The sequence below is a fragment of the Rhipicephalus sanguineus genome, chromosome 5 (assembly GCF_013339695.2).
Source record: "Rhipicephalus sanguineus isolate Rsan-2018 chromosome 5, BIME_Rsan_1.4, whole genome shotgun sequence".
NCBI classification, from domain to species: Eukaryota; Metazoa; Arthropoda; class Arachnida; order Ixodida; family Ixodidae; genus Rhipicephalus; species Rhipicephalus sanguineus.
Genome location: NC_051180.1, coordinates 22,452,801 through 22,596,979, shown reverse-complemented (window position 1 = coordinate 22,596,979; position 144,179 = coordinate 22,452,801). Strand labels below are relative to the sequence as shown.

At 47.5% G+C, this 144,179-nt stretch overlaps 1 protein-coding gene across 1 annotated transcript; it reads right to left on the bottom strand.

Annotated features, from left to right (window-relative positions):
* Positions 1-32,400: 32,400 nt before the first annotated feature.
* Positions 32,401-138,313, bottom strand: LOC119393352 (zinc finger protein 771). Its single transcript, XM_037660327.2, has 8 exons — positions 137,600-138,313; positions 95,281-95,584; positions 87,648-87,799; positions 87,001-87,133; positions 84,629-84,798; positions 78,786-78,951; positions 54,569-54,652; positions 32,401-35,329 (listed from the first exon to the last, which is right to left on the bottom strand). Exons 1-8 carry the CDS (start codon positions 137,831-137,833, stop codon positions 34,935-34,937), a joined length of 1,638 nt encoding a protein of 545 aa, XP_037516255.1. The 5' UTR covers positions 137,834-138,313; the 3' UTR covers positions 32,401-34,934.
* Positions 138,314-144,179: the final 5,866 nt, after the last annotated feature.

Here is a 144,179-nt window from a genome sequence, read left to right as displayed (position 1 = left end):
AGAACACGCGAAAATCATCGTGCCGTATAGGGAACGGAAATACCTCAGACATAGTATACTGTTGAGAGCATACCGGTGAAAAAATAAAAAAAAAAGCTAGTAGCCGTGGCTGCGCCGCGCAAGTGTGCAGAGTCCCCGGATGCCGGATCCAGCGGCAGGTAGCTTCCTGGCGTGCGCAATTACCGCACCGGTCGTATTAGAGCCCCGCACTGCACACGGAGATGGCGGGCACAGAAGCGAGCCGCGGGACGATGGATGCCTCCGTGGATGTTGCCTCGCGCTTGCCCCCGTTTTGTTTTCTCTGCCTCGCTTTGTTGCAGGCTCTATGAAAGAAAAAAAAAAAAGGTGATACGCACAAACGAAGGCTGCGCACCTTACCGTGAACTTCGCGAAGAGCAAGACCGACCCCCTGTTGATGGAGGCTTAGCCCTGAGCATGCATTTCAGGGGGGGTAAGAGGGAGGTGGGTGGAGGGGTAGCAGGGGGGGTTGCCCGAGGGTCACGGATCACCGGGTTGGTCCAATTATCTCATTCACGGGGCTCGCGCACAAAGAAAACTGCCCCCGGGAGCGAAGCACGTGGGCTTCCGTTGCGACGCTTGAGAAAGTGGATGAGATATATGAGACCTTCTTGGTGGCGCAGCCGCGGGGCCCCGTATGCTCCTCAAACTTTCTATTTCGCTTCAGCCTGTTTAGTTGTAGGCTGCTTCATGTGTACGTAGCTTGCGTTTACCTTATTTTCTCGCAGATAGAGAAGGGTGCGCGTACGGTCCCGTGGCTGCGACCGTGAGTGGCCCTGTGTACGTACTGTGCGCTAAAGGCGTGATCGTCTCGGCCCCTTCGTCGGCGATGCGGGGCCCGAGTTTTCTCAGGCCCGTGCGAAGCGCCCTGGAGAGCTTCTAGGAACATTACCGGCGTACGCGCTCTTGACAGCCAAATTCATCACACTTTTGTTTCTGCTCCACCACCGTGCTTGGGCTGCTGCTGAAAAGCGTGCGGAGGACGCTTGCGGCGTGAGGGGGAGAGATGATTGGAAGGCTTGGCTTGTGGAACACACCTCGCCTGTACTGTACTGCCCGTGGGTTCGTGCTGTACCGCTCCTTCATTTTTTAATTCTTTTTTTACCGCTTTTGCGCTAATATCTGAAAGCCTCAAGGACGGCGCTGCCACTCACGATTGCTTCGACGTTTTTTTAGTTCTTGTTACTTGTATGTGGGAAGAAATGAGAAATTTTGTTCTAGTCTTCTATTGCCCTAGACCCTGGACTTCAGACTGCAGGGGAACCACTATTGTTACGTGCTTATTGTATATACGCAACCATTCCTCTTCCTATCACCACCATTCATTACTCTTGATTGCCCTTTTCCTCTTTACCCTCTGTAGAGTGAAAGAATAGCCTGCACTATAGCGCAGGCCAACTTCTCATCCTATTAAATTCTCTCTATCTCTCTCTGAATAAATCCTGCTGCAGATGCGCCTGTTCACCACCATACACTTAAGTAGGAGCTTAGCAAAAATTTTATTCAGGTGGCCCATAAACGAGTTCCGTGTGTACATTCTGTTTAGTCCGAACTCAAGCTCTACACAAAATCCTGAGCATAGTCAACATATTTCTGCTGACATTTGATGTTAATAATCTGAGTACAGTCAATTAAGAAGGGTATGGAGATCAAAACGATGAACTTTTTAATGACTTTTGCCTATATGGCCACTGAATAGTTTGTATGACTAAGATGAGCGAGTCAATGAAAAAGAAGTATACTTAAATGGCACACTCCCATAAACACCCTGGTCTACACTCTTCATAGGCAATTTAGACTGCCCAGCTGTCTGCTGTGATAACTCCCTGCCCGAGAGCAAGATCACAAGAATTGGGCAAGAAATCTTTAACATGTGCATATCGTAATGGCTCTAGTATTTGCCGCCGCTATAGTAATCTTCTGAAACGTGCAGGGCATTCTGGAAACAGTGCCCTCTTTCTCTTTCAGCCATTCTCCCTTTTCCCGTTCCACTCTTCAAGACGAAGCTCAAGCGTCCTCCAAGTTTTACAGTAGAGTTGTTATGCTAGAGGTTTGCCGTGTGCCGCAGATAGAAAACTATCAACATCATGAACCGGCACGCGGCTTCTTCATCCTTTTCTTCATATGCGTCCTCTTCTGCTTCGCTCCCATAACACGTGCGCCGATTTGTTCGACGTGGAATGCAATAACTCTGATGGGCGAGAGAACAAGTGCAGAGAGAGAGAAAGAAAGAGAAAGAGAGAATTTCTTGGCGAAACGAGACGCGAACCCACGTTCCGAAGGCGAGCGTCGTAACCACTCGGCTATCCAGGCACGCTAGCAGAGCATAGCATAACCTTGTATAGTGTAGTATGGACAGAGGGTGGGAAATAGAATTGAGGATGAGGAGGAGAGAAATGACGAGGTGAGGAAGTAAAGCATAGCATAAAAAGAGAGAGAGAGAAATACAGAGAAAGGGAAGAAAAACAGGAAGAGAAAGAAAGAGAGAGAATCAAACAAGAGAGAAAAAGAAGAGAGAGAGAAAGAAAGGGAAGACAGATGAAGAAGGATAGATAGAAAGAGCAAGGAAAAGAAATAAATAGATAAAGAAAGAAAGAACGAACGAAAGAAATAAAAATAAACAGAGACAAAAAAGAAAAGAAAATTGTACTGCTTGCACTGAGTCGCGCAAGGCTGGGGCACAGGAGAGCTGGCCGACACTCGGCTGGTCCTGGCTTGACTAGGCACGCGTGCACTCCCATCCCGATGCACGAAGTGTTCACGTGATCACATTATAAATCAAGAGTATTGGCTACGTATCGATCAGGTTCGATTGGATGTCTGATTTCTTTCTTTCTCCATATATCTATTTCTTTCTCTCCCTTTCTCGCTCTTTCGATCTTATTTTGCATTTTGTCCTCTCTCTCTCTCTCTCTCTCTCTCTCTCTCTCTCTATATATATATATATATATATATATATATATATATATATATATATATATATATTGCTTCCTCTTTCTATCCTATCTCTTTCTCTCTCTCTCTCTATTTCTTTGTTTCTCTCGTTCTCTTTCTTTCTATCTATTTGTTTCTCTCTCTATCGCCTTCTTTCTTTCTCTCTCTCTCTGTACTCGTTCTCTCGCCCATCTGAGTTATTGCATTGCTCAAGGTTACGTCACATTGGTGTATCGGACCAGGTGATACCACAGCTCAGGTGGCCAACCCCTTGCACAGCGTGGACTGAAGGCCACTTTTCGCTGTTTTAGCTAAAACGGCAGTTTTTAAAGCTGGAGTATCTGCTTGACCAAAACAGTCCTAGCCCTTCATCAAGACGCAGTGCCCCATTAGCCGCAGGAAGAATTATAACTGACGCGTGTATCTACTCTTTCGTCCATTATTATTTATCCTTCGTTTTCGGGACGCAGCAATCTCCTATGTTAACGCGAATGTTTTATTACTATGCTTGCGGAGTGCCACACTATAGCGTATGCAAAAGCAAAGGGGTAAGTGACGACTTGTGGAGGTGTATTGCAAATAAGTGCACATGTAGTCACTACGCGGTTTATGCTATCATCACTTCACATGCTCGTACATACGCCTGTCGGAACTACCGACGCAAACTATGTGCACGGACCCAAAGTACGCCCTTGCCATGCAACTTGGCGGAACCAACTTCCGGTTGCAGTTCTCGCAGTTCTCTATAGGTGAGGTTGCTCAGAAATCACTGACTCAATATGTGGGCAGCTCCGCTAAAACACTGGTAAATGTATTCTACAATCAGTATACGATCCGGGTATCGCTTACATTGTTTTGCTGCGAACGTTTCCGATGTTTTTGCGAGAAAACGCGTAGGCCCGCTCTTCCATTTCCCCTGCCATATTTGAAACTTGTGTACGTTCAGGAACGTTTCGGAACAGTTGTTGATGAGATCTGCCTACTTTAGTCAACGTCCATCGGTGCCGGTTTCCTACCAGCATATTTCTTCTGCGAGCGAGCGTGAGACAGTGAATGCTATACGGAGGGCCACGATGCCTATCGGGCAGTGCACCATATGGTCAACGGGACGGGTCGGCAATGGCGACACGAGGAACTGCAAGAGGTGTGTGCGTGCGCGCATTCGCTGTCGTTGCTCGGGTCGAGCTGAAATCGGCCGCGTTTCTTTTCTGCGCCTCGCGAACTCTCTCCCACTCTCTAGTTTCGGCGACGAAGACCGTCTGTCGACACTCAGGCGAACGCGAGATGCTATCGGCCGGTCGCATTGCCGATTCAGCTCCGGATAATCGGGTTTCTCCGCCATACGCTTACAGATAGGCGCTGCTCGTCCGAGCTCGATCGTGTGTCACATTCTGTCCCTCCCTGACTACTACGTTCATTAATCACAATTATCATCCCCGGTGAATTCTCAATCGTCCAGCGGACGCGAAAGATGCGGGTCTGGCCGCTTTTGAACTCGACACTGGTGCCTTTTCCATCACGAGAAAGCTCGAGCCAAGTGTTATCGCCACGATGGAAAGAAAATCAGAAGCTTTAAGTGCGTACGGACCATTGCCTGCGTTTTCTCGCACTTTTTTTTTTTGTTTTTGGTAATTCGTGGGGATTTCAGGCACGCATTCCGTCTTGAATAAGATGTACTTCCTGCGGATCTATTCGGCCACTGCTTCAGCAGGTCTAGATTCTGTCAGTGCAGATTAATGATTGCTTGTCCTTCGAAAAGATTATGATAGACCCCAAGCTGGCAAGCTGGGAGTGTTTTCAGAATCTGAGACAAAATAGTATCGCGAAGACACGTGCAAAAACGTCCACTGAAGCTCCGGCCGGACATTCTGTTCATACCATTGTTATAGTTTGTATATTCATGCGACAGCATTACTTAGTTCATTGTGTCACCCCACCGCCATCACAAATACGTAAGATGAAACAAACGGCACACATATTTATAAAACAAGGTGGCCGCACTGATTATTCGAACATGCGCCTCACCGCAGTGGCTACCAATCGGTAGCCGAGCATGCTGACCACGCCATTGCATTGTGCCACCATTGCAATAGGCAACAGTTCCGAACACAAGCACGTGTTGGGCTCTGCCTGGAGGCCTATTTAGTAGGTGGTGCTACAGCCACTGCAGCTCGCCGTGCTTGCTCCGCAGCCGCTCGCTCGGCCTTTGGCCTTCTCGGTTATGCAAAGCGTTCAGGTGCCACACCCATAAGCACTTGATGCTCTCGCAATTACATATCATGAAAATCTCTTAAGTGCCACTGTGGTTAGTAGATGGATTATGGAAGAGAGCGCTTTATCAGGTTCCTTCCAGCTATGCGCATGAATAGTGACTTAGCCGTTGGTTGTTGCGAACCCTGCATTACTGATGATTTTTTTTTTCTGTTAAAGGTTTGTCGTGTAAATGTCCTATTGCTCGCAACAAAGCAGAAAACTGGGCGAGTTGATAGGTATTCATCTTCACGTCATATTGCTGTCCGAAGAACAAGCCTGTCATCTTCATATGCTGCACAGACACATAGGAAGTGTTTTGTAGTTTCTTTCACGCCAAACGTGTTGGGGTTAACGCTGTCTGCCATTACGACTTAGGGCACCTCGATGTCAGCGTTCCTTCGCACAAAGTGGTGACACCCATTGACCACGCCACTGCCATATTGGGTGAGACGGTGGACGCCGTCTCAACCCCATACGAAGGAACGCTGACAGTGAGGCGCCCTATTGCGATTAGGAATGAGTAGGCGTTCTCAAAGACGACTATAGTGCGAGGCGGTATAGCAAGCTTCCTTTCCGTGAAGTGAAACCATGTAATAGCTTTGTAATTACATGTCTAACAATAAGCATACAGCGCGGAAGCAACACAAGGACAAAAAAGAAGGAACACGACACGTGCGCTACACGTACACGTTAGCGCACGTGTTGTGTTCCTTCTTTTTCGTCCTTGTGTTGATTCTGCGCTGGATACTTATGACTATGCATTGCCAACAAGGCATAACGTCTATCCTTGCGAAGTTGACATTAAAGTCGGATATAAATGCGCTAATGTCTTCGGGTGTTGTCGAGTGACAGTATGGGCATGAGACGCTGAGGTGCCCGCTTCATACATTTTCGACAAGGGAATTCAGGTATTTTCACTTTGTTGTGCTTCACAAGCAGCTTTATCAGGACTTTTATTGCCAATTATGTTTCACTGTTCAAGTAGTCGCTGAAATTCCACGTCTTACCCTGTTTCAATCGCCTGAAAGTAGCTTAATTTAATCTCTGAGCCCGATAGTTCATGCAAGTAGCAATGCAAAGATGGCATAGGAGAGATGTACACCCGCCACGGTCGTCTAGTGGTTATGGTGCTCGATTGCTGACCCGAAGGTCGCTGGATCGAATCCCGGACGCGGCAGCCGCATTTTCGATGGAGGCGAAATGCTCGAGGCCCGTGTACTTAAATTTAGTCGCACGTTAAAGAACCCCATGGGAAGTCGAAATTTCCGGAGCCCTCCACTATACAGCGTTTCTCATAATTATATCGTGGTTTCGGGACGTTAAACTCCAACAATGATTATTATAGGAGAGATGTGGCAGAGCTGCCCTCGAGTCTTAAGATATAGCTGAGAGATTTGGCGGTTGTTGATGCGCAAATGGCACTGCGCCGAGGGGGAAGGGTTCAGCCATTGTAGATTTTGTGAAGTGTACAGAGTGTTAAATTGCTTGCAGGTTGTTGTCAGTACAGTGACCGCCACCGCGTTGGTGAAGCTAGTTAGAGTTGAAGAACCGCATGCATGTATGTGCACTTGATTTGAGCTCACGTCATCCAGTAGGCGTATAGCAGCTTGTTTCCGTGCGCAAGTCGGCAAATCATGCTTCTAACACCTGGAATGGAAAGGCGCGCATGCAGTCGTTATATACACCCCAACAGCCACGGCTAGCTTGCTGCAGGTGTTAAAACAGATGGTAGGAGGAAAAGTAAGAGGATGCAATGACCGAAAAGCTAATTCTAGTCTATTTTTCATAACTGAAGCAAGACGTTCAGACTGGAGCCGCGAAAGGTGCCAAATACGAGTTTTAAGTGTGCAAGGGGAGGGGGAGGGATGTACGTATTGACGGCAGCTCACTCCCGGCGACAGCAGTTGCTGAAGCTGTTAAGGTTCAACAGAAGCTTTGATAAGACCAGCAATGCCACCATTTGATTCAGCGTCCCATGCTATGAATGTAGCAGCCTGTATGGCGAGTCTTGCGGCGACAATCTTTTTTTCTCTTTCTTGTTAGGTATATATGCATATATGCAACGTGGACTGTCGTACCATGCTACATCTCGTTTATTTCCGTTAAGTCAACATATCGCTGACGTGACGCCCACCTGTGCTCTTGTCACTTGCGTAAGTTTACCTTGCGCATCTAATAAACATTCAGCTTACGCAAATGGAGCCGTAAGCCGAATGGCACTCGTGTCCTGCGCAATCGACATTTCGCACGTTTTACGCTTATCGTAAATAGGTACAGCAACTTTTGTGGGACACATGTAAGAGAAGACGATTCTGTACAGATTCCCAAGTGGCAAATCGGGATTTCGCTAGTAAAGAGAGGGACTGCCCGTGACGCACGTTAGGGTGATTACGAACGCTCGACGATTGCGCCGCGCCGTGTGCCTTCGCCCTCGCTGCCGATCGCGTCTGTAAATCTCGGCGAAAAGGACTCGCGTGGGAAACCACGGCACGGGCTGGGCGCTGTGTTGACAGAGCCACTACCACTTCCTCAATAAGCGAGCCGCGTGCAAAACGGCGGTATACACACGGGCAGCCCGCGCTGCTGTGGGAAGACATGTCGCGGGCACGGCGGTCTAATTGGCGCTTAACGCGGTGGAGGCACTTGTGTGGCACACATATTGGTACGAACCGCGACGCCGAGCAATTTTCTTGAAGGCTTCCGATCTCTATGCTTGCGCGCGGGTAGCGTGGGAAAATCCGAGTGAGTGTTCGTTGTTGTGATCGCTATCCGCGAGCGATTATGTTGTTGCCAAATAGAAACGTTTTCGCGGAAGTGCAATTGAAATTGCCACTGGCCATTCGGAGTTGTGTCAGCCCTTGATAATTGTACTATGTTGTTCGTTTTGCATCATAATGACGTACAAGCTTTTCCATTCTATGTCAAATTAAGTGAATCTATATGTAGTCCGAAAGAATACAAACGTAGGCACTACGCACAATGTTTCTGATAACGCCTCAACGGATTCACACTGAGGTGCAGACATAGGTACGGTGTCCTTAACACAATGCTATCAGGCCGGCTTCATAAATTTATATAACCTACCTGCTTTTCGAAACACAAGTAAACACATATGCCATGCTCCAGCAAAACTCGCGACCGAATATAGCAAGCACGATGCACGTACATGGGAGCTGTGTGGAAACATGTCGGGTATGAATATGGACAACCTCGAAGCGCATGGTTTTTCTAATCCATTTCACATCCGAAACAGTGCAAAAAATTGACACCTAACATGACACCTAACATGACGCATGCATGCTAGACTTTATGGGGTGTAGCTTTCTAGACTCGGGTATATATGGCCTCCGATAATGGCATATGAGGCCAAAAGCGGAAAAGATATGCACTTCCTTCGGCAAGGCCTGGCAAGCGCTAATAAGTTAGCATTTCGTCCCTGCACCTGAACCCGGGCCATGCCTCACCACGAATTACAGTTTTCACAGCAGCCGGTGACAGGCTTCCCCCAGTCTTGAGAATACTTGTTCTAGGGCGATACAAGTTCTGTAGCCAAAACATTTATTATGGGTTTGTTTGCTCTGCTTCTTTCATTCTTTATACTAATATACGTTATAACAAATAAGCATTGGCTAAAGAGTGCTCGAATTCGCGCTTGTAAGCTTTATAACTGTTCAAGGACTCAACAAACCGATTTAAACATCCTTTAAAACCACCAAATTAGTAAGGCTTGAACCAAGTAGTTGTAGGTGTGAAAAATGTTCTTCGTTTATTCAAATCTACGTTAGCCCCTAAGCTACACTGTCTGCGCCACTTTCAGTTACCGCACTTGAGCTGCAGACATCGAAATATAGCTGCACTGTGGAGACGTTTTACAGCAGAGCTGTTATGGTCGAGGTTTGCCGTGTGTCTTAGAAAATTATCATCATGAACCGGTACGCGCTATCGTCCTCCTCTTTTTCATCTTCGCTCCCAGAAAACGCGCTCCCATTTGTCCGACGTGGGATGGAATTGCTCCGATGGGCGAGAGGAGGAGCACAGAGAGAGAGAAAAAGAAAGAGAGAATGAAATAAATAGAAAGATAAAGAAAGATAGATATTCTTGGCGAAAAAAATTCTTGGCGAGGCGAGATTCAAACTCGCGTACGCCCGATCCAAAGGGGAGCGTCTTAACCACTCGGCTATCCAGGCACGCTAGCAGAGCATAGCATAGCCTTTTATAGCATAGTACAGCAAAAGGGTGGGAAAAGAAATCGAGGCTGAGGAGGAGAGATGTGAGGGTGAGGAAGAGGAGAGAAAGAGTAAAACACTGCATAGAAAGAAAGAGAAACAGCAAAATAAAGAGAAGAAAGAGGAAGCGAGAAATAGAGAGAGAGAGAAAGAAATGGAAGAAAGAGAAAGAAAGAAAGAGCGAGAAAGATAAAGAGGGAGTCAGAGAAAGACAGGAATAAACAGAAACAAAAAAGAAAAAGAGACCAGACATAGCCACGTATAGTATAGTATAGCAAGTGTTGGGAAAGAGAGAGGTGAGAGGGTAAAAGCCTTGCCAAGCCAGGGCTAGCTATAGGTGCCCGCCAGCTCTGATGTGACCCAGCCTTGCGCGACTTTTCTTTTTTATGTTTTAGACCTGGGGGCTGAGTCACGGGCAATCTACTCACGAGTGACACTGCAGTTCGTAAGTCGCGACGTGCACATGGAAAGCTCATCATGGATATTATATGGCTAAGTATCGAAGTCCAGTAAACGCATCGTAACGTTGCCCCTCTGCGATATGCTAGGAAACATTGCGCTGAAAGTATACTGTCAGAGGAGCGCACGACACTTCAGCACGTGTATAGTCCATACTGTTATCGAGAGAGAGAGAAATAACATTTATTTACACATCCGGCGTGTGGGAAGTCCCCGGCCTCGCAGGGCGCGGATGTTCCCTATCTTAAGATTACGGCTATTAGAGTCCGATAATCTCAGAGCCTAGACCTCGAGGATGTTGTGCTCCAACTAGGCGACAGTTACCCGGGTGCCTCCGCGCCCGTTGGACGGGTCGTCGGCTCCTTTTCTCCGTTGCTTCGCCAAAGCCTCCTCAAGCCGCTGGATGGCCCTTACTGTTATCGGGAAAAGACGCGGCGACTCTTACGTCCATGTTCATTCGGCGTTTCCAGCGAGTTCTTTGGTGCAATACAAGCAACCAGCAGGGACACCCGGATAAAATTTGACTATCTTGCGACTTTAATATGCCGCAAAGCTTAAGTAGACAAGATCAAGTACGCATTCACGGAATCAGACTTGATTTAGCGTAGGCGAACTATTCATTTCAAGTACAAACTTCAACGGACGACCTAGCTCATGTGCTCTGTATGATACTGTCCAGAAAACCTATAAGGCCTGGTCTGTGTCACTGGAGCCACTTCACTACTTGTCATAGACATTGAAGGCAGCAGTACACTTGCAACATGGCTCGAGCTTGGAGCAAAGCACCAAGCTCAGCCCGTGGCCCCAAGCCCGAAATCAAATTCGGCACTTGGCCCCGTGGCAAGCCACCACACTCGAGTAAAGTACCGCGAAAGCGCTACTAGTGTTTCAGAAGTTGACAGGTCCTTAATGTAAGTTGAGAATAACTCTTCTGAGTACGTATTTGTTGTGACTGCATGTACTATTCGTGCTTCCATGGGATCACTGGATATACCGTAATTATTGCCCAGAACCTGCAGAAGCATGCCAGTTGATCAGCCGAGTTAACGACTCCAGTATATGATTAAAACTCATATCTCGTTATATTCCTCTTTACCTTAACGTATTCTTTTCCAGCAGCCAGCCAATAGGCAAGGCAGACATGTAATTTTCAGCGTCAGCCTTGGTATACTCTCTCGACACCATGTCGGCTATTTCGCCCGGAAACTGTTGCGCTTCGTCCACGTACACAACAACAGCACAAAGGAGAACCTGAGCAGGGTTAACACTTTGTGTGGAGTTCGACGGCATGGCGTTCATGCACCCAGTATGCTCGCATGCCTGCACGCCGCCCCTGTAACCAGCGGCGTGTAGCACATCGCGTCACACCGGCGGCGCCGCCTGGCAACGCTCCCGGGGGCTTCTCCAATTTGGCTTCGTCGCCAGCGCTTCCCGTTCGCGGCATCGGCCGGCCAGGAGGGGGGGATCCTCCTTCTATTATCCGATCGGAGGACTTGCCGCATTTTCCAGCTACTGACTGATAAAGTACGCATAATTGCGTGAGCGTGAGCAGACCAGCCCCCAAGCCGCTTGATGCCCTCGGGCTCAGATCGAACGACGCTGCGCCGCCTGCCTACCTGCCTGCCTGCCTAGCTTGCCTGCCTGCCCGCCGAGCCGACTATCACGGGCTCCGACGTTCGCTGTATTCTTTCTCTCACATTTATTTCTGTCTGCTCGCTTATTCTCTATGTGCCCCTGCGTGCACGTATCTCGACGGTCCTCTTGGCGCTGCGTGGAGGAACCATGCATCAACATCGGCCATCGGCGCTCTTATAAACGCGTGCACCTTCAGCCTGTTTCTTTTTCGCGCAGTCAACTCAGTCGCAGCGCTGCCGCTTTCTTTGGAGCCGAAGCAGTATGGCGTTGCTTCGATGCGTTGTTAGCCTCGTAGTCGCTGCTACGTGAGCGGAGCTCGAAATGAAAATTTTGCTCGTTGAGTCGTCGAAAATCCAAATACGACAGAAGTTCAGGAGAAGATGGAAGCTTGAAGACGTCAAAGATTCTTGAACACGAGGTGTCGCTGGAGCCGACGTTTCGACAAGCGCTCTTGTCTCCTTGTCTTCTGGCAAGCGATTTTGTCTTCAGCCTTCAAGAAGAGCAGACCGTTTGTCGGAACGTTGGCTACAGCAGAAAGACTTGTTCAAGAATTTTGCATCACGTCGAGTTGTTGCATGTCGAATGCCTCAACTGGACGGGAAGTTTGAAAGCTTTGCCTCATGGCCCCCTAGTTCTTGCTTATAGCAGGGTGAAGTCATGTTGTCCTTAATTTCGACCTCAATGGACACTTCGAAATGTACCTTCCTCCACAATTCACACAAAAAAAGCGGTAGATCCGACGTGGAAAAGAATCTAGCAGATCTTTATCTGTTACATAAGAAGTCTCTCTTTGGATCACCTGTCGCCAAATATCATAAAGAGCATCAATACAATGTTCGTGGAATCTTTTAGTTTCCGGACAGAAAGCTAGAAGAAATAAATTTGTTTGCATTTATGTTCGAAGTCGATTTGGTATAGGTTGTAGAGAGGATAATAATGTAGGAAGGCAGCCAGGAAATGAAAAATAGCGACAAGTGGTGCGACTAACTACACTTTTACAACTGCTACCTGACACGTAGGCAATGATACGAGTTTATTAAGTTCCCTTTAGAAATATGTACGGTCATGCCAAGAGCTGTTTAAGGAATTGCGATCGCCACGCAAAAGACTCACCGACACAGACTTAGCGTTCGTTGTGCTTTATTTGCAGCTCCCAGGAATAAGTATTGTTTAGAGTATTTACTTTATCCTCAACGTTTCAGGAAGACGCCATTTCATGCTACTACTTAAAACCTCACAAGCTTTAGACCCGAACAGATGCATAAAAGTTAACTGTATGTAATGATAAAAAAGAAAGAAAACATCGATGGATAAAGAAACAGGATTGTCGAGCAAAGACAGAAATATTATACATCTACTTCAGAAATTATGGTACGTCACAAGGTCATAAGCTGTATGGGTAACCTCCGATAAATTTCAGCGTAGTCGGAATAATTGCTTCCCCACGAATTATGAGTTAGTTTCTCTCAGCACTCGATTTGCATAAAGAAACGAGAAGAAGGATTAAAGAAAGAACTAAAGATGCGTGTACTTTTTCGCTTCTATTTCTGACACCTGCACCTCTAATAGTTTCTCGAATAAGTACCGGAAACCGGCAACTCCAGTGTATTTTTCCCCGCGGGCTTGCATATACAGCTGCGCAGCGCACTTACCATGCTGTATATACCGGTGCCAGCTAAGCAACAAGAAATAGCAAAAAAAAAATTACACCGCGTGGGACACCATTTTCGAGCGAATGACATTATCTGCCCGAACAATCTTAATAGAAACCAAGAACACGACTGTATGAGAGCGACGAAATCCCACCTTGCCTTACTTGCCACCGCGATAACGAAGGACGGTTCTTTCAGCGCGCTCGCTCCCTTGGCGTTACACTTCCTTGCAGCGTATGCGGCTACTCGCAAGAAGGGAGATATGGCGCTTACAATAAGGCCTGCAGATTGCGCGCTGTAGTTACTGTCAAGGGCAGCAATACGCGGCGCTTGGATTTATATGCATGGGCTAGCGTAAACGACCGCCGCAACAAACTGGCTATGCGGTCGCACGGTTTAATTCACCGCCCCTATAGCGAAGCTATAGCACCGCGACGAATCTAATCTGATACCTTGGCACATTGAAGAAACGAGCCTTATTCGCTCTGTGAAAGTCTCACACGGTGTATCGCGCTGTCCCGAAGCGTGGACACGCTCGTACACATGCTTTGCTTGTGAGCGCGTGTCTTTGCGCACGTTTCGCAAAGCCGTTGCGCTTGAGCGCTCACGGTTTCCGCGCGAGCTGCTTGCTGCCGGCCGCTTGTTTACAACTCTGGCATGGCTCTCGGATGTTGCCGTTTTGTGGCAGTTAGGCGATTACGCACTTTGGACATTTCCATAATGGGGGGCTGTCCAAATTGGCCGTATTGTTGCGAGCCACCTGCGCCTTTTAGTCTATTCTGGCTCGCGCCGTCGTGTTACCTCGTCACGCTGTGTATATACGTCTTCTTCCTGTCCGCACTCGAAGTTGTCTTGTTGTCTCGTTCTTGAAAAGCAAGCGCGCCTTTCTGAGGCCTCTGTATACTTTCCGGGGATTCACGTATGAAACTGTTATAGCGTTTGCTCGCGTGACTGGAGAACAGAGATGTGTTATTGACAGCCAACAAAAGACGTCCAGTGCGTCTTTTAACGCGAACCATGACGTGAAATTGTATTCCTATTTGATTGTTTTTCATGCGGTTTACGGATCCAAGAGAATCAAAGCGAAAACGTGTATGAACGAACACTAGACGTTGAGACACATGTCTCAACGTATACTGCTTCTGCAGGAACTTCAACCTCTTCAGCTTCAACGACGGGAGCCATTGAAGCTGAAGCGGTTGAAGTTGCTGAAGAGACACTCTGTCACATCCTTTGTTGAAGCTGAAGAGGTTTCTTGGAAGTTATAGTTCGAGTTGAGGGTGGGTTTCCTTATCGTATGAAGAATAGCTGACCGTAAAAACAAAACAGCTGATTATAACAAACAGGCTACGTGGCGCCGTTTAGTTTTAGAGAAAATGCCAATAAGTGTTATGTTCACCACCACAAGGTTTTTTGGTCAGCCAAGCCAAGGTCCCAGCCTGCGAAATAATACCTTTCTATAGTACATGGAGTTGCGACTGAGTGGGAGCATCGAGCTGCTAAACTGAAGTGCCTACCTTATGTTTAAGGGCAACGTTCGATGCATATATGTTTCAGTGCCTAAGTTTGGTGCATACCGCTAGAGGCTGCTTTGAATGCGGATAGCATTTATTCGGATAGCACGGCACTTCCCGAATGGATAAGGGATCCAGCATTGGTGTGACGCCGCACACACACACGCGCGCGTGAGTGACGTCATCTAACTGCGATTATGTAACATGGATAGTGATAATTAGCAGCAGCCAATTTCTGCCATATCTTTTTTTTAATTTATGAGTGAAGAAGCGCCTGCTCGTTGAGAGAATTACGAAAGCCGGAGAGAATGGCCTAAGCCAATTCAGCAAAAGGAATAAAGAAAGTTTCGCTTGAAAATTATTTCAGATGATTCGTTGTTCATTGGTTTTAGACGACGTATATAACTACACACTGGTTTGGGTTTCGCAGCCTCCGGATACGCGCTCTCTCTTGTCTGTATACGTCTAATCCTCGTAGTATGCAAGCAGTTTAATTACATGTAACAGTTAATTTCCCTCTTGATATCACTGTCTTCAATTCGTTTCAGGTACATTCAGCTATAACAAAAAAAAAACACGAACTAAAGCCAATTGGATCCTCACATTGCACTCACTCAAGAGTTCTGATGTAACATAACGGCGTTCAGTGTCAAAATGCTGACACTCAAAAAGCGTAGCACAGATACGCCAGGTCAGTTGAATGGCAATAGCGGAAATCAGGCAAGTCCAGCATGAAGCAGTAGAAAAAGGGCACGAAGGAATATTCGAGTGGCTGCCTAGTCACTGTGGCATTCAGGGAAACGACCAAGCGGACGCAGCTGCCCGATCCCCTCACGACGGCGTCCCGTACCGCCATTCCCCTTTCAAGATCGGACGCCATAAAAAACTTCGTGTGCTAGCCCGTCGTCTAACGTTGGACTTGTAGAATTCACCGACGTTTACAAGCGCACGGCTTCATACCTTGAACCTTGATTTAGAACTATGTACCCCCCCCCCCCCCGGCTTATCACGACGTGACTCTACCCTGCTGGTCCGTCTGTGGTTTAGAGTGGCCTTCTCAAATGCCTATTCGTTTATTATTGAAATGGCTGAGAGCCCGTCATGTGAAGTCGGAGGGTGCAGCGAAACAGTCGCGCACCTTCTCTGTGAGTGCACCCGCTTCAACTCCGAAAGAGCGGCCCTCTGAAACGCGGAGAACAAAATCCTAGGGCCCTGGCCTACCCGTTCTTCAACAAGAGCTGCTCCCAGGGCGTTGTTGCGGTTTCTTCAAGCAACCGGACTGAATGACAAACTGTGACTGTTGGCAGAAAATGTTGCTGTCTAGTACTTGGGCTACGGTCGTGACTTTTTTTGTCACCTGCTGTCGTCACAAACTCTTCTTCTTCTTTTTCATTTTTTACGTCCCCTTTCCCCTCCCCAAGTACAGGTTAGCAAACCGGAGGCTTCCTCTGGTTAACCTCCTTGTCTTTCCTTGATATTTCTCTCTCTCTCTCTCTCTTATGTACAATATGAAAAGGACATAAGATGGAAAACCAAACCAGAAAAAAAAAAGCTTGAACTCTCCTCGTTTTGTTTTTCTTTGTCTTTTTTGTTGCTCTAAAGAACAAAGCTTATTGGCTTTGGTTTCATAGTTATCGTGAGCAATCTTAGCAGATAATCACAGCGAAGAAACGCTAAGGTTTCGTTTCAGGTTACACGTTAGTGCCAAATGGGTACCCTGTCAAAGGTACGGAAAAAACAAATTATACCAAGCCTGTTGCATAACCTGCGTAATAATTAAGAGGAGCGTCGATAGGAAAAATTCTTACTCCTCTTTGCTGTGCACACCTCAAGTGCCAGGTCTTTCTCACTGTGCGGCAACAAAAGGCTGCAAAGCATTTATGTGCTATTCTTCCTGCTTCAGTTTTCTTGCCGGGACCTCATTAACCGTACGTGCTTTTGCAGTGGACCAGCAAGTTTACTCAAGCGAATAAGCAGACTTCTAGACTAGATCGCCAACAAAAGAAGGTAACTGGGTCCGATTAGTTAACCCACGATCAGTCGATGCGTTCAGGCAATCCATGCTGACTGGTTATTATGTCTGCGCACGACTGTTAGTCAGCCGCATAGGTAGGCAATCATTTTGTCAGAGCATGTCGAACACGAGTTACGATGGAATGCGCTTGCCGTTTTAGTTTCAGATGATGGGTGGCTGTGATTGGGAACCGTAACCCCTGATTTTTCTTTACTTTTTGCTGCGATTACACAACAATACTATTATGCGATATGCGAAGCACCCGGCTATCGTCGGTGTTTGCGTACGTTAGGATTATCTGCGTAGTTTAAAAAGATGGAGGAGGGCACAATCGCAGCTAAGAATTTCCGTACATCTGTTGCTGTGTGTGAAAAAAGTACGGCAAAAAGCTAACAAAGATGCGGCTTCTTTCCGTGTCTTTCTATTTTGTAGTGTTACCTTTTCACAGACATCTGCACCCAATCGTCTAAGCAGTTTCACACCACTTCTCCCTCCGCAACAGCTCAGATGAAAAGAAAGCCCAATAAAGCGAATAGAAAGCAAAAAAAAAAAAATGTTCGCTTTAAATGCACACCTATCGCTATAGATAATGCGAGTGTTTCCTTCCATATACCTATATAAGTCCGTCGAGGTTGTTGCGAAGGAACTGTAGAGCCAATTCAGGGGTCTGTGCAACAGAAATAAACTCCAAAGAACCGCAGTTTTCTTTCGATAAGACCTAAGTCGCACTGGCCGACATTGTCGTATTCGCAATAAAGAGGCATTTGCAGCCTCAAGACCGTCCGCAGGTTTGGACACTTAGCACTACTTCTTTGACTTCATTTGCATGGATGCGGCTGGATAGAAAAGTTTATTTGAAGAATTCATAGAAATTTCGTCGAATATAGTCTATCGGTTTTAATACCTAAAATATTCATAAACAGACCGCGGACTTGCAGCCTACCATTAACGGTCGACTATCTTCTCTTGATGCTCTGCAGAAGGCCCGTTTGGAAGTATTATTTATTTTATTTTATTTGGTTTGAATACATAGAAAACACGAAGACGCAGAGGAAATAGGGAGGGAACGGGCTGACAACTGCCACCTAAAGGGGCACAACGCCGGCCTGCTCTTTCGGGAAGGGGGAAACACAGAAAATTAAGATAGGGGGAAAGAAGGAGGAAAGAAATATAGGAAAGAAAAAAAAACAAATAACACAGACGTAAACACAAAGAAGTAGTCACGTGGGAAAATGTCTATAAGCGCGAGGCCAAATCGGTATTTTTTAAGAAAGTAAGTAAGGCTCGATGGGCCTGGTCACGCCGAGCAGCACAACCTCCCGGGAACAGGCAATCATCAAGGTTCGTACACTTAACACCAATAAGTCCATATTCCTTGATGAGCAGTGTTCGCTGCGTAACGAATGCGGTACACTCAAAATTTATGTGTTGTAGTGTCTCACAGGAGCCACACGACATATGTGCACGGTGGACTGTCTATTTGACCTTGACGGTATAATCGCTCACACACTAATACAGAGCCAACTCTTAGCTTATATAAGAGGGCTCTGTCACGACGAGGCAATCCACGATCAGGAATACGGGGAGGGAACAAACCACTTGCTACACGCTGCAACAGGCGAGCGGTGTCCAACAGGCATGACATTTCTTGGCAGTCACACTCGTTGTGGGCACAACTTGAAGCTAGGTGATCGGTCTCTTTATTCCCACCAATACCCACATGCGAACGTACCACTGGACAATGAGGGACACCCCACTAGAAATAATGTTTGTGGCAGATTTTACAGTACTGCATGTAATTGGGCCGTCGAGTCTTTTCTCAACAGTCTGCTAAGCGCGAGAGTCTGTGAGCATGACAACCTTTGGTGCACCTAATTCTTCTTGAAGGTATTTCAGAGCAACATCAATCGCTGATAGTTCCGCAGTTGTTGATGAAGATGGATGCGGTATACTAAGCACCCGTCTGATGTTAGTCGAAGGGCAATAGAAAGCTGCTATCACACAATAGTCGAACACACACAGACTTTTTAGTATCTTTATGGAGAGATAATTTGTGTGCTGGCTATACAGAGGAGGGGAAGTATATAGAAAGTCAGAACAGCCTTAGATAGGGCTTGCAGAATGATAATTTTTTGTCACCTAAGTTTGCTTTTACCGAAGACACATGGTCTCGTCAAACAACGGATCGCGCTATAAAATACAGCAAATTCATTTCTAAACGTGTTTCACCCGACGTGGTGGTCCAGTGGCTATGGTGCTCGACTGCTGATCCGAATGTCGCGGGATTGAATACTGACCGTTGCTGCAGCTTTTTCGATGGAGGCAAGAATGCTCGAGGCCCGTGTACTTAGATTTAGGGGAACCCCAGGTGGTCGGAATTTCCGGAACCCTCCACTGCGGTGTCCCTCATAATCATATAGTGTTTTTGAGACGTTAAACCCCAACAAGTATCATTATCTAAACGTGTTTCAAAAGGTCCTTAAAGGGCGTCCTACGCTTTTCCTTTAGCCACGGCCACGGCCTGAGAAGAATAGATTGCTTTGATGAAAGCTTGCTTCTTCACTCGTTTGCTCGCTTCATTTTGTTTGCTGACTCCTCCGAGAGTTGGTACCTTCTTATCGCCCCTGTTTTGAACCGCGGAAGCGCGCGGGGTGTGGCCAACGTCTCTGTTGTCTCGTGGTCATCCTCGACCACGACAGCCCCGGCCTGTCGCCGAGTACGGGAACACGTAAACGTGACCGGCATGCTGCAGCGTCGCCAGCCAGTATGACTGCCGGGACAGGCGTCGCCGAACAGGCTGCGTGCCATTCGCTGACACGGAATGGCAGTGCCGACGGCTTCACCACAGGGGTCTCACGTCTGCGGTGGAGGAAGTTGGCGTAGTCGCACATCTCGCCGTGTATACGTGTACGTGAAAAATTATGCACGTAGGCATGGCTCCACGCACGTTTGTTACTCTTGAATTTTCCTTCCTCGTTTGTATAAAGCTCCATTCATGTTTGCGCACAATACTCAGTAAGAAAGACAGTGAAAAAAGGAAACCATGTAAACTTAACTAGACTTCTTCCACTTTAGTATACTAAGCATGGCAATGGAAATGAAGCAACGAAAGAGGACCGAGAGGACACTGTCCGTAGAATGTTCTTGGTGTAGCTACCGCGGACGCTCGTTAATTACGTCCAATGATCGTTTCTGCGCGATAAACGTACTTAGCCATTGGCATGTGTGTCCATCATGTACGCGTAAATAAAGTGTCTGGGAATAATTTTCGCAGCGCGCTTAGAACTGTATGCTTCTGTAAGAGCTCAGGCGCGCAAATGGCATTATTCCGAAAAAAAAAAGAAAACAAAGAAAACATGCCTGGGTAACTGTTAGTGAAATTTTCCAGACTGCGCTGAGAAAGAAAGGAATGAAACAAATGAGTAACATAGTCCGGGGGGGGGGGGGGGTCGGAGGGGAGGGGGAAGGGGATCGATTATATGTTGTCAGACAGCTTAATGTCTCATCTATAACAATGTATTCTCTACACTGTATTAGTCTTCCAGGACAGCAGATCGTTGTCACGCGAAAAACTTCGTTCGTACCTCTCCACGAGCATAGGTTCGCGCACAGAATATAGTTGGCTTGGAATAGTCACTTCTACCACTAAAACCGGTGTACCGCTACTCCATGTTCGGGCGCTTTGAGCGCCGTTCGGACATTTTTTTGTTTTAGCCTTAATAAGGCAGTGCCCCGCATGCTGAAAGCGCCTACGTTTTGAACGACGCACTCCACCATTGCACACCATAGCTCGTCAGTGGATGATTAAGCGGCGCTCAGCCGTGTACTGCGTTGAAGGCTAGTGTGTAGGAGAGAGCGGAAGAAAAACACGAAAGAGAGCAAAGAAATTTTCCACGCACGCTTCGGCATCTAATCACGGCTTCCAGAGACGTCGCGCGACAACAAACACCACGCAGCCGATGTTGTCGTCAACGGGCGTATCTCTCCACGCATCCGAAGGAAGCTGAACGCGCCAAAGCAGTTCGGAGAATTTTTTTCAGATAAGTGGATGCGTCGACGAAGAGTTACAGATGACGCCAATTTCGAAAGGGTAGCGCGATCGAGGACTTGCTCTGCCGTGCTTTCGGAACACGGGAAGGGAGATGAGAAATTCGGGTCGTGATAGCCGGTCGGATGGCTACTTTTTGCATTTCGATTTTCTATGAGTTCGTTTATTTGCTTCTGCACTTAAAGTAGGACTGAGGGAAACCTACGTTCGTACAAAAGACAAGTGTATGGAAGTTGAGAGGTTCGTGCCAGCGCACTTTTCTAACCCGTTACGCATATATATCTGTCGGAACTAACACAAACACTTCCACGCCAGTACGCATGTACATGGTCGCTCGCGCTGATACACGATTCTATTTTCTTCACTCCGTGTTTCTCTATTATCATAAAGAAACGAAGGAACTCAGCCTGAAGTGCCCTTTTAAAAGCAAGTCTAAATTCAGCGAGCGAGCGAATTAGCGTGTGATGTCCCTTTGTTACCTCGGCAGCCGTGTCGTGCTTACATAGCTTTCCAAACCACCAGCAGACACTGTGCCTTCCCGCGACCGCGCTTAACAAATGGGATCGGAAACAACGTGGTCACGACTCAATAGATTGGCTCTTATAAATAATTAATTGGCTTCACGCCGCATCCGAGCAGGAGGGTCATTGGCAAGCCGTGGTCTTAGCGCTGGAAAATTTATTGCTTTCTATTCCCCTCGCGGATCGACCGCTAATTCTTCGCGCCTTTCGCGTTGCTTCGTTTTAGATGACCGCCGGCGCTTGACCGCGCCACTTGAGTGGCCGTGCTTTTATACAGGCCGTTTCGTGAGCAACCTCTTCAATGTCTTTCTCCCTTTGACAGAGTGCGCGGCAATGTTTCTTTGTAGTGGTAGCACTTTGTCTTCTTGCAATTATGTGCGCATTTTCAGCGGTTGCGGTGGTTCTTTGGGAACAAATAAGAGGATTCACTGCAGCACTGCAAAAGCATGCGACGCAGGTGACGGAGTGTGACCTTTGCTCGGCATTTGCATGAAGTCGTGTTCGCAGAAAAGCAAGTGTTCTCGCTTGTTGGGAACCTACGGGTGTTTCGTATGCTTAGGCTTCCGTGCTCACATAGTTTCCTTTAGAGAATGCTTTTCGTGTTTATTTTTAAGAGCGAAGCTGTATACTTCTCGTTGGTCTGAAAATTTCGTGGTGTCAACAAAAAACTCCTCTAGCGCTTATGTGCCACAGAAATTAGTGAAATACCACTACTCACCACAGAGGCTCGAGTGCTCCTCTGCTAGCAGATGCGCGCGTTCCTTGCGTTTTCACCTCGGAAGCTGAGGAAGGCATTCGGAGAGGTGTACAGACGAGCCCACGAACGCAGCGCAGCGAAGGAAAGAGCGAAACGAGCAAACGCGTGTAACTCCGCTAGCGTTCTCTGTGGACTCGTGAACAACTGCAACGACACAACTAAATTTAGACCTCTGGGTGGTTTAGAGGCCCTTTAACAACTGAAGGCAAACGGCGTGTCTTTCTTTGCATAGAGCTCAGTATTCCTTTCAATAAAGAAAACCACGAAACAAGCATCAAAACCGCATGATGGATGATAAGGTGCCTGTGGACAATGGGAGCACCCTCCCACGCGTTCCCGGTAAGGATTAGGTTGCAGCTCGTTTGCACTTCACACGTAGGGCTTCGAACGACGTCTCAAACAGCCGTTCCTTCTCCCCACGTGTGTTTCCCGCTTTCATATATTAAGGGAGAACCGCCTAGCAACTCATTCAGTTCATTATAACACTTTCTTGGGTACACGATGGAAACTACAGACACCAGAAGAACAGCGTGAATACAATAGTAGACGAAAGGAACAATTCGTCTAGCTGAAAATGGTCGCGGAACCACTTATGTTCTACCACAGCGACCACAAAGCGATTATCACTATCATTACTGTAAAGTAATAATAATACATACCCCCCATCAGCATGTGCGGTGTTTGATACAGCAGAACGGGGTTCGAACTAGAGGTGTGCACGGGCTCCGGGTAGCCCGAAAGCCCGAGCCCGACCCGGCCCGCGGGCCGGGCTCGGGCGGGCCGACGTATTTTCACTTCGGGCCCGGGCCGGGCTCGGGATACTCGGAGTTTTATCGGGCCGGGCTCGGGCCCGGCGCAAAGCCCGACTCAAGCCCGAAATATAGCGAATGAGGGGGGATTGTTTTCCAGCACGCATACAACGCCTTTTCCGCGACCGCCCTTTACCGCTTTTCCTTTCCATTCGTTACTTTAAACAAAAGGGGAGCAGGTAAAGCACTGCTTCTGTTGCACTCCGACAAACAGAGAAGTAACACCACCTTAGCTAGTGACGGCGCCACGCGAATGTTCGCGTTAGATTTAAGGCCAAATCCCATATGAGTGAAAATGCACGCGACAGCGACGAGCGACCCGACGTAGATCGCCTTCGTGCAAGCTGACGCTTGCATGGGCATACCCCATACACGTCACGGCTTTGGCGAGCGAACTTCATTGTTGCTGGCATGAGGCCGTCTACTTGTATAGCAAATTAAAGGGCCACGCTGTCGCGGGTATGCAATGCAAATAAAATATTTGTTGCATGTTGGCACGTAAAACGTTTACCGTTGTCTCGCAGTATTTTTTATATGCACGTGCATAATTATTACGTTATTTGTTGGTGTACAGCTGATGTGCTTAGTACGTCGCTGATTGCTTTCGCAGCGAACCTTAAAAAAGCCGGGCCGGGCCGGGCCCGGGATTGTGTTTTCGTACGTCGGGCCGGGCCGGGCGGGCTCGCAGCCCTTTGCCGTCGGGTTCGGGGGGGCCTTCGACAAGGTCAGCGGGCCCGGGCCGGGCTCGGGCTCGGAAATACGGCCCGTGCACAGCTCTAGTTCGAACCCCGTTCCATCCTGAATGTTTTTTTTCTTATTTTAGTTTGTTGTTTTCTTATTTCGTGCGATAACGGTACGGACACCGGGGGCGGCGGCGGACAACTACGGTGCCAAAAACGATCGTTGTTGGGATCTCATAACAGCTTTCGCTGTAAATGAAGGAAAGAAGTTTACTCTTAAGGGCTCGTTTTTCTTTGTTAGACACAATATTAATGAGAACTAACAGACAGCAATGCCAAAGAAAGTAAAGGGGTGTTATTTGTACTAATTAGAATATAAAAGTGAAGAAAGTAAAGTGGACGAAAAGATAACCTGCCGCCGGCAGGGACCGAACCTGCGACCTTCGAATAACGCGTCCGATGCTCTACCACTGAGCTACGGCGGCGGTCATCTCCCCGTCCACTTTATAGGGTATATATATGTCGATTGAAACTTAGGAGTGTCAGTCAGCGCCAGTCGCAGCCATGGCGGCGAGTGTGGAACACTCTTTTTTCTGCTCGAAAATAGGCATCCATCACAACGATGGATGCCTATTTTCGAGTTCCTCGATTCTCGAAAACCTTTGTCACTCATAAGAATTATCCGTGGTCTTTGAACAATAATTTGATAGCGCGGACCATATAATCCCTTGGCTGTTATCTACAACGCAGGGAGATTAATGTCGCATATTTGTTGTGCCAGAGCACTGAAGGCGAAGGAAACGCGGTCACTCGACCACTCATCGTCTTCCAGTTTCTAGTGTGGTTTGGTTTCTTTGGAAACCTGCCTTGGTTTCCTTGGTTGAAGGAATTTCGGGAATGGAAGTGTTTTGTATAGGCTGCCCAGCAATCTAACCAGCGGCGCAAGAGTGCACTTGTAAACATTATTTCTTTACGGTGCGCTTTATTCCTCACGTTTATCCACTGGTATGGGAAGCGACGCAAAAGTAATCTTGAATCTCTATGTGTGTACGGACCACTTTTACATATAAATTGCAAAAAAAATTCGAAGGTACATCAGCCAAGGTTCAGAATCTAAAAGATCTGTTTGTTCTGTGCTTGTGTCAAGTAACGCAGTTAACAAATGTGTGGCTGTGTGCACACTGCTGTAGTCAAAATACAAGCATATCGCTGTTCATCAACACCAGGAATCAACAACGAGCATACTTTTCTTTTCTCTTTCTTTCTCTTGTCTGCGTTTTCCATAGCACGCTGCTGTAGGTCTCCATACGTAACGACCCACATAGTCCGGATTTCACGGTCAGCCAATGAAACCGCGACAAGGCGCCGAGATTGAAAGCGAACGTCCCTGCGGCAAACAGCCCCGCGAGCTTCAGGACCTCCTGGCAGCAGGCTCCATCAGCATGCACGGTGCACAGCGTGGTTCTTAGTGGACCCGACTCTCGCTCGTTTCCACTGGGTCCCGCTTTACGACCGAGTTGTAAAAATGGGGAGAAAGGAAAGGCAGCGGACGCGCGCGCGTCTGCGATAAGGAAAAGCGCCAGTCCCGGCGGAACAAGAACTAAAGAAAAAGAACAAAAAAGTGGAACACAGCTCCACTGGCCGCAGCCGCCACCGCCGGGGCAGTGAATTTGTAGAACACGACGGGCCGTTTCTCAGTCTCAGTTTCTTCACGATTCACCAGTAAATCATCGAGGCAACAAGGTGAAGCCGACTACAAAGTGCGCCGACGCCGCTTTAACCGAAGGGCGACGGGGAGAAGGCATATACGCGTCTCTGCGGACGTACGCGACCACGCGGAGTGACGCACACGGTGCATAGCAGCGACACACTATGCGCGCTCGCTCGGTTCTCTCCTTATCTCTACTACGCCAGTGGTCAGTACCGGTACGCGGCTTCGGAAGTCCGCTCGCGCGGCACTTACGGCGCGACGAAGCAGACCTTGTTTAATGGCCGCATCTGACACTTCTACGCCGAGAATACCAAGTGGGCTCCCAAGCTGCGGGTTCGCTGGGAGGTGAGAGCGGAAGGTGGCTGGGACCCTCAACCCTCGTGTCTCCGCACCGGCGCAATATAGGATACGATTACTTTTCTTTTATTTTTTCTTGCCTTTCTTCTATTTCGTCCGTACTGCCCGAACGTTATGTACTTCTCCCAGACCCCCGAGTCTGAGATAAGGCGCCGAGCGCTCGCTCGCATGCAGCTTAAGTCAATGCGTAGAGTTCGGTATACCGGTATACTTTAAGCGGCGCTTAGCGAGAAGCCCATATGGCATCGGCTGCTCAAACGAGAGTACGGCATACCTTCGCTGTCGAGGCGCCGATTCGTCAGCGCTCGGCTCACCGAAGCGATGCCAATCTTTTCTTCTTAGCCGCCTATACATGCAACCAGACTAGTGTTTCCGTTTGTCAGTGGTTGCCTGTTGAACGAGTGCCGGCGAATTCCTCCGTTTGGCGTTTACGAGGGCGTGCGTGTGGCAAGCATTAAATCACTGCAGTGATCGAATGACCTAGCAAAAGAAACAGCGTTTCTAGTCATTCCTGTGAAAAAATGCTATACATCTTGTGAATTTCGAAGGAATTTATTGGGTGCAGCGTCTTTACGGACTAACACAGGCGAGACCTCTTGAGTGCCGAGCGAAGCATAGATGCATGTTCATTTGAGGGGCTTCTGAATTTTTGTCTGTTTTAGATGCGAAGCATCAAACCGGTGGCGGTGGTGTGCGGCGTGACAACCCTTACTGCGCATGCGCAAACCCCCTCTACACACTTCCTCTCCACTCCCCCACTCCCCATCCCCCTCTCCACTCACCCTCTTCCCTTCCCCTCTCCACTTCCACTCTTCCTTTCCCCTCTCTACTCCTCCTCTGAAACGTGGGCTCTACATGCCGAAATTCTCTCCTGCGCAACGCCGCGATGAGTGCCAGCGCATGCGCGTCCCCTCCCCTTCTTCTCTCCTACGCTGCCCCCCTCTCGCGCGCCTGTCGACCGCGTTCGCCACTCGCCCTCTGAGAATTAACGGCCAGGTTAGAGGGAAGACACGACGCGTGTAGCGTTCCTCTTCGCGTTCCACGACGCGAGGTCGGTAGCATGTCCAACGAGCGCCAACGGGACGCGATCGTGCAAGTGCTCCGGCTTCCCATCGCCTCATGGTCCCCTTTAGCTGGAGATTGTGCAATTTTTTTTTAAATTATCGTATGCTATCCTAAGCAGCTCTGATATCACCAAATACAGGCAATTAATACATGCACTACTCTAACTACCTAGATTATATTAACCTGTTCACCTAATTTGTACCTTGGTAACATGTTTTTTTTTCTTTTATATAAAAATAAGAATAAAACTGAGGCAGGGATAACAAAAGGGCTGTCGCGCCCGAAGCCACAACACTTCAATCAATAACAAAGCTCAATCAGGGTCCTTATCTCGGTGTAGCGCTCTAGCTAAACGTATGCTGTTCTAGTAGCGACATTACGTGCGCTGTTCTAGCGCATGAGACATTTAAACGGTACCATTCCAGACATTTTCCATTGCAATCGTTTGGTTGAAAGTTGAAATGTAAGCTTAATTTCTTTTTTGCGATGCTTTTTATTGTTTAGGTTATAAGTAAAACTACTTGGGTAGACAAGAGAACTCTGCAGTGTAACCAGATCAAGAACGGATGTTTTTTAGGATGACTTAAGCTATGTGTGCCCTTGTATACTTGGCTCCATGGACAGTCTCGAACAGGATGCGGCTAGTAGATTACATAAAGTGCTCTAAATCGTCAACTATTTCTCCAAGCATACAGTTATCCTATAAATCTTTCCCACTTTGTTCTGAACACACACACACAATGTCTGTATCGTCTGTATACACGTTGAGAGACAGCTGACTTGCAAACTCTCCCATAGTCGCCTGCATAATACCACTTCGACCATTTGTGGTACCACAGAACACTATAATACTATATCGTGTGCCAGTAGATAGTATCGTCTCCATTGTGATGCGAGATCACTCACTTGGCTCATTATGCGACCCCGTTATCGCTCGTAAGCCGTGGAGAAAACCTGAACAAAAATTACATCTTCGAGGCCGCGTGCGTGGTTGTTCGGAAAGCGAACGTTTGGATACCGAACGTTGGAGGCGATTGACTAGATGGCATCCAAGTCCCCGACAATGCCAAAAGCAGAGCGGGCCCTGCTATCTGCAGCATGGCAACGCTCTGGCCTAGGAATTATCGATTAACGCTTTTAATAGTTTAACGATTAACCGTTCACCGACTTAGCCGTTAATCACTATCGATGCGGCTTCTTTTGTCGATTAATCTGCATTTTCCACGGGCGCTTTCAAAAAGTCTGAATCGAGCGTTAGTCTTGTGCGCGACCCTATTTATTTAGTCGATTGAGCAAAAAAAAAAATGTTCGTGAGGGTTTAATTGATAAATAATATTATTTACTTTGTTAATTACTAAATATAATTGGCGCTAATGACCAGTGAAGTGATAAACAACGTGAGGTATGGAACCAAACGAGACGGAAGTTGAGACGGTGATGGAGATTTGCAAAATTATAAAAAGTCGTCGCACAAAGAGTGTTGCTTGTATGGCGGAGCACGCATGCCGTTATAAACTCGCAGTTATTGCGCGCATATTTTGAGGTTGAGTGCAATGCAACACAAGGACATATGCAGCAGTGCGGCGTTCTCGTGTTTTCCGTATTCATGCATCATTCCACTGCGGTAAACCTAAAGCTATGCAGTACCAAATAGCCCACCAGTCTGGCTTGTTGAACTTTTTGAATAACACACAGCAGGACGAAACTACAACTCAAAAAAAAAAAAAAAACGTTAGTCAAAGGTGAGGTTAAATAAATCATGCAAAAAATTCAATGCGTAAAGCAATAAAAAAAAGCTCACAGGGTCCCTTATCCATTCGTCTAAGACGACTCGAAGGCGAAAGCTATCTTCTTTTTCTTCTTGGTCGATGTATTGATCCTCCCCCGCCCTCATCTATTTTCTGCACCTAATGTGGTTTTGCACTGCCTCTAGGATCGGAGGTATTGCAAGTTTCTGCACTTCACGCTGTTTCGCACTGCCTCCGTGATCGGCCCCCATTTGACCAAGCGACGATGTCGTGTGATGACGTCATAATTCTAAAGAGACAGGGCGTGGAAACACGGACACAAGAAAGAAGTCAGGACACCACAAACGCCGACTAACCTTAGTCGTTAGTCGGCGTTTGTGGTGTCCTGATTTCTTTCTTGTGTCCGTGTTTGCACGCCCTGTCTTTTTAGAATGAATACTTACCAACTAGCTCAGCTCTCTGTTATTCTAAGACGTCATCATGTGGCGTCACGTAATGTTACGTCATCGTTACATCATGATAAAGTGACATTTTGGCGATATGTGACGTTATGATGACGCCAGATGCTGAAGTGATCACGTGGTGGTGATTTTTTGCATCACTCGGGTTGACGACGATCAATTTTCACGTTTGCTGATGCATATAAGGCTTTCACCTTGAAAAGCTATAAATTATGGCCTTTCAAACAACATTGCTTTTTCTACAGACCAAAGGGATGTCACTTGGCTGAGATATTTGATTCGGCACGACCGCACTTGAAAACTAGCACCGTTTGGGTGACGACTGTTAATCCTTACAAGCTTCCCTGCCCTTTCATCGATATGGTCCGTGCCAAGGGATGATCATGTCCAAAGAAAAGTAAACATGGCAGCAAACCAATAGGCAACTTGAGTGGCCCATCAATTAGGACATGAGCATTGTCGCTCGTATGCTGTACGTGTTGCTGCGATCGACAGCTCCATTGCTCTGCGTATGCGGGTGCGTGCACAGAAAGGACCGCGCCAAAAGGGTGCTTGAATTCGTTTTTCAACTTGTAAACTTTATACTTTTTCAAAGAGCATATGAACGCTCATCTATCTCAGTTCAAATGATCACAAAGAGCCTTCAAACCGTCCTGCGTATAACTATACACTAACTGTCCCTTCTTTAGAATACCCAGCCCTCTTTGACAATGGAACTCATGCTTGCCCCACCTGGGCCATAAGAAGCAGTGATCCGTCCAATAATTTGAATCGACAATACCTGCTATATACTTTGCGTTTGACTCTTTTTGTAGTGAATCCCGGCGTGGATTCGATCCCGCGACCTTCAAGCCAGCAGTCAAGCACCTTAACCACTAGACTCCCGCGGTGGGAAAGATGGGAGGCTGTAGTGAAAAAAAAAAGATGGCTGATCCCTCTGTCGTAGGAATCGGTATAACACGAAAGTGAAACGTGTCGTCACAGAAATAGTTGATTGTTGATAGTGCATTGGCATATGAGAGCTTGTACAATGTCTACTGCTGTTTGGCAGATATAGCACCGCTTGATGTAGACACACTCACGTTGACGCCTAGTGGCACATCTCCGTACCGACCACTAACGCCCATGATCATGATTTAACCCTTATGGTAGCTGAAGTTCTTAACATATGTGTGGACACCGCATATGGTGAATCCCGCGCAAATATGGCATCAAAAAGTGCACATTAAACACTGATTCTCGATATGCACTCCTTCAAAGCGTCGTGAAACGCGAAGAGAAACGCTACGCGCGTCGTGTCTTCCCTCTAGCCTGGCCGTTAATTCTCACAGGGCGAGTGGGGAACGCGGTGCGACATCTATGGAAGCGAGCGTCGGAGAGCTATTTTTCGATATGGATGGATGCTATGAGCGAGGCTTGAGCTAAAGCCACCACCTCGCGGCGTGTTAAAGCGTTGACGAAATTACACTTCTATTGGAAACGCGCCGAATGAGACGGTCGTAGCAACGGTGCGTTTTCTTTTTGTTTTTGTTTTATCGAGCCTGGCGGAACACATGCCACGGCTTCGTTAAAGAGGACGCTCATAGCATCCATCCATCCATCCATCCATCCATCCATCCATCCATCCATCCATCCATCCATCCATCCATCCAAGAACATTGCGAGAGGAAAGTGGGAAGGATAAAATGCGCGTTCATGTAGCCTCCGTTATGTGTTTGGCGGTAGCTCAGTGGGCTAAGCGCCCGCCAACCATCGTCCGGACCGTGAGGCCATGGGTTCGACTCCTGTAGACGGAACTTTTTTTCTATAGTTTTTTTTCTTTGCCATCTGGTGGCCTTCATTTTTCTGACGTATTTCCGTCGCTGAAATACGTCATGAAAGTCTTGGTGGACCCCGGCATAAAACACTTTCGGGTTAAAAAAAAACATGGTGGATCCCTCCGTCATACGGATCTGTATAACATGAAAGTTAACAGTACTTTCACGGAAGTAGCTGATTGTTCATTGTATATTAAGGTATGAGAGCTTGCACAATGTCTATTGGCGTTTGACATCTATAGCACCGTTGGACCTGGATGCATGTCCACGTTGAGCCTAGTGGAAAATTTCCGTCCCGACGACTAACGTCCATGATCATGACTAAACCTTTGTTGTAACTGAATCAGTTAACATACACCTGCACACAGAATATAGTGAATCCTGCGCAAAGGTGGCATTAGCAAGCATATAATAAGCACTGGTACTCGATACACACTCATTCAAAGCATCGTCATTTGAGGCGAGAAACGCCAAGGCGTGCGCTCCTCAGCAAGAGGGTAACCTACGCCTGTGCTCATGCATATACCGCACAACGCTTCAGGAACGCGAAAGGCAGAGTTAGTAAGTAGCTTGAGCCATGAACGCGGAAAGGCGTTCTGCTTCCCACTGGCATATGTCTCACTTACCAAAGCACTCACTGCGCGACATTCGCCCGTCGCCGTCGTTGCCTTTCCGTGGCGCTCATTGCAGCAGTTTTATTAGTCGGTGCTGTCGCAATCCAAATAGCAGACGGCGGAGAGACACCGTTGGTGCATGTGGAAGGTGCACTACTCTGGCAACGAGGCGTCACACGCTGACACGACGCGAAAGGCGAAGCACGTGTAACTACGTAGCCACCGAAACGAATCACCCAGTACGCCGCAATGCACCGACCGTAGTGTCCTACAATATTGCACCGAAAGCCTCCGTTGCGCTGAAACTACCGAAGCGCTCCCTGTCGGCGCTCGTTAGTGTCCTGATGCAGTACTTCACCGCTCCCAGTCGGCGACACCGCCCCCGCCAACCTAGTGTACTGTGATAGGGATAGGCGTAAGATATATAAGGCGCGTTTGCTGAAGCCTCGTGCACGTGCGTCGTTAGCGCAGTATGTAGAGCGCCCGGCACCTATAGTCGCGGACCGAGAGTTCGTGGGTTTCGACTCCCAGGTCATCAGAATCAACGAAACTTCTTCGTCTGGCTTTTCTTTGGCATTTGTTTGTGGGCATTTTACTGACGTCATTTCCATGACAGAAATGACGTCAGTCAACTATTGGTGAGCCCCGGTATTAAACACTTTCGTGTTAATATAAAATGGCTGCATGAGAAGACTGCCGGCAGATATAGTCCACTGACTATTGCACAAATTACAAGTTGCCGTGTAGCTTTCATTGTGAACCTGAAAGCAAAGCTTGTATTACCGTTTTAGTTCTACATTTCTTAGAAAACTGGTGTCATCTCACTTCCAATGATTGTCTATGCTCCCTTTAGCGTACGGAGAGAGGCAATTTCTTTCCAAATTAATGAGCAATACTGAAAACGTTGAATAATTTACCACCTCTAGTTTTAATTGAAGACACGTAGGATTATAAAGTTTCAACCTTGGACACTCAATGAGAGATGCCGAGCTCATATCATCCGATTCAGCAGTGTCACAGCAAGCCTCGTGTTGTGTTCGACAAAGTTAGTTATTAAGTTAATCAAAGTTTACGATATAACATTAACAAACACGTCACACCACTGGTTTTTGACTCTGTCGACGTTTATTTCCATCCCAAAAGTACTAAATACAATGCAACAGGAGGACAAGGCACATAGGTGAATAGACTAGATACTCATAAACAACTTCGATCTCAGCTTTGAGCGTATGCACACTGTCGAGCACTGAAAGGCATTGCGTAAGACTTGAAGCGGACACTTCGCAATGAACAGGGTGCGCAGCAGGCAAAACTGCAGCACTGACCGGACGGTTTGTCAACACACGTGTTCGCACACGCCACGGCTCCTATAATTCTTTCATCCATCAGCTAAGCGTGAAGACGCTCAATTCACATGTCACGGAGAAAAATCGGCTCCCTCGTTCCAAGCTGTTTTCCTCGCCCTGGGCATCAGTTCTATTGCAGTACGCTTGGATTTGCGCGGGATATATTGTCACATTGACGTATGCGCAATGGTACATTTTAACATCATTCGGTGCACATTTGAGTTGACGAGAGATCGCAAATGCTAACTGGAATACCCCGACTGCATACTTGTGGACGGCAAAAAAAAAAAAGAAGTGCTAACGCAGTTTGTTGCATGGAAGCCTTAAGTAGAAAAGGTCACCGATTTCAAAACGTTGATTTAATTGAACATAAACGTGTAACACGTGATTTTTTTTTCGTTATTGCTTGGGAAAATTTCTCATCCAAGGAACGCTGCATATGTAAGGCGTATTTCAGTGGTGCCTCCTTTTGTTAATTCCCGGCCCGGTAAGGATTTTCGAAAAGACGAAGTCGTGCAAGTGTGCTGCTGCGAAACTACTGCTTTATGCGCCGGCTACTAGAACTCGCGCAGTGCGCCCGATAGCGGCGAACATTTACAAGGAGAGGGGCGAGGCAGCGTTGTGTCCTTGTGTATCACAGGAGTTCTACATGGAGCAATAATTGTTGCCGGTTGATCCACCTAACTCTAAAAAAAGCAAACAGTTCTAAATTGAAAACGTTCTTAATTCAATGTAGACACAATAATTCAGTGATAGCTTCGCAAGAAGAAGGCACATTGTGGACATAACGCCTAGATTTAGCGTCGCATGGGTAATGGCACGGTAGCTTCTCTTTCGCTTGAAATGTCCATCCTTGTAACAACATTACACTGCACGCAAAGAAATACAAATGCACTCATAGGAACAACGCCGTATTGAACAGACTCATGCAATTTTCTCGATGCTTAATTTTCACGGGTTGGTCTCCATCGAAATAAAGATGATGAATTTTACAACACATGAAAATTAGTATTTAGTAGCTGCACCGTCCGGATTACTTGTACTCAAAAAAACATTCCTTTCTCATCCTTTTTACAGCCCCGTTCCTGTTATTCAAAACAAAAATTGTTTGCGTTGCGTGGCTGTACAGATGTATGGATTCACCCTCTTCGTTAGGTTGAAAAAATATATACATTACTGCTCTCCAACCACATCACGCACCCAGTAGCACATTCACTGTACAAAATAGCATAATGTATGTGTTTATAAAAATTAAGTAGCATCTGTACGTGTAAGGCATACATCAAGGCACTGATGTGTAAGACATCGTAAAAAATAGTTTTTAATGTCGGCGCTGGATAAATGTAAGGCACAGTAACAAATCCTAAACTTCACTTCATTTCACGCTCAATCCTTCGCACAGCTTGTTATTTTACTCATGAACATGACACGTATGGTCCCTCTCACATGTTCATCGCGAATACCTTTTTCGCATTCATTTTAACACAAGGAAATGTTGCAAATCAAAACGCATTTTGATCGTTTCACATTATTGCAGAGCGAAACGATGGCATTAAGACAGCGTCTTGCCAGAAGCCTGTACTGTCGATGTCTGCGATGTATTCTTTTTGATCTGGCCTCAAAGTGAAGTGGCTCTTTACAGCACATGGCGCAGTTTCAGGCGATACTTCGTTCTCCGTTTGTTATGTTATCACCGGGAATATCGAGCATGCATACGTAAAAAAAAAATATTATGCAGTTCTTGCTGGCCTCCAGGAACCGGCTGTTAGGATAAACACGACCTAACAGCTTTTTTGACACTTTTGCTGCTGCTAAAGTATTAAACACCGCTATGTACATAAACTATGCTTTGCTTCTCCATCATACGTTTATTTAAGCCGTTAACTAATAATGATCATGGTTAACGGGAACGCCAGAGTAAAAAAAAAGTACTTTCAATGCTCTCAAGAAGGGGCAGCCCGAACATTGTGCCCGTGAGCTCATGGCCTCCCGAACAGACTCCATTCCACCGATCAAATTCGTACCAGAGGCAACGCACATACAGCTGTCACTCTAACGGGGAAGGACGGTACAGAACGCGACACCAAAACTGGTCCCACTTCATCGTACTGTGCAAGTCCACCACGCCCATCACTACAGAGCACACACAAGAAGTCTGAGATCACGCCATCTTCTCTTCATTCTCTATTTCTCATCGGGGACCATTCCAGCGGTGCTGACTCCAAGCTACGCGCGTTCACAACACGAGTTCGTCACATGTCGAGTGTGTGACCAGCCGAGTCCTTGGGCGTGTCGTCAAGGTGTGAGCATGGATGCGCCTTCCAAGAACTTCATGGTCGATAAGGAAGGCGGCAGGAAGGCCTGAGCCGACTGCCGGTAGCGCATCATCATCTGGTCCAGCACACCGAACAGAAGCCGTGGTGGCGGAGGGGGCGTGGTGGGCGACGATGCGCCACCCAGGTCGGTGTTCGAGCGCGAGCTGCCCTTGCTGTCTTCGTTGGAGTCGAGCGTGGGTGACTTTGGAGGCTCCGCTTCGTAGTGGCCCGTCTTGGCTGATGACGAGAGGCCGTTGCCGGCCAGGGTGCCCAGGCACGTCGGGCAGTAGCCGCGGCCCAGAAGCCTACCCGCGCCGCCGGTTGCGCTCACGGAGTAAGACTTGCCACAGCCCGAGCACTTCTCCTGGTGTTCACCTGGGAAAGCCAAAGATAAAGAGAGAATGTGGTTACTTGAAATAAATTAGCATAAGTGTGTATCATCGTCGTCCTCAGCACAGTCGCCACCACCACCAATACCACCACCACCCTTCTCTGACACTATGTCCAAAGTCACGCTTAGCTGGAATCTGTACCTACACGAACATTTATAAGGCGCGAGCGTATTTTCTTAACAAGAGCCCCTTTCAATGGAGGTGAAATGCTAGGGGCCTGTGTACTGTTGTGCGATGTCAATGCACCTTAAAGATCACCAGATGGCCAAATTTTCCGGAACCTCTACTCATGATCATAATCATAATACCTCATAATCACATCGTGGTTTTGCCACGTAAAACTCAAGATATGATTATTAACAAGACTCATGACTTATCGCTGCAACGGGGATATGATACGCCATTAGATCCGTTCGTGGAGATAGCTTCACTGAAATTTGTCATACCCTGAAAATATTTCCTTTTATTCTGAGTTATCTCTGCAGTGTGTACCAGGACTGCATAATATCATTATGCAGTAGGTGCCGAGATTAACAGAAACTCAATTGTTTTTCTTGCTTCCACTTGGCAAGTAGAACCAAGGGTGCTGGCTTGAGAAAACTCGCACTTGCTTTCATCCTAAGCTTGTATCTTTACCACCGCATAACTTCGCGCTAGACAAAAGGTGGTGGTGAAAGGAAAGAAGACTTCCTGGACATTAACAAAAAGTGCGACACGGGAGGCCTTTAGCGAGAGGCCGCACATAATGAGTGGCGTAGAACGGGAGCAAGACGAGATAACATCTCGAAAATCTGCGAACTCCGAGAGGCGGTGGCAACAAAGGCGGCCATCACTCAAGGCCTGAACAGTTCGCCGGGCTGGCAAACTCATTTCCCACCGAGAACCGGTACGCGCTTCAGTAATGGCTCCTAACCATTTTACTTCTACGCCGCTTAGTGTTCAGTCAAATGAAATAACGTTGCTTTTCGCGATGCCGAGTGCCAACCACGATTATGTTAATTAAGCGTTATTATTAAAATTAATTACCTCAGCGAAAGAGCGACCGATAGAATAAAGCTGTAACGCCCTGGCAACTTTTTTTTTTCTTTCACCTGTAATAGCTCTACGTTAGTTCGAGGAAGGCCTGACTAACTATTCAGTATATACTTTCCGTTGTGTTATATCCAGTCGCGGGGTAAGCGAACCTATCGCACTATCGCTGTCGGCTTCTCCATACGCTCCAACGCCGTCGCGTATCAGAGATCTTCTCGCTGTAAAGCCTAGTCAATATAGCTTTTCTTTCCTGAGTACTCCACGGGCCACATATTTTGCGCGGAACCTTACGCGTGTTGGCCTGATAAGACAAACTGGTTCCGTAAGTTATTTTGCTGTTTACGCGGTCATTTTTTACGCTCTTCAATCGCTGGGAAGTTGTGAACAAACAATATTATAAATGTGCGGAAGTTTTGTTCGAGGTGTCCGAAGTTGAAAATACAAACTCAGGATGCCGAGCGTTCTTATAAACAAAATAAAGTGACAGAAAAATCTGGCACCACATTGCTCCGGTAGGTTGTCATGAGCAAAATAAGGAGCTCTTGCGTGCAATCATCAATCTCCCCCTACGCGCTCTTTTTTTTTTTTGCTTCTAAGATCTACATTATAGTGCACGCTGGACCCTACGAACGGCGCTGATGGTGCTCCTACTCTTCTAAAGATAATGTAACGATGCACAGGGATGCGCATAGCTCGACCCTGCATAGAATAAGCCAAAGCGACCGAAGCATTCGCTATAAGTGCAATGAAAAAAAAAAAGCGCACGAAAGCACTGATAAACGAACAGTAAACAAAAATTCAGGCCACGCCAGCCATCACCGATTATTGAGAGGTGCTTGTTTCATGCTCTGCGTCAGTAGAACTTTATTATGAATCTTACAAAATTATTTATACAGTTTTACTGCCAGCCTTGCAACCAGGCTTTAGGCAGAGGTCAGGTAAACATATACACGTAAATAAATAAATAAATAAATAAATAAATAAATAAATAAATAAATAGCAGTATAACGGCAACTACGCTAGTCAATGAGCACTGCGCACGAAATATAAACACAACACAAGGAAACGACAGTGCTGAACCGGGGACGATTGCGTTCTCTTTTGTGCAAGAATGCATGGGCGTTGCGCTATTTCCAAATCACGTTTCTTGCGCGGCACGCTCGTATGCGGTTAACAGGCGTGCGCAATACTGCATAGATAGAGGGAACCAAGTGTGCCTCAAAAGACAGCGATGAAGACGAAGACGACGAAGCCGTGGGCGTATGCCGCGTGCGTTACAGAGCAGGACGAGCCAGCCATTAACCGCGACGATGAAGCGCACGCGAGCGGAGCCCGAGGCATTCTCCCCCTCGACTAAGATGTCTCGAACAAGAGCAACGACTGCGGCGAGAGCACCTGAAAAGAAGCGCTCGCGATGCATTCACGGGGCTATGCGAAGCTGGGAGGAGAACAGTGCACCCACGCTCCCTTTTGTCTTCCTTTGGACGCGTGTAATCGGCCACCCCCGGAACATTACCAACGCTCGGAATGAACCGGCGCGACTCTCCAACATAAAGAGGAAAAGAAAGAAAACACAGCAGAACAATACAAATCAACGAGCATATAGTACATTGAAAGGAGTTTAGGTCTATGTATTCAAAATGGATAAGAGTCTGAGGCAAATCAACAGATGGAGAGAGAGAGAGAGAGAAAGAAACAATGATCACCACAAGAACTTGCCAAACGTATTTGCTCATCTATAATATGCGCTCACTGGCATGGTCTCATTGCCCTACCAACGGTAAAATGAAGGGTCTGTTCAGGGAAGAGTAAAACGGGCTCTAAAACCATGGCACGTGTTATTTGCAATACTAAAACACTATGACGCGTTATTCGATGAATGCGGAAGATAAATGCATTATTTATCTTTCCAGATTTCCTTGGAATGACATCTTCAGATATATGTAGATTATGTAATCCATATCCTCTATTTTTTTTTAGCTACCATTTGTTAAGTGCTTCCTCCTTGAAAATGATTTATATATGGCATTACATTCTTGTAGAGATCAATAAAGCCAGTTGAGTTACAACTCGGCTGTGAAAATTTAGAAGTTGAGGATAGTCAATCGTTCATCGAAGTATTTCTTTGCTTACAAACAGCTCAACTATAATTTCAGTAAGAAAAATGCATGGCGAAGGTTATTTAGAAAGCCGGGGACACATATCGCAAGAAATTGCCCTGTCATTTACATAGAGCTCGCCATGTCACGCGCCGAAAAAAAAAAATGAAAGACACGTGTAGAAGTTGTACACGCAAACAAAGTTGCAATTATGGCTCAAAGAAGCGTAACCCCTGGACATATTTTTAAAGCTTATGAACATCGGGCGTCGCCGCTGTAAAGCCCTCTTCTCGTGTTCCGTGTGTCAACGTCTCGAAAGCAGTCGCATGTGAACAAATGCTGCCTATACCTTCGTGTATAAGCGACACTAGCGAGGTCAGTGCGCGTGACCTGCGAGTCTCCAGCTGCTCCCCGAGACAAAGACGATGAGGGGGCAAGATACCGAGAAAAGGAAAGGACCCGAAACAAAAGCAAATATCAGTCCAAGAGTGGGCAATAGCGAGACTATACAGAGTATGGTACGAGAGAACAACAAGAAGAAGACGAAGATGACGAAGGCGCGGCGGAGAAACGAAAACGCGCTCGCGCGGCGAAGCGTCCCGACAGGGCGTGCTGGGGGGAGTGTCGCGCGCCGCGCCTGGCGCGTGCGGGAGAGTGGGAGCGCGCTTAAAACCACGGTACGGCACGCTTCTGCAGCGGCGGTTACACCCGCGTCCAAATGACGGCGGGGCAAGGAGAGAAAATGGTTTCGCCGCGGGAAACCACGCAAAGAAATGAAGAAAATGCGAACAAGGACTAACGGCAAACAAAAGATAAATGAGATTGAACGAGAAGTTGGATGAAAGAGAAAAAAAAAGAGAGCAGCATTCCTCCGCCCTTACTGCAGGTTCGTCTACGCAGTGCCAGCGGCACGCACTGTCGTTTGGCAATGCGCCCCTTTATGTGAACTACGCGCGGTTTGTAGGATAAAAGGAGGAGGAGGAGGTGGAATCGCGTGCGGTGTCGGGCGCGATCTCCGAGACTAGCTTAAATATACACGTACGCCCTCTCAATTTGTAATCCGCGCGCGTGCGCACACACTCCCGCCTCGTGCGGGCGACAGGGCTGCGTGCCTTATCGCTTAGTAAGGTGCACGTACGGTCTAGCCGAAGACACACTGCGCCGACGACGAAGACGGTTGCCGATTCGCAGGTCGCGCTTACGTGCGCACGCGTGATACAGGAAAACGTGCGTGCGATTCAAGCCGCTGATGAGATGCGAAGACAAGCGTTACGGCCTCTGCTCTGTATAGCTGTCGTGTGTTTGAACAGACAACTCTGTTTGTTGCGCGAAGAAGGAGATATAGCCGATGAGGCGAGCTTTAAGGGTTTCTCCTGTGATCTACAAGAGGTGTGATAGCGAATTCGCCGATAGCGCGACGACACGGCGCGTAAGTTACGCGGAGGTGTCGTAACATCTGTGAGCTTTGGCCGCAATAGATAAGTGCTTCTTTCCGGCAAATGTATATTCGGCAAGTGCAGCCAGCTTATAGCGATGTGCACTCTGCAATTAAAGGGAGGTACGTAAACAAGAACGACTACAAAAATTAATTAATTAATAAATAAATAGATAATAATAATAATAATAATAATAATAATAATAATAATAATAATAATAATAATAATAATAATAATAATAATAATAATAATAATAATAAAACACTGGCCCGTCCGACATCACACTATTTCTTGGTCAGAATACATTGATCATTATAAAAAAGACCAACAAAATGCTCTCAGCAAAAGCAACTCATCAAATAAAGTAAGCTAATCAAACTTGGTTGACGGTACAAATAAAATGTTGGGTGCTCATATCAGATAACTTCATTTTAGACATACTGTAGCCTGGCTAAACAGCTGCCTCTTTTGCAAAGGTCCGGCATAAAACTTGAGTGCAAACTATGGTCGCTAAACATCCTCAAGTTGTCATTGCCTGCCTTTTCGCACGCACACTTCTGACGTGGAGGGAAGCAGCACTCAGGTTTGAGAATGAGAAGCATAACTTCTTTGTTATGTCCTTGCAGGGAGGGTTTGTAGCTATCCCATAGTAGCGTACATAGTACTCTGTATCGTCAACCTCCTTTCTGAACACAACGAGCGTATCGCGATGGGTGGCTCACGGTGAGTGCAGGATGCTCAAAGCACAATTGAAACCGATCTACTTAATTTCTTCTTCTTGCTGTTGTTTTGTTGCTGTCGTGGTCGTTTTTGAGAACGCAATGCGATTGATTCACTGCCAGCGGTAGCAGTATTATATGGAGTTGCAAAAGAAGATCTAGTACAGCCATATAGCATTATACGTGTATATATCTGCATTTAAAACGCTCTGATCCACTCCGCGTCTAAGCGCTCCGTCTCTGTAGTTTGTCTTTTTGGTTCACCCTAACTATACCACGCGCTGCGAACCGCTGCTATGGTGCCTCCTTGATAGCGGTGGGAATACAGGATAATTATTAATCACCATTTGTTTGCGCCGTCTTCCTCGTCCCACCAGCTGAAGTTACCGTTCAAACCAGGGACCCGATTAAGTTTTGCTATATTACTGTTGTATTTCTATTGGGAAACTGGCGCTCTGCGCTACCTCCTCAAGACCACTCATCAGCATTCCATTAGTACAATCGCTACTATACGCACGGCACTCGCGGTCGGGAGCCTTCATCCGTCCTAATATCAGCGTCAGCCTCGATATATTGACCGCGGGATATGGCGAGCAAGAAGAGATGCAAATGGCCATGACAGGAAAAGAGGAGCGGTATTGTCGACATGTGGGTGCTTCTGTATCGCAGCTCCGTGCTGACCAGTCTCGAACAAAACGAATCGGTCAGCTCCTCTTCGCGGAATATAGGATCTCTCGTCTACCGTTAAATGCGGACTTTGATTGCCGCTCAGGTTACACCAGTAGAGACGGAGTCAGGTCTCCCCCCGAATGCTTGTGGGACACGCCAAGCGGTCAGTCTGGCCAGACAAAAAAAAAATTAAAATAACGAGAAAACAAAGGGGCCGACTGGTAGGAAATGCAAATTTGACGCGAAAGCCGAATGCGGCGGTCACAGTGCGGTAAGTGGCCTCGCTTCCCTTGTTATCGCCTCTTCTAAGCCGGTGCGAGCTCGGTTCGCGGTATACGTGTTTGTTAGTATACGAGCGGCAGTACGAACGAATAGGCAGCAGGCCTCTATTTTACAGTGGGTGAGCCAGTGTCGCCCTTCCAGCCAGAATATAAATGACTCGGTTCGTTCCCAAATGACGGTGTCGTACCAGCGCGGCAGATTGACTCACAAGTGTAGAAGGGGCCACTAGCCTCGTGGAAGCAACTTGTCTCGCGAGAGGATCAGAGTCGAGCTCTCTGCGAAGCCAGATGCCGCCATCTCTGTATATACTGTGCGGCACGATGTGAGAAAGAAGATGGCAGCTCGGTTTTCGCCTTGTGGTGACAAAAAAACAAAAATATTGCGCTCTCAGAATACATCAGAGTCTTGAACTTGCAAATAAGAAACGGGCGTTTCGCATACAGGAAACAAACGACCGCTGCCGAGAGGTAGCAGAACGGGTTGTCGATTGCTGTCGGCCCCACTCGGCAATTAACCGACCACCGAGCAAAAGTGCTTTCCTGTGTTTCCCGCCTTGGGCAAACCCTCTCGCCACTGTTCACATCGTCCGCAGCGTTGTTTCTTTATTCCTCTCTCTCTCTCTCTCTCTCTTTTTTTTGTTTTTTGTTGGGCTCATAGCGACGACGCTACTGCGGGTGCGCACTGGGGAGAATGACCCAGCTGCACTCAACAAAGTGTGTGTTTTGCGACTTCATGCAGCCAAGCCACAGGCCTTGCTTGCTCTTTTCATGGTCAAGGCCTCGCCTTACGACTTACTCAGCGCTCGTGCATTAATCCGTGTAGCTACGTCTTAGCCTGGTCCCATTCATATTTATCCCCAGGCTTCACACGTGCACCTTGGGTTGTTGCTTCTTAATAAATGCTGCGTAGCTTTCCTTGAGTTTTTTTTATAGCCCGACTACCTGTGTGTCAGTGCGTTCTATGTGGTACGGGCACAGTGAATTTTTGTTTCCATTTCGTCCCAATATTTATTACCATTGTGAATGGTAAGAAACCGGTACCACGCTTGGTTAATTTTTAACGTCTTTTCTGTTCTCTTTTACGACTGTTTAATCTCTCTCGAATTTGTGTTTTCTATTTATTTATTTTCTTTTTTGCATAATAACGCTTCGAGAAACACGTTGCAGGAGCAGCCTTCAAAAGTGAGCCTTCGATGGGTTAGAAATTCTAGCCGCGTATAGGCCTACACCATAACTTACAACGTTCGTGTAATGAAGATTTCTATAAATAACAATTCACGAATGACTAGCGACTAATTGCATGGAGAACCAATACTGCCAAGTCGTCCACACGACAGCAGACGAGCCAGGCTACCTTTGACTGTAGTAATCACTTCAAAACAAAGCTATTGCAGAATAGGGCACCGAACAGAGCCGGACGTGACCTGAACCGTGACTTCGTATTGAAGGAACGATCGTAACTTGCACGCCATAGGTGAGGCTCTCAGTGAAGGATCATCTCTTCCTATATTTCCACGTACAAAAGAGGCTCGGTCGGTCAAGCCCGTCGTCAACGGGCTCAGTAGTACGGCGAGGAATCGGGCAGCAGTGGCAGAGTCATTTTCGAGGAGCTCAGCGGGAGTTGTGGCATTATAAGCCGGCTCCGGTATATACACGTTCGTGTTGGTAAGCCCGTGCAAGAATCGACGCACACACGAGGACGCGGAGGTGAGCAGCGCATAGGCTGATAGAGTCTTTCTTACGAAATGTGATCGATCACTGGGCGTCTCCTTCCTTCTCTCGACGGGACCGTGGCTGCCTGCCTCTGGCTCGCGCTCAAAGACCACGAAATCGCACCGGTGGCGGGTTGTTCAGCCTAGGCGCTGTCGCGACGGGGCGCGTGCACTTGGTTGAGGAGCTCGCGTAGATGTGGGCGTGGTCCGTGCGGACACGGTCGCCCCGTCGAGACATGACGGCGATGGCCGCTGCACTCGCCGAAGGAAGCCCCGCTGACCAGATGGGGGCCGAAACGTCCCTCGAGCGGCCGTATTTATGGCCTACTTTCGTAAGCTATCTATGCACGCGGTGCGCGCACCGTGGCCACCGAGCTGCGCGCGACTCTTATCAATCCTCGTCGCCTGTCCCGAGAGATCCTGTCCCGCTTTTTATAGCCGTGTTCGGTGATGGTTGCTGGTGGTGGCCGTAGCGGTGGGGCTACGGTCTTGGGCCGTGATACACAGCTTTGGCTTTAAATCGTATACGCTACATTTCTGTGAACTGCATACTCGATTGTTTTTTGTTTTTTTTTTGTACTTGACGGAAGTGTTATGGTACGAGGCTCGACGAAGTAGAACTGTGGGCCGTGAGTTAGGAGCTCACAGACATCAAATATAGGCAGACGCGGACGTTTTGAGGGGTTTCGAGGCTAGCACTGTTGAGACCGAAGTCGACAAATGCAAAGCTACGTACGCCGCCAAGCTCGCGGACTTCAGTTCCTCAGCCAGAAATAAATATGAAAGACGACCGTGCTTACATAGACAAAAATGCACAAGAGGATAATTATGTCGATTAATAGAGGGAGAAAATCTGCAGCATGAAACACTCTTGAATAAACCTTGGAGTTCGTCATATGGTGTTCGCCTTGGTTTTCGTCATAATGCTCGGCTTGACCATTGTAACGCTAGTTTCGCGATGAAGCAATTCCAATTAGTAAGATAATCGCTTAAGACAAGATCGGAGTGATGAACGTCAGTTAACGCGCCCTCGTACGATGTGCATGTATTATGACACACTACTAATAGAGGCGCTGTATAATTCGTAGATCCGAGGCGCCATCAGTACTCGCAGTGCGGCGACCATGAGGTATAATGGCTTGTGTGGTGTCGCAATATCAAATTGGAAGTATCTGCATTTTCCCAGGCATAAGCAACAAGGAAATGATGGTGCATGCGGAACGTAAATTGGGCGCCGCTTACTTCAGTATACACATCACGTTTTGGACTCTGACGCAAACAAGGAAATGAAATTATGTTCGTAAGATCCGAAGTGACGCCATCAACTTATTTTGCGAATTCATCGAGCAGTCTTTAAGCACCACTGATAGTAGTTCGTGACAGCGATTGTCTTAAATGGGAATGGCAGCGTACGTCACGTGTTAATCGGGCAAAATATTCCCGTAATTAGCTGTTTCTTTACATTTGAAAGGTTAAGATATAAACCATTACGCGATAAAAGTGCACGTGCCTAAAGAATGCATATTTCAGCTACGGTATGTGTACCTATAGGATTTTGCAACAGCAATAATGGGAGGCTTGACATTGGAAATCTTCCCGTGTGCTTGTCAACTTTCTTTTTGTGGTTTGAATTACGAATAGATTCTGTTTTTGGTGAGCCGGCAGAAGATATACGCTTGCGCGCTTGCCTATACTTCTAAATTAGGAATACTGCGTAACGCCATCACTAATCCCTGTGATCATCGTTCTTTGAAACGATCACTTGCAATCACCCTGTGTTTCTTTATTGACTTCATCAATTAACTGCTCGTATGGTGTTCGAAACTACGCGACCTCAAAAATATACGACTAAAAGGACGATGCAAGTTCAGTTGGTTACGCCTTACACAGGTCGTATGTATACCTGCGCTACACTTATAACCCGACTTGATTCCGTTGCGCAGGATCAAGCGTACTTGCCCTTTGCCCCTAATAGGCAACCTTCTTAATGTCAAAACGAGAACGGTATTCTGGGGCCAGCCAATTGGGCCGATTCGCCTGAAGCTCTGCATTCAGTACCGGACAACACGAAGCCCGGCTTATTACAAGCTGTGTGTAACCGGCACTGCAGGCTGAATGCAATGCGGAATAACGTAGAAGCTGTCCTACATAGGCAATGACAGCCACATATTATCGTTCGCGAAACGGTATTTTGAGCGTCGTTTGCATGTCGGACCTACATACGCAACCCGCCAGCTGAGCCTGGACATTCTTGCCCCGTCTTTTCATGCAACGCGCTGAGCGCATATGTCATAACTCAGGCTTTGCGGCGCCATAGCTTTATATGAAAGCTTTAAATGAGACAAGCACAAAGATGTCGCCAGAAGCTATTGCAGTATATTCCCACTGCGTGTTAATGATACGAAACTTTTGGGAGCGGAACAGGAAGCAATGTCGCGCCGATTTCCCGTCGCGATACAGTTAATAGACACGTTAAAATAAACCTGTTTGGCGGGTGCTGAATCTTGCTTGCACATAAGAGTGAGTTACGTATGGCTTTCCAGCGATTCCGTTTCGACTGCTCGTGCATCCTTTTGGTTCAGTTCATCTATTTTCTCGCACGTTCGTTTTTGTTTTGCCGTCTTGTGCGTCCACATAAATCACAACCGTGTCCAACACTGAAGGGGGGGGGGGGCGCTAACTTTTTTCACAGAGACGTAAATCAACCGTGCCTGCATGCAATCACAACCGAAAACAGCTACGCTCTCGTTCCTTGCGGCCAGTGCACATGCCTTCGTCCCAACTGAAGCGTTTGCTATCGCGCCCCCAATCGAGCTGTAATTGAGTTCTTTTTAACACCCCGCCACCTATAAGGCACGGCAGGGCCGTTGCGAAGACACCAGTGCGGAACGTAATAGCGGACACATCTCTGCCGTGCTCGCAATTAACACTTGGCACTAATGAAACGCGATAATAGCTCAAGAAGGAAAAAAAGAAGCGGCTAACCGCGCGCTCTGTAGCGCGTGCGTATATATAAATGTACCGTTCACCGCCCACTGTCCTCCAAGCTGCCGAACGGAGCGGCGATGACCGTCGGGGTTCCCGCATCACGAGGAAGTCTAATGCGAGCTCCGCTTGTCTCGCCCAGTGTGTCTCAAAAGCGCAATGCCCGCGGGCCACACGAGCGTCGAGCACGGTATTGTAGGGTAAGAACAACAACAAGTTGTACCTTGCTCTGCATACACGCTCGTTTCTTCTGTAGGCGAGTCCGGCTTTCCCATCGCCGTACACCCAAATGATGCGACGGCACGAAACAGTGTCGTGAATGAATTACACTGTCCCGATGTTTAATGTCGCCGCTGTTGCCTGACGCCGCTTGGTAGCTCCGAGCCCGCGCGTTCTGTGATTAGAGGCGTAGTGCCGATGGTCACGAACGGCGCTTGCATATGGCTGCCATGACTGCGCTACAGTAATCGCTCGCAGAAAACGAAGCGGAGTGGGAGCAGATGCGACACCGTCCACTTTGCAGGGAAAGAATAAACCAATTGGACGAGCGAGACGCCAAGTAATAACTGTCCCCTCCTTAACGCGCGCTTGCAGCATAGACACGCTGTACAAATGTCCCTGTCTTTGTGGTCTCGCCTGACGTTTCACGATGACTTTATTCGCCAGTGAGACTTCGCAGAAACATTGGGACTGCTTTCTGTATGTGACTATTCTAACGCTGTCTAATATAAGCGACGGTGTTTGCGGGTTAAGTGGTTCGTGACTGCTTGCTCCAAAGGAGATATAGCATTTCTATACCTGCGAACCAGGCTTTATATTCCCGTTAGAACGCTCTATTGAAGCGTTAACAATCACCTATACCATTACAGGTTCTGTGAGACGCCGTCAGCAGATGCAGTGTTGCGATGTAAGTGTGGACGGCTCCTGTTTGACCAAGTGGCCGCTGATGAGAGTGGAAACGTCGTAGTGATGTAGGCAATCGCTACATGCTGGAGCGTTCCGTTGGCAAAGAACTCATTAGTTAACGGAGTATTGTCGGTCGCTTATGAAGGAACCACACGGTAACGCCGAAGTGAAAGAACCTGTACCGCATTGCACGATTTGGTAGTTCTGTCAGCAGTGTTATTCAATATCAAAACCAGAAAACCCGATACGCAACACTCATGTTTTCTTTCCTTTCAGATTGCGAATTGTGAGGAAGATACTTCCTTTCGTTTAGTCCCATTTTATTCAACATACTTAAACAGAAAATGATGAGGTGGTTTGATACAATAAGTTATATCGTCTTTGCCGTCGTCTCATCATCATCATCGTCATCATTATCATTACTCTCTTCATCCCAAGCACGCATGCGCTCATCGACTCACAGCGTATGGAATTGCTTGAGTATAGCACGGTTACAAAACATAATACAAGAAAGACGATGACAATGGGCTCTGTATTAATCAAGGCGCTGGTGAGCATGCAAGTCCGCAGATACGAGACTTATACCATAGAAATACTTCAGTGTGCTCGGCTGCTGACTCGAAGGTCCTGGGTTCGATCCCGGTCGCGGCGATCGCGTTTTCGATGGAGGCGAAAATGCTAGAGGCCCGTGTACTTAGAATTAGTCGCACGTTAAAGAAACCTAGGTCGTCGAAATTTCCGGAGTCCACTACGGCGTGCGTCGTAATGATATTGTGGTTTTGGCAAGTAAAACCCCAGCAATTATTAGAATATTCCAGTGAAGTCGTTGTTTGGCTCGCTTCTGGGAAAGATCAATTTGAGTCTTCCTGCAGCTGGACGGACGTCACTGCATAGTAGCTCTTCCGGCGCTCGCGCGGTCGCCGTTGTGCATAAAACGTGGCCGAGAGGAGATAAAGAGCGCGCAATGCGAAAGGTATGTGCACATGACACAAAAATGCCCTTCAGCGATTCACGGGACGGCGCGTTATAGAGCCGAGGAAGCACGCATGCCTTTATGGCTCCGCAGCCGGCAAGCACACCTCATTGGAGGAGGGCCTCCCCCATCGCGTATATGATTCCAGCTGAGGACATTCCAATTTGGCCAAGACGATGACGGCGACACACGGCGTATATAGCGATGTGCTCAGAAGAAAGAAAAAGACGAACAAATTTATTTGTGGCAATCAGCTATAGGCCCGCTGGTCATTTTTATCGCCAGCTTCTCATCGCCGATTCAAGGCCTTCATTAGAGGCGATACGCGAACTGCCGTATAGCCGCGCTCTTCCTTCATATCCAGCTGTGTATTATTGCGTCGCAGCCGCGCCTGCATCGACCACGCGAGCGGTTTGCCCGGGAATCCTCGGGTGGGGGTTTGTCCCCTCCCTGTTCACTCACACACACACGAACAGACACTTCGCGTGGGCTGGGTCCCCGATCATATCTCGGCGCTTTTTTCCCAAGGCGACGACGACGAAGACGACGACTATAGGACTGACTGCTTCGGCGTCGCTCACGCTGTCTGCTGTCCGGTAAGACGAAGTGTGAGAGAGAGACGGCGGCCTTTTGGACGCGTTATATCGGAGTGGTCGCATGCGAGGCTCGCATGCGGTGCGCGCGCGGCCCCCTTCGCGCTTGAGCGAACAGACCGCGGTTGCGCCGCAGCCAGTCGGTGTTCCCTCGCCAGTAATTGAGCGCCGCATCTGCGACCGCGATGGTGGAACCAGATAGAGACACATACACACACACACGCGCGCGCGCGCGCGGTCCGACTGGATTTCCGCGCCAACTGCGTGCAGCGAGAAGGGCTCGTCGTCTCACAGACGTGCAAACACAACCACCGCATCTACCACGCCCGCGGGAACACGAGGCGTGAGCGAGAGAAGCAGCGCCGTAAGGTGGACTTGGGTGCCTCTGTGTATATGCTCTCGAGGTAGTATAGTTATACGAGCGTGTTCTTCACAGAGGGACAACGGGAAGTCTTGGCTCGGATCCAGAGTCACTGCATTAGTAAACAGCCATTGGTTTGGAAACAACGCCGGCGTGATCACGTGCGTACACGATGTGCGTACGACGGTTCTTGCTTCGCGATAAACAAAAATTTGGAAATTGATACGGCGTACGCTCCTGTTTGCGCTGTTCTGCGCTACTGAGTCACGCTTACCCAAAGTGGCGAGAAAAAAACCACAGGCAAGTTGCTGCCCTCGGGCTGTCTGAGCCCAGTTTTGCCTGTTTGCGTCAGTGTGCCTTCCGTTCAAGGTTACTGCTGGACATGTAGCAGTAAAGTTGAAATACGTTAAAAGACTTCAGATGCCTATCCAGCTGTCCTTAGTGTGTAGTTCTGGAATTTCCCGGCTTAGCTGGGATAGTAGCCACCATTTTTTTTATTCGAATGTTATCTCAAGAAGGGAAAGACAAGAGCAAAAAGGGGGACAGTGTTGCTTTGTAGACGCCGTACGCTGTAAGCTACTGGAATATACTGACCATTTCTTTAGACGCGATAGCACAGCTAACTAGTCCACCACCCTGTCCAGCCATCCTTTCCACCAAAACAACGTAGACCGAAGTAGTTGATGGACGCAAACAGATGAACTCGTGATTAGGCACACCTATACCCGCTGCATGTTCTATGCTTTTACGAATGAAATCGAGAGCCTAATTGCTCCTATGATGAGTGCTACGTTTACGAATTTGCCGAGTTGACGAAATCGCCTAGTGCGCGTAAAGTGCATGCTGTGCCCCGAACCAGGCGTCCTTGAACAAAGTAGTCTTTTCTTTTTTATGAGCGAGACCAATCATAAGACGGACATTTGTGCAATTAGTTTGCTTGGAGCGAGTCCAGCTCGTCAAATGCTTCTGGAGAAAACGAGCTTTCCAATAGCGGAATCTAAATTTTATTCCGCGCTGTCCCTGGAGAATATTAGGTGGTGCCAAAGAAAAGGACTTGCGCGTCGCTTGGCTGAGTGTCTCCAGCTTGTAAAGGAGCTGAGATCACAGGCGTTACTCTAAGGTTTTTCCCGATAAATTCACCGGTACAGCATTCTAGTGTTCTAGCTGGTGTCTGCGTTGCGCAATCGTATTACATCACCTTTATTATAGATTTCGTATATGCTTGAATAATGAACGCGAAATAAATTGGGAGCGGCATAAAAATCTTTGTAATAAGGAAGCGTAACGAGTAAAATTTATATTCACGAACAGTTCGACAAGCAGTCAGCTCATTGAGGTACCGAAAATCGCGCTGAACCGGACTTTCCTCAATCATTCTAGCGTGGAACTGTCACCCTAGAGAGCCGAGTGATGTCCTACGGTACATGTGCAAGTTATGCTTCGACAGAACACTTGCTAACTCAGAAGACTTGACCTAAACACAGAATTAGACACTCTCACTACCACCACTGCTGTGGGTATATGTGCAACCTCTTCAGTTTTTATCCAAATGCTTGCATGCGTAGCCGTAATTACAATGCATTTATTAGGCAACAACTTCATACAGGCGTGCTAACATTATCAATATAAAAAAGGGGGCTGTTTTCTTTACAGACATACATTGTCATTCATTCGTAAACGCCTGTGGTTTCCCGCTGTACACGTAAATCCCATGCGATGCCACCAAAGTACCACATCCCCTTATTCAGGCCTCTGTAAACTCCCAACAACTACAGAAACAATATCGCGCATAAGAACGCGCTATGAACCCGAGCGATTGTCGTAGCACCGCTAAGATTCATTAACGCCGTTAGGCAGCCCATCATTCTTATATTTCCATGCCCGTATAATCTCTTAGACCGCATGCCGCCACAGTTTTCGAAGCCGTTTTCTCCGAATCAAGTCGACACTTGGGAGCACATTCAACGAAGGCGACTGGATTACTGATCGAGGAGCTAATGAGTCCGCTGCTAATTTGTTCCTTATCAAATCTTTACTAAATCCGGAGGTAAATGTCAACGCAGAAGCCGGAAAGGACCGGCAAAGGATTTCGCGGAGAGGAAACGAAAGCTTTTCGTAAGACCGCTTCGGCGAAGACACGAGACATGAGATTAGTGTAAGAGAACAAAGCAAAATACTGGGTTGTGTAGGAAGCGATGCATTATATAGCATCGCTTCGGGAACTGACAGGAAAAAAAAGGGCGAATGCGGCTCGAATAGTGAAGACGGAGAGAGACCGAACCGGCGGCTATAGCATCGGTCGGCCTCTTGTCGCCCATCTGGCGCGGTGGCAATCTTTGCGAGCGCGCGCGCAGTCGGACAGCGTTGCGATGCCGTCGTGCCGCTGCCCCACCCTTGCATTTAGCCCCTCGCGTCGTCGTCCACACGGGATGTAGGCCGAACAGCCGCAGAAGCCGAGATACGGGTCGCGTGGCCAAGCGCGCTCACGCTGCAGCCTTTGCGTACAGTTATACGTATAGCTCCGAGGCACGGCTTCGCACGGGAGCTACACTGCGCTTAGCGCGGTGGGAACGGCCCTGTCGCGCCTCAACGGAGCACTGCTGGAAACCGAGTGTGTGTTTGTTGCTTCGGGCTGAGGAGATACGCGCTGCGTGAAACACGGACGCGCGCTTTCGGCGACGCTTGCAGGGGCGTGTACGGGAGAGCCGGCGCAGATGACTATGACGATGTGGTGTACGTGTACGGTTTGCTGCAGTAGTAGTCGTCGCAGCAGTAGTGGTAGTAATACAAACCGCCTCGCGGACACACCTCGTATATCGGTGTCTCGCGTTACTACAAATCGGTCTCGCTCTAGGGCGACGCGGGTTCCTCGAAGCGTCCAGATCGAGAACTGTGTCGCATCCGTCGTCATCTTCGTCGTCGTGACCGTGGAGGTGTGGTCACGTGTGTGCCTATCACTGAGTGTCGATTCGAGGATAGCCGGATTCGAACGAGACGCGGAGATAGTGATAATGAACAACGCCCTCTTGGTGACCTGACATGGGACGTTAAGTTTAGGGTCGCTTTTTCGAGAAGGGCTGCATAGACGAGACAGGAAAAACAAATAAGTGCAATGCCGAATTAAGCGTTTAGAGATACGCAAGACGTTAGTAATGGATGCTGAAAGCGTTGCTGTATATACGGGACGATTACTTTGATGGGTTTCGCTGTCGCGACAGGCTTGTGCCACTTCGGCCGATGAATCAAACGAAACAGGCAATATTACCAAACGAATATGTAAAGGGACACCTTATATTCTGTTTTACGCGCTCCTGCCTCGTGAATGGACCAGTACACTGAGGTTTGCTGGTTAGCTTAACCAACCGCAACATCAATCAGTGCCACCCTATAACGACTAGCGCTTTAGTGCTTGCCATGTAATTAACACGAAAATATAGAAGAGCCAAAGTATAAGGAAAACTCTGGCAGTAGCTTGCATGCTGTACATTTGTGCAGTTCACGTCGTCGGACACCCTCAGGAAGCCTTGTTTTAAGTAAAGAGCCCATGCGAAACGATGTGGGCGATCGGCGAAACACGTCAGCCTCTTCGGAAACAACCCTTACGACGCGTCAAGCGGCAGGCATAAAAACGCTTCCAACTCCCGTAACACCCCTCACGACTTTGTCTTCATAGGATACCGCATATATGGCAACAGAAACAGAGTTGGAGAAAAAGAGCGATATAGAGAAAAAGAAAGAAATAACAAACGAGAGTCAAGATTGAACGCCGTATAACACCAGAATTACTCGGCCACTTTTAGTGCGATCCTGCCGGCGGTGCTGCACTCGCCGCCCATGCGAGCGCCGTAAATGTCAGCGACGGGCCCGACTCCCGGCATCCGCTGAGGCATTCGGAACGAACGCGCAGGACTTTGCTTTGGCCCGGCGATGGCATCGTGAGGGCCCGTGTCTTCGGTTCCGATAGACTACGCGCCCAACTTTCGCTCTTTCTTTCGTTCGTTTCCTTTTTCTTTTTTTATCTTGGCTCTTCTATGCACTCGTAAACCCGGGCAAAACGTCAGGTGAACTACCTTCCCGCGCCTCTTCGAAGGTCGATGTCTGGCCTCGACTGACCGCCACCATTTCGTTCGCAGGGAGCTTATACTCGACCGACAGACAACTTTCGCCCGCACTTTTCGAAAATCGCTGCACGGCTGCTGATGCGTGAAAACATGGTGCTTCGGAAATGACTTGGATAGGCCAGGTAAACTTTCTTTCTTTCTTTCTTTCTTTCTTTCTTTCTTTCTTTCTTTCTTTCTTTCTTTCTTTCTTTCTTTCTTTCTTTCTTTCTTTCAGTTGCTGAGACCTCAGCGGCCCATTGTTGAACTTCGCCGTATAGAAGTAATGAACCGATATATATATATATATATATATATATATATATATATATATATATATATATATATATATATATATATATATATATATATATATATATATATATATATATATATATATATATATATATGTATATATATATATATATATATATATATATATATAATATATATATATATATATATATATATATATGAGACTATAAGCTTATGAAAGTAAAATCAACCTTATACATCTCTCTTGGCTTGCGCTGTTTCATATGGCTTGTAAACACCACGCGCATGTAGAGAAGTGATTTAGAATGCGTGGGTGAACGGACCTTCGGTGTAAATTTCTAGCGACGACAAGATTTTAAAGGGCACAACGCTGACAAATCATGCCTGCTCCTTTTCTTTTCATTCGCTGATGCGATTCACTTGTCTTCGTTTTTGCGCAGGTGTCGATAGATCTTTCTGAAACTATAATAATGCGCTAGAAAAACAACAAATGCTATTTTCGAGTTTGTGCTGTTAAAAAAGAGCCGACGTATATCACAATTCACGCGAGTGATAACAGTAAGGAACGATAAATTTGTTCATATCGAAGTTGGCTAGTTGGTAAACCTTAGAAGTCTAAGACGCGCTCTTACAAGCAACTTACATACCTAGCCAAATGTTGTCCGCCATAATGCCTTGCGCAAATAAAATAAATTTTCAAGCCCAACAACCTGTATCGCCTCTCTAACGTGATATAAGTTGTAGTGCATGCATGAAAGCATACTCCCTTCAACCATATTGTTTGTGTGTTGTTGTACTATGTGAAGTGCATTAGGTGTTCACAAAGACGTTTTGTTGAAAGGTAATCTATATTATTTCTGATATATATTTCTAAAATTTCCTTGAAGCTATTAGAATGAGGGCAGAATATGGATAAATTGTCGCACACAGCGCCAAAATCACCTGCGGCACATAAGCTGTCTATAATATTATGCTGGAATCTGACACCGTGTGGAATGCTCTTAAGATGTACAGCTCTGTGATACCCATTCGTGCGGGCGTGACAAGAGATGCGATCTTAATCGTGGGAGCATCACTTCATACCTTCGTGGGTTTTCAGGTGAGCTCGCAGATTGCAGGCCAAGGCGAACCTCTTTTGGCAGTACTCGCATATGTGCGGCTTATCACCTGCGACAAGTGGAAGGAGAAAAAGAGAGGAGGAGAACGAAAACGTTTAGTAGAGAAACCGACAGTGAACTGCCATATTTATAATGTACTTCATTCCTAGTTGGCTCTGCGTGTTACAATGAATGTATAGCAATAAATATCGTCATTTTCTATAACAACACGTTAGGATAATGCAGACTAACATCTTGGTCAAGTGATGAAGACTTTTAGCGCTGCACGAAATTATTTGAGGTTCTTTTGTTGGATTACCTTTTCTGAACCAACACGCCGGCGTCCGAAACTTCCTCAATGTCCTCTTATTGCAGATGATTTTTCCCATTACCATGTGTATGTATTGCTCATATGCTACCATCCGATATAATCGATGTCATTTACATCATCCGATACAGAAGTAGGTGAGATATCCGCTTGTCTTAAGACAACTAAATGCTCGTCAGTGCACCGAGTGTTGGACCACCGCGACAGAGAGGCCGACAAGCGTTCGTCGCGCCTATGCGAGAAACGATAGGACGCGTGTTTATAATCACCCCATACACGTAATGCAAAGGTGCTCGGTCAACTGAACAGTCCAGGCAATGACAAAGCAAAACGTTTTCCGAACGCGCGCTCTTGTTTTTCTAGTTTACCGCGCACGACGGCCCTGCCATGCCACGCATCCCCGTTGTCTCCACTTCCCCGCAACCACCTCACGTACGACGAGCAAGCATCGCTGACAAGCGCAGCCTCGATTCGCCCCAACGCAAACCGAGCGCGTGTTTGCTGCGCGTCCGCCTGTGCTAGCGAATGATGATGGCGGCGCGTGCTGCGTGGGAGGAACGAGAGGCCAAGCGACGACGACCCTGCATGTCGACGGCACGCGCTGATCTTTCGGGTAGCGCCCGGACACACACGCAAATACGAGAGCGGAGGGGTGAATTGCAGCGGGGCAGTGGCAAGTCGGTTTCCCGGCCTCGCATCGAGGGGGGAAACGTCGCGCGCACGCACGTTCAAACGCTCGCTTCGTCTGAAGCAGCCCAGCGGCAGCCAACGACTCGTCTTCGCTATATCTACACGCCTAAAGAGCCACGCGCTGCAGACGCCCCCGTGCATTGCGCGGTGGAACGCCGTGAGTGACGAGTGTGCCGTGCCCCCCGGCATATTCCGTAGAAACAAAGGCGCGCTCGCGGCCGCCGCAACAGATGGGCGATTTAACCCGTGACGAGTGCCCCGCGTGTACGTGTATGCATGCTGCGGCGAATGTTCGCTACACTTCCGGGGCAGGGTGGAGGGAGCCGCACGCACCCGACCTGGCGCGTGCGTGTCTTCCAGACAACGAGTGCAGCGTCCTAGAAGACGCACATTCTCGTGAGTTGTTATCGATAGTATTGATGGTAAAAAGAATGCTAATCTTGCTGTTGTTAATCGCCAGAGGGAGCGCTGCATGTTTCAACAGTTCCTCTCTCAATTTGGTAGGAATGAAATCTTACGAAATTGTCAAGTTCTCCATGCACGTATACATAAGCTTGAATTCAGCTTCAAATAAAGCTTTCAGTTGTAAATGCTCATGTGCTTTACGGCGCAACCATGTGACCCATTTTCCGTAATAAACGTGACTAGCACTCAGAATCGCGAGTTGGCCTAGTTGGTGGATGTTCATCGTAAAATAATTGACAGCGCAACGGGTTAAACACGAACAGAAAGCAACGCGGTGTCAGCGCGGTGTCCTTTTCTTCTTTCTGTCCGTGTTTAACCCGTTGCGCTGTCAATTATTTTACGGTGAATAGCACTGTTCGCAAAGTATTCCCATATTCTGTATGAGCGAAAGTATCTCCTTCTGTCCCCCCTTACCCCTTCCCCAGTGCAGGGTAGCAAAACGAAAAACTTTCTTCTGATTATCCTCCCTGCCTTTCACTTAACCTTTCTCTCTCGCTCTCTCTTACCTGTCACGGTTACGGTCACCTGGACCGTTGTTACTAGTGCCCAATAAAACTCCCTGCGTGGTAATTGTTGTCATGTATGCTCCCGGCCAGACGGGCTTCCGTTCAACTTTGACTTGAGTGATAAGTATTGCAGTAAGACGTAATGACAGTACCAGTGCACTTAATTTTTTCTAACAGGTCATAATCAACAAGCTTGATTAGGTGGTTCATTACAACGTCTAGCAGGCCAATGGGAACTATAGCTCAGGGCGAACTCTCTGCCTTCACCTAAACTGTCTTTGTCTCTATCTGTCTCTGGCGGTGCAACCGCCTAATGAGGTAAGAATTTTCTCTCCTCTGCATCACCTCGAGATGTCAGGCATGGTTCTGTTCCCGATATTTCTCGCGGGTTAACTTTCAATAGCATATATTTGTAGTCATCTTCAAAAGCAGAAACACTTTTCCTGCTTTTTCCCACGCAACCAAAACCCAGAGGTGGCCCGTGCTGGCTTCCACAATTGTTATGATGCTCCATACCGGCATGCAGAATAAACTGCATGTTGAAATAGCTACACATCTTACATGTAGCCTTCTTCCACACGTCTTGAGTTCAACAAGTGCTGTAACCAACTGCCGCCAGCGCCGGGGAAGCGCACGTTCACAAGCTATATGCTGTCCAGCGCTTATACGCATGCCTCACAACCAGTGGAGCGAAACGACGCCGTACTGCTCAGTGCGTTCCGACAGAGCGCGTCCGAGGACAGCGCGCGCACCAAACCCGCTCTCCTATATATATATAAATACGCGACTGTGCAAGGGGGCAGTAGCATGTGCAAGCAGCAGTAGCGAGTTTCAACGGTCGGAGCACGCGAGCGCCTCATTTATTGTAATCGGAGGGAAGCGCCGAGAGGTGAGCCGTAGAAGAGAAGAGAGCGAAAAAAATTGCCTCGCTGCGCAGCGTGCATCGACGGCGAGAACATGCGCGAGAAGGTAGCGCGGGGAAGAGGAGGCGACAGGCAGGAGCCACCCGTATTACACGCACAAACACGCGCACACGCACGCACGCACAGTTGAAGGGGCGGCGGTGGTTATAGGGCCGTGGCGACGCCGCTGGTGGAAATTTCGGCGACGACCACCGCCTCGGGAGTGTGCCGGCCGGCCGGTCGCCGCAGCGGCTCGTCTACGCTATCGAGGCGACATCTTGGCGACGACCGTCGTGCACCACCCCCCTCTTCCCCTCCTTCCAATACCCCGAGCCCGTCTGGACACCAAAATGGCCGTCGATCATCATCGGAGAGGAGGAGGCAGGCCCGAGGCTTGCTCGGGCCGAAACGAGACACACCATCCTCCACCGGCCGCACTCTTTCGGCCACAGTCGGTTGTGTCGCATCGCCAAGCTCATCGCCCGGGGCGCACCTTATTTTTGTTGTTTTAGAGTCGTAGCAATTAACCGGCGCGGGGATCAAAAACAGAAGAAAACATAAGATGGTCGCACAGCGAAGAAGGGGACGAAGAAGAACGAGCCCTGAGGGGTGGGATGTTCTGGCGAGGGGACACATTTGGCCGGGGCTCTATGGTTATGTCGCGGCCGCGCCCTCTCATCAGGGATGCGCTGCAGAAGGAAGAGCGCTTTGGGCAAGGCTTTGGCGGAGAACGCGCCCGACGCGCGCTCCAGCACACGCCGCTGTGTTGTCCAGGAGAGGCAGCCTCTTCGTGTCGCTGGCTCAATTTTCGTGGCCTCGCGCAGCGCGACCCGCCAGGGTGACGCCCAGAGTTCGCGGGCCCGACTGGCGCCGGCGCGTGCGTCCTGCGGGAGAGGGCGAGCAGGGGCCAACCTGCATGTACTGCACATCGTCTGGAGGCCGTCCAGTGACGATAGTTCACGTCCGAACGATAATGACACGCAGAAACACCGGTGTTAACGTGCATAAGGCCAGTGTCGGTGCAAGGTGTGCAGGGAACCCGCACCGTAATTTGGTAGTCATAAATCAGGTTTACAATTTATTAAGCTTACTGTTCTGCGCCTAAAAGCAATCTACAGGGCGTGACCTAACCAGGTTGTGCAACACAGCTGTCATTTTCAATACAAAAGCATACTATAGTTGGAGTTAACTGTACTTTTGTAAGTTGCTTTTATGATGGACATGATTAATACCCTGGACAAGTTTTCAGAAGTTACCAGACCATGGTAATTGTTTTAGAAATGAATGGAGGCGAAGAAGCGAAGTGTCTGCTTCCGCCTCATGTGTCACTCGTTTGTTTATAGCGTGAGGTTTGCTTTCAAGTTTCTCAGGTTGTACTGTAGGCTGGCTGTAACCAGGTGCGTAAAATTTTAAAAACTGATTTCTAGGCTCTCTCTTTTGTAACATAGGCGCATGTGTATCATCCAGCAGGAAAACAAAAACACGGCAAAGCGAAATACGGAAAAATAGCAGTGTCTGATAATCATGCGTAATTCAAGTTCCTCTAATATTTTTATTATTCTTTTTGCCTTCACGAGCGTATAAGGGTGGCCAGCCTTCCTGGCTAACTTGCCCGCCGTCTCTCCATCCTCCTCTCTCTCTACCTCCAGTCCTCTATTAGATTATTCTTGCACGGAAAGCTTGCTAAGCGGTGATATGTCTGTCGCGTCCTCGTGGTCTGCAAATCTTCTCTATGTATAACACATTACGTGTTTGTAATCGTGGGGGCAACGTCATGCAGCGCTGCTAGTTCCCTCAAAAAATTGCCAGTACTGCAAAAAAAAAAAGAAAGAAACTGAAGGAAGAGAGTGTGAAAGAAAGAGAAGACGAAGGGATGGAATATAGAAGAAAATGAAAATTCCCCCAGACGTATCGGGCAGAAGGTCGCTAATGCCAGGTTATAAAACACTCTCGCGTCGTGCGTGCGCCCTGAAGCGGCCACCTCTCGCAACCACCTGCAGAAGAGGACACGAGGAACCGAAACCACCTGCGCATTTTCGGGCTCCAAGCGAAGGCCGGAGCCAAAGCTACGCCCGGTGGCACGGGATGGAACGCACCGCGATTGTTGCTGCACATACGTGTATATGTACACCCGAGAGCGACAATGCCGGCGGACCCTGCAATTTCGATCCTTCGACCACGCTCGGTCGCCTCCTCCCGGTGCTGAACGCACGCGCTGAGAGTGCGCGAAGTCGACAACGATGACGACGCCGCCGAAGGTCTCGTATGCGTGGCGAAGGTGCCGGGCACTGCCGCGACGCTCGTCAATCGAGGCGCCTATTTGGCCTCGCGAGAGCCGATCGAGCACCCATTTTGGGGTGGATAGAAAACCACGGCGGTTGCGGTTGAGAAAAACATCGAGCATGTTATTTCTTGGCTTCGAAGACTGTCCTTCCACTGTCCGCGTATCAGTATGTCTATGCCTGGCAGTCGAGCGCTATAGACACCGTTGTTTTGTGTCCTTCGAGCCAGGTATATATAGGCAGTCTTCTTGGGAGGACACAGTAGGTCCGCACGAGACAGCTGTGATGTAGAGAGGGAAGGAGAGAGAGCACGACAAAACTGTCGGTGGGTATATTGATAGTATCATTTATACTTTTCGTTTACAGTGAGAAGGAAACTAGCAGGGACAGTCAATCGACAGGAAGTCCAGGGGTGTCGAATCTTCTCTTTCGCCCGTATATGTGCATTGTTTCTACGCTTTCTGCCAACGTGGCTTCCGCACGACCAGAGTGCTTGCGAGTTCCTTACATCTTTGCGTAACCGCAGTGGTAAGAACTTTCCCAATTCAAAGCGTGAGTAAAGACTTAGACGACATACTGTCCTCGCTACACGAATTGTATCATATGATCCTACTCTGGCTTTCTACCTTTCTCATTTAGTTTCACTACTACAGATCATATCAAATAAGTTTGCAAAGTGAGATACGTGAAAGACAGTTACAGTTATTGTTATTTCCATGAGTTTCAATGAAAGATTGCAGCACTCGAGGCTGCGACTCTTACTCCATACTTCCATACCCACAAGCAGCTATTGTCACGTAGTTTCTTATGGATACAGTAGCGAATACCTGTGCGTACTCACCATTAGCTATGCACATATGCACATTGCAGCTTTTACTTGCCACTGCTGAACCCCCTCACAGTGGTATAGGGCAAGCGGGTTAGCGTGCGTTGAAGAATGGCAGTGGGCGGCGTCTAGGAAGAAGAATCATTTGTGCGCTCTTCTCTAATGCCAGGCGACTAGTCCCTGGGTATTTCGCAAGGAAGCAGCATCCTTTCGAAAGAAACAATGTACGCAGTACATACGCCAACGCCATAGAGGACTCCACGATTTACAGAAGGAAGCGACCAGCAAAACAGATCAAAACGAATAAACGACGAAAGCGAAAGGCCGAAGTGGGACCACGCGCGTGGCTCGTGTAGCGCGAGCAAAACTGTGATACGTCAGGGAGAAAAGAGCAAAAGGGAAAAATAAACAAAGAAAAACGCGCCCCGCTCGCTTGATGCTGCAGCAGCGCGTGTAATGTTATTCACGCTGAATTGCGCCCTGCGCGCGCGCGCGCAACAGGTTTCACCTCTTTTGGAGCACGCGCCGTCCCGTCTCCGCGAACAGTGGGCGCCATAGACCCGCGTGGCACAAAGCACTCTGACCCAGTGAGGCGACGTGCTGGGGGACGCAGGAAGCATATGAGGTGAACGAGAGAGTCCTTGCATCGACGGGTGCTCGAGTCGGGTAATTGCGAGAATGCGTCTCGCGAGCGAGCGAGCTCGCGCGGCGGCGGCGTTATGTATACGAGCACTTAACTTGTCACTCCGCAATAATGCGCTTTCCGGGCCCGGCAAAAGGATATGCGCCTTCTCTTATAACACTGACACCGGAGTTGCGAGATGGCATGCGACATTGTGCGTTCGTGTATTCGTACAGGTACACGGGCGCGATTCGCGCTGTTCCCGAGCTACTCAACTCGCTGCCGATCTATCGGAAGGCGTGGAGGGAAAGGGAGAAAGAAATTACATAGCGTTTCGAGCAGGGGGCGACGTTTGATTTCGCTGGTGTAAAGCAGGGCTTTGAAGAGTTGCTACGCCGGCGACCTCACCCCCTTCCTTCGTGCCTCTCCCTCGATGGCGTTTCGGTGAACTGTATCATTGACTCCTGGCGACGCGGTTGCCCCGCTGTCTCGCTCTCTGAAGATCAATGCGTGTCGACTGCTTTGCCTTGAGCGAAGGGAGCGCGGAGGAATTCGTTTTTCGTATACCAGATACCGCCGTATGGAAGAACGCTCGCATTGGACCTGACGTTTCGGGCGCGAGCACACAAAAGCTTTCCTGTAATCTCGTACCGCCCCAAGACCCTTTGTACTCCACGGAGGAAACATCAGTTTTGGAATGTGGTAGCTGGTGAATAAAGCGAAGTGACTGCATAGCGCTCCGCTATGCCCTATGGTTTCGAATACCGGTTCGAATACCTTAACACCGGTGTTCACCGGTGTTAAGGGCGTCATTGTGGATAGCTAATCCACAGTCATTTGTTGAGGGTACTTACTTATCGTCGGAAGCAAAGTTGGGGAATCTTCTACGAAGCTTTACCGCCAGTTATGTATATACGTCTACCCCCTCTGGCGTGAACAATGAAGAAAAATACGAATTGGTGTTTTGCAACGTCGAGAGTTCATGGACAGACAATAGACAGCATACTGTCTAGGTTTTTTTTAGGTCAGCATGGGTCCTAATGTCAAACTCAAATATATGCAGGTGTCGAACGAAAATGAAACAGAATTCTTTCCTGATCGTTGGCTCTAACGTTTTTTTTCTTTAGGGTCAGGCAAGTATGAAACCCTGATTATTACGTTATGTTGTGCTGTGTGTACATCGGCGCGGGGTGTGCGGCTCGTATGCATACCCGCTTACACTTTGGTTGGCATTTTTTTTTTTTTTTGCCAATGGGCACGAAAAGTTCTCGATTACTTTGGTGTACGTGGACAGAATATTATAACAACCACCGCTTTAGGAAGCTGAAATAATATGGGACTTGAGTATAATCACATTGGCAATGCCAAAGCGTCATTATGTGCGTGTGAATACACACCACCTTCTCTACATTATCGCTGCTTTCCATCCATAATTTCCATTGAGTAACAAGAGTGGCGCCAACAGAAGCTTTGCAACTATCCAAGGCAGTCTAGCTCGAGCCACGATGTTTGCTTTATATGTTTTAAATCAATTATTTCCCGATATATACATGCAGGCGTGTCATGATTGGCTACATTTCTGACGAAATCGACATAAACAGGGCAACGTTTCGCCGGCCCTTTCCACCGATCCTGGCTTCAAGCCACGATATCCGCGCCGACATTTCTCCAAGTTCGAAGAAACGAATATCTATCTGTTCGCATCGGAATGTGTGGACAGCCCGACACACCGAGTCTTGTCTATGATGCTCATTAGGAACCCAACGCTATCGTAATTTCCCATCTTGGCGCGCCTCTGCGGCGCACAAACATGCTATAGCACGTTTATCGAAATCTCGTACGCAGCACGAGCTCTCGCTATAGTGGTTAACGCAAAAATCCAATCGGGGACGTGCACGTGATTTCCACTCCTTTCGTGCCGTCGCCGCACGCAAATTGCGCACCACCTTCCCGCCCACGCGGCGTGCCGTGGTGGGACAGGCACCTTGGTGTCAAAACCGGGAAAATGGCCGCCCACTCGACCAAAAAGACGTCGACGATATAGCGACGATGTTGCACGCAGTCGCACGCCCTCGGGCAGTCTCGCTTTCGCGAGGGGGAGAGAAAGAGACGGCTTGCCTGCGCATGCCTTCCCGTCGGGCTCGCGGGCATAAAGTAATTAGTGCCGACGGAGAATTGCCCGCTTTTTCTTCAGCTCAGCAGCGACGGGCGGGCGGGCGTTTCACGCTAGCGGTAACGCATCGTCGCCTCCACGTCGAGCCAGATTTCGCTGCGCGAAGCTCGCGCGCAAGCTTTGCGGAGTCTGCAGCGATAAGCAACGACCAACACCGTTTACCGTTCGCTTGCTTCTCTGCCTTGCCTGCCCTTCTCTGTGTGATGCATGAAGACATTAAAAAAAAGGAACAAGCTCGAGAGATGTTGGAGATCTTCGCTGTGCACGTCCGCGGAGATGTTCATGTTACTGCATGCAGCGCTGCCATGCAACCGAATCACCACTGGCGTGCACACAGTGGCGGCATAAGGGATGGTCGCCCCCCTCTCATCAGCTAACGAGGGCGCCAAGTTGGAGGTTTTTCACAATAATTGTGTCTAAGGACACTTGTTGTTGCATTCCAAGAACTGTTTACTTCCCACGTTTACAACCGAAAAGCGAGGACCAATGCTAGGGCATCCCGAGCAGCACTTCATAACTTCATTTCCATTTTTGCGTGTATTACGAAGCTTCTGTTCATTCGGACTCGAACAAAGGAGGAAGGGGGGCGCTGCGGTAAAACTTGGCCCCCCTAATGGAGAAGCCTGCGCACGCCTATGCGAATCACGGAATAACTGCAGGCGTTCTATCCACCGGCGCCGCCTGGACTGTGCAGCGATGGCGGCGACAGACTGGCGTCGTATACAGCGGCGACAGAAGTAGTAATCCGTTAAATCCCTTTTATTGGCTACGCAACAGAGGGACCCGGAGCCGAGATGGACACACAGGAAGCCACACTAACGGGACTTAAAGCAGAGCGGATGAAACCACCCTTCGGAAGGGGGGGGGGGGGGAGGAGGAAAGAACAGGAAGGACTTGTAGCAAGGGGAGAGAGAGGGGAGGCTGCCGGCCGTCGCCGAGTGGCCGGCTATCTTTTCAGATTGCGTCTAATTGCTGCCAATGGGCCCTGTACTATATTTGAGTGTTTGGAACGGTAAACTGCCGCACTTTGCAGCGGCGGCGGACGCGTTCCTGCTGATATGGCAGCGGCGGCCAAGACACCCGCGGCAACGGCGCGGCGATGACGACGGTCGCTGAAGCTTTTAAGCCGCCACAGCACGAAGGAAGACAATTACACGATGAGCTGCGAGGATAGTGGACGCGTCGTTATCGCCGAACAATCCGCCGCACACACACGCACACACTCTAGTTTACAGTCCGTACGGAGTCGTTCATGGTTCTTTTGCGCGACGAGCCCGTGCACGGCTGCGTCCTCCCTGCCATTCGGGGGTCGCTCTTTCATACATGTTTTACGATCTGGGATTAACGAGACGCGACTCTCACGGACTCTATACACACTCGCAGAGACAAGAAGTGCTGCGCACTGAGGCACCACCATACTTGAGCTGTTTAGAACGATTGCCATCCTACGGCGCGCAGCCGTACAGAGACTGCGCGACTAGTGCGTCAGCACATTTGAGACGCTGCGTGCGCGGAGTAAAAACGCTGTCGCCAGGTTGCTGCCTTCGCGCGGTCGCGATTACAAGAGGCGCGAATTGCTTGGTCTTAACGACAGGCCTGTTGGGCGTGTACGTGGTCACGGCTGAAGTGTTAGCGCCACGTGGGAATCCGTGAGCCCCCTCTACGACACGGCGTGAGGTGTAGAGCTTTATAAATCCAGAAACATTTTTTTTATCAATGAGAAGCTATGCTATTAACACTCTGACGTGATTTAGTAGTAACGTTAGAAACAGTTAGACAAAAGAGTACTAAAATCACATAAAAGAGCTAGCAACCAACGTTTTTCAAGAATCGACCTAGAAAAAAAAAGCACAAAATGCTATCGCCGAACAACAAACACGAAAGGAGAGAGAGAGAGAAAAAAACAAGGGAAGTACACGAAAGGAAGTTCCCATTGTGCTATGCACCTACGCTAAGTGACTAGCTTGCAGCAAAATAATAAAGTACGTAGTAATAATACGTGCGGAAAGGGGCTATATTATACAAGCTATACCGCTTTCAATTCAAGCCACTAAGAATCCATTATTATTATTACACGTGGTTTTCCATTGCGCCTTACACACGTGGAAGAAAAGCGTGTGCAAGCTCAGTCGTAATAGCACCTGCCGGCAGCCATTGTCCACTGCAATCTGTGTTTTACGTGATTATTATTATTATTATTATTATTATTATTATTATTATTATTATTATTATTATTATTATTATTATTATTATTATTATTATATTATTATTATTATTATTATCTTTGTTTTTAAACAAATAGATAAACTACGCACGTAAATGAACGCGAAACGAATTACACTGTCCTACCTTCTTTTTTTTCTGAGATGGCTTTAATCCATAGTCCTGTAGGCGCAACCTTTTCTTCCATTCTCTTTGTCTGAGCTTAACGTCGAGACTTCCGTGTCCTGCTTTCGCGTAAGATTATAGCGCTGTGTCAGCCTCTTAGTACACCCTTAAACAGGTCACGCTTAAAGTGCTGGATGTAGCCAGGTAACCGGACATTTTTCGTCTGGTTTCCTGGACATAGCCAGTATTTAACCAAGACCTGATTAAGAGTGTATGTTACCACACCTCCGCATCTTGAACGCAGAGACGTCGTAGCCTCTTCTGCCCAGCTTCTGAGGGTAACCGAAAGGTCTCGGCAAGACTATAGCTATTACCTCTCAAGACTGCTCGTAACCTGCACCGTAACTACTGTTTTCTCCTTCCACGACGCACCTCAGGGCTATAGCTGCGTGAGACAACGCTTCGTTTCCTTAACTGAAAGCTGTCACACTCTGTGAAAAACGTTCGTGACCCGGCAGCTGTAATCTGTGAACTGAGCTGTGCAGATTACAATCCAGTCGTATTGTGTTACACTTTGTGTTACACGACGCAACTAACTCTTAAACTAACTAGTAGCCTTGGCCGAGACATTGAATTCAGTTAGCGAAGTGCAGTCTTACAAAGCCCCCTGTTGCTCTGCTCAGAATACTTGTAATTCCTCATTTTATTAATAACGAGGTTCCATTCGTTTAATAAATCATTGGCATATTACAGTGAAACTGCGCCAAAGTATCGCGCATAAATGAAAAAGGAATGCAGGGAATGCCACTTAATACTCAAGTTAAAACTACAGATTTTTCATTGAAAAGGTAAGCGCGAAAAATAGACAGATCGTGCTACATGGGCCCACGCGACTAGATATGCAAGTAACGTGACAGTATAACGTCTGTACAGGTACCGTTTCGTCAACTTTCCGAAACAATAAGATGCCTTCCCTGAGCCTTTCGGCCGCTTCATTTACTCTGTACATGTGGTCTGCACACCTCCTCCTATTCCTCTATCCTACAACCTTATACGTAGACGCACAAATGTACACAATTTAAATTACTTTAGAGAATCAGTATTGTTTCACCTGAACTTCAACAGGGCTCCGTCGCTCCCTTTTTCCTCCTTCCCTCGTTTCCTCCTTCTTTTCTTTCTCTTTTTTCAGTTCATTTGGTGTTACCTATGTATTAAAGGCAGGCGATGCACTAAAAGTTTTTTTACACGCTCAATCTAGACAGCAGTAACCGAGGGAGGATACTCACTTTTGAACAATTGTCACAAGTCATTTTCCGATGCAATGCCTCTGAGGAATAAAATAAAAGTAAGCAAAGCACACGACCATGCATTTCAGCAGGAAAAAAGCGAGGGTCGCCCTCATGCAGCCCATATGCGCAGCATGCGAGGGCGAAAGAGATGGGTTTATCCGGCAACGGACGACTTGTCCGCTGCTCAGTCGAGCAGTCAGAGGTGCGGTTTCTGCACGGCAACAGCAGCAACGGCGGCGGCGGTAGCGAGCGGAGCACTAGAATGCTAATAGGGCGAGGCTCGGAGCCGATCTCGACCGCATGCAACCGCGCCGGCAAAAGGTGTGTCGTTATTAAGGCGGCCGGCTAGCGCGTAAGGCAGGTAGCGGGTCTCAGCGGTGGCAACCGCGTGGTGGTGGATAAGGCACTTGGTCATCCAAGTAGAAGAAAAAAAAAACACCACCGTTCTTCATCTGGCTCTGAGCGCTGCCTCTTTGACTCACGCTGATCTTTTTCTTCATTCGATCACCTTTACTTCACTTGTTGCGTTTTTTTTTTCTCCCTCTTGCCTCCTCACTTATTCTCTTTCTCGCTACCTGGGCTCTCCATCAGAACACGTCTTCGGCGAGCAAACGAGTCCGCGCGGGCTACTGGAAATGTACAGGAAGAAAGATTGGTGATGATCGCTTCTGAGAGATGCAGGCTGCGGAAAATAATAGGAGCTGCCCATTCGCCCTACGCTCCTGATATTTTCTCTTTGCATATTGCTTATTTTATTTTTGATGAACCTCATGAAAGCGAATGCGAAGGGGCGATAATTGTGGATTGTGTTATCGAGCTTTTAAGCATCGTCAGTGGTTGGAGACACGTGCGAATTAAGATATTCATTCACAACTTAATGTGGGCTTCAACGCAACGTGTGGTCACGCAAAATCCTTCGCAGTTAGGACATGAGCATTCAAGCTGCTTCAAATGCAGTACATATGTTTGTTCGTTTGTTTTTTTCCTTCAACCTTTTTTTTTTATTGATATGATGTAAGGAGACCTTGGTGCACAAATATGGTGCGGGCGACCCCTTAGCTCTTGAAGGGATCGAAAATACAACATAGGGTTTGTAATCACACGTCTGAAAACGCTGGTATGCACAAAATGAAAAATAGACAAAAACTTGCATTAAAACAAAAATTGACTCATTTCGCGTTTGTTTAATAAACTGTATTGTTTTCGTCTTGGATAAAGCCTCTTTGTTTCTGTTTCTCTTTCTACATTTTTGCTAGAGGTAACAGCGTCGCCTCCGCTGGAATCAGCACATCACTGCAATGAAAACGCGGGAAACTGCCCACTTATATACAATAGAACGACGCCCTGCAAAACGCTTGTATGAGCTGCATGCGGTGCGCCGCTTCGAGCACGTGTCTGGCTACGGTTATACGAACCCACACGAGACGGGTTTAGAGCTCGATAGCGTGATCTCGCGCATGCACGCGAAATCGGGCTGGTTCCCGTTTTGGCAGCGGCGAAAGAAAGCACTTCAGGAACATTGACCGGCAAAACTGAAATCAAGATGGCTGAAGGAAAAGCACCGTCGGCTGCTTCGCCGGCTTCCCTGCCATATTCACGCAACGTCCACGTCATACGATCGGCAGCGATCCAATGGGATCGCTGCTAATAGGAGCAGACAGGCGGTTGCTGGGAGTGCCAATGAAAAAAACAAAAACAAAAAACAAATACAGCTCCATGGGGCTGTGATGTTAAAGGGCTTTTTTTTTGTTTTTTTGTAGACCCCCCCCCCCTCTCCCCGCTTTTTGTGTAGGCGAACGGCTGCTAATTCTTGCGGAACGTATGGCGTGAGGCACGCATGCACCAAACCACCGTCTAGCACGAACGTACGGCTTCACGCCCCCACCAGGAGCCTTGCCGCGCATGGACACTGCTCCTCTGTATGGTCGGGCACACCTCCGATAACACTGTTTCGCTGCAACGTGGCGTACACGGATTGCTAAGATCTCGCACTTTTTTTTCTGGTACGAGCTGTCAATTTCTGCAAATTTCGTTTCTTTTAATAGCTTTTGACACAACTTCCTCATTCAACAAACTTCCTGCTGAATGAGCATGGGTCTTTAATCTATCACGAAAGTTATCCGGTTTCTTTGGAGCGTCTCGTGTCGTGAAGAAGTACTTCAGTATTTTATCTTAATAAGTCACACATATATAAGAAGCCAATCACCAAACGATAGTCAGAATGAGCGACCACATAAGTTCTATTTCTAATGAGACTAGCGAGTTGCATAGCAGTAAACACGGTATTGAAGAGCCTCGGGTCTCTGCGTAATTAGTTTGCCGAAGAGTTCCATCGCAATACGGCGATACCGCGATTGCAAAAGTGCCAGCCTCGAACGAAAGCCCACGTTCGCGTCAAATTTACGCGACACTATTGGAGAATGTCCAGCCCTCACGACATATGGAAGCGAAGGCGCACCGCGCTTGAGCGAGCGCGTATATAGACGCCGCAGGTGTGGCATATTATCGCGTCTCTACTCAAGGCTGCCCTTCGCAATCCACCAGCAAGCGCTACCAAGAAGAGCGGACAGAGGCCGTACGTTGCGCATACGGTGCGCTGCGAGGAAGCACTCGAGATATAGGTACGCGAACGCGGGTGTGTGTGTATACGAACGTCCGCACGGCACCAACCACGCATACCTCGAGATTATTGTGTGCGCGCCAACCACGACGGGAATTTAAAAGGATTGGTCTGAGGAGACGGCGCACGCGCCCATGGCGTCGGGAAATATTGAATGCCCGAGGCGTCTAATCAGCGAAGGAAGCAAGGAGTGGGGGACAAAGACAGTGCTATACGCACCCATAAATTGATTGGTTTGGTGCCGCGCACGCAGCGGCGTTTGCGGAATTTGTGTAATGCATGAGCTCTGCTGCGTATGCGCCCACGTGGCTTTGCTATAAGGTGATATCACAGTATATCGCTATTGCGCGTAATAGGGGCACTGCAATATCGCAACGCCAGTCAGTGTAGGGCCAACTGGCTTGGGTAGTTTGTGGCAATTGAGACAGCGCAGCAAAAACGATTTGCTCTCCTATACGGAAATGGTCCGAAAGTTCCCGTTCATTTCAGTCCATCCCAATTGTGTAGTATCTTATGCGTGTGACCAATTCTGCGAATATGAGGCGCAGGTACTTTGCACAGCAAAGACCAATCATTACTTTAATCGCCTTCTTTATTTTATTTGCGCCTTTATACTGCCTGTCTGTATTCTCTGCTGCTATTTAGTATGAACAACCGAGCAGTCCAATAAAAGCCAAGTGAAAACAAACACTGCCTAAGCGACACCATCTGCCGACGCGCATTTTTAAGAAAAAAAGTGATGCGCCGGCACTAGCGTGAATTCACCATAGCCTACCCCTGCTCTCAATCCAATCTTGGTCGGCCCAAGTCGACGCTTACCATAGCTGGCTTATAGCGTTGCAGTCACGTAAGCAGAGCAGATGCACTTGCTCTGCTTACGTGGCTGCAACGCTATAGATATACAATTCTATGCGTTACTATCGCGTCAATGCTTTTTGTCCTCTAAATTGAATGTAACCATGTTCTTCCTCCTCTTTCAACGAAACTCCGTTGCTGTGTGACTTCACGAGGACGGTGTCCTTTAACGCTAGCAGCATCCTGATTTGACCATTCCTCGAGCATGATTTGCCCATTCCTCGAACGTGACCGCGACAGTGTCTCGCGGTCACGCATCACTTATCCCGCGAGCCGTTCGTGCATCCCAGCTCGGATTACCAGCAGCAGGACGCAGCGACGGCGCTCATCCAAGCGGTTCCGCTGTCGCGCCGGTTGCCGCGACTCGCCGCGACACACAGACCCAGAGGAGGCGCCCCAGCGCCGCCGACGGCATCGGTGGCGAAGTGACCGGCAGGGCGATTAGCAGGCCAGGCCGGCGGTGGCCCTGCGGAGCCAGGTCCACCTCTGACCTCAGGGGGTCGTCCGCGTGCGAGCGGCCTCGCGCATACTCTCCTCCTATCCTCGCATCTCTCTCTCCCATTCCTGTAACGCAGAACTGTCCGCCTCGATCAGCTACCGGTCATGCCTGCTCGCGCGCTCGTTCGGCGCCCCGGCTTGAAGAAGTATAGCGCGAACCGGCTCCTCAGCGGAGGACTCCGTGCGCGAAGGGAGCCAGCGGTCAGCGAGCAAGCTGGAGCCGCCAGCTGAAGAAAACGCCGCGGCGGCGGCAGCGGCAGCGGCAGCCTCGGGCGACGTCCAAATGGAAAGGTTTCGGCCGCGCGGAATCTCGTCGAAGGAAAGCTGCAGCCAAACTAGCCCCAGCAGCAGCAACGGCAGTGCTGACTGCAGCCTCCTCGACCGCCACCGGAGAACAAGCTTCGGCGTGCTTTCTTGCTTGCCGGGGAAGCGAAGGAAGAAGATGGAGTCTGGAGCGGCGGCGGCGGCCAGTCTCAATTTTAGTTTTGCCCTGGTTGTGTTTGCGTGTCCGCGGCGCGGGCAGGGGCGCCGGCGTGGCGTCGGCGCGCGGATAATAGACGGGAGGTGTGGCGATCTGGGCCCCGGAGGGGGGGGGGGGGGCGGTGAGGAGGGGGGTTGCGTCCGATGGCCCGCGCACGATCCTCCCGGGGCGATCGCGGGGCAATTTGGCGCTCGGCTCCACTGCGGTCCTTTCCCGCAGCTCCCGTCGCTCACCTTTCGGGAGGGCCGCCAGGGGTCAACTTTGAAGAGGCGAAACCGCTCCTTGTACTACACGCCGCTGCGGACGCCTCCTCTTTCTTTTGTTTTCTCGCGACTTAGCGCGGCAAGGGTGTGTGAGAGAGGGGTGCACTTTGCTGCCTGTTCACCTGAGCAGCGTCGTCTCCTCGCTGCTTTTGTTTTCACTCGTACTCGGCTTCTGTGCATTCTCACGATACAAGGTTTCTTCCATATGTTAAATGTTCATTTGAAAATTTGCTAGAACGCACGTCACAGGCTGTTGAAGTGACAAACATATGTCTCGGTTGGTTTTGCAGGCTGCTTACGCGAAGCATCACTCATATGCTCTCGGAGCCTTGATAATGGTCAGCGGTAGCAAACGGCATTATAGTTATGCGAGAATAAAAAAGAACAAAAAAGCCATTAAAGAGTACGCTTTCCTGGAAGTTCGTACTTAATCAAAGTTAGGATGTCATGAACTTTAAGAGTGCTGTAAGATACATGTCTGGGGTAAAAAACACCCTGATTTCATACAATTACAGGAGGACACAGACTACCGAAATAAATATCATCCGTAGTACACAAGCACGATTACACATTAACGACAACATCAATCATAGCCTCCGTTACATTCGCCGTCTCCAGTAATCTACTGTGAAGAATTCCGCTGTAATAAGTCTCCCATCTCTCATCCACTATAAAGGAAATTGGCTTCATGCCTTGACGAACCGACTGTAAGCTCCAAAAGCATACATGTAGGGAATCAGTACAGGACGGCACTAGGCACATTACTGAAGAAAAACAGCGCGCGAGCAGGCCTGTAAACAGTTCCGGCCACTCATACTTGCCGCTGTGCGCGTATCTGCCCCTTTCCTCTGCAGGCGAACGCAGTTTGGCTGTTGGACCTGTTATTTCGCTAATGAATTTGGGCGTACCTAGACTTCCTCTCGAAGCCGTGGAATTTCTATTACACGGTACGCAGGGCTACTGTGCTGGCTAACGGCCTTCTTTGGGGGATTTCGGAGACAGAATGGTCATGGTGCTACTGACGTCGAGCTTCTATTCTTACAAGAGAAGTTATGTTTATGGTTTTACCGCGGGCACGCCACCAGTGCTTGTTGTGGCAATTTTAGAGGGCATCACATAACGACTCCTTCCGTTGGACCCGTAAGTCTTTTTATATCCTTTACTCGAACGTATTGCACTACATTTCGCATTTTCGAGAGACTCGACATTCATATCAACGTAAAAGGTGATTAACAATTAGATTTAATTAACTGAAGTGGCACTGTTAAAAATAGAAATGACCGATGACCGACCGACCACACTCACTCACTCACTCACTCACTCACTCACTCACTCACTCACTCACTCACTCACTCACTCACTCACTCACTCACTCACTCACTCACTCACTCACTCACTCACTCACTCACTCACTCACTCACTCACTCACTCACTCACTCACTCACTCACTCACTCACTCACTCACTCACTCACTCACTCACTCACTCACTCACTCACTCGCTCACTCACTCACTCACTCACTCACTCACTCACTCACTCACTCACTCACTCACTCACTCACTCACTCACTCATTAACTCGCTTACGCACTAGCGTCAGCCAAACGCCAAATTAAGCTGGATCTTCACACAGCTACAGGCAACCGGCGATATCAAGCGAATGGCAATGTGGTACATGCAAAAAAGAAAGTTTCTATACAAGTGTATTAGCCGAAAACGCGTACACTGTGAAAGAAAACTCGAGCACCGAGGTGGCAGGGACGACCTGCAATATCTTCGGCGGTATGGGGATCGGCGCATCGCGTGACCAGAGCGATGGTGCGAGCCTGCCGCGTGAAATGACCAAGCGCCCGGTATATACGTACGACCATTCCTCGCCCGCATCTTAAGCAGTGGCAGAAGAAGAAGAAGCGCCGCCGCGTATTCCCGGTACGCCCCGGCGGTATTAATCCGCTGACAGACAGCCCCGCTGCGGAAAAGCACAGGCAGAGCTGGATACGCGCCCCCGAGCTCGCGCGGGCACACATGCTCGCACGCACCCGGCGAAAATGCCGTCCACACAAAAGGCGAGGCAAGGCCAAGGAGCGCGCGCTCTCACTGTGTTTGTGCAAGAGACAAGGCGCGCCGCTCAAACACACACACGTCACAGGATGTGCCGTAGCGACCGGAGGAGAGAGGCGCGGCGGTCAGACTGCGGGGCATAATTCACATGCGTTCACTCCTCTCAATGCGAAACGCCACGCGAAAAAAAAAGAACATAAATAATAAACAAAATGATAATAACGCGCAACGCCCCGTGAGGTTGAGAGCGCACGTTATGTGTCTGCGCGCGCGTCTGCCGCCATACGTGTCTGTGTTGTGGACGCGCTGCGAGCTGACGCGTTCTTTTTTTTTTTTTTTTCTCTCGATATGGCAGCGAGGTGGGCGCGAGGAACAAGCGAACCTTCTACAGCGCTTCCTCCTTCTCCTCAACACAGTACGCCCTCCGGTGAAGCCCGGCGGTCTTTTTGTGTGTGCGCGCGCGCTCGAGCACACGCGGCATCATCCCAAGAAGAAGAGAAGCCGCATCAGCGGAGCCTATACGCATCGCGTGCCTACATCCCATAGGTATCGCCGCAACGTCGCCGCGCCCGCCGCCAGAGCCGCCGCCGTCTTCCCGTAATGACCGCAGCGATTCGCGCCGGGTCCGGCCCGCACGCGAGGTTCCGTCGACATGGCAATGCAGGACCGGAGCAGCCACCTCTGATGTATACTACATGCGGACGCGTACACGTGTGTGTGCGCGCTTGTCCGCCGACGGCACACTATCTTTTCTATACAATAGTTCCTGCCAGCGCCTCAAGCGGCATCGGCGCCTCTGAGCCGCCCCACAGGGCAAGGAGCATCACAATTTCTTCGCTTGAAACGAGGCGCCCATGGAACCAATTCGGGTGGTGCAAGCATAGACGATTTTACGTAAGACACATGAACGCCTCCATCTTAGGCTGTTAAACGAACGTTTTCTTATTTTTTGTATATTGCAACGTGAATGATTAAGGTCATGAAACATCGAATGCAGCAAACCAACCGTTTCAATGCGTATGCGTCTACCGTAGCACTTTTTTGTTTAGTTAAAATACAAAACGGCAAGTTTAACAGCCCAGTATGGCGGCACCGAAACCCATCAGTAAAATAGTCTGTAGCCGGAGAGAACTGCGACGTTGTACACCAGACTACGACATCTGGGTCAATCAGAACTTTATTAAGGACTAGTTGCTTCACTGTTACAATGAATACGACGTGGAACACGAAAGATGCTCAGGTGTACGACACGTAAACACATAAGCAGGCGCTGTGTTGGTGTTTTTACTCCAATTTTTGCTTTTGTTACGCACCATTCACGTATTTTTAGAGAAATGTATGCGTGAGAGTCCGCGTAAGGTTGTGCTTTCAACGCCCATTTGCCTTTAACGTTGGTTCCCATTCTTCAACGTTTCTGTGGCCAATTCAGAAGCCATGCCTCATTAGAAAATGACTTGTTCGGGCCAACCCCATTTACTATCACGCGATCGGGCGTTATTTTCTGCTGCTGCACAAGAACGAAGCGTCTGTGACGAACACTTTATATGTCGCAAGCGTCAATTATATAGCAAAACTTTGGTTTGGGCGAGCTGGTTCATCGTCGGACTTGTTTGGGGCAGCGCTAAAGAACACACGGACAAAGACACATAGTAGACGCCACGGGCGCTACTATCTATCGATGGAATCTCGGCTGCCAAGTCGACGTTATCGAAACATGTTTATTTTTCTCCCCGGCTCGTCTGGCTGTGTCGTTTAACGTGTCTCTATCAGGTTTCCCTTTCTCTAGTCTTTCAGTTTGCTTCGTTCGTCTTTCATGCAGGCCATTTCTCGCGTGAAAGTCGAGCACTTTCTTCCTGGAATCTGCATTTCCTGCACAGAAGTAGTCCAGCTTATACGATACGGTTTCCTCCGGGCGGGTCTCCCTCCTGAGCATTGCTACCAGCGTCGTCTATTAGGCCACGCCCCTTTACATCCCCCACCTCCCTCTACGCCATCAGAGTTCATTCAACTTCTTTTCTTTTGTCTCGTCTTGCTAAGTTTTCCTAAACAAGACAAGTCGCACGCAAACAAGCGGTTCCAGTGGCACGGAATGGAGCGTGTGGATGATACTGCCGCACCTTCGCTTTATACGAAGTTTATTTTACTTTATTTTTTCGGCTCACGCGTCTTTTATTTCCTTTCGCGCTTCGGTTAACTCCCGTGCGTGTTCTGATTAGTCGTGCTTTCGTGAAGGAAAGCGCCCCGAGGAAAGGCGATAATTGGGCCTATATAGTCGGCCAACTGGAGGGAAACAAGAAAAAAAAGCGTAAAAACAAACGAAAACGAGGCTCGCGATGTGTAGCTTCTACAACACGCGACGCGTGCATCCATGCCGGCTATCCTTTGACTAATTCGAAACCATATCGCGGTCTTCTGAAGCGGAGAGTGCATTTAGTCGGTCCCTGCGATAGCTGGCAGCGCGAAAGCCGAACAGTCCAATTTTCCGACACAGCGCGCGGTTTGAGATGCCGGATCATTGAGGCCGCCCGTATTTTTACTCGACGCCGCTAAATATAATGGTGTCACGCGACCACGCTTTGGCTTTTTTCGCCTTGCTTTCCTTTTATTTGCTCTATAGGAAGCTCCAGGGCTCCTGCTCTTGCTTTTCTTGGTTTTCTTCTCAGTTAGCGTAAAACACCAGAGTAATCGAAAGCATACGCACGAAGTTAAGGTATATAATGAACTGCGTAGTATCGGTTCGTGAGGTTAAACGTCTAGCCTCCATTGCATAATGTTCAGACTTTACAAGTACTGATGTTCGAAAAGGTCTCGAGTATGGCATAGGAAGAAACACGAATGTCGATACAATATTAGTCAGTTGGGGCCCTTATGTATCGTTTGGTATAAATTATACCTGTACAACATTGACCGCGCAATCAGTGCCTCAGGGAATCTGGTCTAGAGAAGTGGATTGACTCATATAACGTTATGTGAATTATATGAACAGGCGATACAATGTATTGACTCTCCAGACAAATTAAAAGACATCCAGATGCAGACGCACGCAAGGACACTATAGATACACACGAGCGCAAGCAGGAGCATACATACGGACATGACACGAACAGGGCGACGCAAAGCTTTTATCATTGCAACTGCGCCACCAACAAGCTTCCTCGGCACACGTTTCGCAGAGACTAAAAACGTATACCTTATTCGCGAGCTGCCCAATTACGTGCCAGTGGGCCTATATTTCAATCTGCGTGTTCGCGGTCCCTCTTTCGCGATACAGACCGTGGCCACTTCCGCCGTCTCCCCGCAGTCACGATTGCAGAGGGCACCGTGAACGGGATGACAGAAGAGCGATATTTCGGGGCTACCTCTCTGCGTGCGAGTGCAGGCGGCAGGCAGCGATATACGCAGGCGCTTCGAAAAAATCGCGCCGCACCCACAGCCGTGATTCAGGCGTGCGCAGGCATCCATATGGCGCACCCCGCGTGCAGCGGGAGCAGCGGAAACGCAAAATGGGAAAGCTCGAAGACAACACCTGTCCGCCCTTGTGTAGCCAGGCTGTGTGGCTTCTGCACGCCCGAGTGAACCCAGCCACGGCCTATACGAGCATGCCGGCAGAAAAGCTGTCGGTCAGTGAGCGACGGTCAGCCAAGCTGTGCGGGGAGGGGGCTGGGAACGTTTTCTCCGTAGCGCACCGACGGCGCCAGTTTAGAGAGTAATTACCCATCTTTCCCGTATGGCACGCTACGCGCCAGTAGGCGTCATCATCCTGCCTTGTTTCGGGTACACGCTTTTGTGCCCGGAGCTATCCCATACACCGGCTCTTTCGCTCCCATTTCGCCTTGTTTTCGTACTTGCATCGCTATCGCTTTTTGCGGAAAAGAATTAATTTGCAAGATTAGCGCGAGTTGGAAGCGCAGAAGCTTGAGCATTAAAGCAGCAGACGTCGTGGCGGCATGCAAAACGAACGCTGTTCTGTCTTTGACCGCGTCCCATAATCACGTCGTGCGCTTGAAGTCGCGAGTGTCCCGCGCGCCTTTTAATAGATTAAACAGGATCGTGAGTCTCGCATTATAATACAACGCCTTAAGTGTGACGGAGTGTGGCATTAGAGGAAATTACCGCCTTTCAGAGAGTGAGCGCCTAACGCTAATAGAAGTGAAAGTAACCGTGAATTTTTCAAAATAAAAACAGCCAAAAACGAGTACATCTACCGTACTCCTTGAACACGCGGAAGGAGGAATTTTCTCTGCACTTTAAGATGAAGGTCGGTCTTTCAAAGTTTAATAAGTCTTACGTACATGAGCTGCTCTTCGTGCTTGCCACAACGCGCACGACTCGTCTCAGCTGAACTCCCTGCAGTTAACAGAGTCACGGTTTTGGGCGAATTTTTTACCTCTTTCACTCCGAAGCCGAATAGGGAACTGCTGGTGATACTGATGTGCACTCCGCACTGGCAATATTTTCTTTTATGAAACGTGAGCATTTACTTGGAGCCCTCGCACACCTTGCGGTGGCCGGGCAGCTGTGAGGTTCCGTCGATGACAGCGACTCCACTCGCTTACATATTCACCAGCGCGCTTGTTGTCGCTTAAATGATGTCGGTATGCTACAAAAATGGTCTGCTGTAATTCATACAAACGTAAAGAAAAGAAACAAAGGAACAAAATAATAAGAAGGGCCGCATATTCAGCTTTATAGCTTAAATTTAGTAAACTCCAAGAAATAATTAACTAGACAGTACTTCTGAAATGTCGCCACACTTTACATTTTACGTCTGAATCTTTATATTAAGTTTGTAAGCAATTGTGGGGCGGTTGTCGTCACGCGAAAGAGCACGCAGTGCGGCAGAAAGGAAATATATAGTTGCTCCAAGTTCGGTTTTTGAACAAGCTAACCGCAGTCAATTTCAGAAGTGGACTTATTTTTTCCTAGTTTGTACCTTGGCGACATTGTTCTGATAATAGCCATTAAATTACCTACCGCAGCCCTTTAGTGAAAAGAACAGATATTGCATGCCCTTACCGGTGTGTAGGAACAGGTGGTTCTTGAGGTTTGTCTGCTTGCTGAAGCCCCGGTTGCAGATGTGGCACTTAAATGGCCACGAACCGCTGTGAACGTACATGTGGCTCTTCAGGTCTCCGGGAGTCGGGAAAGACTTGGAACACAACGTGCACTTGTGTGGCTTCTCCTGCGAACAGAAAGTACAAACAAAAGGTTCGTGGCATTTACTGGAGCCACATAGCAGACTGAAATCAAGGTTTGCATCAGCACTGCCACAAACGCGAAACTTTCGAAGGTTCTTCACAGATGTCAGCGTAATGTGTTTGTCCTGAACTATGCATGTCCTATTAACTACAACCCTTTTAATTTTTTGAAGTAGTACGTTCCAGCGCAGTTGGCACACACTAAAATTGTGCTTGCACGAAAGAGCTGGAGACATAAGCAATGCAACCATGGCGGCCACATACACCTTGACCTTTGATGGCAGGAATGTCGTCGGAGCTTTCCTCGCTCTGATACACTCTTTAGACAAGTGTTCTTTCACTATAAAAATTATTATTTAAATGTTGTCGAACACCATGAGCGTTAGCTACAAATCAGTATTGTTTCAGTACAAATTCGTCGGTGCGCTTTTCTCTGAAGAGTGCATGAAATAGTTTGATCAGTGAATTAGTTATCGTAATAATAATTGGTGGGTGTTATGTCCCGAAATCACAATATTATTATGATAGACGCCGTAGTGTAGGGTTCCGGAAATTTCAGCCATCTGGGTTTCTTTAACGTGCACCTATATCTAAACCCACACTGAATGAGTTATCGCGTCTTTCTATATGTACATTGCCCTGCCACGGTGGTCTAGTGGTTATGGCGCTGGACTGCTGACCCGAAGGTCACGGGATCGAATCCCGGCCGCGGCGGCTGCATTTTCGATGGAGGCGAAAATCTTTGAGGCTCGTGTACTTAGATTTAGGTGCACGTTAAAGAACCCCAGGTGGTCGAAATTTCCGGAGCCCTTCACAACGGCGTCTCTCATAATCATGTCGTGGTTTTGGGACGTTAAACCCCAGATATTATTATTATTATTATTATTATTATTATTATTATTATTATTACTATTATTATTATTATTATTATTATTATTATTATTATTCTATATGTACATTTTCAAAGGTGAGATGGAGGTTTCGGTATTTTCAACCTAGATGAATATAATGAGAAACATGGATAAGAAAGCCGTACGTACAGTCAATCAGACATATCCTTGGAAGGGATAGTGTGGCAAGGCTTGATACATCCATTTAACATAGGCGGCGTTCATAGGAAGAATGAGTTAGAGTTACTGTATATGCTACCTTTAGGTAGCAGAGTTGCGCATCTGTCTTCCAACGCCGCTAGCAACCATGCTTTGCGGAGAAGCTGCCGCTTGGGCCAATGTTTTTATTTCTTGACGCTGCGGCTGCAGCGAACTGAATTAGCACTAGCCATCGACAGCCAATGTTTATCGCCGGTCTTCGACACGCCAGACAGGTTAATCGGCCACACGGTAGGCATGTCACCTGCAAATACCAAGTGCGACTTCACCGCATAGCTGTGGTTGCTACGCGGACCTATGCGCTACTCTGCTACCTAAAGGTAGCATATACAGTGACTCTAGAATGAGTCAAATGGGTCTCTCACATTGAGCCGCAATATTCCGTGTGCACGTATACGGGTGATTTAGTTCTCGTGTAGCGGGATAGTCAGCCTTCGGTAAAAAAAAAAGAGAAAAAAGACAGCCGTATGGGAACAGAGGTAACGTCTGGGCATAATAATAGACGCAGAGGCTACAAAATATCGGGTTTTTATCACAATAACGCAAACAGCGCATGATAACCCTTACTTTAACCATCCCTTTGTGGCGTTCACTGACAGCTAATAACTCAACAAGCTGCCACATCTCCGCGTATGTCGATCATCTTGTTTGAGTTTCCCCTATTACTGACAACTGACGGAAATAAAAATCGAATAAACGCTCGGCAGTTTTCACTGATTGATAGCTTCGATGTTCTACAGGGTATCAGCTGGGCATGTTAACTGAACCACACGTGTTTTTGTTTTATTGTGCTTTGGCTTATTTCGCACGCGTAAACCGCCTGTGACCGCGCGAGCAGTGGGAACGCCTACGGGGCTTTCACGACTTCCTCGATCTGCTGTCGCGATGCCGCCGACTGACTGCAGAGTGCAGACACCCCGGTCTCATTATACGATTACCCCTTCCGCGTCTACAGTGTCAGAGCTGAGAGCGCTGCGCAGCCATCAAATTACTGGGAGGTTAAAATAATAATAACAGCAGAGCAAACACTTTCAACCCTTGTATTTAGTCTCTTGATCTTCGTCAACGAAACGATCGCTGGGCGCCCGCCAGCTCTCGCCAAACCCGATACTGCGAAAACAAAAACAAAAAAAGCAACCGTCGAAGCGTCGATCAAGTGCGGTCGCCGTACGCTCGCAGCCGTATATCGGGCGGAGCGCCGGCGTCAGCGGAGGCGTGGACCAACGTGCCTTGTTCGTTCGCGGCCAACGCGGCTGACACGAGAGGTTAAGAGCCCATGCGCGTGCACGGTCAATGTCCACAGAGAGTGCGTCGCGTTGCCGCTACCTTAGCTAACTCTCTGAACAGCCAGAAAAGGGCCCACGACGAGATTTGAAGCGAGAAGAAAGAAAGCATTCCGATCGACCTGCTACCGCGCACCGCTGTGTACTGCAGAGTCGAGCGGCCTGGTTGACCGCGCTTCTCATTTATGTGGCCTGCCTCTCTCCAATCCTCCTCCGTGCCACGCCGAAGGAAATAGATAAGAAACTACTAATTGTATGTCAGGGATCAAGAGAAAACTGCGTTCGAACGCCTCCGCCCCTTTCTTTCGCGCGGTCGCCCGACATGTCCGCGCGCGAGCGTTCGACCCAGCGGGAAAGCGCACGTTTTCAATCGCTCCGCCTCCCCTCTTGCGATGCAGAGTCGCCCTTCCTGGAAACCCGCGCTCCAGAGGCCCGTCGCCGCTCGCTGCTACAGTCCCGCCATGCCTTCTTCTCACGCGCTCGTACTTTATCAGGCGACCGACCACTCACCTTGGAATGTCGTCGTGCGAACCGCTTTCTATCTGGCTGCCGCGCGTACGCACGCGGAGCTGCTCGCGCGCGCGCGAGCGCCAGACCGTCGGCATGTAATATCGATCACGCGTCCGTCCCGAAGAGGCCCGGTACGCACGAAGCCATCGCGGGCCAGCTAGGCAGGCAGCGCGGAGCACTGCGCTTCGATCACGATTTTGATGATGACGTCGGCGCGATGCGGCTGTCTTCTTCGGTGCCGCGACTACCCCCCCCCGCCCCCCTCACTCACATCTACACCTTCCTCCCCACCTCCTCATCCATGCGTTGGCTAGTTTCTTCTTTTTATTTCTCTGTCCATTCCCTGCGTCTCTTGCAACCAACCAGCCATTGTGGTGCCTCCAGAGCAGAAGCTCAGGGATCGGGAGGGCGGGCGTTCAGAGCGACGTCTTGTCTGCCACCGGAGACTATCAGGACCTTGTACAGGCTGCCTGCCGAAGGCGGTTTGCCAATTTGGGCTATATAGCGCTGATGGGACGGCCCGGACTGCTATAAAGAGACTGCCGCTTGCCCGACGGTGATGAGGGATTAAAAGGGGATGCCAAAGACGCTTCGGAAGAGGGGTCCAGAGGAGCAAGGAGGTGATTGTTCTTATAATCCTGCGGCGGCCGGTAGTCGAGCAATTAGAGTCCGTCATAGACTCAGAGATCGACCACGCGAAGGCCTTTACGTGTGAAGGCCTTTACATGCGATCGACCACGCGAAGGCCTTAGCGCCACTTTCCGTTCTGGAAAGTGGCGTTGCACGATTGCGCCATTGCGTTAGAAGGGTTAAAGTATAGAGGACATACATTGAATAGGGTTCATCATGCAACTTATTACGCCTTTTCATGATTTTTGCTCTGGTCATTATAAAGTACTCGCGGGCGAGTAAGGAGCCGTGGTCTAAAAGCAGTCTGTTGTGCATATTATAGTCGAAGTTCTTATTTGATACATTTAGCAAAGAATGTCGCTCAAGCTTCACAGGGAAGTACAGAGACGCCAGGAGGTGGGAAGTTGATTAATTAAATAATTGATTAGAAGCTTCCTGGGGATTCCCAGTGTGGTTAAGTGTGGCGCATGCTTTCAAAAACGAAATCACGTTTTAAACACGACCGCCATTACAGCAAACGTAAGTGCGAACCGTAATAGGACACACCCGGTGGTATACATTGTCCCTTGCTGGGGACTATAATTACGTGCGATAAAAGTAAGCAAGGCGTGTTCATTTGCGCTTGAGTGAGCGCTTCCTTCTTTCCTTTTTTGATTACGCGCGCTGTTCAATCCCAAACACACAGAGAGAGGCACCTTTTGTGGCTGTAAATCATGTTCCTCCCACGAACACCTAGAGCACACAAAAAGCTCACTTCTTGGCTGTCGATGCCAGGAAGCGAAGCACCACCTGTTGCGTATCATTTATTCGCCACCTTTCACACGCTCTTGCATGGATGGTAAGCCTGACCAACAGCAGGCTGCATTATGTCTTTTTTTTCTTAAGGAGCGTGGCAGGAGATGCCAGATGGTGTTCGGGCGCGCCCTGCACCTTCCTGCCCTTCTCGTGTTCTTAGTCTCGGTGCAGTATAGACTACCGGGATACACCCAATTTGAAAATAAAGGGCTCTAATGTTATAGGATACGCATTACTGACCTTATCAAAGGTTGTGCATGTATGTTTGTTGTTTATTATTTTTATTTAGTATGTACAATTGCAATAAGTCATAGCGTTTCAGCTTGGGCTCAGATCTCTATTGTCTATGTATGGCAAACGTTCTTAGCGTAGTCCGTCATTGTAATTCGCACGTAGCCAATATCGTGCCTTATATTCTTCCCTTAGCCTTTATCTCTTTGTCCTGATAGCCTATATCATCCCTGATTGTATATAGCTATTATTATCCCGCAATTGAGCTTAGGCAGTGTCTGTGGAAGAAATGGGTCATCTAGCGTTATCTTCTAGGGCCTGCTTCCATCTTTCATATTCGTGGAGGCGCCTCATGATTCCGACGTCCTCTTGCGTTCATGTCCTCCTTCCAAGGAGCAACGTTCCTACTATTTTTATCAGGTCCCGCTTAAAGTGTTAGATATAGCCAGGAAACCGGACATTTTTCGTCTAGTTGCCAGAATATAGCCAGCATTCAGCCAGGACCTGATCACTTGCTCTCTGCTTGCTCTACAGTCATCCATTATAACTTTAACATTTCCACCCCGACGAAACCGATTGCATTGACCTCATGTACCATAACAAGCCCTCACTCACCTCAGTGGAATAGGACAGGATAACAAGCACTCCACAGAATGCAATACAGCGTTTGTTGCAATTGGCTACGTTCATTCAGAAGTATAAAAAAAAACAGAGCGAAGCAAGCGTTTGAATGTTGCCACGGATAATTGAACACTTGATCATTCTATACTCATCTTACTTTTTATTACGTTTACAGTTAGTCGGTGTGCCTGCACAAACTTAAGAAAGAAAAACGTGGTGCATACACCGAATTATGTCGCAACCACTACAGTGCCTAAGCGCCTTGGATTTGGTCATTTCCCACTGTCCCCCCTATTTTTATTGTTTACTCCAACGCGTTTCCTCGAGTTGACGCAAAGGTAGAGCAATTTCTTGTGAACTGTTCACACTTCACTCGACGCAGCATCACATTAAGGTATGCAAATGCACGTTTATAGTACGGTAGCCTGGTGGCGCACGGAGATTATGCAAGCGTGCGAGCCTTTTCGTATGTTTCCACCCACCTTGGAATGCGTCATGCGGTGATAGTAGAGATTGGAGGACGCCGTAAACCTCTTTCCGCACACGTGACACTGGTGCGGCTTCTCTCCCGAATGAATGCGTCGATGCGTGTTGAGGGAGCTGGACGTGCTGAAGCCTTTGCCGCAGACATCGCACACATGCGGCTTTTCTCCTGCGTCATGGAGAAAGTGAAAGAGAGCAAGCAGGGGAAGACGATTTACATTTTTCTAGTTCACAGAGGAAAGTCTGAGACTTCATACAAGTGTTTAATTGACAAGGGTGCGCTAGAAAAAGGAGGGGCTACTTGTCGTGCACAGCTCCACACGCAGTAGCTGCGCTGCTAAGCTTGAGGACGTAGGTTCGAACTCCAGTCACGGCTGTCGCATTTTAAATGCCGGTGGCGAAATGTAAAAACACCCGTGTACTTAGATTCGCGTGCACATTTGGGAACCAAAGGTGATCAATATTAATCTGAAGTATCCCCAATACGGCGTGCATTATAATGATTACTTGAATGACGTGGCGCAAAGTTAGAACCGAGAAGAACCAAGAAGAGACAGAAAGTCTCTCTTTTCTCGGTTCTTCTCGGTTCTAACTTTGCACCACGTCTTTCAAGTGACGATGCACCAACTGGCCCAACATAGTGTACTGTGAACCTTATAATGATGTCGCGGTATTAGCAAGTAAAACACCGCAATTTATTTCTTTAATGCAAAGCTGAGCCAGACGCAAGCAAATGTGAGCTTTACCTATGTTTCTTTTCCTTTTATAGATATACGTGAAAAAAAAGGCAAGAAACAAATTCGGCTGTGGTGCACATCACAGAAAACCATTGGATTACGACTGAGGGGAAAAGAAAAAAAAAAAGAGTGGCCATATGTACACCAATACACGAAGCTAATCGTAGAGTGCATGACTTCCCTGTAAGCTCCACTGAATCAATCATAGCATATATATATATATATATATATATATATATATATATATATATATATATATATATATATATATATATATATATATATATATATATATATATAAACATTTAATGCACCAGCGTCTCGAAACCTCCGCACGAGCGCCTGGCGATATCGCGGCGGACCGGTGCAAAAGCTTTTAACCGAATGGTCGCGGGCGACGCGATAATGCTTTGTGTGTCGCCACGACAGCCGGTTCATTTGCGTCCAGCTTCCTGTCTTGGCATAGATTACCATGCTGAGGCATTTGTACGGCCTCCTAGATTAGCATATTGGCGTTCTCACGTTTCGCACATGGCACATGCTCCGAGTCTGTATTCTGCTTATGCATAAGGTGGAACTCATTGTAGTCGTGTACGTGTTTTCTCGGAACCACGGAAGTTAAAACGAATCTGCAATCATGCCTGTGACGCGGGTGGCTGCGAACTAGTATCGGACTATGAGCTGCGAACGAGAGCGAAATACCTTACAAAGCTGACAAGTTGTCTTGAAGCTAAAAATTTAGGCAATGAAAAATCAAGTTTTTTCGCATTGATTTATTTCGAAAAATTCTGCTGTATTACCGCCTTGAAAGCTCTATATACCGGTACATTTATTATAATTGATGGGGTTTAGGCAGATTCCGTAGCTATTATTTTTTCTGCGCAAGGCATCAATTCATAACGACAAGTAGTATTAGCCTTTATATGCACATTTCATACGATATTAATGAAAACCAAATTTAGAAACGACAAGTTTTCCTTGTTTATATGATCACCTAAGCATTTTAATTGCTGTTTGTATGATTGCTCAGATTGTTTGCGTGACTACCGTTTCTATTTGACGTTAAGATTGAATTTCCGAAAGGCGTTTGTTTTGTAAGTTAAACGATAAAAATTTCTCGCCACGAAAGAGTTAACGATAGTTACTGCAACGATAGTTAATATAGTTATAACGATAGTTAACGATATAACAATAGTTAATACTTACTGCAATATTCACTATCATCTCCTTTCGTGATCGTGTTTCATATGATAAAATATTTTGAAAAAGCCGATGGCAAAAGTCGCCAGCAGTTACAGAACCATAAAAAAAGGGTTAGACAACAGCCTCTAATTTTTAATACGCTCTCAACCTGGACATTTAAGCCTCGATTCCACATACGCTCAGTGGAATCGCTTGCAAATTCATAAGTGCTTGCCTAGCCAGTGAGGAGTTTTCCTCTTAGCACACCTGTTGATATAACCACCGTCACGGAGTCTTGCGTGCAGACGTCAACAGACGCTTGAGCACCTTGGAAGGATCATTAATACAGCTTTGCGTTACGGTGTCCGTAAATATATCTATACCCGGCGCTCATGCGTTGGGTGTGTGAAATACAGTTGGCTCATCCAAAAACGGCAGTGGACTTCACATACCTGTGTGCGTCCTCATGTGCCTTCGTAAGAGCGATGGTCGATCGAAGGCCTTTCCACAGACTTCGCAGGGAAGCAAAGTTCGCTCGCGACCTTTCTTCACCATCAAATGTCTCGGCGTCTCCATCGGCACCGTCTGCGAGAAGTTAGAGAGAAAAGTATCGGCGATGCTGAGAAGTGTGGGTAATACCACTACATAGGTTAGAGCTGTGCACCTTTACCGCGAACTAACAAATGCGAAGCAGTGCTTTTCGCGTTGTGACTGTCAGGGTTATACCGAGGCCTCCATACGCATTATTATATTACTTAAATAAAGATTTAGTGATTACTAATATTTAATCTCTACTTAGAATAAAATATTCTTTGGTGTAAGTCGTCTTTCTAGTTCCCGTTCGTTTCATTCGAAATATTTTATACCAGGCATTGCTACAGCAGACACTCATGTGTTTTTATATTCGGTTGTTTGCCTGGTGCATCACTAGTTGTAGTCGGCGACAAGTACACCGGTCCGCAACGTTTCTGCAGCAATGCAGACCTCAACAACAAAATGTGCCTAATGTAGTATGGCGCAATATTATCAACTTCTGTGATATAGTGAAGACATTTCCGTCGTGAAAACGTGGAAGTAACAAGCCAGAATGACTATATACCTCTTCCGTTGTGGTTCCTTCGCTGGACACCGACCGCCTCTCTTCAGGTTCCGATGGCGGCGTCATGAGGACTCGAGGTAGTTGAGGAGTGACTGGTGATGAGGGTGACACTGGCGGTGCTATTAAAGACTGTGACAGGTCAAGAGGTGTATCTGAAACGCACAGAGAGGGATGGAAATACACTGCGTTATACGCAAAACTGGCCATGATCAGTCTTAATCTCTCTCGAGGTTTACATCAAAAGACATCGCAGTATTTTTGAATAGGAAAAACAGCGCGTGCAAGCGAAGAAACACACAGTAGAAGCGCTGTCCTGTGTGTTTCTTGGCTTGCTCTTAGTCCCCTTCTGGCTCTGTTTTTCCCGTGAAAAAAATATGTAACCAGCAAGCCCAATGAGCCACACTTCTGAGCATCCGAGTAATATGCTCATTAAGAAAGTTAGAAACAGCTTTTGTGTTTCATATAGAAAGATTTGGACGAGCGAGTTATCTGACGCCGTTTTACAGGCTGACGAAACCAATTGAAGATGCTGAAATTCAGCTGTTATTACTCCTCACGCATGCCTTGGTTATCCGATCAGACCAACAGAAAGCCTGACCGTAACAATTTTTTAGTAGCTCCAGCAATTCTTGTTTAACCGATTTAAAACGCCATCAGCGAAAAGCGTAGCACAATAAGGTTAAACATAATTGGTGACGGATGGAAGATATGAAGCAATCCGTGCTTAATTCAGCAAAGTGATGGTGTTTCACAACTGGTCATAATTGTAATACTTCTTCTGTAGATAGTGGCGTAACACATCGAGGATCTCGGTCCTGCTCAGCATCATATTGCGGCACCACACCTACAGCGCAGCTTTAACCGAAGGCTCTTGATAAGATACTGTCAAGAGCGAAATTCAGAACTGCTATGCACGTGCACGGTAATCACCAAAGTGTCCATTGCAGACTACACACATCGCGAGCGGCCTCTGTCGCGCCTTTGTCGTCGGAAGACGACTATTACGGTCGGACAACGAAATTTCGTTCCCTGTCACCGAACGCCGACAATCTCAGTCAAAGCACTGCAGACCTTGACAGCTTTGCCCGCACTTGAAGCCAACCGGAATGCGAGCGGCATTTCGCCTTGAGCCAGACAGGTCATCAATCGTACTCAGCTTCCTCCCTGCGACCACCTCCCTGAAATTATGCCAATTTCTGCAGCACTTCATCTCGTCGACAACAACGGTCGAGCACACAAAAAACGTCCCTCGGGTTCATTTCACTCCTTTCTCCGCCGCTACGGACGTGTCCTCTATACGAGCGGACGCTTACCCGTACGTGAGGAGCTTTACAATGAACGGTAAAGCGAGTTCTCCTCAGGCGAGATAATCCTTCTTCATTAGTACTTTTCTTTTAAACTTGCGACTAAGTCAATTTCGACGACCGCTAAGCCATACGATGCTTTGTTCGGATTCCAAGCGCGCACAGACGCTGAATGATCGCCCATGGCCATGTCCACAGAGCCATACATGAACGGAACCAACTCTCACTTCATCCAGAGAACTAGATACGATCTGCGAACCTTGACTAGGTTTTGAAAGGAAAGGCCCAGGAAGCAGCGACGGCTTTCATCCGCCTGATCTCACCTCCTTTTTTTTTCCTTTTTTTATTTCTTGCAGCACCACGCTTTCGAAAGATCCGCCGCGACGTGCCGCTGACGGTTGCAAGGACTCGATGCATTCCAGGCGTTGACACGTCCACCGGTGTAATCAACATGTCAGCTCGCCTTTCGGTATCGCCTGCCTGCCGATCCGTGATGACCGGGTTATAATTAACGGTATCGAGAGCAACGAATGCATCAGCGTTCGCCCTTTATCCTTCCATTTGGGCGGAAAACTGGACAAAGCGAAGAGGCTTGAGGCCAGCTGTGGGCCGTCGTCGAAAATGAGGGCTCGCTCCTTGACTGGTTTCATTTTGCTCGGCGGGTGACTGCTTAAGGCGATATTTCCTCGCTGACCGTTTGCAATCTTTTCTGGTTTCTTACTTCTTGTGTTTGATGACGTGCTCGAGTGGAAAACGGTAGGTGTCTCATTACTAATGCCCTCGTTTTAAGTGGACCAAGAAGCCTTCATATGAAGTTAACGGGCGCCCGCCACCTATTCGCATGAATGATTGGGCTCCCGATCGCAACTGGTTTGCTTCAGCAAGCGCACGCCTTAATGACTTCTGTTTACACTGCACGCTCTGAGGGGTTAAACATGCCATGTTGGCCGTCATGGTCTGCTATTTTTGCAGAACGCAATAGAGGGCGCCAGAAGTTCGAAGAGTAACTGGATTTTTTTTTTTTTTTTCAGTGACTCTGTGTTGTCGTTCTACGTGCAAGTGCCGCTTCACCTCGCATACTACTCATACGACCAGGAAATAAAACAGCCTGTATATTCAAATAGCTCGAACAGCCTGCATTTTCAAATAGCTCGACAAAGGATCTGCTTTTGCTATGTTACTCGAGCACTATAAGTTGACGGAGCTTTTCCTGCATTTAGTTTTCTTCGCGGTTAAATATGTGTCTTCGCCTAATGAAATTAATGCAAACCTTCACGAGCGTCAGTTCTAGCCAGCGCATAGATGTCACGGTGATATTCAGCCCATTAAGTTACCAATTGTAAGATGGGGCAATGGTTAATATGCAATCATATTTCCAATGACACACTATATGATTATCTTTGCTGTTGCCACGCAGCTCCAATAAACTGTATGATAAATGCATATTTGTTCCCACCCTTCGTGACTCTATACCGTTCGTCAAACGAACCTGATATCCATTCACGTCATGCGAGATCATAAATATTCTAAATTCATAAATGCATAGAATAATGATTTTTTCGTGCATAGAAGGTCACGCATTGCGAGTATATTCTATCCCCGACGAAGTAGTAACGCATTCTACAAAAAAGTACAATGCGCGCACGTACATTATACGTATGCTTGTGTACTGCCGGCCTGACAACAGCTGACGTCAATTCCCTTATTTACAGAAATGTCTCAATTTTTTCCTTCTCTCCCTTTTTGAGCAACATCGGTGGTTACCAGAGTGCAGTTTCGGTTAACCTTGCTGTCTTTCATCCCACATTTCTCTCGCTCTCTGCCTCTTCTATTTCTTTTGAATTACAAGCCCCAGTTTAATGTCCATCAACTTTCTGTAACTTCAGAAGTACCAGGCGTGACAGGCGTTCTTCACAGCCTCTTTTAAAAATTGTCCTTGAAACATACGCATCATTTGGCGTATTCCCGCTTCTCATGTCACAAGAGTGTTTTGTAGTGCTGCATCTTAACTTACAACCGACAGCGCTTGAGATATGTGGACAAAGAAAAGAGGATCACATCCAAATTGCAACTACCACCTCGTCCAAGTATCCCTTCCGCTGCACTTTCAACACAGCTAATAAATATTCACTTTCAACAGACGAGTGATGTGCTTCGAGCCCAAGAGATTATCAGTATGCGCAGCAGTCGCCTAGTATTGCGGAATAGTTTGGTTAAAGACTTACACCGAAAGCACTGATAAGTAAAGAGTGCAAACTAAACTTCAAAAGGCCTTGAGGCATGTAATCGCCGAATGTTAATTGACAAACTGTGAGTATGCAGTTGCATAGGTTGCAAGCGACTGCTACCTGCATTATGCATGCACATTCTATACGACCACTGCATTTATATAAGGCTCAAAGATCGCGAGAAAATTCCGCACGGAATACTCGAGAATTATGTAAGGGTATGTCTACCGTGGTATTTATTGTTGGCTGATCGGCAAGTCTGGATTATTTCGTTTAATGTCATCAGATTAAGTAGAAGTAATAGCTCAGGACTATTGCGAGTTACAGACGCTGCATCTCATTACTCTTTGGAACGCTACATATTTAGCAAAAACAGGACCTGAACAATCACGCTAACAGGTGAAAAAGATGGCATTTACTCTTTCGGAGCATGAATATACTATATTTGGTTCACTAAGAGTATGCAATATTCGCCGTCTGTTGCACATAACTCTATGCCAAGGTGATTTTTAGTTGTTAAACAGATCTTGCATTTGCTGCGCACCGCTGTTGTAGCATAAAATTTTAAAATATCGAGACAGCTCAACGTTTGTTTTCTCGCTGCTCTAGCCAGAACCATTCAGCGGTAATGTGACGCATGCAGCGTTATTCGAGCAAGACGCCAAAGCTGTTGATCGGAATGTAGTCGGCCAACAACTTCTGAAAGTTATTCAAGAAGAATGGAAAGAACAAAAAAAAGATTGCTCGACGTATCATTTGACTTTCAGTTCTCGAACAACTATGGGATGACAAATTTTCTTTCTCTTGGGATGGGCTTTCTCGATAATCTTGTTTCACCTCTCGAGTCAAATTTGCGAGCTTGTGAGGAGTCGTCACTCCAGCGATGATTAAACAAGATGCTTACCACATTCTTTTTTTTTCGATCATCGCTTTTCTTTTTGCGGGGTGTTCTGTTTCTCTAGGGAAACTGAGACGTACTTCGGACAACACTCGAATTGCGTGCTGCCGCTGTAAGACTATGACAGAAAAATAAAAAATATCTTGACATGCCAGTACAGATCACGTGGCCTATACGTACGTGTTTCGATACGACTGTCAAGCCATGAAAACATGGCGAGGATACGTGGGACGTATACATGAACGAGCTTTAGCCAGAACTGTTTATACGAAAAAAGAAAGTGCGGTCAATCTTGAATTAGAACTTTATATTATACGAAGCAAGAGGCACGAAGCAAGAGGCCAATAGCAAGAGGCACTTAGGAATTAAGGTATTTGCGGATTCAGCCACCTGTCATTTTTAGAAGGATTCGTACGAGGGCATTCTGCGCGGTGTTGTTCAAGTCTTTTGGAGCAAAATCTATAACTGAACATCTGTTGTGTGCTCTGGCAATAATTTCAACCGGACCGAGAGTATCTCCTACAATATTACGTAACTCCTGATTAGAATACATCACATCATCGCAGTAGCCACAGATTGGTGGGGAGTAATTTGGCCGTAACCGTCATGTCCTTGAATATATAATTGCTTTTGTTTTGAGCAAACCTAATTAAAAATATAAGAAAGGGGCAATATAGCCTTACTCTAGCTTAAACTGTTAATTCATAGCACATAAAAGCTATGACAAGCTATGACAACCTGCAGTGCGTTTCAGCGTCCGTGGACAAACAGGGTACCTTCACACTGACCGTAAACAGTGTATCTTTGGAGCGTACGAGCCAAGATGTCATGGGGCCACACTGTACAAAAAATGCCACGTCCAAACATAAAGTATTCTGAAATGGGAAAAAAAGAAAGAAAAGAAAAGAAAACGCTTAGTAAAACCAGACTAAGAACTGTGAAGAACTATTTGCTCTCACGCCGCTTCTCTCACGTTTTCTTTTCGTTTTTAATATAAGTTATGAAGCATCGGTACACACGTGGACGCTACATGTGTATAGTAACCTTCAGCGTAACAGAGAACCACTTCTTCTTCCTCACCTGACTTAAGATAAAATAAACAAAAAGGTAAAGAAACGGTGATTCTACTGGTTCTGAGAACTAGGCTGTTCGCTCCGACCACGTGTCCACGCTAAGGGACGTGCATTCCATCATTCTAACTTTCTTGCATCGCGGACCGGCCAGCGGGGGGTGGCGGTAAACTAACGTTCTAATTGTTTCAGCAGGAAAAAACACGCGCTCAAATACGTATACATCCCATTTCTTGCCTCAGTTTTTGCGAACAAGAAGCCAACTTGTCCAATGTTTCCGCGGTTATCATCGTTTCTCACAGTATAACCTCTCTTAAGCACGAGAAAAGCAAACAAGAAAGACAACGAGCTTGCCGTGCTTAATTCCCAGCTTCGCCCCTGAATGCACACTCCGAAGGCGGGCCCGCAACGCGGGCTAAGATAAGACTTCTCTTTATACAGTGCGCGGCCGCGGAGACCTGGATGTGTGTGTGTCTTCGCGGTGTGTGTTGACTGTTAATACAATGAACGGGCAAAATAATTACGAACGGTCATCATTCAAAGCGGACCACTGACGCTCTCGACAGCTCCGGTCGGTCCACCGGGGGCGCGCAACACACGCAAGCCAGAGATCCCTCAGGACTTCCGCGATGGGTATTGCAGGATGCCGTATCGACAAGCGCCTCTGCTGCGGAAGCCGATTGGGTGAACCACTTTTGAAAGCTGTTCTTCACTTCGGTCGACTGATAGAAAGGCGCTTCGGATGGCGAGGGTGAGAGCGAGCAGCTATATAAGCACGAGAAAGATCAATCACTCTAGCGCGAGCGCGCGCCTATGAGGTCAAAAGAAGGACCGACCGCAGCACTATATAGCCCTAACAATGGGAGCACTGCTCGGCGGTGGCGTCGCCATAGATGCTGGCCCCTTCGGGCGCTTTCTCTTTTTGGTTGCCCGCGTGTCGGGTGCCAAGAGCCTTTTGGCTCCGTGGAAAACGTGGTGGGTGGAGTCGTCGAGCGCTGACGAGACGTGTGTGTGACGTCTTCCACTTCCGTTATGCTCGCTGACCCCCCCGTGCTCCATCCTTGTTCCACCTTCTCCCTTTCCCTTCCTTTCAGTCCATCCCTTCGTTACTGTCTCCACGAAGCTTCCATCTAAGTCGGCTGAAACAATGCAGGCACTCTTGCTCTCGCTCTCTCCAAGGGAGAGGTGATGGACTATCAGAATACACTTAACGCGACCTGTAATTTCGACCTGTGGCAGTGTATACAGTCCTTCGTGTGATCTTTCTTGTAACATTTTACGATAACATTACTTTGCACCTGGTTTAGAGTAAACTGACGTGCTATAATGATGCTCTTTTGCCGGTTTCGCTCAAGTCTGTACCCAGCGAATTGTCGCGGTGCGCTTGGAGCTGTATTGGAGCTGTCGCGGTGCACTTGGAGTTATAGCCTTTGCACTGCTGGCGGGCATATCCGGCACTAAATGTTCATCACAAAGCGGTAAACAAGATAAATGCGCTCTACTGCATGCTCGCGGTGTTTGCTCTGAACAGTGGAAAACAGCCCGGGTATTTTAAGAACTCTTGGGATTATTTAGAGTGTTGTCGATTCAAGACGGTGTGCACTCAGGGGCGCGAGAATATACTACACCATCTTGAACGAATGAAGGGGAACTCTTTCGCGGCGCTAGTTTCTTTGTTAGACACAACGAAATGAATCGAACAGACAATTAGGCCAGGGAAAGCACAGGGGACGGATGTTAATTGTTCTTTTTAACTTTAGCGTAGTAATCATACGTAAATTGAAATGAATTTGAGTCAACGAAAAATCGCCCTTCCCGTCGCTGGGATCCTAACCTACAACTTTCGAATTACGAAAAAGAGTGAATTTCCGTCCACTTTAATTCATTTCAATGTATGTCATAAGTGCTCCTCTACATTTAAAGAAAACAATTAATGTCCCCTATTACTTCCACCATCTTAAAGTGTATAGCACCTTATTTTCTGGCAAAGCAGAAACAGACTGATCCCGAGATGCGAATTTCATTTAACTCGTTAAGAAAATGGTGTTTTGAGAATAATTTTTTCGGGGCTTACGCACAATGTCGAGGGCGAGACGAACAATGCGTGACGAGAAATACGACACAATAACTCACCTTCGAGGATCATGCCCATGGCGCTTCGGTACTGTGCCAACGAGAGGTCCCTGGCGACGACCAACGTCAGGGGCGTCCGATCGACGTCTTCGTCTGGGTCTTCGTAGAAGACAACCAGCTCCGTGTTGGAGGCCACCGTGCGAATCGTTTCGTACACGGGTTCGCCCTTCACCAGCGAACCGAGAAGGTTCACCTCGGCGCTGAACTGAGGCGAGTGTCGCACGAAGCGCACCCAGTTGCAGTGTCGAACCTGTCGGGACTTTTCCAGCTGGATCTCGTCGTAGCAGCCGAAGCGATGCCGGATCTGCGAATGAGACAGAAAAAAAAAAGAACGTGCAACCGCATTAGCTGAAGTTATGCCTTTTCTCGGCTTACTATCTGCAGTTTCAGAAATGATGCTTGAGAAGAATCGCGTACATCATTGAGCCTTAGGTGCCTCGTCAAACGCGAAAATTTACCTTAGGTGGCGTCGGCGTCAACACGAGGGATGCATAAAATAGGTATCACGTGATGACGTCACCGTATGACGTCATTCCAACGTCACAGGTCACCCAAATTTGTGACGTCATCACATGACATCGTCTCTTGGTCAAAAGTGGGCCGATCACGGAGGCAGTACAAAACCAGATGAGGTGCAGAGAGTTTTCAATGCCTCCGATCCTGGAGGCAGTGCAAAACGACGTGAGGTGTAGAAAGCTTTCGGAGGGGGCAGGGGTAGTCAACACATCGAGTGAAGAAAAAGAAAAAAAAAAGACTTTCGCCTTCGAGTCATCTTAGGCGAATGCATAAGGGACCTTTTAAGTTATTTTTCCTTACTGACTGATCGATGCGTGATACAACGCCCCCAAGCAACATCAATGCTGGGAGAGGCACCATATTGTACGACTTTCTTTTATTTCAGTCACCCGGAGTTTCTTGCCATCCACCTAAATCTAATCATATAATGTTCAAACAAAGTTCCACATAAAATAAAACTTGTTCGACTCTGTATTTGGCTGATGACACTACATTTCTACGAATATTTTGGCACTTCAACAAGAACCTAAGTTTTATAGTACATAGTTCATTAGCAATTTGTTTCCTGAACTATGGACCACTGATAATTTGCGCCAGGATATCAAAAGGCTTTTGAAGACTATGACGCCTGGTGGCTACATGAGCTGCATTTTGTGGGCTTAAATTGTAATATTAAAACACCGAATTAAGTGGTAGCGAACTCGATGTGCTGGTAATTATACGGGGCTGAGATATGAGCCTTTTTTCTGGCAATCGATCTCCGCCAGATTGCGGTGGCTGCGGCAGGGGAAAAAAACACGTCACGTCTGGATCAGCATACGCGATTCCATGACGGTTACATTGTGTCAACGCTGCAGACGCATACTTCGCACTTGAGTTTCGGAAAGCACCAGTCGCTGAAATGTTTTAAAGCACTCCAACCGGAGACGATTATGACGGCTACGTCAAAATGCACGGGAATTGGCCAATGTAAAAGCTGTTGATTCCCACTGCATACGTAGGCATGCAGTTCCAGTCCAAGAACGAAACTTTATCGCGGAGGCATGTGGGTACACAGTTTACGTCGTGAGGTTTGAATGAACGACCGTAATGTCTTCAAGCCCACAAAATGGCAATGAATAAAATGAGCTGAGAAACGGCTACATAAACGGCTTGGTCTCAGGAAGCAGTCCCGTTATATCCTGTAATAAATTGTGAGCTGTACCCGTTTCTGGGCGTGTTTAGGTGGTGAACGACTGGACTAACGGTTTCTATCGTATTATATATTTTTGGCCGGACTTCATATTTGCGCGGGCTTCAAACAAGCACAAGCTCCCTGTGGAACCTAATGCAGCGGTGTCCGTCAGTACCCGTTAATTACCTCCTTAGTAAAACGCTTTGATAACACGTGTACATGCTAGATCGTTGCTGCTGATGGGGTGTATACTAGCGTGGGAAGCTCGGTCATTTGTGAGAATGAGGTTGGAGCAGTTTTACGATCCGCAACAGACTGTGCCTTTGGCCATCCGGTAATTAGCGCTATGAAGCCGTTGCGTTACGGCGCCACCTCGAGGCACTTGACTTTTCGAACACCCAGAAAAGCATATATATAAAAACAACACGCCAAGAGCTTTCAAGTGCATTTTTAATATTGGTGATGTGTTGGAGAAAGAAAGGGGCCAGTGTATTCGGCTTCATATATGGGAAGTGGGAATGAGTGATGTGCTTTCCCGTATATAATTTCGGTGTCGCACGGGCTGCGCCAGTGGTCATTGAGCTCCATAATCAATAATCTTATCCAGTTCCATCTGAAGCTGAATGGCGGTTCCAACTGCGCTGTGGCGTGAGAATATTATAAGCGATTAGTTCCCAGCGCATGTGCCCGTTGCATTTAAGACCCGTACGGTTTTGATTTCCCGTAACAACAACAATTACCAATAATAATAATAATAATAATAATAATAATAATAATAATAATAATAATAATAATAATAATAATAATAATAATAATAATAATAATAATAATCACATCTGGGTTTTTACGTGCCAAATCCACGATACGGCTGTGAAGCACGCCGTAGTGCACACTCTAATAAAAACAGTCTTTTGACTCTTTTTTACTCTTTTTTTCCTGCCTTACCTTTCTATCCCCCCTTACCCCTTCCCCAGTGCAGGGTAGCAAACCGAAGAACTTCATTCTGGGTAACCTCTCTGCCTTTCACTTAACCTTTCTCTCTCTCTCTTTTGGAGAGTTCTGGCTTGCCACGTGTGACTGTCTTTAAAGACGCACGTCAACTCTTTTCGGGGGTCACTATACTCTCGTCTGAGAGTCGTGTGACCCACAAGCGAGTTAACGTGCCTCTTTAAAGGGAGTCATATACGTGGCAAGTCAGGGCTACCCGAAAGGAGTAACACGTACTATTTTTTTTTTTCTTAGAGTGTGGAGGGCTCCGGAATTTTCGATCATCTGGTGTTCTTTAACGCGCACTGTTATGCCACAGTATACGAAGCTTTAAATTCATGGCACATAATGCCCCGAAAGATGAAAAACGATTATGTTGTATAATCATTGTACAGACGGGTCCACTGTTAAAGGGAACACTTGAGCGCATGGCATGTTTGGATTTCACTCTCTTGCAAAAGCACAGTGGCTTAGATTGCCATAATATTACTGGTGGTTGACAGTTTTGAGTTCTTTTGACAGACTAGTGCAGTGTATGAACAATGTTTCCGTATCCACTAGCTGCTAGAGGGCCAGCAATATGAAAGGTGCTCATTCGAGTGTTCCCTTTAACAGTGGACCATACTGTACATGGACACATACGTTTACCTGAAATCGAGAGTTCGACGGAAGCCCGTCTGGTCGGGACGAAACATGATGAATAAAAGGCAACCACCGACCAAATAAAATCTTTCATTTGACCGGTGGTTGCCTTTTTTTCATACGTTTATCTTATGTAAAGTAAAAAAAGGCTATAGAAAAGAGCGAGAACATTTTGAATAAATTATGAAGAGGTGAAACTATGCCCATATCAAGCTGGAGTTCTGTAGGTTTGACTCCTCGTAAAGCACGACACTTCTGAAGAAGCAGTTGACGTTTCTAAAAAAGTTATATCATATGCCGCAGCAATGTATACTTTAGTGCGATGTGGCACCTCGTTGAAATTCAATCGGCTTACATGCACCTCTTCACGACATAAATGTTTTAAAATGAAACAATTGCAGTAGGTCATTTGACAGCCCGTTATATAGGCTCCGGATGGATTCGCGCCAAGAAAGCCTATACAAGCTAATGGCTCCATTGCTCGCGCGGCAGTGCAATCCCTATATATGTGTTCTCGATCGACGGGGTGTCCCCTTTCTTCGGAGTTGCCCATGGCCAACAGTGATGCCTTGAGAACAATGGGTTAAATGAGTCGCAGATTCTTCACGAGTGTCGTATCTCCGCCAGGTGGATTTCTCTTTCGGGCTAGCTCGAGGACCGAGGACAGCGTGCGGACCTTGTTGCACCAGTCATGTCCATCTTCACCGAACGACGGTGCGCCCCACGTGACTATTACACTCGTATACGCGGATAACAATTTGTAGAAGCGCTGTGGCGAACCCTGCGTGCAACGGCCTTTGCGAAAGAAACTACGAGCGCAATTTAAACCATAGCACCGTGTAAATAACCCGCTCGGCTGGACGCATGATTCACGCCGTCTCGCCACATCTCGAGCGCGAGGCAATCGGCGGGCGCGCGCGCCACCATTGTAATATCGGGTCGTCGCTACGCAGTGCGCGCGCATCCCATGGAAAGATGCCGCTCACGAAGGGCATGCACGCTTTGGCGTCGCTACACAGTTCGTGTGTTGACGACGTTTTGCTTTGAGCCCAAATGTCATTTCTCTTGCTTTATGTATATTTCCAGCGCTCGGTTCGCACTTTTCCATCGCCGCCAGCGCAGTAAGAAACCGCGGAAGCTGCGGCAAGAACCTCATTGGACGGAGTCAAGATGTGAAAAGATGCGAGCGTATAACAATAAATAAATAAAATAAAGGGCGACCCGTCGGGGCGTATTAAGCGCTGGCGTCTAGCAGCGTGCACCGTGCCCGACGCGTCCGTATACAACCGACACGGCCCCCAGGTCGTGCGGAATAAAATTCGGCTACCGAAAGAAAAACGTGCGCGCGGGTATAGGACAGGGGGCTCCGAAGAGCCAGGAAGAGCAAGAAAATGTAGAGCTCGGCGTAAGATGGACGAGGGAGGGGGGGTTGGCATGGATGCGAGAGTCGTGAGGGATCGGTCTATGCGAGCCGATCATATGCCATATTGGGCCCGCCGCTATCCGCTTTGGGATCGACTTTATGCCACTAAGAGTGCGGTCACGCACACAGCACACGGAAGGAGGCACCCCTCCCCGTCGTGGCTGCTGTATCATATAGGCGCGCGGCCGTCGAGTGGCGTGCGATGCCGCACGCTCGCAGTCGACAATGTTTCTAGAACGTTCAGATAGCCGAGGGAGTTTATAGCATCGCCTACTCTCTACACGTGCCGTGATACCACAATACGTATGACTATTACGATGTGTTCGCGACTACCGAATCGTCGAATTTCGTGCATTTTTTCTTTTCTTTTTTGTCGCGCCGTGCTCCGTTTCTTCTTTTTCTCGCTTTAGCGCTCGTGGCGGCACGAATTGAACCCGACGTAGCGTGGGAAACGCACCGCGTTGCGTGAAGTCGTGAACGCAAAAAATGCATAAAGAAGAAGAAGAGGCAAATAAGAAAAGAAAAGTTGTGCGTAGTTGTGTGTAATATGACGACTCCTTTGAACATCGGGGTACGACCGACAGTGCAAGGAGCACATCTCAACGTTTTTGTTCACATGTAAATAACATGCCTTAGAGAATACTCAACGGCATTAATTGAGGTGACCTGTTGCATACACATTGCGTTCAGTTTCAGAACCGAACCACGGCTGCTTCTATGTGCTGCGCAGGGTTGTGTACTTGGTGATATTGAAATACGTTTAGCAGCACTTACAGCGCTGCAGGACATCTGAAGAATGACACTGACAAATAAATTAATCGTTCGAGGACATCTGGCGTTGAACATTAACATATTTGTCAACAAAAATAAGAGGAAAGTCACCGTATGCATGGGAATTTAGTCTATTCTACTCTATTTCAATATGAACTGTCGGATGTCTACAATTACTTTTTCAGAAGCAGTTCTTTATTGTCTCGGCTTTGACAGAGGGCGCCTGTTGCAGTGCCATTGCTTGTACTTGCTTGTGCGTCACTTGAGTTTTCTGATAGCTGTCTTTGCGCTTACCTTACACTGTAATGTTTAAACCAATGAGCAACAGCAAAGACAAAGACTCTGCTTGCAAAAGAGAGAGCCTGCCATCCACTTTGTCGTATTATTTTGCTCATGCATAGAGCTTGCTTGGCATGACGAACCCTCCGAGTACAGGCAGAATTGCAACCCTGAACTGTGCAAGTAACGGTTCGAGACGTCAGCAAAGCATCTTATTGTGTACGATGCATACACCCGTACCGAGATCAACAGATAAAAATATTTGCTGGAAAACAATCGCTGAAGTACATACCCGCGTAATTAACGAACCATGGCTTTTAAAAGTATAAACGACGGCTGATTAGCAAGCTTCTCGGAACGACATCAGCCAAACGTCCTCACGTAGCATTAACTTCGGTCCAGAATGGTGTAAATTAGTTTTCGTCTCTTCACAACGAATGTATCTTTAATAAGTGCCAATCATTACTACGGCCCGTAAGAGTAAACCGACCTACATTGAAGCGGTCGGCGCGACAAGAATGACTGCAGGCAGGTGTTCATTTCGATGTATACGAGGGCGCTGCTAATGAAGAAATATCCAATTTTACTCTTGCCATTGCTGCAGTATCAACCTTGACAGGCTGGCTGACAAGTCGATGGCGTACGCCCTTGAACATTTCGCCGTGAACGGCCATAGAAAAGCCTTATGAAACAAGTGTGTTAATTGAGATTCACTCAAGGGATATGCGTTACCTTTGACACTGTGACGGCGCCGCGCACACGTCACGAAGAGACATCTTGACGACATGCCCCTTCCTTTTGTCTTCTAAGTTGCTAACGTTTTCTTTGTGTGTGCGCACGCATGCGGGCGTGCGTGTATGTGTGCGTGTGTGTGTGTACCCGTGCAGTACGAAAATATTATTAAGGACAATCAGAAAAATTCAAGACAGGCTGAATCTCTGAGAAGGCATCAACTAATTCGGTGCAAGTGTCATTTTCAGGAAAATTCCAAACTTGATAATTCATTTCTACGGTTACTAACTGATAACGACAAGCGCATTTACACAGCCGATATGTACCATATGCTTCTTGTTTACGAAGGTGGTATCAAGCGTCAAGCCACTCCTTTTTCATATACTTCTACCGGCGTGATAATTTTGTAGTCGTGCCACACCCTAAAGCCTTTTACCCGCACAATAGCTGACAACTTGAGCAAATCCCGTGAATTTTCCTCTCACTAACGATACGAAGCGAGGTGTAGCAATAACAAGATTGGCAGTACACGCTGACAACAATATGCGAGAGACCGCGACAGTTCTCGATTACTGTTCTTGGTGCACGCCCGTATTTCTGCTGTCTGCGACTACAGTGTCCGCGCACTGCACGCAACTTCTTTGAGATTTGTATAGGAAACAGTGTACTTTTATACCATATTTGCTGTATTCTCGACTATGTCTCAGGACCTTAAAGAAAAAAAAAAACGATCTATTTTTTTCTGATAGGTACGGACACCAAACTCTCGCGTCATATTTATTGTTCCTATAAGCGCTACGTGTTCCAGAGACGAGAGGAAGAAAAAATCACCTTTTTCTACAGGATTTGGAAAGCGTGTTCAACATGATAAAAAAGCGATACCATCGCTATCGCTCATCATATGATGTCAATAAGGCAAAAAACTCGAGAAAGGAAACTTCTCCTTTCACGTACGTCCTACAGTTTACAAAAAAAGAAAAAAAAAACAAGAAAATAAAGAAGAGGTTTCGAAAGAGTCATAGTCTCCTTAAAGGAGAGCACGCATAGCCAGACAGTGATACAAGGCCAGGCACCACACGTCAGCAATATGATTAACTGATCTCGAGAGCGCACAATACCTCCCTCTTCAGCAGATACGAACTTCAATGGCCGGATAAGCGCGCGCTTGACCCAAACAAACTGACCGCAAGCAGCCATCATACACAGCCGTGCACCGTCTTCTTTCCTCTTACGACCTCGCAAATACGTCTATCCAAGCCGCACGCAAGCAGAGTTATCCGACAGCAGCCCATATAGCAGCAACATCCGCGACAAGGACGCGCCTTCGGAGTGAAAACACACACTGAAAGGATGCTCGAAAAGCTCCTATATGGGCTCCAAAGCAAAGCCATATAAGCCTCATAACTCTGACAAGAGGTATATAGGTGGACTGAGAAGCAGGGGAATGAGAAGGAGCCTCACTGTGGCGTGAAATATAGAGCGCAAAAAGCGCAGTGACAGCGTCCGCGCGCTCGGTATGGTATATATGGACGTATATATACCCGAGCGTGTGCGCGACGCACTCTATAGACGCGGGACCGCAGTAAGCTGAGGGAGATAAAGAAAGCCATTATCAGGTCGAGCTGCCGGCAGACCACGCGGCCTGTTCGCCCAGCTTTTCATAAATCATAGCCGTCGTCACTGCCGCAGCCGTCGCAGCGGACAGTCGGTCGCGCAAAGCGGGGCACGATGACCCGGGTTTTAGGGTCTCTGGGTGCTGCTGCCACCACCATTGGACCAACAGGGCGTCTTTCTTTCTTTCTTTCTTTCTTTCTTTCTTTCTTTCTTTCTTTCTTTCTTTCTTTCTTTCTTTCTTTCTTTCTTTCTTTCTTTCTTTCTTTCTTTATTTTCTTTCTTTCTCTTTCTTTCTTTCTTTCTTCTTTCTCTCTTTCTTTCTTTCTCTCTTTCTTTCTTTCCTTCTTTCTTTCTTTCTTTCTTCTTCCTTTCTTTCCTTCTTTCTTTCTTTCTTTCTTTCTTTCTTTCTTTCTTTCTTTCTTTCTTTCTTTCTTTCTTTCTTTCTTTCTTTCTTTCTATTCCGTCCGGTTGAGCCGAAAGCGAAGCCGACTGGACAGCTCTGGTTTTTAACTCTTACTTTCTCGAGTGCTCAGCGAGAGCTTTATGGTACTGGTCCGGGGAGGTGCGCCTCGTCTCCAAAAGAGCGGACCATACGTGCGCGCGTGTTTAGGCAGTGATTAGCGATAAGGGGCGGCCCAAAGCGCGAAACGACGGGGTAAACAGTAGGCGCTGTAAAGTGAGTGAATAGCGCACCCACCTCCTGCGGCGGCTGCGCCCGTGGGGCCCTGTTTGTTAGCGGGCTGCTTGTCACGTGTCGATTGCCCTCCATACCTCCCCCCCAATTTCTAGAACTGATAAGCACAGAAACTTAAGCGCAGTTAGTGAGCGCACAGAAGCGGGCGGGCAAATGTACATGGTACGGTGTCCGCGCTCTGGAGTCCGGTTGTGCCGGACACCTTGCGGAAACATTAAATTGTTCCAAATAGGAATAAGCGCAGAATGTGCACCTGCCCCTGGAGTACACCTGCGCTTCTCGATGGCAGCGGTACACCCCTGTCGTGGTCATCCGCTGACGACAGTGGATGACCTCTGTGATTAAAAAAAAAATGTCTAAACTGCGGTTTGTGCAGTAAATGAAGCCAGTAAAAGAGTAAGTCAGTACAGTCGCTAAAACAGTTAGGTTATACGGTGCAGAAACGTTTGCATGAATACATGGAGCACTGAACTTCAAGCTCAAGGAAATTGCTCGAAGCTACCTTTTCCAAGGCAACGTATAAAGCGAGGAGAGATAACTAATGCAAGATTCTGGTTCGCAGATATAACATAATGCCGAGTGGTCGACAAAAGCGGTGCGAATATCCGAATGCTTTAAGTACAAGCTCCCCGAACGACTGTAACACGATAGCAGAAATGAAAACTGAATTGAAGACTTGCAGGGCGATACCGGCGTTCTCGTTAATTGGCTCTTAAGAGTTATCTCAGCGCCGTAAACGCAAAGTGGGCCAATTTAACGAGCCGCGGCGCATTTCTAGAGCTGATTAGACTCCGCGGGGTGGCATGATGGGCCGGCAGGCAGGCTCGAAGCCTCGTGAGACGCGAATCGGCCCCATATAACAACAGCGCACATCACACACTCGCCAATTCAGGGAGTAAACGCGGCTACCCAGTTCCACGAACCATTTCGCCGGACCGCTCGGGAGCTCTGCTTGGCACGCGCCGCTCCCATACATTCGCGGAAAAAAGCGCTAAAACTGAGGAATGCCAGTGCACGCCGCACGCAACTGCGCCCCTCTTTCTTTCTCGTCGGCTCAGTGCTCTTTTCCGCCGTCAGGGCATCAAGCGCCTTTAGGCTAGGCAAGCGTCTTCGACTTCTTTCGACGTCAGTTATGGCAGTGCTGGCGCGGCCAGTCAACGTTTAATTGGAACGCACTGCGATCGCTCAATGCCTTCCTTGGTGAGTATAGCCACCGAGAGGCTCGCCCTGCAGTGGCAGCCTCACTCACGCAGCAGCGCTACATGAAACCCTCGTTCTTCTAATTTATGTGTTCATATGTTTCGTCATTTTCTACTGCTAGCCATAGCGAGATTGAAATATAAGATATACAAGGTCAGCCTCGCCAAAAATAGATCTTTCCCATCCCCAACGGAAACAGCAAAAATTTAAATGATGAAACATTCTTACGGAAGGCTCTGAAGGAGGGCGGTAAAGGATGAAACACAATGTAATGAAAGCAGACGCCGTTAATAGGATGAAGTTTGTGACACGCAAAATGCTGTCAGCACTGCGCATGTGCTGTAAATGTCGCTTTCCTAGGTGCTCAATGCCTAAACCCCACAACACTCAGCTACACTACGTTAAGAGGACGGTCGCGATGCTGAAAACTGAAAACACACTAAAAGACGCTAAATTATGTAGAACTACTATCAACGTTCGGCATGTACATCTCAATGGCACTGTTCGAACGTATTAACAAAGTTGGATTAAGAGAGCTCGGTGTACTCTTACTATACGGCGCAGCAGTAAAGTGAAGTTTGAACACGACAGCGTCGATCGGTTGAAAGTTAAACGGTGTGAAGACAGATGCAGCGATCCGAAACGCGCACCCGTCATCTTTCATCCTCGCATCGTGCATGTTGTCTTCCTGGCTCTTCCAGCCTGTTGGCTTTCGCGTCGAGACACAATAAACTTGCCAGTCGCGGCTCTGCACACCCTGTAGAGGTCGTCGATGTACAAGAGCAAGGCGCGGCTTTAGTAACGCTCGAGCGTGCGCACTCACGCGCGCGCGAGCACGCGATCATGGGCGACGAACGAGGGCTCACCTTATAATGGCGCGCCACAAAAGGACCATTATGTGAGCGGCAGGCGCTGGTGTACGATTCGTTAATCACGTTTCAGATGCGCGCTCTCTCCCTCCTGAGTCCGCGTATATACATGTGGGCTTCGCCATAGCCTGCCGAAGTATTGAAGGATGCGCTGCTTACGAACTCTGCTCGACTGCGTCGCAGCCCTGCTCGCTAGAGGAGCGAGGATCTCTACACTTATCGTTTCAGACCTATCTACAGCCAAACCAGAGGGTGAAGGACGCATCCTTCAGTCGTCATCTCCATACGTGACTGGTCGCTCCGGGGGAGTTAATGTACGCGCGGAAGCGAAAGAAATAACCAAACAAACAAACAAGCAAATGACACACAAAACACAGGACGCTGCCTCAGGCGGTTTCTCATCCTCTGCTATTCAACACGGTGAAAGGCTCGACACGAAGGAGAGGATCGACAAAGCGCACCCCTCTTCTTGATGCATGTATGTATGCGCGGACTTCGCGTGAATTAATAAAGCCACAAAGTTTGGGTGCCACACCCGGGTTAGCCATCATCATCAAGATCGGCGCTGCTGAATTAGCCTTTCCGCACGACTGCGCGTTAAGTGGCCAGCATGAAGTGTACGGAGCTGAATACGCAATGAAGTGAACTAACCGACAGTGTTGCAGTATCGCCGTGTCCTCTTCCGCGAGAGCGGCTAGCAGAAGGCGAATGACGATGTGTGTTGGTATGACACACACACACACACACACACACACACACACACACACACACACACACACACACACACACACACACACACACACACACACACACACACACACACACACACACACACACACACACACACACACACACACACACACACACACGCACGCACACAGGCATGCACGCACGCACACAGACTCACTCACTCACTCACTCACTCACTCACTCACTCACTCACTCACTCACTCACTCACTCACTCACTCACTCACTCACTCACTCACTCACTCACTCACTCACTCACTCACTCACTCACTCACTCACTCACTCACTCACTCTTTCTGTCTAGTACACAGGCCCATACATAAACACACATACATGGACAGAGATATAGCAAGGAGAGGGTATATGCAGGCAGGTCAACAAGGTGTCCTTCATAGGTCGGCAAAACATGTGGAGCTCACTCAGACCAACTCATGAAATATATTTTGCCCTTAGGGCTCACTCGGACTCAGACTCACCAAAGTTTTCCCCAACCGGACTCACTCGCACTCTGACTCACTAAAATTTTTCTCAACTGGACTCACTGGGACTCAAATTCACCAAAATACTACTCACTCGGACTCACCCAGACTCAAAATCACGGCTCGATCTGAGTCTGAATCGAGCCGACTCATGAGTCCGTTAGCGTAAATTAGCTTTTTCGACCGTGGTGCCATTACTCTTTAACACAAATATCTCGTATGATCGGTGCTCCCCTTTGATCTCGTACCTTCAAGTACGTGTTATCAGTAGTTGGAATCCAGTAACGACATTTTTATTGAAAGCGATGACTCACAGGAGATATTTTTATCAAGAAGTTCCCGTGAAAAAAATTGCGTAGGCGGGGTTGGGGGGGGGGGGGGGAGAGAGGATGTGGAAACTCACGCCTGTGATCAATAAATATTGTGCTGGCGTATGAACGTTAGTGCGCTGCAGTATGTGTGAGTAGACGTAAGTAGACGTGAGTATAAACGTGAGATGACATGTCCGTACGATTTACTACCCTATAGGGTAGCAAATAATGTATACACTCCTTCTAAGGAAAGAAGCAGCAGAAAGATGGCAACAAGGAGAGAGCGCATGTATACATTGAGAAATGATCCATGTAGTGAAAGGGAAGTTAATGAGAGGTTGTTCTGGTTGTCTGTATTATGCATACAGAGAAATGATAAAGTATAAGTAAAGAAAAGAGAAATGAGCGCAAACGTTCATACACTTCGTACAATCCTGCAGTACCAATGGTAGCAGGAATCATTTTTAAGAAAATGTAACGCTATAGAAAAGAGATGGAAACAAGATAATTCAAGACAAGATGGACGCTTGAAGAGATGACAAATACTTGTACAGGGGGTATGGTCGCAGCCAATGTTCCGACAAGCGTACAGACGAGGCAGTTGCTGCCTTGAGGAAGGCAAGACCTCTTGTCGAAACGTTGGCTTTAGCGACACCCCACTTTCAAGGATTTTTCAGTTATATAATAGCGACGATTTAAACACCACGGCGCCTCCCGAAACCAGCCTACTACACTGCGTAACCGGGCGTAACCAAACTGGTCTATTCAGAACTTCATCTCAACGTGGGACCCGTGCGCATTACAGCTATAAGGTATAGCACCTCCACCATCCCCCTTTTCTTTCCAGGAAGTCCTCTCGATTTGCGCAAGCGCGGCAATCGTAATGACCCGCGCGTTTCTCCTTCTTTGAGTCAGTTCTCGGCTCTCGCTGTGTGTCCGGCGGAGGAGAGAGCCGGCGCCTGGACGAAATAAACCGCGCCGGTCGTGCTGCAACGCTGGCGCGAGCATGTGGCGTAGGTAATTGCCCCTTCGTTGACGTCATCGTCCGGCGGTCGCCGAGTCGTGGAGAAAACGAGGCGTGACCTATGCGTGCGCGCATAGGTACCGGAGAGCGCCCGTCGCGATGCCACCGAGAACAAAGAGGCGAAAAGCACCTCCGCCGTCGCGCACGGGTGCCCCACGGGAAATTTAAGATTCGTGCTCGTACCGTGTGTGTGCGAAATGTGTGCTTTTGTCTGTCCGTGTAGTTATGTTCTCTCTCTCTCCTTCGTAACTTTAGTTATTTTTCAACCCCCATGGCTACCCTTTGTTAATAGACTAACAAAGTCCATTTGTAAACGTCAGGTTTGTCTTACGTGAACCCTCGCTTTAGTGGAAGCAAAGTGCAAATGATATAGGTGTTGTAATGGGGTTTATTGGACAAGCCTAATAAACAGGCGGTAGAACGCAGGGCGAAGAAGATAGTGGTGTTCGAACGCAGATTTCGTGGGTGCCTCCGCTCGTGATGATGATCGTTGAGCCCCCTGTCACTGTGTTCGTTCCTTCATTATAGTGTATATTTAAAAGGAATTAACTTCATCAAAGTCTAAAAGACCCATGAGCTTTGTCCTGAAAAGGGGGTCTTATGTACAGCGATGATAAGGTCGTAGCCAGAAAGTTTTTCAGGGGGAAATTACACCATCCTTTATGTATGTTCGTGCGGTTGTTTTATATGTGTGTGATATACACCTGCAAATTTTTTTGGGGGGAGGGGGAGGGTGGTAGTTTAAACTTCACCAGCACCCCTCCTCCCCGCCCCCAAGCTACGCCAGTGTGTGCGAAGGTACTCAGAATACTATACTAGTTGTTTGACACTGATGCATGACGAGACATTTCTTCGTACATGTCGAACTCGCTATAGTTGTATGAATATGAGTACTGTTTTGTGCCTACGCATTTTTAATCCCCCCGTTTCCTTTGTTTCAGTTTATGTATTCTTTGTGTGGACATCATATTCATCCAGCGCTTGCAGCGACATAAACAGAACTAAACGAAACGTACAGGCACGTGTGTTTTCTCTGCGAGAGCAAACCAGACCGGAGGTTATCCGGCGATCATCTTAAGGCGGGTTTGTTTACATCTCACGTGAAGTCGTCATGGGATAAAGAGCCCACTTGAGAAATAAGGTGGCAATTATACAATTACTGAGTCATTAGGCAATTTGAGGACTCAGCGTCTTGTTTCCTCTCAAGCCTGTAATTTACTCGTCTTTGGCTATGTAAGCTTATAGGGCTTGTCGCCTTCGAGTCTGACTCGAGGCGTATATCTCTGCGCGCCGCTCTGTACCAGCGATCGTAAAGATAAGAGGCTCTCCGCGGGTAACGTCTCAATCCGCCTAATGCAGATTGCGAGATGGTTGCAGCGATCGTGTGCAGAAACAAAAACTTGCTACCGCGCACGAAATGCGGGCAGTCTCGTTGGGAGGGAAAGCTTGTCATATTTCAGCACATTAATATATTTCTTTCACTTTATTTGCATCGTCAGTTTGTAAAACGCATCTAAGTGGCCGGAAATATGAGGCACCACCTTGCCAAGTTGACGTTGTTGTTTTATTTTATTAACAAGTTCTAAGTGTCGTTGTGCATTGCGTTGGTTTGCATTTTTACAGCTGAAACCGTGTATTGCTAGGTTCTTACGGATCGCGTACCGCGGACAAAATGACGCGTGGAACAACAATATTCGGCGCCCCTCGCCCCATAGCCACAGGTGCCCCTCGTCACCGCCAGTGCCTCTTTCACAAGTGTCGCGATACTCGGCGGCGGCACTTTCCACCAATCAGTTGTGCCCCTTTGTATCGTGACGTAGAGATTACTAGCTTGTCTATAGTTTCAGGCTTTCTTGGCGTTAAATACAGGTATGCAATAAGGTTTTGATTGCTAATATCGTGTGTTGCCTGGTATAATACCCGGCACCATGATATCTGCAGCTGTCGTGTTTCAGCTCCAAATATCGCGCGGGCAATGATTAGTATTGATATCAACCTCATTATTTTTCCGTCTGAAATAACGGGATGCTCTATAGCAAACAGAGTTCCAGTTTTTATTTTATGTGGAGCCGATTAACGAGCGAACCGCCCGATACAAAAGTGCGCAGATAGGGACCCCCATAGCCTTGCACGTATATAGAATCGGGCCGAAGCAGGCTTCGATAACGGCCGAATATATACATATACCCCGCACTTGCGCGACCATTTCCAATCCTTCTCGTATACATTTATAGCTGTGGCCTCATTTTCGCGGGCAAAAGAAGAAAAACGTGTCCAACGAGCAATTAGCGGCGGACACCGTGATGCTTCCATGCATTAAGAAAAGGGCGTGGCCCGATACACATATACCGCGCCTCGTCCCCAAGAGTCCCGCTGAGGCACCATTAGGCCCGCAAGGACATGCATCGGCATTCCTTTTTCCGGTATCGAACCACTTCTCCGCTATAGCAAGATGCAATCGTCTCTGCATGCTTATTTTTTTTGTCTATATTTTTTTTCGTAGCGCCTCCAGCTACCGTTCGTGCAGCACCATGCTGCCCTCGCAATGGACCACCTCTGGGCCAGGGCGCGGTAGTAACCAAAAAATAAATAATAATAAATAAAGAGTCACTCGGTGTCGATGCCTAACGCTCCTTCTCGCGTGAATTCGGAGGAGATGAGTGCCTTTCTCTCTGCGGTGCTTATTTCCTACCGCGCGCGCCCGGGGGGCGTCCGAATCGGCAGTGGAAATTACGGTGCCTCGAAGGGAAGGCGATGCTACAGGTTGCTCCCGCTGGGCACGCAACACTTGGAGAGCGTCATCTTGAAGAACAGGTTGCTGTAGCGTCTTAAGACGTTGAGATGAAGATGCCGGCCCTCTGATCTATAGCTGCGAGTACTGCGATAGTGAAGACAGAGCGAGAGGGGAAAAAAACGCGAGAAAACCTAGAGAGATAAAAAAAAATAAAGAAATACGGTGTGAAGGTATAGGTCAGCGAGACAAGAAATTGTACCACTCGGTTCACGCAAAAAGTAGATTCGACGGCGGGAGACTCTTGAAACGGAGTCACCGACCCCCCAGACAGAGTTGGACGCGATCGCTACGGTAATGTACGAAGTGCGTGCTGGGGGCATATATATATCCATATATTTATATATTCATATGGCCTTGGCGTCATCAGTCTAGACGACTTCCGCTCACTGTGGTAAGATGTCTGCTCATACAAAACCGCATACATCTCACAGCATCAGCCTTTGTTCTTTCCTATCTTCGTTCTCTTCTGCTTTCTCATCTCTGTACTTTGTCATGAATCGCTTGCCCGCCGCGTCAAACATTTACAATGGAATACGCAGGGTTAAAACTCGCGCTTATATTCTTTTGACCCTAGTTTACAACTTCATTTGCCGTCAGGACTCTCCCGTCGTTATGCAACTTTGCTCTAACGCATGTGGGTGGGTGTGGCATTTACGAATGCATATTCGTGTCTTATTGGATTGGCCAACAGTGCGGCATGCCACTTATGCGGCTGCGAGGAGACGATAGAGCCCATTCAATGCCACTGCCCATCCTGCAACACTCAAACGACGTGTTCTATAGGAGCCAAACTCGATCGTCTTCATACAAGACCGCTGTCGGAGAACGAAAGGATCCTTGGCCCTTGGCCCACGGTTTCATGCATGCATAAGGCCATGAAAGCCCTACTCAGCTACTTGAAGGCGAGGGAACTTCACCAGCGTTTGTGAACAACCAGCGCGAGCTCGTGTTGCGTGTGTTCTCACTAGCTGTTAATTTCTTCTTTTTCTTTCTCTTGCTCTTGCTTCTCTAGCTTATCTATTATTCCCCCTTTCCCCCAGCCAACATGTAGGGTAGTCAACCGAGCCAAATCTTGGTTAACCTCCCTGCCTTCCCCCTTCGCTTGTCTCTCTTTTCATGGAGGCAAACGCGCAGTCGAGACGACTGCGTACGAAGGTGCGAAAATTGTAAAGTCGGACGCGGATTTAGGGTTGGTATACGCCCAAAATAAATGTCCGCTGGTAGAGGAAGAGCCATAAGGAAAGAAGCGGAATAACGGCCCGTGCTCCTCTGATCGGCCACTCGATATCCCAAGCCATACCGGCGAAGTGCCGAAGTGGACATAAAACCGACGGACTAACAGGCCGAAGGTGCCATGATTATTTGCAGCCGAGGTTTTACTGCTGTTCCGGATAAGCTGCGAACAACTTCGATAGTTTGCACGTCACCCGCTCTTTCTGTTCAACGAGGAACGAGCCGGTACTGCTGAGACTGGAGCTGCCGTTTTTTTCAGCCGGAACAGCGGACTCTTCCAGAGCACACTTTTAGCAGTAATCGGTGACCGATAACGGCATTGAGAATAACCTGAGTCGGTTCTCGATGTATAGCATGCCAAGTCTCGAGTACAGATTTTTTTTTTCTTTTACTATACCTGCGCCTTGTTTATGCATTTTTCTAAAATGCTGTGCTTGTTCTTTACGCACACTTCAAGCCAGAACGAGCGCGCATAAAAATATAGGTCCAGAAGACGTGCATTTTCCCTATGGCCCAGTTTTCTTAAGAACAACCAAAAATTTAGTTAAGCAATGCATTCATTGCAACCACTGCGCTACACGAGTAATCCCCCCGCAAATAACTAAATAAATAAATAAATAAATAAATAAATAAATAAATAAATAAATAAATAAATAAATAAATAAATAAATAGCAACTTTTGTTCTGGAACGGTAGTTTTACAAGCGAATAGGCTCACAGCAACATCCATGTCTGTCACCTACGCACCTATCTCTAAAAGGCGTCACGTGATACCACGAGAATGGCTGAACGAGAAATAAAGAGTCTCACGATTACTGCAGAGCGGCTTCCTGTCAGCAGTTTTGTACAGCCTTGTTTTCTAGAGTGCCCCGGGAATCGCTCGAAACCTACGTACTCGTTTCACCGTCACATGATGTCACAACATTCCTGGAGTATAGTGAATCCTTGCTAAATCGACGGGTACGTATACCTGTCTGTTTCCAAGAGCTTCGTTATCCTCAAATGTATACCTGTATTTTGGTACAGCAGAGGTTAGAAGAGCAAGCGTCATGTGTACACACCCACGCCACACCAGAGGGAAAGACTTTAGGACTACGAGTTGTAGCGGACCTCGCCTTCCTCCAAGAGCGCGACACTATGCCCTGCTAGCTCTTTATCAACTCGCCCCTCTGAGCACCGCCATCGCACACCTATAGGCGTTCCGTTGTGTCTGCTTAGAAACAAGCGTGCAACTATGCCTCGCACTATGGTTCGAAGAACAATCGTTTCCCGAGTGCCGCATCGGATGCCGCGAGCGTCAGTTGACAAGGACAGGTTATACATATGTAGTCCTGGAGTTGAGTTACTTGGCTTGGAAATGCGGTGTAGGGTGCATTGAAGGCATTCAAACGGGTGGTCGCGTGCCTTCGCGGACGTAGTGTTAGGGACAGGTTAGGTAAGAAAATATCCTGAGCGATATTATATGGCTTCAGTCACATGGTGGCCTATTTTCGCTTTTCAAGCGATCGTTTCAATTACACAGGGCTTGCGATATATGCGCAGGGCTACGTCTCAGGCCATTTTTCACTTAAATCTCGCAGAGGGAGTCGACGGTTTACACCAACTCACCCAACTTGCTGCTTCGATATATGTTAACGAAATTCCCTTCTATGAGAGACGATATTGATGACGGCAGAGAAAATACGGACAATGGGATTTGTGGATTTTCCACAAACAGCATACCAAAAAAGAGACCCGTGCAAAAGCTATGAAGAGCTGGGAATGAATTGAATGCATGGTGTAAGCACGTTGTTGGTGGATTGAAATCACTGAAGTCATGAAGAGTGCAGCCTTGAATGAAGCAACTTACGGAATGCTGCTAAGTGAAGCATATTTTACAGGTAGCATGGTATTCGTGAAAATTACAGCATACTCAAGGATGACTGTACCGTCTATAGGATTCTTCGGAACAAAATTATAACGCCCCTGTGCGTGGGGCGAAGTCGACGTCCGCTCTACGTAATAGCCGCGTTCAAGTCCAACAGCATGCGGCTCACGCAGAGGACAGACGCGCGAGGAGGTTAGGGGAGGGAGAAGAATAGCGCGACAAGGTGGTCACCCCAGACATATTTGCACGTATTCTCCGCAGGGGTCACAATTCCGACGGCGTTCGAGGGCGCCAGCAAACGCAAACTTCGCAGCCAGGTCAAACACGGCTGGACGCAAAGTGGCTTCTATCGATTGGCGGCTCTTTTGTGCGATGCCGCTGCCCCCTCTCCATGTTCTAAAGTTTCCCCCGGACACCCCACGCGCAACTTCGTAAGATCCTCCGCCGCCTGTGGCCATCTTCGACGCCCCTGCAAACCACGGAAAAGCCCGAGCGCGTGCCTCCTCAAGGCGGCGGCGGCGGCATCTTCGAATAAGTTTGGCATTGCTCTCGGCTGTTTCGTCTTCGAGGCTTGTCAAGGTGGCGGCACTGGAATGACGCGATCGTCGGCTCTCCTTTCTCCGCGTCAGACCGGGCGAACGGTACGGGAGCGTAGTTGATTCAAAGATTGCCTCCCTCTTCACTCGCCGCTCTTCCTTTTCCGTTCTCGGGCATTGTGCGCCGCCGGCCCGGTGCACCGAAACAAGTGGAACGAAAGCTCGCGTCCGACTACCTGGAATGAAGGGCTTAGGTTTTCCGAATTGAGCGGGGCCCCTCGTTCAAGGGCGCGTTGCTGTATTCGACCACATTTTTCGTCGAGTGTTATTTTTCCATTACAACCACGCGTGTTGGTTCTGTAGCGCCGTGCCAAGAGACGATTGTAGAATAGACACAGGTATTCAGAACTACGTAATTAAGGAACAAACAAAACTGCATTTGCAGGGCTGCAGCGAGGATACAGTGTTCGAACGTCAGTCTCACGAACACTTATGCTCGAAAACTGTAACAACGAAATCGTTTGAGGGACTTGAAGCCAGAACTTTGGTAATTGAATATTAATTGCTCAAGATTTAGCTTTTGCGTAAGCAGTCGGAATTCGGGCAGATTGACTTAGAGAGATAAATTACCGCCGCCCGTTGGCCATTCAAGGCCGATTCACCTGTTGCGTTCGCGTATTGTGGGCCCCGTATCGTTTGTCTTGCACCCCTGCGGCACGGGCGGTATTGGTTTCCATCGTGCAAAGGGAAAAAAAAAGGAACAATAAGAACGTGTTCGCATTTCTTTCTCTTTATACGTTGTTCGTCTTCCCCCGCTGGCTTCGTCCGGTTCCAACAAGTGTGTTTTGAGGCGGTGCGCGGGACTCGCCTTCTTTGCTTTCTCAGAAAGCACCGTCTCTCATTTCTCGGCTCCGCTGAATCGCGGCGGGAAAATCATTGTGTCCCTTCGTCAGTTGCATGCCTTTACCTTTCGCTGGCTCGCCAGTTAGCGGTGAGCGCGTAGCGTTTTGTTTCGGGACAGCGCTGCAGCCAAGTCAAGCCATAGACAGAGCGCGCATTATTCTCTCGCCCACCGCCAACTCGCAGCCATTTCCGTCGATGCCTTTCTCGCGGGCAGGGCAGGTATCGAACAAGTAACCTCGCCCCCCTGCGAAGCTTTTCAGGGGTCGTCGGCTCGGTTTCCAACTGTGTCCATACAATATGCGCCACAGCCGCAAACGCTGTGTACACACACTCGGGCTGCGCTCGCCAATATGGCAATGATGCCGGCAGCGCTCTTTTTGAAATGTGGTTTCTCATTGAAACGAGAAAGTGGTTCGCGTCGAGCCATCGTTTCGTGTCCGCGCGTGTATATATGCGACTGTTGGCAGTTACACGGTATTGGGGCGTGTTCCGAACGAGCTTGCGAAGAATGCCCGCGGGAGACGTATGTACGCTGGTGGCATGGGTTTGTAATTGCTTTGCGCGCGAGCGGGGGCAATTGAGAGCGGTGGGCGCGAGCGAGCACGAAAAAAAAAAAAAAAAAGAAAGAAAGAAAGCCACCACTCGCGGTCCTTATGGTGTGTGCCCTGTAAAGAAATATGGCTCCTTGTTAATTGGGAACTATAGGGAGCGCCGTGCGTTCCGTTCGCCATTGCGCGCGACCTATACATACGTTTGTTCCAGAGAGGCTCTTCTAGAAGCCGAAGCAATTGTAATTGGCTTCCTTTTTCTTTACTGCCCCACTCTTTCTCGATTTGGTTCGCATCCTCCTCTTCTTATGTGAGAAATGACACGACACGAGGCGGTCCACCAAGTGGAGCGCTGTGTCATGACGTAACTGGAGAGCTATATAGTTTTCTGGAATGTGTGCGCGCCTCCAAGTAGGTAGATGAGGTTACGTGCATCAAAAATGCTGAAAGGTACTTAAAATAGTGTCGCATAAATTAGTGTGCTTCTGTGGGAACTTCAGTGTTTACGAGTTTGGCTTATGCAGCATGCTACTTTAAACTCTGGTAACAGCATCTAAAGAGACTCCTTAAGATGCAGAGATATAGCGGACGTTCTTTATTTACAGATATATTCAGTTCTTTCGGAAACGAATGCTTGCTGCAACCGTACTATACGCGTCTGTTCACGACGTAGCGGGTGACGATATAAACAACACGAATAATATTAATAATAATAAAAAAAAAGGCGCTACATTTCGTCTCCGACATTCCGCGCGTACGTTACACCGACGTCCTCGGCGCAGCGCGGATGTCGCGATGAGTGTCACCTGTCCTTCATCCGTGTCCTCCCCTGTAGAGCGCGACAATTTCAGTAGTGTTCCCGCGAGCAGTGATGAATACAGTTGACGTCGATGGCTCTCCGCATGTCATCCGCTCGCTACTTTCTCGCGGTGTCAGGCGCGAGCGTCCCATTGTTTGCGTCGTTCTTGATTTCGTTCGCCGTCCGCGCCATCCCTCCGCGGAATGCTGTTGCCGGGCGTGTGCCCCCTGTATATGTATATCTATACGCCTGCGAAGAAGCCAGCATTCGAGGTGACGACAGGAATGGCATGGCGTTGCAGGCACGTCATGCGGCAGCGGGGGCGAGAGGGAAAGTGAACAATGACGAAACACCGGGAGAGGGCGAGCCGTGCGACGACTGCAGTGAGGAACGCTGCAGGCGCTCTATCTCGCAGGCGCGTATGGCACTTGACTTCATGACGGATCTCTGCTGGGCACCTGCGTCCGTCGCGAGAGCATCGCCACGCTGTGGGCGACGGAGTCGTCGCGAATGCGTGGAACGGCGCTCGCGGCGTTTGCCGCGCTCGGTATGCAACCGCGAGACGCCCGCTCGCCATGCTTCGTGCCTGTGGCATGGAATGCGAGAATGGCACCCGTGCTCCTGGACTTCGTTATAGCAATTGGTACACGTCCTGTTGCACGCGAGGCAAATACTTGACGTCGCACCCGATGGCATGCGCTCCGGATTGGCAGTCCTCTGGGGGTGGCTCTTACAGGTTCTTTTCGAGTCAAATTACACCCGGTGCACTTTGTAAAGAAATGTCACGTGATGCGCTGGCGCTTCGTCTCGCTAAGTTCAGGTACAACAGACAAGTGCTCAAAATTAAAGGAACGTTGCAAAAAGAGAGCATCTTCATGAGCGCATGAAAGACAACTTGCTTCTTGGAAAGAGCAGCGGAGGGGAAAGTATATATGTGAGATCGAAGATTTGTTTCAAAGATATTAATTTATAAACGCGTTACAAAAATCAGTTGACCATGCCTTCCGCCGCCATTTGGCAACAACACTAAAAATTGCGTTTCTGGTCGTACTGTCATACCTGCTGAGTCAGACGCAATAGAAGCAATTACTTTGTCGAACTTCTTAATAAAATAGCGCGAGCTGCCATAACAAGATCTAGGAAGATACTAATTCCCCTCATGCAATATATAGAAGTTTCTCTCCATGACGCCTATTGAGAAAGTTCTTACGTCATAACTTTTCATATTAGCAGACAACAGTCAATCGTAATGTCCAATATGTCACCAAGGTACTAGGGGTGTGCGAATATTCGAAAATTTCGAATAACGAATCGAATAGCATTCTATTCGATTCGGTACTCGAATCGAATAGTACATACTCGAAATACCGAATATTTTTCGAATAGTTTTCGAATATTTAGCGCCGACGGGAGAACCCCAAAACAATGAAACTTTGGAATAGTTAAAGGCCATTTTTCTTCTTTTAATCACTAAATTACCAGTATGCATGCAGCCCAAGCTTTTACGAAACTACCGACGCTATATTGATTACCGGATGAAGGCGTTTTTTTTTTTTTTTGAAAGCTCCATACTCGCTCAGTTTTTACTATGCTGCCTCTGCATCGCATTAATCAGTTCCTGTCTTCATCTTGTAAGAACTGAAGGTGCACCTGCATTCAGCTTCATGAATAGCAATAGATGCAAGGGTTGTGTTTGTGCAAATTGTTCTTGTAGATACAGCTTTCAACACCGATGTCTACATGCCTTCAGTGCCGAGGACCATGTTGCGATGGCAAGTTTATCTGTTTCATTACCGCCTTAGCTGTATGCATAGTCTTCGGTTCAAAATTCAGCACAACTGTGGTCATAAGAGCGGTCGCAGCTTTCCTACAAGCCACTGGACTGGATGCGCGGCTATATCTCTGCGCCACCTTGACGGGACTGTACACACTCACCTCCCTTACTTACCATCGTCATCCATCACTCTTTTTTCTCCCCTTTCCCCACCTCCGTTGTAGAGTAGCAGGCTAGAGCATACTATCGCTCACCGGGCCTACCTCTCTGCCTTTCTATAAATAAACCTCTCTCTCTCTCTCTTCGGTTCATAATTGTTTAGATTTTATGTCTCAGTTTTATTTAAAAGCAGGCGACAAAGTATATGCAGTCACTGCTTTATTTCACCCTACAGTTAGAAAATATTTCGAAGGTTGTGGTCGCTGCTGTATACGAGCTTACCTCAGATTTCATACCTGTGGTATTTTGAGTCTGTTAAAAGTAAGCGCAACGCTCTTTGGTGAAAGTTCGTCAATATTTCTTTGAAAAAAAGAAAAAAACACTGTGGAGTTCTAGGACCCTTTTGAGAATGGTTGTCTTACTATTCGAAAACTATTCGATGACTATTCGATTAGTATTCGTATTCGATTCGGTGTCATCACTATTCGATTCGTATTCGATTCGGTTCCAAAATTCACTATTCGCACACCCCTACAAGATACCATACCACCAAGGAAGGCGGCCAACCTGGGACAAACACTACATTTACGAAGGGAAAGCTTTGTTAATTTATTTTAGTTAATTTTTTCAATTTATATTTATTTTAGTTAAATAATATTTCAGCTCGCAAACACATAACATTGCATGCGCTATTTTTCTGCGAAAGGAGAAAGTCTACATGCTGAAAACGGAGGGCGGTGTCGCTGACTGGCAGACCTTAATGTGATTACGATGCATTGATGTGTGGATATACGTGTACACTGCAGGGGCTGATAGAAAAATGAACTGTTTCTTTCATCGTATCAGCGCAATCCCACTTAGTTAAGCGCCGTTCTTGATTCGCATGATTGTATTCCGCTCTATTCAATGTCTAATGTGGTTCTTCTCGTGCCAGAAGGTATACAGCACAAACAGCTTCAAAGTGCCTTGGCTTCGCGCTCTATAATAAGTCAACGCCAATAAATACCTCCGGAGCAACACGACCTCGCCATTGGAGCGCACACGCTATGGCACAATGCAATCATCAAGGAGACCGGGACGATAAAAAAAAAGCAGACTATCCACATCTCGCGGGAATGGAGGAACAAGCTGCGTCCACTGACACGAGAAATGTTTGTTCTAGCGGAGAGATTTCAGGAGCTCAGCCTGTTCTCGCAGAACTGCATGCACGGAAGACTTCGCGTATACATAGAGGCATCGCGGCCTCTGCTGGGCCAAGCAAGCCAAGAAAGCGGCGCCGCTGGCAGGCGAGCATGCTTATTTCGACCCTGAATGAGCTCCGCAAACATGATCCTGTCGACAGCGGCGGCTGGGCACTTTGCCCTGTCTGAACCAGCGCTGCAGCGTGGCGCGTGCTGGCCGTGCGGCGGCGGCTCGACAGCGTAGAACGTGATTCCCGACCCGTCGACACCTTTGAAGCGTGTGTATACTACAACTGTAAGGCAAGCTATTGAACGCGTCCGAGCGCACGAGGGCATATGTACAAATGGTCTCCAAACCGAAAGCCAGACCGCCCCCCCCCCCCTCTTTTTCTTCTACCGTCACCTTCCAACAAACCTCGATTCACCTTGCATTCTGTTTTGCTCGCGTTACTTTAGAATTGCGTTTTCATTATTTTTCGTTGTATGCCTGCGCGAGTGGCGGCAGATCTCTCCACATACCTGCCGCCGTCAAACCAATACGCGCAGGTGTCGATAATTCCGTCATGCATGCACGAGTGTTCCTCCTCCCTCCCTTTCTCTCTCTCTCTCTAGCTCGGCGAGCATGCAGAACAAGCGCGCGACGAGCTTACTCGCAAGGCTCGCGCGCGACCGGTGCGGCATGCTCTCCTCTCGACAGCTCCTTGACGGCCGCGGGCGTTGCGTCAACAGCGGTGCTTGCTTATAGCTTGACCGGATGGCGGCAGAGAGACCGTCCGTCCGCCGCGAGCTCAAAGGCCTTGCGGGCAGTTACCCATATTGGCTATTGTGTTCACGAACGCGCGTTTCCGCGCGAGCACCGAGAGAAGCGGGCAGAAAGAAAACACGGGAGGCCCTCCTCGAGTTGTTTGACCGGAGAAAGAAGCTACAATTGGCGCAGCGGGACAGCGCGGCCGGCGAGCGTTTTTCTTGCATGTGCGGTGTTTGTACACGCTGTGGGCCGACGACGCGACAAGCACGCGGCCACGCCACTTGCGTAGGCACCATCGAGAGCTGCGGACGCTGGTATCCTTACATCGAATAATATAAAGACTGAAGGGAGACGGATAACATACCCAATCGCGTTCCTCCGCTATATGGTCCCCGTCGTCTTGTCGACAGGTGTGGGCGAGCTCGGGAGTTATGTGTTCGCATTCACGACGGGTGGTGGTCTTGGTGGTGGCGACGCGGACGCGTTGAAGTTGCGGCCCGCGCGTGCCCTGCGTCGTCGCTTACTGACGCATGTTATCTCCTCCTTCGCTTGTCCGTGTCTCTCATCGCATTTTTCTTCCTCTGTTTAGTCGCTCGCCAGAAGGGAAGTTAAGCCGTAGCATCAACACAGCGAGGTGGCTGTTCTGGTGTTTCTTTTTTCCTTCTTCGGGTTAGGATAGGTTCTTGCATTGTCAGTGCAGTGCACAGACCACGCTCTTGATTTGCGTGATCGCAGATATTTCATCCGAGTCCTTTATCTCGCGTTACCTCAGTCGATTGGTGTGGGTTTCCTACTGCGCATTGTTTGATTCGATGACTGAGATTTAAAGAAAAAAGAATCCGTTCTGAACCTAAGCTGCCAGCGTTAAACCCGAACAGGTCAGGCATACATGTGGGAGTCATCGTAGAGAAAAACGAGCTGTAATAAAATGATGCCTAACTCAGCATGTGTGTGCTACCCTCAGCAAGGAACCCCACGCACCATAACAAGATAAAGCAAAAATATTCGCGCGTAATCTCGCGTTAGGTTTGTGTGTATAGTGGTATTTCATACTGTGTACGCAAAAAATTCAAAGCGTGCCTCAATGCACCGAGATGGAAGGAATACAAAAGGGATTAGTTAGGGAGGTTAACTAGACAGCAGTCCGGTTGGCTGATCTACGCCGGGGGAAAGGGCAATGCACTGAGAGGTTCTCAACTGTGGTTATGCGTGGGAAGCGGACATATGTCAAGAACATGGCGTAGTTGTATAGATGGCTGGTTCGCGCTGCCAGGAACTGGACGAATTGACACAGAAAAGGACACTCACGTGGGGGCTAGTTGGTGCGGACACACAAGCCATGTATCCGCACCAACTAGTCCCTATAGCAGCTTTACTTGTAGTTGTGTAGAATGTTTAGTTGTGGTATTTAAAGGGTTCCCATAAAAAACAGAGTTGGTAGAAGTTTGTTCGCGTGGTATGATAGCTGAAAAAATTAATGGAACAGAGATGCATTCTGCTTGACCATATAGACGTGATCACAATCAGAGCAAATGGCTTAAAAGATGCGGCCACGGCGGGTTTGTGTAATTGGTATAGCGTTGTCAGAATTTCTCAAGAAGCTGTCACAGGAACTATTTAAATGCCGTACCGCATAAAGGAAAGCTGCGCAGACCTCCGTCATGTTCAAGTGTGAAGGCACACATCACATAATATCCGGAATATAGAAGTATCCTCAAAGCCCATAAAAGCTTATTATACTAATGGCGATATACAACCCTCAACAAAAGAAGACTTTCGACGCGGCCCGAAACTAATAGCGCAGAAGCGTTGATAGGAAAACAGCAGCGACATATACGTAATTAGACTAAACACATGTTATCGCGCAGCCATTCGGGAAGGGCAATTTCCGAGAAGAAACTGATGATGCGCGGGCTTTTTCCACTCCTCGCCGCTGGGCAATAAGATATGCTCGCGATATTCGGGATGGAAAATGTGGAACCTGTGCTGTCACCAACCTGGCTTTTCAAGAAGGGGAAATTTCGTTAGAAGCGCTTTTGCCTCAGATTAGCTTCTCATTTGGCCTTGCGATTCGTACTTCACATGGGCAGCAACAACAGCGCCATTTCTAATTAGGCACCATGTACGGCATGGGCATGAATTAGCAGGCTGTCCTTGAATAATCAACTCTTCCCCTGTTTAGAATGCAATATACAGCTTACGACGCACTTTCACTGATCTCAATGCCACCTGTCGAAAATTCCCGAGGTATTATAGCGTACATCATAAAAGCACGAAATATTCACAACGTTCTGCTTTTTATCAGCTGCGCAGCTTTCTTCTGGGGAGCTCGTGTTGGGTTTCCACGGTATTGATTCATGCAAGTTGTGGATGGCATTTCTTTTTTCTTTCGTAAACCTTTCTCCATCGTGTATTCCTCCGCAGAGCTGATTTGCTGTAACCTTTCCACGGCTAATTGCCAGCTTCTTGGCATTTGCAGTTAAGATAATGCAAAAAAATTGCACTTGGGGACATCTTTGTAAAAGGCGGCCTTCATAGACACTGATTGGTCATATATAATACATACATATCGAGTAATTATTATATAACAAATTATTACCTATCACCTATAATGAATGCATTTTCTTTCATAAAGTGAATAAAATGAAACGAGAAACGTTGGTCAGAATTAAACTTTTAAATTACTCGTCGAGATCAGGTTCTGCTGTTCCGGTTAACTTCAGTCACCGCTATAGTTACCGTATAACCTTGTACCGCCAACACCAACTGATCCTTAAAAAGAATGCTATGACAAAAGGCGCGAAGGAAGCGCTGGCGTGATAAACATTAGTACTGTTGATGAAGCTCTATTTTCTCGGCGCCGTCAAACCGCCATGGTAGACTAGCTCGAGGCCGTGGTTTCAATTCCTGCCACGACAGAAGCATTTCGATAAGGGTGAAATTACGAAGGTTCTCGCGTATACTTATAGCTGTATGCTTCATTCAAAGAGCCTAATGGCGGTTAAAATTAAACAGCAGCCCGCCGCAACGGTGCGCCTCATAATTACATTTTGCTTTTGGCGCGCGCAGCACCGTGGTTTAATCTTCGTGCTTCAGCCTTTATATGACTTCTAGTTTCTCGTGTTCTTGCAAATGTGATTTCATAACCACTTGTTGATTTTTGCACATCAAGCCGTCCAGTTAACTTTGAAAAGCTATATATATTGATGCCGGACACCAATTATTGTTTCATTGCTTTCGCTAATGACAAGAGAGCGCACTTTTCCGCAGCGTGGTGGGGCTACAATTTATCACAAAATTGTCACGCCATCACTAACGCATGCGTGGACATACGCTACATTATAGACCCATCAAAGTAGCTCCTACAAGTGAAGCGGCGCTCACCCCAGTGCCCTTGATTCCTTTTTTTTCTTCTTCTTTATTTTGCTCGCTCGCATTTCTTGCGTAAGTGTGACGTATACACGAGGGGCACCAAGGACGAAACGCACACCCCTCGCAATCAAGGCAAGAAAACGCGCTTTGAAAATTGCCTCGCGCCAGATAACTACCCCGCGTAGCTCGTATTCGGCAAAGTATCCACTATATCCTATGCATGCATGCCGGCAGTAACAATAGCTTCCTGGTCAGGCAAGAAGTGCAACAAAGGAGGGTGCCGCGATAGGCTCGCGCATGAGTGTGGAGCATAGAAGTGCAAACAACAAGTATAAAAAGAAAAGCTAAGAAAGCAGAAATAACAAGCACAGCTTCCGATATGTGGCAGTGACCATTACGAGACTTCGTAGGACGCGTGACTTGTTCAGCACGCCACGGATATACATATACATACAAATTTACCCGCGTGCGGCGCGCGCACGCTTGTGATTTTGCCAGCACTTGAGCGCGCCAGCGTATTGAGCTGTCAAAGCGGCGTGATTCAGTTGACACCTTCACAGGAGTGCATTATGCCAGCGTCGGAGGAAGTGACACCTATGGTGTGCCTAAAATGCGCCGAGCTCGCATGTATAATCTATATACCGAAGAAAAAAAAAGTATTCACTATAGAATACAATCGAGTTCCAAGACTTTCGATTCATTCGTTGCTCCCGGACAACTGCCTGATAGCGGCCTATAGGCCGCTATCAGGCAGTCCCGCTCCTAAATACGTACGCGTCTCTGCATTACATGGGTATTCCCACGTAATGCACAGACGCGCAATAAGACACGAATAATAGAAACATGCGCTACAACTTTGGCGCTTGTTGGCCGCCAGTGATGCAACTTTTGGAACATATGTCTCTTACATGTGTCATGAAAATTTAGCTGCAGTTTTTGGTGTTAAGTCTTGAACGTGGGCTCTGCTAAAAAGCGCTGAGATATGTAATCGGCAAACGGCCTGAACCAATCGTTGTGTACTATTTCGATAAATATAGTAACGAAATTGGTACTGTGCGCCTATTCTTCAGGCGAAATTTATTTACTAATAAATTAAAGGTGCGAGATGCCTTCCGTAGTGCAGGTTTGCACAGGTATATGTACAGTGCATTCTTAAAAAATGTGTTCATCCGGATAGTGAGTCTTTAATAGCCTTTCGTAGTTAGGTAGATCCCCCGTATTCTAGAACGTCCCTTTACTCAACGCTTCATCTTGATTTGAGAAAGTCGAAGGGAGCGCCGTCTCTAGGCAGAACAAGTCACTGCATATCAGCGATAATCTGCAGGGATTCTTGAGAAGCGCGGCGTCATTTTCAGTCGAGCAGCGGCGCTGCGCTCAACTCGGTCAAGTCAAGAAAGAACTTCGAGTCGAGGCTTGTTTGAGAATACGGGGGTTGGTGATTCACGTCAAGACACGTAGCCGCTGCATGATCTGCGGTATGCCTGGACAGAGGAGCCAGAACTATTCTTTCATAAAAGGTGGTGTGGCGGGTCTGGTGCAACACAAAGGACTTCACCCAAGACTTACGACACCGTAGAAATGTTCCATTTAAAACACACGTACTTACTGGCACAAGATAAGCTGGCATGCACAAAACCATTCAACAAAAAATCTTGCCGACATCATTGTCCAACACGAAACTTTAACAGCGCCTTCGTGTGTATGTTAGGCAGTATAAAGGGACATCTCATTGTTCTCAAGTTAGCTCGACGTCTTGCAGTTCGCGAGAGCGATGCACACTACGAAGTGAACTGCGTAGTTTTAGTTGCCTCTTGCGAAAACGGATAAATCTTGCCCGTAAATGGATGCCTGAAAAGACTGACTCAAAACCAGCCTCATTCCTTAATGAAAGCACCATCTGAAGGAGTCGGAAGGGCCAACGGATTGCAGACAAAAAGAGCGGGCGAGCGGCAGGCATTGCAAAAGAGATAGTTGAACGCGGAGGGGCAAACTTGCGTGCGCGCACCATAACGTAAAACATCGGGAGCGAATTTCGGTTTCTGCCGCCGAGGGAAGGCTGCGAGGGACCCATTCGTCATAGTCCTTTTCCCCTTCACCCTCCACTCCTTCTCCTCTCCACTGCCTCTCAGCCACCACATCGGTCTCGACGGCAGTTGAGGAGATGCCAATGCTTCCCTCAACCTCCGGGCGCCTCATCCCAAGTGGGATGCGTGTTTTCTAATGCGCCGTCTTGGCGGCGCTCTCATGGCGCGGAGAGTTCATCGGCGGCATTAACCCTGTCACTGCTCTGCCCGCCTCATTCGCCCGCAGTTCCCAGCTCGAAATGGCTGCAAGCCGCGGAGAGCGAAACGAGAAAAGAAGCGAGCGAGACAGAGAAAGAGATGAGTATGAGCGAGAGCGAGAGACCAAGCAAAGAAAGAGCGAGGCAAGCTACAGAGGAACGAGTGAGGGACCCGGTGTGTACGGAGGGACCGCGTCTCCGCCCATCGCCGGCTCTGGATAATTAGTTGAGGGACAGAGACGGGTGGAAAAGCGGCTGGCTTCCTGAGCCCCTTTGTGAGCTACCGAACGCGCCTGCGGTTTTCGCGCTCGCCTGCCTCGCAAGGCGCGCACGTATTCGCGGCGCATTGCGCGTACCACCTTGTAATAGAAAAGCAGCAAGAGGGAGAGAAAGACGCTAAAATGAACGCGCGCGGAGGAAAACAATCAAGCGCGGGTGTTCTTTACCTCTGGTAGACGGAATGTAGCCGGTCTATTATGTTTTAGGGTTTTTAGTACGTGTACCAAAAGTAGAGGATGAGGGCGAACTCTTGTGTGCTCAGCTCTCTCACAGATGACACATGGTGGTCCATTTCATTATTTAGTCTTTTTTTCGAATGCGGAGTCGTGCACGACAGTTTATTACTTCATTTTCATCGGAGTGAGTGGGTGAGCTGGAGGAGAAGCATAGAGGTAAACGCGAGTTCTCATAGCTGCTCATATACACGTTGGAACATTAGACACCGTGGGAACCGAAAAGGTATACGACCTATTGTTCCGGCGCCGGGAGCCTATTAATCAAAGAAATTAGCTGCACAGACCTCATGACGTGTGGAAGCGGCTGCGAATATGGGATCCATTCGGAAAGAATCGCGCAGCGTGAAATACAATACCGTCGTCTCTCTTTCGATGGCTTACGAACCTGTCCGGTCAAATGAGGCGCATATTATGAGAACAGATCGCTCGGCATGACGCTGACGAGTGCAGTGAGTACCACTGATGGAAATTAGATACGTATTTATGAGCGGGAATGTAAGAATTTATAAATAAGATTGACATACTATATTCACATTCAAATTATTGTGTCTCTATCAAGTTCGCTTGACGCTGTTGTTGAACATACCCCGACTAAGCCAGTTGTTGCTACCCTTTGCACCGCTGCCACTGTTGGCGCTTATTATTGGCAATAAATAAGAAAAAAATCTGGAACACACACAAAACATTGGACGCATATATGTAGATATGTACACAACTGGTCCTCTCGGAGGGATCATCACTGAATGCAGCACTGTATAATTATTGGGCGACCCCAGCGTAACGTGTTCATGAATGAACCATATAGAAAACAGACGAGGAGGTTCTGGAGAGAAGCAACTGAACGGTAGAAGACATGACTTCTTCATTCAGGCATTGGTTTTCTTTCTTTCTCTTTTTTTTTTAATTCAACTGCGCTTAACGTAAAACCAGGAAAGTCTTCCAATCAGAGCAACAGTGATGAAATAATATTGCTGTTACCTTCACGTTAGACCTTCCTTTTCGTGTGCATATGTGTAATTATTGAGTAATCTTATAGGAAGCAATAGCACTCACCAACGTGGCCGCACTTCACTACTCAATAAGCGGAACGCAATATACACGTAAGCAATCATCATTGTGACTGCTAAGCTTAACTTTTTTTCCCTACAGAACCCATCAACGTCGCCCGCTCTCTTCAAGAAGTATCAGGTGATATAGCTGCCTCGTTCACGGGTGCCGCATTCGCCGCATTGCCTTTTTCTTAAATGTAATCTGCTTTACCTTCTCACGTTACTCGTTTGACGCACGAGATCAGCCGGCTCTATATTTACGCCCATGCATGGTTTCCCCTCGCCGCCATTTTTTTTCCTCCCACCTTTAGGTTTTCACGCGTGCCTCTACAGAAAGCTGTCGCGCTATCGAGCCCGTGTCATGCGCCTTCTTCGACAGCGTCGTCGTTGCCTCGAGAGGTCGTCATCGGAGGCGGACGACTGACGCTCGGACATTCGAAACCTTTTGAAAAGCCTGAGCGAGGTGACGAAAGGGTGCGGCGTCACCGTCGAAGCGTCATCGCGTCGACGTGCACCGCCCTGCATCTATAGCAAGCGCTTTGCATGTCAGCGGACTTTCCCAACGCCGGGTTTGTGTTTCAGTGAATTCACATGGCACTCGCGTATACAGAGCCGCACTCAGCGAGGTGGTGGCACTTGCGGACGAGTGCACGGAGTGTGCGTTGCGTGGGGGTCGTACGGGTGCCGCGTGCCACGCCTTTCTGGCGCCTCAAGCTTCTGTGCATAACTCGCGCAGGCGCGCGGGCACACTTCTATACTTTTATTTTTGTACCTCTTGTTTTGCATGCTTGAGCAAGAAGTGCGCGCTAGCGAAGGCTGCTGCTGCAGTTGTCGGGCTTCTCACGCGTTTCTATAGGTTCAGCCCGTGCGCGGAATGGCCTTCCGCGAGGCTGCCGTCCTACGCATGCGCCTTTGTCGGTTCGCCGGTCTCTGTAGGGTTGCTTGATTAACGGGCGCTCTGCGCGCTCGTGTGCGCGCTACTGCGGTTTTTGCGGTGGTCAGCCGAACGTTCTGATTGCTGGCAGCACGATATGGGCCGCTTTAGTTTAGCTGTGTGGCTTATCTTGCTCGCGTTTCATTTTTTTGCTTCCTAAAAAAAAGAGTACTAGTGATTAAGATCCAACCGGGTGATGTATGAGGTGTTTGCCTTTGTGGCATTGAGCATATTAATGAAAATTACTCATTAAGACTCGGCTATTCAGCGACCTGGATATGTTTTCTTTTATCTTACATAACATCGTGGCTTGTCCCAGGTTGCTAATTTTGTATTTGTATGTAACGGAGACAGAAAAAAAAAGATGAAAAGCGAAATCACACAGTTTTCAAGTCGTTGGTTTAGCGTTAGTCTATTCCTGCGTTGGTGCAATCTCATAGTTACCCGGTGAAAGCGGTATATTTGTGTTGCATATAGGAAATAATGGCCTACTGTGATAACTACTGAAGGCGTTTCTTTCTTGTTGCAGCTTAACCTTCAATTCTCTCGCTCGCAGAATGAACATGTGCCAACACCAGCATTCCTGCTGCACTCAGACATGCATGCTGTTTTGTTTCTTAGTTCTTGTGTAGCTGAAGCGAACGATCGTTTTTGATACAGTAATAGGAAAAACTGGCGATTTAATTTTGCATTTAAGCTGTGAGATACAAGTCTTGTGGCTGAATGAAGTTCGGACGTGGTAATCTAGAGGACGCTGTTAGGCCGACTGCGCTATGCCTCTAATAGCTGCCTCTCGCTCTTTTTTTTTTTTTTTTCACCCTCTGGAATCTCTAGCGACACAAATTGTATGACCCTGGCCTGCAGCATGATTCGCAAAGCGTATTCGTGTATTTTTCATCACTTCTGATGCAGCGCGCTGATATCGATAAACAAAAATTCATGCTATGCAACTATTTTACGTGCACATATGTGCGTACGTGTGTGTATACCAAACACACGAGATAATGACAAGGCTTTCTTGAAGTGGATCTCAAGTGCTAATTCACAACATGTACGGGCAATGTTTCTTTTACCTTCCACTTTGGTCAACAAGATAAAACCCTGAAAGAAACCCAGACATTTAACCGCAGTATTTGTGGGCCTCACTACACTCTTCTAATAAATACAGCGTATCCTAGTAATCCATACCAAAGAGTTATGACGCCTCACTAATGTTTCCGTTCAGTGTGCATGTTATTGTACAATTTCGTGTACACTCGGGAATATGTCAAAATTACTAAATTTTGTTATCGTAACATTGATGACGACGTTGATTTTGTGCAAGTGATCTATCTTCAGCATTTTAACACGTATAAGCGTCTCTTGCAATTATGTCCTGATAACTTTTTTGAGCATATGTTCGTTTGCGCTGTGCCTTTTTTCGCTAATAAAAATGCGAATTTCGTGAGCTGCTCCTAAGTATTTCATTTTGTTGTATGTGTACGTCAAAGATATTTTGACGCCAGCTTTTTATAAATTGTTCGTTTGAAGTATTTTATGGACACATCTAAGAATTAGAGAAAAGATGAACATTCGGCGCCGTCTATATAATCCTGGAACTTGCTAAAACGCGTAGTCATTTTTACACATGGAAACAAGTATAAATATGACTAACACATAAGATGTATTAATTATATATTAAACCTTTCATAGAGGCTTAACAAATGTGTCACTCCTTCATATAAGACCACGTTATTTATGTTATTTGATACCAACGGAAGGAAACGTGAACAGCGTTCTATATGCCAGTTTTCTTTGCGTTTATGTTTCATGTTGTTTGAAACACTTATTGAATGAAACAACTTCATGTTGTTTGAAAAACTTATTGAACAATGACTCTGCATTTTAGCGTCTTATTTGTCTCGTGAAATAGGTGCGCAGTTTCATTTTTGGACGGCAGTTAAAAGAAGGCCGCATGTCATTACTAGTAAGATACAGCGCTTCGCATCTGTGACTAAATGCAAATATTTTGGTTACTTAATAGCAAGAACATCGAACAATGCGATACGCGGGTTGTACACCGTATAGTGAGATATACTTACTAAGACTTCTATTCGGGTTTGTTGTTGTACCAATAGCAAGAATTGTGTAATTGTGAAAAGAACGAACGAGTGGTGCGCGATAGCGTAGGTGCATCCTCTGTCAATTTATGTTCTCCTCATCCATAATAGGCTGCGTAATATTTAATGAGCGAGTGATGTCAAACTTTTCAAGTCTTCGAATGTCTTTTTTTGTGCGGTGAGAAAGATCGCTACAATTTTGAAAGAGCCAAATTACAACTCATAAATAAGGACCTTGCGTCACACCGGTGATGCGTTCATGTTCGCATCACAGGTGTATATGCAGGCTTGGGAATGCGGAAATTTGTCGCATGACGCAACCGGATAAACAGCAATTTTTTGCAATGAAGCTGTTTGCGTACACATAAAAGAAACAAGCAAAAGTTATCAGCACCAAATGACAACAGAATAAGCATCCCGTGTTTCACGTACTCTATATAGCTGATTTGACCTCCAGCGTTGCAAGGTCCTGCTACGTTATTTTTCCATGTGATTAATTGTCGTAGGTAAGAAGCGTTAGCGTTTTGTAAAGTAAGCACCACACAACAGTACTTAAGTCAACCAAAATGAGATGAGACACCAAAGTTGAGGAAGTTTGTAACAGCAAAATATATCATTTTCATCTATACTATATATATATATATATATATATATATATATATATATATATATATATATATATATATATATATATATATATATATATATATATATATATATATATATATATATATATATATTCTATAGAGTAAATCTTAATAGATGCATTGTATGTATGCCACTGCAGTTACCAGTGCTTTGGAATCTCGTCTTGCCCTATGATACTGAAGAAGGCTAAACATTGGAATATTCTGATATATTTTATTAAATATATTTGACCGGTGTAGATTGGGTCGTGGTAACAGTCATAACACATTTTTTTGTTTGCCTTGGAAGTCTGAAACTTAGTTCTATCTTTCTGCTGATCACAATACCGCTCGCACATTTCCAGACTGCGCCGAGGCGACTATAATCTAAAGAAGGAGATACGCAAACACGCTTTGCCGTGTACTACGTTTGCACTAAGCAATCACAAATGGTCAAAACTACGCCTCATTTGTCTTGCACGTGGCAAGGCATAGTTAATGCAAGCTTGTGATAGCTAACACGCAAGCGCCAAAACTAAACAAAAAAATATGAGGTTGGTGACTGTGAAAGTTTGAGAAAGAAAATATGTATACCTACTATTAATAGTGATGGAAGTTGCTTCCGAGCTTTAATCTAAATGTCAAATAGAATTTTTAACCCTTTGGGGCGGTGTGTGCACGATTGTGTACATCATGATCGTGCAGTAAAAGCAATAACACTTATGTAGATATACTTAAAATCTGTTGCAAGGAACGTAAGACAGTTCTGATTGTATCTGTGTTGCGAATTTGAGCAATACGTGTAAGGTGCTTCGGAAAAACCAATCCACAAATTTGGAAGTTCTGCGTATTTGACGTCGCTGTGAGTTCCATTGTAATTTAGTAGGATTCATTCTTCCGCCTTTTCTTTCTGCACTGCTTTACCTGCTGCATATCTCAGAATAGTTGCCATCAGAATATGCTCATTTTATATTGACTTTTTTTCCCCAGTAGTATATATATGCTAAAGTTTTATTGAATGTTATAAAGAGTGTGTATATAATGAATATAAATATACATAAAAATTATTTCAACTTGCAGGATAAGTGCTTTTCAAGTAGATTAGACGTAATAGAGTTTAGGGTCACACGGCTTAATCTGTAACGCCGAGTTCTCCCATGGAGTCAGCTTTCTGTAAACTTCATGAAACTCATAACATGATACAAAAATTCTTTATACATTCTTCAGCGCCAAGTTCTTTCATCATTGTGATACTGCATGAATGCATAGCTAAACTAAATTTTTGTGTGCAGAAAGTACCAACGCCTAATGTGCTTCAATAATGAGAAATCGCAAGAATAAAATTATGAAAGCTCGGGAGTGTTTCGAGGTGTGCAAACAGTCTCTGCGAGAAAACGGCAAAAGATAGAAACTTGAAGCTTTGCAGAGTGAAGGGGTAGTTCCCCTATGTGCTCATGGTATTTTTTAATGATGTTGCTACAAGGCAAACAATAAACAACTGGAAGATGGTCTGAAAGGTGGGAGGTATTACGTCGGTGGAGCTCGGATCGTAATCTGGGGATCTGCTAGGGAGGCGAAGCGAAGCTGTGGTCACCTGTACACAGGCGCTTTAGGCTGGCATGTAAATTCGCGTGAGGCATGGCGTCATGCGTTGGTATGAACCAAGAGGGTGTACGCTCGTCTGATACTATTTGCTCACCACGCTTGCGACGTAAGAAAAGAAAAAAGTCTTCATCAGAAGGATAACAACAAAAACGACATCCTGTTTTTGTGACGACGAGGCACTTGCTAAGGCTAATTGCAGTTTGCCAAAGAGATTGCTGGTGGTTACAGAAAACCCTTGAGATTGCGGACAGATGGGTCGAGAAGTGAGGGGGAGGGGGAGTGCCACCTAAAAGCTGACGCTGCCTTTGTTAAACGCTGTGTAGTTTAGTGTACTTACTTTATCTTAACGGTGTCCCGAAAGTATGTATGTTTTCCATTGTAATAAAACGCAAAGACGAGAGTATACGGTTTAATATTGTGCCATGCGGTCAAGCCCAACCTACATTCGCAAAGCTCTTACCCAAGTGCCAAAGGCGATTGGCAGTAGCCGCAACAACAGTCACGTGGAGATAACGTACAACATAGAATATCGCATTTTGCTATCCTTTTGACAGTTTCTACGGTTCTGTCTGCGATTAGAGATAAAGCATTTAGTGTACACTACGCTAGCGCTAGAGCTGCAGTGTTTGTCTACTTATCTGACGTTAGTCCAAGCACCTATAAATGATTGGCAGACGCCCCAACCCCAGCCAGCGAAGAAACATGTGTATGCGTGAATAAAACCAATTTAATGAAATACAGACCTTAGTTTAAAACTGTGAAATTTATACGTGAGAGATATGCAAGAGTTCTTTCTTAAACTTCATAGAGCTGCACCTGCAGTTTTGACAACTCCTATTTAGTTACATAATACAGTATTTTATAGAGCACCTGTTGCAACATGTAAAGGGCAATGGATAAGATGTTTGGAATGAGGTGAGGAAAAATAAAAATATTTAGTCGAAGGCTTCTTTATGCAATGCGATAGCTAGTGTGCTTTGGATACACAAGGCATCACCTGATAGTTAATGCGCATGATGCAACTAACTGCCCAATTTACTATTAATTACCGGTAACTTGCAAAAGTGTGCATAAATCATGATTGATTCCCTAATACTAAAAGCATAAGCGCTGAAGCGAGGGTATACATATGGAAATACTCATGGTTAAATTCTTGAAACACGAGTAATTTTTCTTCGTTTTACGCGTGGGCTTATACAGAGTTGCTCATTTTTGCGAATGCTGAAAGGGCCCTCCTATGAAAAACGAGTTTTGGTAAGCCAGAAAGCTTTTGTGTCCAGCCACATTTGAAGATGCTTCTCTTGTGTAACAGGTGCGTTTTACATGAGCTCTAAATAGCGAAGCCCATTTTCTTTGCCATTAAAGACAAAGAAAATGGTAAGTCATGAATCGCCCATGCATGATACAGTTTGAACTTGTCGTCTGCTGCCTTGTTCATAAGCCTGGAAAATGATAAGTAATTCATGCAATATATATTTTTCTTTGTTTTTCTCTCAAAACACATATTAACAATAAATCATTGTTCTGATATGAAGCTACAATGATGGTCGTCTTGTGCGCATCTTTCTGTATCTACAGAGCAGGTCTCGTATACTTATTACTTTTCATGCAGGTTTGCTGGGCACATTTTCTGTCATACGCGCGATTAATTACCATGCAGGATAGCTCAAGGACGCTGTGATGTTATGCGTGTGCAAAGGCAGAGTGCGGTGACCAAGTCTCAAACGAATATTTTACTTTGTCACCCTTTAGATGGAATTACAGTGTGAAGAAGTTAGAACTGTACAAGAGAACACTCTTTGCGTACTATATGTATAGAATGGCGAAATATACACATATATATCAATGGTTCAGCAGAAATACATTAGTGTCATTTTAGTGATTCATGAGGTTATCAGAGAAAGGGGAAAAACGAAGAGTCCGTGATGTGCATAACTCTTTAAAGATGTGTTATCTTCCTGAAACACACACAATTCTTTTACTCTTAAATTATCTGGCACTGAGTTATGTGTTACTCGTTTCTCCAGGACAAGACTATAACATCTGTTATAGCAGCTTCTATTGGGCACTTTACATCATGACTAGTACTGATACTTTTTTCGTAATAATTGTATACCTGTGCCTCTGTGTGCCCTCATAACTGTTATGTGGCAGCGTATGAGGGCAAGCACGTATACAGATTTGGCACTGTTCGCTTAGCTTCGACACCACGCAGCTCTAAGGAACAAGAGGTTGTAGACGACACAAAGATGTTTATCAAGATTTGGTGTGCCCGCAAATCCAGAAATATATAGGCGTTTTTCCTGTCGCAACGTTTCCTTTCTCCACCCGAACGAAGACGTATGTACTGACGTCCTGTGCAGTGCACACAAACCAGTATCTGGCAATGTTCTCCTTATGGTCCTATGCAAAGATTCAGTTCAGCATGACGTCTCCGGCAGACGTGAATATTTGTGCTGCCATGAAGATGCCGTTGATGCCACACGAACATTAGTACCTATTATTTCCTCCACTGACTGCAAAACCCCGTTCTAAATAGGTTAAAAACTTTCATCTGTATGACGCAATGCTTATATATATGCCTAACACATGCAGCAACTTAGAGGACGCTTGAGTTTCGCCTTCAAGAGTAGAACGCGATAGCGTAATCAGCCCTTGTGTGCATCGCCTTCTCAACTGCTAGCCTTACTTCGGTTCTCGGTACAGTCAACCGTGCGGCAAGAAAACGAACGTCTATGCGCTTAACATTGGCGGTTTCAAACTGTCCTAGAATACCAAGTGCAAGTACTATTGTGCAGTGCGCACTACGCCATAACTCTTCCTTTTGCTAACCAGCGAAGGGCCCACTAGGCGTCCGTAAGGCAACACGCGAACCTATGCAGCTGCTCACTTTGTTTATGCTTTTGCTGCTGATGATGATTAAATATATCTGAGCGCTTTTTAATGGGTGGGCCTCTAACCCACTCGTTGCGCGATTCACATGTTTTGACGGCTGGCGCGATTCTACGCTTCTGCCACGCAATATTACATGCGTTAAGAAGACTCCTCGTGTACAACACATTCATATAGTGTTTTTTTTCAAAGCTGATTCAAGCAATGGCGTGGCTTTGAGGTAGAACACCTGCTTGCCACGCAGAAGGCCTGGGTTCAATTCTCAATTGAACCGAAGGTTTTAGTTATTTTATTTGCATCTTTCTCGATTTTTCGGTCACGAACAACGCTGATCTTTCGCTCACAACCAACGACGCCGACACCGACACCGGAATTTCTGCGAAACGAGCTCTTTAACGCTGTCGCGTTCAAAGCAAGATGGAAAGAGATTGCAAGCTCAGAGGTTCCTGTACAAATACATTTCTAGCATAAGTGCGAAAATCTGAATGGCATGATAGTTAGTTACAGCAATTCGCTATCTCCATGCAATTACATGCCTGTAAAGAAAAGCTTCACATAGCATGTGTTGGTCTCCCTTGTGCATCAATGTGGCCTATTTATAATACCAACGCCTGCCAATTAACAGCGTTGTTTCCATGCTGGCTTTTCCTTGGGTATAGTTGACACGATAGTCGCCACAACGACAAGCCGACAAGTTTGTCAGTCTCGTAAACCGAATAGCCACATGTAGAAGTTCCTAATGTTTCACGTTTTGCGACAGAAACCCATGTATATACGGATGCAGGCAAACACGAAACTAACGCCGACTGTGTCGCGACGCTGCATGCAGCCATCGCGCAAAAACCACGTGCGCGCGTACCGCGGCGGCGGCGGCATTCGAGCGAATGACGGAACGGCGATTAAGAAAAGAAGACTCGATGAAGGAAGCGAACGACACTCACGTCCTTCTGGTCGAGCGTGCCGAACACCTCGAGCTTGTCCAAGCGGACGGTTCCTTGAAAGGGCAGGAACCTCGTGCCGCGGGAGATGCGACTGTTGCTCCACACGGCCGCAGTCATTTCCTTGGTAGGCGGTCGATCGCCGGACGCTGTCGAGTCGTTCGTCGTTGTCGTCGAAGTAGCGCGGTCACCGATCACCAGACTGAGCTCCTTCGGGATGAGCACGTAGGTCTCCATCGTTCTCCGGGTGAAAGCCACACACTCCCACTCTTCCCGATGAAACCGATGAACAGGAGGGATGTCGCGTCGGGCACACAGAAAAATGAAACAGCGCGAGACCGGGGGTCCACCACTTCACGAAAACAGCAGTGAGACGCTGTAGCCAGAGTAACAGTAGCAGCGGAAGCGGAGCAGTGGCGGATGCATCACGAGAAGAGCGGCCGAATCACCGATGAGGAGGCTGCTCGTAATCCCGCTGCTGCCCGACGGTGTCGTCTCATGCCGGTCTCCGACGGCGTGCAGTCTGGCTCGAGTGAAAGTTGGCGTGTCTCGACTACCGAAGGCAGGTGGCAACGGTAAGGAACTCTGCCGAGCCGGTGTTGGTGGCGGCGCGCGGGCAAGGGGAAGAGGAGACCGGCCCTAGCGAGAGAACGGAGGCGTACCGGGGAGGCGCTCCGAGGTCGTTAAAGGTACGCCGGCCCACCTGCCACCTCTTTCCATTGGCCGGCCGCTCACCGGCGCCGGCGAATCCAGGCGCGAGCCAGGTAAGCCGCGCGGCGCTCTGCGCCACGCGGTCGCCATTGGCCTCGGTTGCAGTGAAGCCGCCGCATCGGGTGCCATTGGGGAGACACCACGCGTTCTTTTGGAGCGGTAGCAGAGATGGACTGCTGAAGGAACTGCGGAAAGAATAAAAAACGAAGGTAGACGGAGGCCTGTTTTGTTTTTCCGGTCTTGTCAGCCGGTGGTGGCGAAGCTCCCTTGTGCTGCAGCGTCCGTATGGAAAACGTCCGAACACTCCTTTCCCGTTGTCGAAAGCGCACGAGCAGTCCCTTGGCTCGCCGTTGTTGCGGAAACGTTTTCCTTCCTCGACGCTCGGTGCACGCTTCCTGGCTTCGGTTTCACGGCCCTGGAACTGAGCCAGTGTATAGCGCCTCCCGAGCAAATTAAACAGGCAAACGAAATTCACGCGTGTCCGACGAAGCGTGCGTTATTAGAGACGATGAACACGTGTTGAATAGGTGACGAGTGCTCACTTGCTTGTATTCGTACGTAAGATACGGTGCTACCATACTTATGAATTAATTTCCGTGCAATTATACGCGCTGTGCTCTTGTAAAGAGCGGAAATTCGTTGGCACGGGTGGGGTGAATTGAAAAGGCTCCGATTATGTGCAGGCATGAGATATACTTACATTCTGATAGCGTTGATATGCTAAGGAGGTATCTATGTCTAATGCTTCACACATGAACATAGGGGGGCATTTATTATTACATCGATGTACTGTCAGGCTCAAAAGTTTAGGGACCACGAGACATAAGGAAAAGCTGAATATTCCATCGGCTTCGGCAGGTAGCCTTGAATTTAGATTTTCGGCCTCTTCTAAAACGCACTAACACGTACTGTGCACTTGGACCGAATACGTGCAGTAACAAATTGCTGGGAAATGGAAAATTTTCTCAGACCTAGTGTATTCTAAGCTTTTGACGCCTGTACACTGATAGCTGTGGCCATGCATATAATAGAAAATAAAACGATATACATGCTTATATTTTAATTTCTGGTAGCGCGTGCATTATAACACGGAGACACATAAAATGCACGTCGTGAAATTGGAAGAAATTACTTCGAAGAAAGGTGATATATAGCCACTATCACTGCTGTTTGTTGTTGCTTTCCAAACAGAGTTTTCACCGAGTGGAATGAACGTCGCGGGGGTATTATAGTCGGAGTATGCATATGTACTATCTATTCCACCAATCTCGAACGGTCTCATTAAGGAGCTATCGCGTGTAAGAGACAACAAAAAAGACTATGCGAGTTGCATTTCCACTGAACTCTATGCAAGCTGTTTGATTTGAGAATGTCGTCCTGAAAAGTCATCGCGGATGAAGGTGACGAAGGCACTGTTGAAAGGATTGAAGACACAGACATGCACAGGCGGCTATAGCCTGTAACCGTGCGGTCGTGTACTGCACAAGACGGGCGGACTGTGATAATGTGTGTGTGCTCCCCATCTCACTCTCTCTCTTCCCTTATTCTTCTAACTTTCAAACTCCCCGTCCCTTTCCCCAGGGTAAATAGCATACCCGCATTCGAAACCGGTTAACATCCCTGCCTTTTCTTTCTTTCCTGCTAATTCCTTCCTTTTGATGAGAATAAGCCGGATAAATATGACGATTTTCATTGACCGCCTCTCATCTCGTTGCACTGCAGCCCATTTGTTATTGAACGCATCCCCACTTTTTGTAGCTGCAATGTTTCTTTTTTTTTTTTTCTTTTTGTCCTCTATATCCAATGTTCCATATATGTACACTCCCAACCTGTTTTTCGCAGTGTATGTATGTGGTGGTTTCTTTCTAAGAACTTCTGTGCTGAGTCTTCGTGCAGGCACTCATCATTTCTTAATCGTAATTAATAAGAGCTTTCATTATTTTGGTAATCAGTCGCGGCTAATGTAACGGTTGAAACTCACACCTTGCAGTTAACATGCGTAATTGGATGCTGCCCGTGTTCGGTGACAAAGCACTGGAATGGAATCGATTCACACTTTCATTTTCGTTCACCGACAGTTTTACGGATATACATGCACCAACATGGGCGAATACTTAAAATAAAACCACGATGTTTCTGCTTGTAAAAGCCGCGGGCCCTGGAGCGGCCTTTTGAGAGAGAGAAAGGCAAAGAAAAGGCAGGAAGGTTAACCAAGTTGCACCCGGTTTGCTACCCTACAAGGGGGAGAGGAGGAAAATAACAGAGAAAGGAAGAAGGAAAGTGCATGCAACTAATACGCTCGCATATAGCGGCCTTTTGAAAGTGTATAAAGGGCAGCAACTGGCACGTGGGCAGTGCAGGGCGTGGGCTACCATAAAGAACACGTTCTGATGACAACATGGCACATATCCCGAAGGCATGACGCTTTTTAACGCACTCATATCATCATTATTACCGAGTAGAGTCACACACCCTTTTCCTCAGTGACTGCTTGAACTCCAGTTATCATTAACAAATGGATGACAGCTTCCTGAATGAAGTGTGGATAATGGTCTTCATTTCTAAAAAAAAAAAAAACGAAAGCTGTCAAGTCTAACTCTTAATGAAAGCTATGTTCGTTGGTGATGCTGCAGTTGGCGAGACTGTTGCCACGAGTTTCGTTCGGTAAGTCTTCCACCTGCCCACCACCAAGCCACACAAATCTCTGAGACACAATTTGTACATGCCGCATACCAACTTAGTTGTCCCAGTGTTTCAGGCACTTATGTGGTCGCCGGTGTTGTGCTGCACAGTATATGTAAATTGTGAATTGTGCGTACTCATGCTTTCTCTCTCTCTTTTAACCCCCTTCCCCCCGCCTCCGTGTAGAGTAGCAAACTGGACAGAGCCTACACTCTGAATATTAGTAGCAAGTGTGAGTGTGGACGATTTTTTGCACGCTTGTTCTAAGCGTGGTGTCCTTTCACGCAGAAAAATCACGCTTCCTAAGCATGACTCACGGGACGAATAGCGCTTGCGCGAAGCGTGAGTGGAGGCGATTTTTTTTTGCACGCTTGTTTTATGCGTGGCACGCTTTCACGTTAAGCGTTCACGCTTGCCAACCGTGACTGGACGACCTTCCTAACGCTTAGTGAAGATGTAAGAGAGGAGTTTTACTTACTTGATGGGCCATTCTCCTGCTCTATAATATGCGTTTCTGACCGCCAAAAAATTGCCTAAAAATAAAGCTGAAAAAGGTAATGTTTGTCATGCCGTATTTGTTGCTGCTTGGCGACTGCTCGGCGAGTATATATACTGATGCCCGGCACTAATTAGCTAATTACAAAAATCAACTTTTACTTTTCATCGTGCACATGTGCAAACTATACAACGCTATGCATTGTGACAGCGTAAAGCGAGCTTGCTAGCTGGAATATAAATGTGCATTGCGTTCATAGTACATGTAGCAAGCAAGAAGTAAGAGACAAGGTTTCATTAATTCACAGGCTACTCTCTACATGTTGTACCTAACGGCACATATTGCATGCCAGCGTACAGCTCAATATCGGCAATGCGTTCGGTATACTTACAGTACATCTAGCAATCTACTCTTAAGCTGTCGCAGTTCAATGTCCTGCAATTCACACACATGCAAGATAAAAATTGAAAGTTGATTTTTGTAATTATCTATTTAATGACGGGTATCAGTATATATACCCTCCAAGCAGTCGTCAAGGAGCAACAAATACGGTACAACAAATATGTTCTTTCAGCTGTATCTTTAAACAATTTCTGACAGACAGAAACGCGTCCTAAAGAGCCTGAGTATGTCCCATCGAGTAAGTAAAAGTCCTCTCTTGCACCTTAACTAAGCATTAAGAAGGTATCCTGTCACGAATCGACAAGCCTCACATTAAAATCATGGCGTTGGATCTTCGTTATACGCGACTCAAAACTGAGTAGCGTTAGCAGAATGAAGGCATTTTGGATAGCCTCTGTAATTTTAGCTGTGACAAAACATTTTACTCACCGCTGAAATTAGGGCAATTTTTGAGAGTCTTCGCCGCAAGCACATGCCGACGCCTGTGTAGGATGGCTGCGCTGGGGATGCCAGGGTCGCCGCCGCTAGAATTTTCCTGAGGCCTTTTACATTGTCCTCGACAGAGTTTGAAAATCTCAACTCACTTTCGAAGTCAATATGAGAGAGAAAACATGAAATTAAATTTCACGAACACAATACGGCGCGTAGTAAATAAATCTTCGTGGCTCTTTGTTGCTTTAAGTATAACATCATTGTGGGCCCTGCAAGAACAGAGCAAACGAGGGTGAAAGTCTTAAATTCAAGTATAATTTTTGGACTGGCAATCTGTTTTAGTAGAATCTAAAACAAAAAAACAAAAAATCGCTGAGATTAACTTGGGCACCAGTAAAATCTTGTCAAATATTGCAATATGAACAAATTAAGAGGAACATTAAGAAGGTGCACGACTGCCTTATTCGTTCAGCAGAACAGCAGCTAATACCGCCACAGGACACGTGCTCCTCAGTGTAAACGACGCTTTCAAGAGTGCCTTCATGCGGGGTACATCAATTCTATTTTCATAGTGTGCTTCTATGGTCTGCAGAGAGAAAAAATTTCAAAGAGGTGATATTTCACTCAGTAATAACATAATTTTGCCTAAGTCATACGAGTGCCGAACCCTAAACTCAAGTGATTTAGCGACCGCTTTTCGATTAAGAGTTGTTCATTTTAGACAGGAACTGCGTTGACACAACTATTAGTTCTGCTGGAGACTAAATGTGAAGAGGTTAATCGCTAGTCTAACATCCCTTAGGACGCAACTGTTAGCCACAAGGGACGTTGGGGGTGAAACTGTTCATCCATAGAGAGGAACATCTGAAGGACAAAAAAAAAAAATTGTACTTGCGGTGGGAATCGGACCGCTGTTTCGTCGGTTGGGAGCCGAGCCAGCTAAGCGCTGTTCTGCAACTATAGCGTTTGCGGACGTGGAACTGAGCATGAACTGAGCAAGGCTATCCTCATGCACGTTTAGAAAAGCGTCATGCATTCTCAGCAAACTATCGCTGGAATCACCAAAGCATTTTCCGAAGCAGCAGCCTTGGACTCCGCAAATATACGAAAACACTCTTAAGCATGAACAGCCTATCGCCATTATTTACTTCTTATTTCTTACGTAGACCCACGGAATTCGATCGATTGCATGAGGGCACAGTTCATTAAGCCGCGAAAGTTATATCACAGTTGCTCATTTGCAGAGCAAGGCACGATAGTAGCATATGAAAATAATATTCGCCCCTTCCTTCGTCTTCTGCCTACCGAGGGCTTAACATTTAGTCCTTAAAACCTGTACAAGGCTGCCTCGTCCCGCAGTTAAACGCTCTGCTTGGTAAACGTCTTCTACGGGGACTAAACGTCGTCGTTACCGTTGTTGCTTCCGAAAGGACGAATAGTCCTTGAGAGTGCCGATTCACTTATTCGTAGTATTTAGCTGCACACATATCGATAGAATATGCAATCAGTGCGGTATCTCGTCCATTAGAAAGAACAAGGAAAAGAAACAGCGTCAACCATGGGGATCGTATATAGTGACATTTCACTGTATCAATACAGCATTCGTCGCGAATTTCGGGAACGGCATTCGAGAGACAAGCTATTAGCTACGCCACTGCATGCATGAGCACCATACGAAACGCGTGCTTTTTGTATTCATGACATTTTTGCGCTTTTTCAGTGAAAGGTGCAAGTCCGAACCGACGATTTTAACACGTAAGCTGTTCTAGAGCCGCTTAGAAAATGCAGCTTTTCTGTAATTCCATACAATTTCGTTAAGGACACGGCATGACCGCCACAGTGATCTAGCAGCCGACCGCA

What these genes read in the sequence shown, in the direction of transcription:
- LOC119393352 (XM_037660327.2), bottom strand. Translation starts at nt 137,833, where the DNA reads ATGGAGACCTACGTGCTCATCCCGAAGGAGCTCAGTCTGGTGATCGGT. An exon ending in CATGGGCATGATCCTCGAAG is followed by an intron (nt 87,800 to 95,280) that starts GTGAGTTATTGT and finishes TGTGCGTTTCAG; the next exon opens with ATACACCTCTTGACCTGTCA. An exon ending in AAGGAACCACAACGGAAGAG is followed by an intron (nt 87,134 to 87,647) that starts GTATATAGTCAT and finishes AACTTCTCGCAG; the next exon opens with ACGGTGCCGATGGAGACGCC.